The sequence below is a fragment of the Haemaphysalis longicornis genome, unplaced genomic scaffold (genome assembly GCF_048455015.1).
Source record: "Haemaphysalis longicornis isolate Haplotype H1 unplaced genomic scaffold, Haemaphysalis longicornis Haplotype H1 scaffold_7, whole genome shotgun sequence".
In the NCBI taxonomy this organism is placed as follows: Eukaryota; Metazoa; Arthropoda; class Arachnida; order Ixodida; family Ixodidae; genus Haemaphysalis; species Haemaphysalis longicornis.
The window spans coordinates 16054524-16196728 of NW_027526422.1; the positions used below are offsets into that span (position 1 = coordinate 16054524).

At 47.1% G+C, this 142205-nt stretch overlaps 6 protein-coding genes across 8 annotated transcripts in view; 2 read left to right on the forward strand and 4 right to left on the reverse strand.

Annotated features, from left to right (window-relative positions):
* Window positions 1–3511: 3511 nt before the first annotated feature.
* Window positions 3512–8924, reverse strand: LOC144147391 (diamine acetyltransferase 1-like). Its single transcript, XM_077679515.1, has 3 exons — window positions 8719–8924; window positions 7160–7420; window positions 3512–3705 (listed from the first exon to the last, which is right to left on the reverse strand). Exons 1-3 carry the CDS (start codon window positions 8917–8919, stop codon window positions 3562–3564), a joined length of 606 nt encoding a protein of 201 aa, XP_077535641.1. The 5' UTR covers window positions 8920–8924; the 3' UTR covers window positions 3512–3561.
* A 10839-nt stretch (window positions 8925–19763) lies between these two features.
* Window positions 19764–27061, reverse strand: LOC144144585 (urease accessory protein UreG-like). Its single transcript, XM_077676087.1, has 4 exons — window positions 26905–27061; window positions 22303–22564; window positions 21145–21241; window positions 19764–20815 (listed from the first exon to the last, which is right to left on the reverse strand). Exons 1-4 carry the CDS (start codon window positions 26936–26938, stop codon window positions 20414–20416), a joined length of 795 nt encoding a protein of 264 aa, XP_077532213.1. The 5' UTR covers window positions 26939–27061; the 3' UTR covers window positions 19764–20413.
* Window positions 27062–33472: 6411 nt separating this feature from the next.
* LOC144144586 (uncharacterized) lies at window positions 33473–54536 on the forward strand. Its single transcript, XM_077676088.1, has 5 exons — window positions 33473–33604; window positions 36345–36449; window positions 43363–43404; window positions 45333–45386; window positions 53538–54536. The coding sequence occupies exons 2-5, from the start codon at window positions 36399–36401 to the stop codon at window positions 54105–54107; spliced, it is 717 nt and encodes a 238-aa protein (XP_077532214.1). The 5' UTR covers window positions 33473–33604; window positions 36345–36398; the 3' UTR covers window positions 54108–54536.
* A 3704-nt stretch (window positions 54537–58240) lies between these two features.
* LOC144145087 (scoloptoxin SSD14-like) lies at window positions 58241–80197 on the reverse strand. The gene is made up of 11 exons (XM_077676579.1): window positions 80187–80197; window positions 78993–79077; window positions 78620–78894; window positions 77476–77598; window positions 77270–77367; window positions 72610–72966; window positions 66022–66287; window positions 63978–64168; window positions 62539–62782; window positions 60601–60714; window positions 58241–58419 (listed from the first exon to the last, which is right to left on the reverse strand). Exons 1-11 carry the CDS (start codon window positions 80195–80197, stop codon window positions 58270–58272), a joined length of 1914 nt encoding a protein of 637 aa, XP_077532705.1. The 3' UTR covers window positions 58241–58269.
* Window positions 80198–85529: 5332 nt separating this feature from the next.
* On the forward strand, window positions 85530–117808 carry Lin (protein lines homolog). 3 transcript variants are annotated; one of them, XR_013317285.1, is made up of 10 exons: window positions 85530–85788; window positions 85870–86024; window positions 86703–86988; window positions 87705–87940; window positions 88601–88776; window positions 91567–91658; window positions 95507–95678; window positions 102643–102778; window positions 104700–104802; window positions 117375–117504. XR_013317285.1 is itself a non-coding variant. In XM_077676091.1 (8 exons), the coding sequence occupies exons 1-8, from the start codon at window positions 85677–85679 to the stop codon at window positions 117766–117768; spliced, it is 1623 nt and encodes a 540-aa protein (XP_077532217.1). In that variant the 5' UTR covers window positions 85531–85676; the 3' UTR covers window positions 117769–117808. The 3 variants fall into 3 exon arrangements, 1 of the variants encoding a protein (XP_077532217.1); XR_013317286.1 differs by lacking the exon at window positions 117375–117504 and adding an exon at window positions 106190–107269; XM_077676091.1 differs by lacking the exons at window positions 102643–102778; window positions 104700–104802 and having other exon boundaries at window positions 85531–85788; window positions 117375–117808.
* A 2235-nt stretch (window positions 117809–120043) lies between these two features.
* Window positions 120044–142205, reverse strand: part of Cactin (cactin, spliceosome C complex subunit) — a 35194-nt gene continuing 13032 nt past the window's right edge. The window contains exons 11-19 of the mRNA XM_077676092.1: window positions 141533–141688; window positions 138932–139041; window positions 135273–135511; window positions 133829–133994; window positions 127234–127401; window positions 125351–125434; window positions 124767–124817; window positions 121586–121648; window positions 120044–120236 (exon numbers count right to left, since the gene is read on the reverse strand). Of these exons, the coding sequence (XP_077532218.1) occupies window positions 120111–120236; window positions 121586–121648; window positions 124767–124817; window positions 125351–125434; window positions 127234–127401; window positions 133829–133994; window positions 135273–135511; window positions 138932–139041; window positions 141533–141688 (1163 nt within the window). The 3' untranslated portion in view covers window positions 120044–120110. The remainder of the gene's footprint in view (window positions 120237–121585; window positions 121649–124766; window positions 124818–125350; window positions 125435–127233; window positions 127402–133828; window positions 133995–135272; window positions 135512–138931; window positions 139042–141532; window positions 141689–142205) is intronic.

Genomic DNA, 142205 nt, shown 5'->3' on the forward strand with positions numbered 1-142205 from the left:
GGTGATAAGGTAAGTCCAGCTTATGTGTTTAAGCCAGGAGAAGCCGAGTCGATGTTGACGTAAGTCCTCTTCGATATCAGTCTCACGTGCGTGCGCTCCGGGCCGCAGGAGTTCCCCGCATGCCGGCTTTGATTGGGTTGGCGAGCAGCTCCCTGGAGACTCCAGACAGCAAACTTCGGCGAGGAGCCCGGCAGCGACCCGCCATCCGACCAGCCATGGGAATTGTCCCCTATTATTGTTTGTGGACTTCGCAAACTAAGCCCGTGGTAGGCCCCCGAGGTCGAAAAAAAGGCAGCACCAATGTCCTCCGGCGTAACTCGGCGCTTTTAATAAACCCACCCTGAAGTAATCTCCAACAAAGCAAACATACGAACTAGAGCACTGCTTAGGCACGGGCTGACCCTAAAGCCCGGGGGTCCGGGCCGCTCCAAGTCGATTATTGGGGGGCCTGGGTGAGGCCCGGGTTCAATGCCGCGGGCTCGGGCCGGGCTTGGACTCGACGCTGTGGGCCCGGGCCGAGATCGGGCTTGAATTCAAGGGCCCGGTCGTTAAAAGTCCGACATGAAGTGTATAAAACAGCATTCAAAGGAATGTTCTGGGTTTATTTTTATGCCCTTCTTGATGTTGTACGCATTGTTTTAAAAACATGCTTTGCTTGGTCTGATACTCACAGGACACTCGAATTTGCAGGGTGACCTCAGCGCCAGCCGCAGCAGACGCACACATCTCTGGGTGGGTCGGGCTGCGCTGACCGCCTTCATCCCCCTCGAACGTGCCTTCGCAAAGGCGTCTAGCATAACGCGTAACTTCATGATCGCGCATACGTACAATAACCTGCAACGATGGCAGAGACGGTGAAAGCCCCCAAGTAAGATGGCGCTGATGGAATAATATCGCCTTCCTGCCGAGCCGTAGGCCGTCACATTGTGAAGGTTGCTTTCAAAACGTTTCGTTCCCCGCAGATTCTTTTTTTTTTTTTTTTTGCGGTATGAAGCCATAGTTACTGCATTGGTTACTTCATTTTAAAAACAGACTAAGTGATCGGATTACGTGCTGCTGTGAAATACGAGCAGGTAATTATAAGGTTGGGTAACAGGCTGTATATTTGTTCACAACGAGGACGCTCAAATGCAGTAATGGCAGCGTAGTTTGACACCCAGCGGTTCCACTCTATGCTACATCTATTATTTCACGTGGATATCGTGGTGTTTAATACAGACAACCTCATGCGGTGCATACGCTTAAGCGTTGATGTTCCTAAACGTTTCTTCAGCTATTGAATACCATAACATATCATTGGCCTTTCTTTCAAAACGAACTGTGCAAGTCTGTTGTCTAATCCACTGAACGGGAAAGAAAAATACAGATAACGTCGGCTTTAATAGAAGTTGGAAATATGCAAAGCGCAGGACCAAATGTTTCGTTCCAGCTATATTTTTTGTTCAGATTAAAGCTTTTTCAACAAATTGAATGTAATAAAAGCAATACAATTACTTCCTAATAAAGGTCTCACGCAAGAGCCGTTAGTGTAGAGTGAGAAATATCGCCAAATATGAATATTCTAAAATAATTCCAGTATGCTTATTGGGTTTCCAGCTCCCCCCCCCCCCCCCCTTCCCTCGCTTTTTCGATGTCCTCTACCGAATTAAAGTTCTTTGATAGCTTTCTCGCGAAGAGTTTCTTTTTTCGCGGCGTGCTTTTATAAAGCTGGCGTGCTGGGCTACATCAAGAAACCCGTAAAGTTCATTGGTGGAGGGGCCAACATAGAAACAAAGCTTTGTATTTTTCTCGATACGTAAGGTTGGAAGGGGTGATATCGGCCGTGCGGTGTTACGGCAGAAGCGAACAAAGAGGCATGCTCTAAAATGACACGATGTGCTTGATACACACACTTGTAATATTTCGATTGTTGTAAGCGAAGTCATGAATTCAAAATCAGCATTAGATTTTCAGCTCTCTAGACGTCGTATTCGATGGTGGGTCCCATTCATTAGCATCACCGCTTCCCATACGCAGAAACAAGTTTAAATTCGATGCTGTTGCATATGCCAAGTACCATATTCAGACCAGACCACTATGCAACGCCCATGTTGCTGAGTCAGTAGCTCTGCAGTCAACAACGTATTTCGACAACTGTACTCATGACATGGACAGTCTAACACGCGGAAACATCGCGCACCGTCTGATATCGTATTTGCAAACGAAACATCCTCCTAACGAGATTCGAAATCAATAAAGTACTGTTTTTTCTTAACCTAGACACGCAGATCACGAGAACGTTGTGCGGGCCAGTCAGAAGACACGTGAGCTATCCCGCACATGCGCTTCCCTTTGGGCGTCACGCCAATGTTTCGACCTTCCATCCCATACGCGAGTTCAACAGAGGAAATCCGTCTTCGTTGTAGAATAGTGTAGTTTAGTGCAGTATAGAATGTAGAATAGTGCAGTTTACTTTAAACACGAAAGGGGCCGCTACTAATATGGTTCACCGGGTGCGGCGAGCACGAGGACGCGGGCTCGATTCCCGGCCGTGGTGGCCGCTTTTTAAGTGCGAATGCACTTCTTAAGCGAGCCTGAAGCGTCCGCCGCCGTCCGCCGCCATCCGCCGCCGTCCGCATAGCAACAGCTGCGGGTGCGCGCGCTCCTCGTCTCCCTTGGCAACGGGGGGAGATGGGCGCGCGCTGCCTGGCCGCTGACATGGCACATACCCACGTGGGGGATTGGCCAGGAATCTCCTCGTCTTCCTTGGCAACGGGGGGAGATGGGCGCCCGCTGCCTGGCCGCTGACATAGCACATACCCACGTGGGGGATTGGCCAGGAATCGGGCGTGAGAAGGGCTAATGCACCCGCTTAAAGGAGTACTGACACGAAATTTCAAAGCTGAGATCCGCTCTAGCAATCAAGTACAACGACAACACAAATAGGTGTCTGTGAATAAATGCATCTTTCTTTCTTTGTAGTTGTGTGTGTGTGTGTGATCTCTCTTTCGCGAACATTACCCGAACCGAATCGTGCATTCGCACTTTCACATTCTTCCCCTCGGGGAAATGTGGGGAATTTTTTTGATGGAGGCGAAAAGCGAAAACTCCCGTGTGTACGAGATTTCGGAGCAGGTTAAAGATTCCCAGGTTGTCAAAATTAATCCGGAGCCCTCCACTACGGCGCGCCTCAACGTCTGCGTTGCCTCGGCACGTTAAACTTTTCAATCAATCAATCGACATGAATGCTGGCCAAGATTAATAGTTTAACCCAAAAAATTTCTTCTTTCATTGTCATGATTGTTGAAAACGGAGAATATCGACTTCACTACAGACACTTGCACAAAGCCGTATTTTTATACATATAGCCCGTGTCAGTAATCGACAAACGTTAGTGGAGTGCGGGTTTTTCGCTGTTAATACAGGAGCCTCACAGCTAATACTGAACCTCGCGTTCTAAACTTTTATTATGCCTTCTAATTTTGTTGATGCCCTACGCCCGGCAGACAAGGTGCGATTGCGTGTCATCGCAGTTAATATCAGGAATTTCCGTTTTCAGGAGGGCAGCAGAGGCCATGGACTTCAGTCGGCGGCAGCGTCGGCATCGCGCGGCGGGAAGCAGGAGTTCTTGTCGAAGTAGAAGAGGCGGATTTGTTTAGCTTCGCTCAGGTCGGCTGCACCGTACTTGAAGTAAACCCGCCTCGCGGATTCGTTGTCTTTGTGCACCTGCGCCGGGACCGATAACGAGCGCAATGAAGCAACCTCTTTTATCAGAATATGAATACTGCCTGGCTCCAGGCAGGCGTCAATGAGCACACATATGCGCAAATCACGACGCACCGTTTTCAACATCCGTTATGACTAAACCCTCACCAAGTCGGCCCGAAAAAGAGGCATCCTGGTCTAAGGACGCCTCACCACAACCTTCTTCCCTCTTCCTTTTGCTCTAATAAACGTTCACTACTACTGCTACTCTCACTAAATGCCAGGCCCATTGACTTATGCTGGGAAGCATCGAACTGATTGGTAAAATCCCTCACCTTTCGTAGGACAGTGGCGTATCATTCTCCTCCTGCTTAAAGTGATGGGGTAGCAGGTAACCTCGCTTTTCATAGAAACGGAGGAGCGTTAATCCACACAAGAATGACCCGCCCTTGTTACTTTGCTAAGCGGGCTAGCGATACCATCTTCGCGAGGGCAGTGATGTGTCGTGAAAACATTCATCGTCATCACATTCATAGTTCCCGCCAATGACTACAACAAATATGAATTTTATTTCCGCAACCGCGTGTAAGAAGCGGACACTGGTAACACGGAAGGATATCGCAGTCCGCATGTGTCCCAAATAGTGAGTATCGAATGCAGTGTGGAATTTTTCGCCTTATCTCATTATTATAAGTGAGAAACACGAGTGATTCCACTGACCATCTGTCGGCACGAACGTGCGCAGTTCAAGATTACTCCACGCATGCATAACTTTTTCCCACAGATGATCCTTTTTCAACAGTAAGTCATTTGACACAGGTTATTAGAAATTAAAAAAAAACTGTAGACCGTGAGGGGATCATACTTTACAACTGCTCTCCGCTTTTTATCGCCACAACTACTTCCGGAACATCTACCTCCTCTACAGCGCCTGGCCTCTGACGTTGCATGTATTTGCGCACACGCGGCTAATGTTCATTTTTTTTTTCGTAAAGGATAGTAACCAAAGTACCCATTTTCTAAGTACTAAGGCGCTAAGTACTAAGTCCGCGAAATTATTTAGACCATCTCAGTATCATAAACGCACACACAAACCAGGCAAGAACCGGCGTGTTCAGCATGGAGTTCTTTTCTCTTTCCCCCATTCCCCGCTTTCTTTATTTCCCAAACTCCCCAGTTCTTTTTTGTTCCCCCATTCCCCGCATGCCCAGTTGTCCGAAAGACTACGCTAATTTAGAGCATTGTATTTTCTCTTGCCCCATTTTGATTCAGTCACCCCATTTCCCACACCCGCCACCTCCAACGTGTGTGGGCTTGGCTATAACCTCGGACCAGCTGATGGACCAGTTGGCTTTGGTGAACCTGTCTGGCACATTCGCGACGCCGATGTGGCGTTCTAATAAAGTGTTTCCTCCTCCTCCTCCTCCTCCTCCTACTCCTCCTCCTCCACCACCACCACCACCACCATCATCATCATCATCATCATCGTCGTCGTCGTCGTTTTTATTTTTCGTTTTTTTTTTCTTTTTTTTTTTGGGGGGGGGGGGGGGCGTCCCCTTCATTTTGCGGTTACTATGACTCAAAGGCCTGGCCAATCGTCTTGTTAGCCCCACATCTATACGCAATTAGCAGGAACTTGCTTCGCTACTAACCCGATTGCTACTTGTGCAATTACCATGCTCAGATTTATCCCGTAGTACTGAGTACACGCACCTATAACGTACGTTTCCAAGGCCAAGGCCACAACCTGCCGCCAGTAGCTTCATCACATTTAGTCAGCGACAATCAGAGCCTTAAGAGATTCCGAGAGCGCGCCAGGCACGAACGTATTGAGGCGTGCGCGAGCTCTTCCTGTACACACCGGGTCTAAGAATTTCTTTTTTCGCTTCCACGTCGGCGTGTTGCGTGTTATGGCGCGGCAGGAGTCTCGGGGTTTCTTTATGCCTTACGGCGTAGGATGCATCCTGTGCGGGTACGGAGACGCCTGAGCACGTCTTCCTTGCATGCAACACTGCCGACTACTCCTGGGACGAAATTCAGTCATTCTTTGGTACCCGATGGCAGATAACCTGGTCGAGCCTCAGGTATCTAAGCGAGATGGCGGAATGCCCGGTCTTTCGAGATTGTGTCCTCGTCTTGGGCCTCCACTCTCTCTGGAGGGCACGTAGGGACGCGGTTGAGTGCTCGGTGAGCCCAAAACCCGCCTGGCGCCACTTCGTTCAAAAAGTAAACTGGACCACGAGCGCCCTGGAGGGACCCGAGGCGGACGAGACACTGCGCGAGGCACTGGCGAAAGGTGGTCTGGCGGCGAGTTCCTTTAAAACAAAGGAGGCCATCCGTTGAGATAAACGCGTGTCTGTTTCGCTCACTTATCCCGTCTAGCATATACGCTGCAAGGGGTGAGTGGGCATTGAAGGCACGCACGCCAGATACGACAGGCGGCACTACTCACCATATCCATCTCTTTATATCCGTTTTCTTTTAATTTCTCTCGTCAAACCTGATTCATGCTTTGTGTATATACCGCAGAGCCTGCAACCTGTTATTGGCGTTTTTTTGTCCTTGATGCATTGTGAAATTTGTTTTTCATGCAACAAGCCTTGGTATTGTCTGTAACCGAGACCTGTTTTCCCCTATATGTCTATGTTCCTGTGTGTCCATGCGTAACAATAAGCCTTGTAGGCGCTCTCGTGCTTTCACGTTCGATATGTTGCCCCAATGTCAACTGTACTCATATTTATTTCTGTAAATAAAGTTATTGTTGGGAAAAAAAAAAATGGGTGTGGTGGTTCTGGGGTTCCGTGCTCAGCTCGAATTACGGAAGGCCCTGGTTCGAACCGTCCCCACGTAAGGTTTACCTTATTTGTTTTTTCAATAGTAACATCGTTTATAGGAACGTACCGTAAAACGGTGGCTTACTTCGACCATTCAGTGTATATTTTGAAGAGAAGCTTTCGTGTTCTCACTGATGGCGTCTGTAACGTGAAAACGCCGAAGTAAAAGAAAAAACTCTTCCCGTGGCCGGAATCAAACCTGGGTCCTTCCCGTAATGAAGCCGGCGTTATCCGGTTGCTCCATTTCGACATGATCAAAGTGGTTTGGAAAACTTAGACCACAACCAAAGAATCCGTCCCGAGAAAGCTTCGCGTTCGTCGTCATTTGATGGAGGGGTGCATGACTTTTTTTATCTTTCGAGCAGTCGACCTTTTTATGTGCCATCGCTCGGGTATTTTGTGTCCCGTGGATGCCAGATTTTATAATTGCTAACTAATGGGGTGGGAGGAAGGGTTGGAGGCGCGACGGCAGCCAAATGGTGTAAACGCCGTCGCCTCCGCTGTCATTCGCGTGGCGCTGTGGCGAGCCGATTTTTCTAGGGCTTGGAAGTTCGCGGCTAACTGACCGAATACAGACTACACCGGCTAGGCAGCCGATGAGGATGCGGTATTCAGCAGCTGCTTGTGTAACGATGTCCTACCCTGAACTGGAGGGCGGCGCACTTGTTCTTCAGGGCCTGGTCGCAAGCGGCTCGCAGCAGGCCCACTCCCAGACCCCGTCCCCGGTACTCCTCGGAGACGAACAGGTCTTCCATGTACAAGATGCGGCCCCCAAGCGCGGCCGAGTAGCGGTAGTGGAATGTGATCAAGCCGACGACGGCCTCCTCGGCCGACACGAGCGTCCCGCCGGCGTCCCGCCGACGAACAGTGGCCAGGAAGGCCCACAATTTAGGCTGCTGGCTCTGCGGGAGGAGTGAAAGTATAAACGCAATCCCGCGCTGCCACAAGCAACGCGAATGCAGCGCTGCGTATCAGTGATCAAATCCTCTTAAGCTTAGTGGGTCACTCACTTGTGACGGAAGAAAAAAAAATTCACGCATCTCTATGAACTGAATCATGACGAGTGGGCGAAGCACTGGGGATCGTTCTTACCGTAAATCACCCATGAGAGTGCTTACTGCTGCTAAAACGATTTCCAATCTAATTCAATCCAATGCAGGCCAATTTAATCCAATCAAATCCAATCCAAAGCAAATCAATTTAATCCAATCCAAATCCAAATCAAATTCAATCCAATTCAATCCAATCCAATGCTCCTCGTGCATGCGCAGCACCCAGGAGCACTCTCTCTCTCTCTCTCTCTCTCTCTCTCTCTCTCTCTCTCTCTCTCTCTCTCTCTCTCTCTCTCTCTCTCTCTCTCTCTCTCACTCACCTTTTGTGAACCTTTTATTTTGTTCTTGCTAGCCTTTTGTAAACCATTTGTTCACAGATGTTTCGATTTATACGGTGCTGTGCCGTGAGCACGGACGCCGAGCGCCGGACAAGCGTCGGCCTTAAGGGGCTTCGCCCCTAAAGATAGCAGTTCTAATAAGAGTACCTGAGTGATGAATGTTTAATGGCAGAGCTGCTGGCCTCCTCCATATTTCAATACCGCTGCGCCTAAACATTTTCCAGAAGGACCGTTACAAACACCTCCCCATGCCTACGGCTGTACGTGAAGGCTTCGATAATTAGTTTATGCACCGTTTAGGAACCAGCTCTTAAATGTAACATTCAACACAGCGGAATACTGCGAGGTGCCGTTTCCGTGTGGGTACAAAACCGGAATTTCCTGTGCGCCCAAGGCGGCACCGCACAATTCCCGCGAAGCTCTCCTAGAAAAGCGGAGTTGCCCGACCGCCCTCACTCTTTATTTCTTGCATTGTACAAGCATGAAAGCAACTACTATCGCGGCGGTCGTATTATTGGGTCCTATTATTGGCTGAATGTCGACCACATTGTCCACAATGTGGACACTGAACAAGATTGGTCCACGCGTTAAAAGTTATCTTCCTTGCATTGAGAAGTTCACCAGTTCGGGAGTTAGCAGAGTGCAATGTCGGGTACGGACCGGCCTCCTCTCCGCTAGGATTTGGTGCTGTGGTCATTGACGCAGTGGTCCCGCTGTACCACGCGACGCCCTGACAGCGCAGTGCCTCCACACAGCAACCAAAGCATGCGCGTAAAGTGCGCCTACGCGTGTGCGTCGGCGCATACGTACTTTGAACATGGCGTGCTCTAGCTGTTCCAGGTTGATGTTAACCATGTCGGCCATCTTGTGGAAGTTGGCCAGGGCGTGCACCAGGCGCAGCACGGTGGGGCAGTCCTTCAGCTCGGCCGGACGCACGGCCGACTCTTCGCGGACGGTGCCCTTGGATGCCGTCACCTCCTTGCTGCTGGATGCCGTCGGCGCCGCCGCCATGGCTTCGTCGCTGCCCTCCGCCTACCAAGCCGCCATCCGTCTGCTTCTGCCTCTTCTTCCCTTTACACTGCAAGTGCGAAGCGACCCTGGGCGGCCGATATTGACCATGGCTTGCGTTTCCTGACTATATGATTACCGCATCAAGACTGATAACAAAATAAGTCCTCGCGCACTTTATTCTGCTTACGCACTTTGAAGGCGAAACACCGACAATACTTCTATAAAACTTGGTTGGTTGGTTGGTTGGAGCCATAACAAGAATGGCACGTACCCACTCTGGGTGATTGGCGAAGTCTGATTGTGATTTCATGGTTGAAGAAGCTTATGAATTAGTTTCAAACTACGGGAAAATAGAACAGGGATAATACAGTGATGCTAACAATTTGAGAACCAAAAAAATTCAATACAGCTGTAACAACATGTATTTTAATAAGCGATTAAAAATTGGTTGATGCGATTGATTAACAAGGCAAGCGACATGATTCGACAATAAAAGAGTGAAGAGTGCGACAAACATCCCCGTTGCACCAACCAAGCCTGGTTGGTTGGTAGGAAGGTAGCCTTGAATCAGGACGCATACCCCTGAGGGGGATTGGCAAAGAAGCTGCCTGCTACGATTAGGCTGTGAGCGAGTTTATTTTAGATGTAATAAAGAATAAAGGGCGAGAAGAAGATAGAGACAACAAAAAAGAAATCTTTGGATATAACAGAATAGTCAGGAAACATAAATCACGAGTGAAGAAGTGAACATTCTAGAAGGACAGCCGGCCTGTCGCCGCAACAAAGGAATGAAAGGCGAGCGCAACATCCGTGTGACAAACTCCTAGTACCGAAGCACCGAGGGAAGGAACAACGGTGGAAGATAACAGACGATTTACGGGGGACACGCCCGGCCACATTCCTATGGGACCTGCAGATTCTGATCCACGGGTTTAAAAATCATCGTTTTTCAGTTTTACAGATACATGAAAAAGTTTGAAAACCGGCCTAGTTTGCTTCTTTTAGAAATATGTCATTTCTTTACTGAAATAAAAATTAAACAAGACAGATTTTGGTCTATCGATTTATCACTAGATGGGGCTAGCTGTCTAGCTGTCTAGAAAAGTGAATTGGACAGCAGTAGAGGTTAGTAAAAGAAGGTTAGAATGTTGGCGGGAAAAGAGCAGAGAACAATCTGGGAAGACATGCGAACAAAGAAGTCAGTCTAGCACAAAAATTTCGTAAAAGTATCTTCTTTTTATTTTGACATAATTTTTCTTATTTATTTTGTTTGTATCTTTTTTGGCGAGGTGATTACAGTGGCGTTGCGACTAAGGCCGCTGTGCAACGCCACCCCGTACAATCGGGGAAGGCACTAAGCATTATCATCATCATCATCATCATCATCATCATCATCATCATCACGAGAGTCTTAATTTTATATTTGAGTACAGAAGCGACGTATTTCCAAATAAGCAAACTAGGCCATTTAGAAGAGCCTTTTCATGGATCTGAAAAAATGGCAGCATCTCCACTCCGTGGATGATGGCGAGGGTGCGGAGTGCGGGGACTCGAAATGACATCCAAGTCGCGCCCCGAGTGACATCCGATTTGAGCCCCGACCGTCATTCGATTTTATCCGTGAGTTGCACCTTGATTATTCCATGAATGAAACTGCAACACACGGCTCAAATCGAATTGCGCTTGATTTTCGCTAGATTGGGGTGTGCGCACGGATGTACGCGGACGGACATTGCAAGGTCCTAAGGTACTCCGCACCGTTACAGGCGAGGGAGTAAGCCGTTTGACTCTCGGGTACTAACCCACGGAAAAAAGAAGTGTTCTTAAAAGGTTCTGCCTCTACACTGGTAGTTCCGTAAATTGGGATAAGTTTATTGGTTTTTTGCACGGCAGCTGGTTGTGGAAGCCGCGTACATTTGCAGGTATCAGCTGGGTAGACACGCCACTGAAGAACTTAGGCGTCCCCCTCGAAAACTATCGTGACAGTGACCCGTTCTGGCGCAGGCAAGCCACCGAAATCCGTGATAAAGCGGATAAGTGGGGAGGTAAGCAGTTGTCCGTGTTCGCGCGGGCGACTGTGTGTAATCTATTCTTTGTGCCAAACCTTTGGTACGTGATGCAGGTTCTGCATTGCTCGCGTGCCAATGTGCAACGATTGCACAGGGCGTTTGCTGTTTTTATTTGGTGTTTCACTTGGGAGCGCACAAGCCGAACCAACCTGTTTAGACGAGTGCGCTGTGGGAGCCTTTCTATGGCGCACCTTTTTCTACGCCAGGTAGTGAACCGCTTCCTTTTTCTACGTGATGTGCAAAACCCCTTTTTGCGCACCGTGTTTCCAGTGCGCCTGAGTTCTGCCCGAATTTGTTGTTACTTCTTGTGTTCGTAACGGCGGCATTCATGGTTATCTACGTGAGGTGGTACTTGCGGCAAGATTTTTATTCTCACGGTTTTCTTTCGAATATCTGGCCACCATGCACCACCTCCTTTGTACAGATCCCTATACAGTTCAGGGCCAGGACGAGATGTATGTCAGCGTATGAAAAAAAAAAATGACTGTCCCGCCTTATGTAACGTCTTTTTTTCTTTAAATTACATGCGGGAGTATTACCTGTTAATTTGATGATTCAAAAAGGTTTGTTTGTTCCCTAGGGCCCTGACTGCTTGGTTTGTAAAAAGCCAGAAACAGTAGAGCACGCATTCATAGACTGTTGAGACGGGGTTTTCCTGTGGGACGTTTTGCAGAGAACACTAAAAAAGGATTTCCCGTTAGATAGCCATCGAATAAGGTTCTTGGCCGTTGAAAACTACGGCGGCGTCCCGTGTGATCTTTTGATGTTGCTGGCCCTGCATAGTATATGAAAATCTCGAATGACAGTTCGCCATAATGATGTAATGTGATACCGAGCAGAGAGTTGTTCTGCCAGAGTGTACGGGAGATCTTACAACCTTCTCCGCCTGACTGGTTAAATGTGTTGGAACGTGTAGCATGGCGCTGGCCTTTTTAACCATCGCACACTAGCAAGTGACGTACTGGTGTCTTTTCGCGCTTTGAAATCCTTTTTTTTTTTGTATTGTGTATACCGAAGACAGGCAATAAAGAGAAAAAAAAGCGGTCGTAGCCCAATGGGTAAGACGACGAGCACTGACTCTGTCTGTTCTACCGGACCCGCGTTCGAATCTTGCCGGTGCTGGTGTTTTTTTTTTTTTTTTTTTTTTGCGATTGTAAATGCTATGCGCACGGACGCGAACGGACATTCTGCGGTCCTAAAGTGCTCCGCACCTAAAACTTTTCGTATAGGTGCACGATGGTTTTTAAGCCCGGAGCTCATGAAGTAATAAGTACCATAGGAATGTTATCAGGTGAGTCAAATTAAGCCGATCAGACGTGTATTCAAGGTGCGTGCTTCGCATCGAGGAAAAGCTGCGGCAATTTACAAGAAAAGGTTCGCTAGTTTCTTGAGCCTTGCAGAAAACCTGCATCGAAATTCTCTGACTGCCACCTCCCATTTATGAGATTCGCAATTTAGGCTTCCGTAAGTGAGACAGCTGAATATGGTCACAGCACGAACGAAGGGCATCCTGCCGATTAATTTGTAAAGTTTGAAGACGCCCCAAAACAGAAAACTGTCAATTGGACAACTCACGACGACAGGAAAAAATTGGGCCCATCTCCCCGCGAGGGGGACTCGAGTAAATGCGTCGCATAGGGGGTGGGTGTATTGCGTTAACGTTTAGTGTTTGGGGAGTTGGTGGTAGTGAATGCGTTGTATCAGCAGCTTCTTGACGTAGTTTGAATGAGTCAGGGATATAAGGCGCGTTCGTAGCCTCCCATTCTGTGTCGGCTTTGTGGCGCAGTGGGTAGAGCACCATGTACATTGCGTTCCGCCCGCAGGGTCGAGGGATCGAAACCAGGTGCCGCATAGTATTTTTTTTATATAGTGTAGGGGGAGGGGTGCTGACTACGACTACGGACGTCAACGCGGGTGGCATCGTGAGTTACTGAAATGCTCTACATTTAAAACCAAGAGCCAAACTGGCTAATTGGTCCCGCAGTTCGTTGAAGATTATCCCTGCGTGGCCAGGGACCAACACTAACCGGATCTTGCTAATCTGGTGAGGAACGAATGAACGAAGCGACCGGATAATGGAAGAGTCTTTCTCATTTGTTAAAGCGGTACACACGGAGAGAGAATCCGAAAGGATAACGGCGCCCGCAAATCCAGTCTGTAGTTTATTAAGGGCCAAAATTATCGCCAACAATTCCGCCTCAAAAATCGTGGTATAATCTGGCAGCCTTTGAGATAAACCAATTGCGAGACTGATAATATATTCCTACCTCAGCCTTCTTTATCACTTTGCGAGGCATCTGCGGCAATGACGACATGAGTATGTAGAGTAGACCAAAAGATCTTCAGGTAAACTGTTGAGTAATCGGGCCGGCCGTAATTTCGCAGTTTCTTGTTTCTATAGCAAATTACTTCGACCGGATTCTTTTCTGCTACACCGCTGTTATTGTTGTTGTTGTTGCGCCTTTAGGTATGGAACATACCCAATGAGGGGATTGGCCAGTCAATAGAAGGAGTCAAAATAACTATACTCCTATTTAATTACGAGGCACTTATGAAAGCTGATTTAGACCAGTTGTAAAGAGTTTTGGTTCCATAAACGACAGAAAAAAAACTGAAAGATTAAGGCGAGAGTAACGAATCGCAATCGTAAAGTGAATCTATTAGAATATTCAATGAAGCGCAGGGGGGTAAAGCACACATCCCGGCGGCAGAACCCCGTTTCGGAAGCCCCGAATGATAGTAGAGCGGGAACTGATAGAAATATCCCCAGACTGCAAAGTGGCACCTCCAGAAACTGACGTCTGAGACGTGAAAAACGTCGATATGTCAGAGGTAGCGCTCGACAGACTCGTCTTCGTTACAATAGCTGTACAGAGCTGTTGGCGCCAGACGAGACCTGTGTAAGTACCGATTTAACTGGGGCACCCGACAACGTAGGGCTGTAATAATAAACTCTAAGTTGCGCAAAAGGCACCATTCAGATTTCCACCGTGTTTGCGTTTTCGTTTCTTTGTCTTACGGCCTGAATAACGTCAGCAAGAATATTGGCATACGCCACAGCGAATTCCCTAAATAACGGTTTGCGCGGCTGGTGTTTGTCTGTCCTACTCACGTACCATCACGTTCAGGTTTAAGGCGGTATGTAATGTTTACTGCTTTTGCATTTCCGAATTAAAGTTTTGTCAATTTTGTGTGAACGTGCGGAATGGAGGTCGGCGAAGACGCTGGGCGCGTGGGGTGTGTGAGAGACGCCGGGCAGCGAACAACATTATGTGCGCCGTGTAACGTAACTGCTCCTCGCTCATTCGCAGCACGGCTCTCCAGGAGCCACGTGAAACTGCTGAACCTAGGCCAGTGTAGCTCACGCTACAAAAAGGCATTCGTCGGCGCTCCACGCATGCCCTTTTTCCTCCACGTTAGTCTCTCCTTCTTCCTGGCGGCTTAACCCGCCGTGAAGAGGTCGTGCTTCGGCGAATCCGCCTGGGCGTCGCACTGACGCCTGCTGTGCGAGCAACGTGGACTTCTAGTCTTGCGGATCCCTCCCCGACCTGCCCCTACTGTGCTGCCCCTGTTGCTGAGGAGACATTAGAACACTTCCTAGGGACGTGTCCAGATAGAGCAAGTTAGAGATAGACAGAGAAATTCAAAATAAAGCAATTGGGGATTTTCTAGGATTGTCGTTGTTTTCGCCGTTGTTGTCCCTTTCTTTGTGGACCAGCCTACTTCAGGGATAGGCCGGGAATCTCGAACCTAGAGGAGCTCATGTGCTTACGTAATGATAAAATTCCCAAAACCATGAATTGTAAACGTACTAGTTGTAGAATAGTGCGTGTCGCATGACACCTGGATGTGATATCACATCCAGGTGTCACGCGACACCTGGATGTGATATCACATCCAGGTGTCACGCGACACGCACTATTCTACAACTAGTACGTTTACAATTCATGGTTTTGGGAATTTTATCATTACGTGAGCAGAACAAGTGCACACGAGCTGCGCAGACCTCCGATTCCAGGAAAGATGCAATATGCTTGCTGACGTAAGTCATGACGTAAGACGAAGAAACAAAAGCTTAGAAAGTGGCGCATACACTTAGCAGCGCGAAAAAAAACGCCAAAAGACAAGGAGGTGAAAGTTAGAAAACAGAAACGCAAATATGACGTCGCACTACAGAAGTTGTTAATAAATATCGCCAGGCTTTTGCGTTCGAAGCACGTAAGCACACTTAAGTGCATCGAGGAATTTTAATACAAACGTTTAAAATGGCCGGTGTCGTTTTGCCTAAATCTAGAAGGCTGTTTGCACTGTACAAAATCCTGTAAAGAGCGTATATGTTCTAATCTTCATGAAAGTTCGGGCCACAGAAAATACTTTCAAAGACGGGCCTCAAGGGTAAAAAGGAAAAATACTCTGCGGACAACAACAGACAACACCAAGTCCCTCTTTACAACAACAAACCGCATTATCTTCTGGAGAGGCTCAAGCACCGTAATGTGGCTTCTGCAGCCCTCGCACGTGGCCAAGTCTTATGCCTTTCAGACTGCTTTCTAACTTTCCATAAATCAATTTTTGTGGATCCTGAGCCCCTACAGCAGGTTCCGCAAAATCAAATTTCTTAGTCGAGGCTCCATGCATTTTATTACCCAGGCATGGCGCTTTTATATCTTCCGTCCATGGGTCAGTGTGTTTTATAGGAAGCACTTCTTTTACATAAAAAATGCCATCTGCTTCACATCAGCCAGGAAGGGCATAAATTACAATATTAAGGGAGTAAAAATGGTGCTTTTCAGAAAAAAATAGCGATAGAAGAAATAAAACATTGAGAAAACCCAAGCGTCTTGCACCGATAAGTTTCAAGACCGATATTACAACGCCTGGAAAGGGCCGTCGTAAAACTTAAGTGACGTGATATCGTTCCACATAGCTATCGTTATATAACGATATTACGAGATCAAGTAGCTTCAGCCAGCAGGGCTTCAGCATTCGATAAGGAACGTGTAAAGCAAGGTGGCGTTTAGAAGAACACCACAAAAAGCGAAAGTTTGCCTTTCCATTTAAAATGATTTTTTTTTGGTCAGTGTACGGGTAAAATCCTAGAGCTCGCGGACCGTAAAATTCAGCTCGATAGGACATCGCAGAACGAGGTGGACCACCTCCTTTTATGCCACATATAACCACCTCCTTTCATAGATGCAGCCTATTTATCCACCGTAAGCTCTCTAAGGCACTTCTTCTTAGCGTTTATTTTGCCACAGGACATATATTAGAAGGTATGGGTTGATGAGAACGAAAGTTAATGATTAAATGAACATGCAAATGTTCACTTCGCGGATGAAGTTCAAGATGGAACGATGATGAGGATGATGTATGATGATGAAGATGAACGATGATGTATGCATGCAGTGTATTCGGTCGCGTCGTCTACGAGGAGGCCCGTCGCCGCAAGATGTCGCATCCTCGTCGGACGTAAGGCGAGGCAGGACCACTGCAAGTGGTGGATGTCAGCTATTGCATCGCTGCGGTGGCAAACTGGGCAACCGGGGTTAGCGGAAGAATCTCGGAAGTGAGGCCATTGGCGGGTCACGGAGGGAGTTACGGCCACCCCCACCCGAATCCATCTAAGCGCAACCTTCTCGGTACGGGTAATACCTAAGGCGAAGGTGGCAGCGCATGGTGGAGAGAGAGCACGTGCGTATCGCCGTAGGCAGGGCCGTACCCAAGGGGGGTTTGGGGGTTCGAACCCCTCCCGAAATCTTTTCCAGGCAGCAGGTAAGCAATACTTACTCTTGCTTTCAGCAAAACTACCCCCTTCCCAAAATCCACAACACCCCCCCCCCCCCCCCCCGAAAAAAATTTCGGGCTACGGCCCTGGCCGGAGGTGTACTTTTCTCGACAGCAGGAGAGGGTAGCTGTAACGGGGAACTTGGAGATGGAACCGAAACTGCTAGCCGGGCTTCCACGTCTGCCATGCAGTTGGCTGTCAGTAGGTCACGCAGAACCCACTGAACATGAATCTCTTGAGAAATCCATGCCGCAAGTTGGTGAACATTCTGGGCCAGCGTAGAGCTATGACTCACTGGCGTGCGAAAAAGGGGGGGCGAGGGCATTTTTGGCATGGGGGTGATTTTTAAGGCTAGACCCCGTTATATAAACTTGCTGTTCCCCATTTTGAATATAGGTTGTCTTCTTTCGTCGTTGCTCATGCCTTTTTATTTATTCTGTGGCACAGATATTGTGACGTTTATGTGTGTCGTGTGCTAAGAAGCTTCGCTTGTCATCCACCTTCAAAGAGTCGAATAGCTCGTGATTTTTTTGCACTAGCTTACCCCCTTCACCCTTCTCTTTTGTGTTAGCTTTTCCGATGAAGAAACAGCCGCGAATCACGCGGCTCCGACGAAACCACTACAAACTAAATTTTGCTCATTTGGTTCACCGGCGACGCCTGATGTCACTGCTCTTCCCATCGACGGAAATCAGTTTAGCCGCACGTGTTGGGGAGGATTTCGCTGGCTGATATCTGTTGTTACTTTACCAACATAAAGAAATGAAAGTGTTATTGTTCCTACTTTCGGCGAAAGGAATGGAGCTGTGTGGGTACGAATGCAGCAGCCGAGGGCCAACAAATCTTGCCCGCCTTACTTCGGCCCTTTTGGCTGACAGCTCGCTTTCCTGAGTGGAGGCAGTGACTGGCAATCCCGGGACGATCCCCCTCTGTAGGTATAAGCCACTATACTAAGAAGAAGAAAAAAAGGGGAAGAAGAAGGAGACGATGATGAAGACGAAAAGGGAGATGATGATGGAGACTATGATGGCAGGGGTGATGATAAAGCTGGTTGGGGTGGTGAAAATGATGATAATGGTAGGTGGAGAAGCAGGAGGAGGAGTAGGAGGAGGAGGAGGGGGTGATGAAAGATTTTCAGCCACTCCATCTCAGGTTTCCCCAAATCCCGTCTATGTCCCCAAAGTCCCGTATTGCCTGTTCTATCGGTTTTTTTTTCTTTTCCAACCTTATTTACCAGTCCTTGATAGGCACTTCGTTCAACGGACGGCTTACCCGCCGGTCTTGCATGCTTTTAAAAGCTGGAAAGGTGTTGCACCGGAAACAGGAAATGCGTCTGCTTACTTCAGAATCCCGCAAATTCGGGCCACACCAGTTGACGGCCCAGTTCAATGGTTTTCAATGTGACAGTGCAGGCATTTCAGGCATAAACGAGGTTGTTTTTAATGCGTTGTTATCATGCAAAAAAGCTGTATAACATTTTTTTGCGGTAATTCAAACATAGAAACACCTTTCCATCCGCTCTTGGCGACCCGGCCTCAATACTCGATACATTGCGTTGGGCTTCGCGGGGTCCTGCGTGCGCGACCAGTTCAGTTGGACGTTGCATAGACGTGTGGAGCCCGTTGGCTGCCTCAGGAAGCTCGTTCCCCCAACCAAGAGACCTTTGTGTCTTTTACGAAAAACAACGACGACGGTTTTTTGCCGGCACGGGGCACTTAAGGATTTCGTCTTGCCCGAATTTATCTTGTTCGAGATTTCGGCGCACGCTAAAGATCCCCAAGTGGTCGAAATTAATCCGGATCCCTCCACTACAGCGTGTCTCATCGCTTGTGTAGCGTCGGAGCGTTGAACCTCATAATCAAGTCAATCAAAGGTTTTCGCCTTAAAAATAAAGACGTACCTTCACTGCTAACATCGATCCGATATAGTGATAAAAAAATTGGCTGGCGATTGCGATACTCTCTCATGCAATATTTGGGCGCAGCTGTTTAGCTGTTTTGACTGCACAAAATATGTTGAGGCAAAGAATTTCAGACATACATATTTGTATGGTTACAGAAAAGTTGTATTTGCAGTGGCTGACAAAGCAGACACATCGGTTCGGGGTTCTGGCGTCGGTGGTGCTGAGCCTCCGCTCTGGTAGCTCGTTTAGCTGCAGCGGCTGACGAAGCGCACGACCGGTTGCGCCACTCGCAGTTCAGCACTCACTCCTGATGGCTGAAGTGCGCTGAGGCAGCACTCACTCGTATGCTCTCTCGATTAGCAGCTATATGGTGAGCCTCTGCGTCAGCGGCGGGAAGTGCGTATCAGTAAGGGACCGCGAACTGCGTCTTCGTAAGCGAGCGCACATCATCGTCACGCTCACGCCACCCCCCCCCCCCCCCACTTCACGTTTTCGCCAAGCGTCGCGCAGTCGAGCGTTTCGTTCGGGCACAGCATACTGCCCCTTCCCCCGCCCCCCCCCCCCCCCCTTCCCCGCACACTTTCGGAGAAGCGTCTCGCGCCGCCACGGCGAACCGCCCTCCCCTCCCAATTTCTCGACAGTCTCCTCCTCTGCTCTCTTTCACCCTTCGGACTTGCCATCGTTCGCTCGATGACCCCGACGGCGACGTCCCTCAGCCCACGAACGGGAGCCAAAGGGCTGTGCCCTAAAACGCCATTTGCAATCTCAGCAATTGACCCGATAAGCTTATGAAGCTGTCTCGGGGCTGTTTTACAATGCTTAAAACCGTCTTTCGTGTCTTTTCGATTAATAAATTACGTGGCGGTTTTGGGCTCTCGAATCAGAGCACGTGAATATTAAAAAATAAAAAGACAGTTGTTTTGGTTGTGTCAAACCCGAATGGGCGGGCAAATATTCTGCGTAGGACTGTGTGTAGTGCTACAAGACAGGCCCATGAAAACGGCGACGCATGCTACAGCCAGTTATGGTCGGGAGAATTCTAAAAAAGGAAGTGAAATAAACCATGCCTTTGAATCATCGCATGCAGTAGCAAGTGAGAGTGAGTGATTTATTCCCATTCAGTCCAACTATGGAGCTGATGAGTTGCCTCGGAGTGTTTGTCAGGAGTTCCTCTTGGTAGCGTTGTGTTGCCCTAAAGCGTCTGTCACAAATTGTATAAAGCCAGTGTTGACCGTCAGCAGTCTTTCAGCGCCGTTGCAAGCCCTTACGCTGCGCACTGTTTGGCATGCACGTTGTTCAAAAGGAGCGCTGTTACGTGGACACGCTCATTCGAACTCGCCCGTGCAGGCACGCTTGTGCGGGCATGCTGGTGAAACAGATTTCTACAAATGCCGCCATAAATGCGGAGGCCGGATAAATGAAATGATCCCAGTCAGAATGGGAATGAGGTTTAAACTGCGTGCTTGTTCACTGCGCCGGGCTCATCATTCTTCACGAAAATTACGGGGTTTACGATACACACTTATACGATCCCTATAACACCTTAATCTTGCATTAACTAAACAGTCTTAATGCCTAACCTTGCCTAACGTCCGATCCTAAATAGTTCCAGATGCCCGGAAGAACGCGGTTTAAGTCGAGCGCGGAACTCTTGAGTATTCCTGCACGACTGCGGGACAAAGAGTAACACCTTGCCGAAAAGGGCACAAGGACCATTTGCTTTCACGCCCGCGGCTGCTAGCACGAGCGACGCCTCAGCGGAGCGCCGAGCTGCGTGGCCGAGTCGAGCACCATCTTTGCGACCTGGTCCACACCCACACCGTGCTTCGCCTGGGTGAAGAGCGTGGGTCCACCCTGGCGCATGCGCGAAGCGTCGCGCTGCATGACCGCTAGGTCGGCGCCAACGGCCTCGGCGAGGTCTGTCTTGTTGATGACGAGCAGGTCGCTCTGCGTGATGCCCGGGCCGCCCTTGCGTGGAATCTTGTCCCCGCCGGCCACGTCGATCACGTAGATGATGTAGTCGGCCAGCTCGCGGCTAAAGTTGGCCGCCAGATTGTCGCCGCCGCTCTCCAGGAGCAGCACCTCGGGCTTGAAGCGACGCGTCAGCTCACGAACGGCGTCCATGTTGGCCGAGTAGTCCTGCGCACACCACCGGGGTGTCACTCCTTTTTCTATACGGATGAGCTCGCCTCCAAGCTTAGCTTTAAAATTCCCTCAAATTTCTTAGTAATTGGAACCTATCCTAAATTAGAATCAACATGGTAACCATATAAGAAGTACGACTCCTGAAAACTATTTACTTCAAATTTGCCAGAAACATTTTATGATAAAAAACGGATACTGTTGGGTGAGTTTCTCTATCATATTGAATAAAATGCGAGAAAGCTAGACCGAAGCAAAAATTATGTTCTGTGTTGTACTGACAATGCGGGGGGCTCCTGCCGCTGCTCTCCTCCTATAGCGCATACCTCGCGAATGGCGGCGTGCGGGCATCCTCCGGTCTCGATGGCGCGCATGCGCTCTTCCGGAAGGGCCTCGTTGCGGCACAGGAACTCCCAGTCTTCCCTGCGGCGCGGGCACACGAAAATGTTACGCTTATCCTCCCCACTCTATCGGACAGCACAGATATTATGCTAGTAAGAATATAGGTTTTAAAAGTCATAGGGCACATGTCGGCGCCAATACGGCTTCTTGTTTCTACTATTGGGTGCGTAGGCCGACACAGGAGGCGGGAGAATACACTGTCTGTGATCTAGTACGTGTACATGATATCCGGGAGTATATTACATCGCATTTGATGTTAAAATTTACGCGCGAAAAAAGTAGGTAGAACTTAGCGTATGGTTACGCCGAACACTCGAATGCCGCATACGCCAAACTAGGTCCCACAATAGTCTATTAAAATGTACCGCTGCCTCCGTAAGCTTTATTAGTTCGTGGCGCACAATTCCGCTCAGGATAACAGCAAACAATCCAATTCAATGAATGTCATCTTAATCTCGTTTCAAAGGGAAAGATCACTCCGAGCTGTGTTTATAACTCTGGTGCGATACATTAAAAATATTGTCCGCGCGCAGTAAACGTTCCCAGAAATTCTTGCCACCCGCTTAAGCTAACAGGATGTGAATTTGAGCCTTTAGAGGCTCAATAAAACTTTCGTGTCTTTCTCTCCATATTTGGAGCTATCGCAAGGGGCCCTTCAACTTTCGATGCCAAACAGCCCCAACGAAGAGAGCTGTCCTTTTCTCAAAGCTACAAAACTCAAAAATTACTAAGCAATGACTTGTTTGGTAATTAGTGAGTGAATAGTCTTTATAGCAGTGCTTTGACGCCCACTGAGGTTGTTGCGTTAATGTCCTCATGCGCTTGTGTTCAAGATTCACACGCTCCGTCTGGATAAATACGCAATAAATCAATCAACCAACCAATCAATCAATCAATCGCTTTACTGCAGGATTTTAATGCTCTATCCCTGCATCAGTTTCCTCCCCCCCCCCCCCGTATACATTCCTCCATGCACGTTCGCATGCGACAGTGCGTCTGCTGGTTTTATGCGTACGAGTCACGCCCAGTCTAACCCGTCGCTCTGCGCCCCTTCTAAAAGGGGACGAATGAAGCGTGGTCACCTGGTGAAGATGTCGTTGGTGATGGCGCAAACGCTGTGCTCTTGGCGGAGCATCTTGCAGAGGGCCAGCATGAGCGCCGTCTTGCCCGAGCCCACGGGTCCCCCCACGCCCACGGTGAAGGCCCGCTGGTCCCAGTCGTCCCTCGCGCGCAGGGCCTCGCGGAGCGGGTAGCTGCCCGGCCCGTCCATCACCTCGTGCGTGTGTCCTCCCGGGCCGCCATGGCTGTGGCCGTGGCCGCCGACGCCAGCCGACACGCCGCCAGCTGGGGAGTCGCGGAATATGTAACAGAAATTGCCCGCGTATACGCTCGCTTCGCTGCAAACGTCGTTGAAAGACGATAGTTTTCTGCAGCTTCTGCCACAGAGCTGCCTCGCCTCTCTCCTCCGCCCACTACTTACTTTGTCCCCCTTCTGTCTTGGTGTTGTCATGATAAACGCAGTAGAGGTTTTCCGACTTTAATTCCATTTTACCGAGCTCTCACCTCGGGCGCGGCATCTGTTGGGACCTTTTGTTACTGTTTCACGTGGAGTTCGAGCCACTAGCTCTAGGCTTGACCACGATGCCTTTTGCTTTTTAGGGTTAAAATATTGTTTCTAACGTGTTTTCTGTGTCTGCTATTGCAAAAAATTACGCCCAAGTGTGTTTTAAAATAAGATAACGGTGATAGTATCAGTTATGCGTCAATGTTTCGCTTTAAAAATGCGTGTTTTTTTTTTACTGCCCAATGTTGACAAGTATAAACATTACCACTAGATTTAGCAGTTTGAAAATGTTTTGCCCATACAAACGCCTCGTTCAAGAGTTATCTTTAACTTCTGGCTGGGCGGGTGAATTGATGGATAAACAGGCAGACCGAAATTTTTGCATTAATGCAGCCCAAGAAAAACTTTCGGCTTTAAAAGTGAGAACTGGGGAACGAAATAGCTGGTTGTTATCAGGGTACGCGCCCCTGTTAAGCAACGCCTGCAAGCAGAGCAGACAAATTGCGTACCCAACTATATTAGATACAGCCCCCGTTGGCACAACGCGACGCCACGCTTTTCGGACGCCGCTTAGCGACCCTGGCGGGAGTGGGCATACTTTTTGAATAACAAATGTTTCAAGCGTCCCATGAGAAATGGCGCAGTGTTTTTAGTCCTTGACGTGGAATACTGTCGCTTCATTGCCGGGAACATGCGTCCGCCCGTTCCTGCGTGGGGTGAGACACATGTGCGGAGAGCGACGCGTTTCCGCACTCGTCTGCCCTCTCCAAAAACCGGACCGGCAGAGGTCAGGAACGCGCATGAGGGCTACAGGACCGGTTTCGGAGAAGTAAAAAAAACGCGTGCGGAAACGCCTCGCTCTCCGCACAAGTCTCCTTCTTCGATTTTACGCCTTAGGTTTTGATTTTCCCGCGCTGCCAGAAGCAGTTTACAGTGCGCTCGTCACCTTCAACGTCACCGTTCAAACAAAAACACAGACGAAACACTCCTCCTCAAATCGCTCTCAACGGCAGTGAGGAGTCGGCCGACCTGGTAGTTCCCCGCCTTATGGAGGGATGTTGGTATTCTTTTCGTAAGACGAGAGGATAAACGGTGTTATTGAGTAGCGGGATGTCAGTCACTGCCTCCCTTGATGTGCTTATTCAATTGTTGGGATTCTGCTATCAGATAAAGATTAGCTTACCTGGACCACAATTTTTTTATCTGTTTTGCTCGTTCGTCTCTCAATGTTCACCATATTTCGAGTAGCAAGCTGTGCCGTTAGCCACGTTGTCCTCCCTCTTTTTTATCAAAGATATATATCTCTCTCTTTCTTGAAAACAAAACATATTTACTCAAATGCGTAATTTTGCTTGCGACGTGTTTTAAATTTCTTCCCTTGTTAACAGTGTCGCGAAGCTGTACGGCACACTTCTCAAGGGTTCTGCGATCTCAAGGTGCTACAGAATGCCTCGACATCGAATCTTTCCCTTTTGATTGAATCTCGAACACTACATGTTTACACTACCGGTAAAGTTGTCGTAACTGCGCGGTACATAAAATGTGTACCAAAGTATACATGTGACTTATCGGTTCACGCGGGCCTTCAACAGCGATGTCTACCATCGGCATCATTCTGATTAGTGCAATTGGCATGAGTACGCACGCTGGGATTAGTTCAGTTATCACTTAAACTCGTTTTATAGCATCGATATTATGTTTATACCCTCCTTTTTTAGTGTTTGTTCAAATCGTAGTGCATGTTCATACCGCTGTCCAAATGAACATAGGAATGTAACCTCTGTCTAAATGCGCGCATGCATTACCTGTGTCAAGTTTCACATAAACCTCTTCTCGGTGCCAAGTAAAATTTCTCCTGCTGCGATGCTCCCGTATTCGAAAACAATATTGTAGTTTCTCAACATGAGCTCTACTTGGATACGTTTACCTTGCCGACATAATCTGCCCCGGCGACGTTCATCGGCTTTGTGGAACAAATAGAACCACCCAGAGATCCAGCCTCTGCAAAGTACTACTTTTGCACCAGTCGTATTTCATATTTTCTCGTTGGCTATATACGGTTAACTCCTGACAGGCTTGATGCACATGCGCGCTCTGGGGAAAGTATGTGCCCCACAGTTATGGATGCTGGCGCTAAGACAATTCAATCTACGAGATTAATGACCCGACGAAATCGTCCGACCGAAAGGGTTGTGCATGGTAGATTCATCTGTCGCCAAGTGCACGGAACGGTTGCTGACAGTTAGCAGCGGTTATTAATAAGATTTGTCGAAATCGGCTCCCTAGAAAAGCAAAGTGGCATGGTGCATACTTTCGACAAGAGCGTGTATCCAAACTTTGACTACTAGGGGGCAAATTTTATCGGGTAAATGAAAATTCAACTTGTAATATTAGTAGGAGTATAATGACGGACGGTACTTTGTAACCTGAAGGGCACCAGCTCAATCTTGCTTGGACTTAGACGTGCAAACGTTTACCGATCTTGCTTTTCTTATAGAAATATAGTTGTACGCGACGAGGGTGTCCAAAGGAAAAGCAAAAACATGTGCCATGGGCCCTGGCGTACTCATTTATATCATTTACAGTAAGGTTACCCTCGACCTAAGCGCGTCCCCGGCCGGCGTTTTTTTTTTTTTTTTGTAACTTGGGTTTTGAGCTACTCCCCACTCTAATCTAACCTAACCTAACCTAGCCGAGCTAACATAATATAACATTACGACGACGCTACACAAGGAAGAGAGAACAAACAGACACAGCGGCAATATTCGTTTCAGCAAAGTATAATATATTGTAATATATTATGATATAACATACCCTATCCAAAGGAACAAACATAAATATTCCGAAACATAAATAAATATAATATAATAGAGAATATAAATATTCTCTGCACCATGCAAGTTGGCGAGCCTGTGCAAGCGCATCAACGGAGAAAAAAATAAAAGTTGTTGCGAAAAGAAGCACGGTGCGCGGTATGTGGTCTGCCAAGTTGGCGTCATTTACCAAATTCCGCTCACTTGCGGTAAGGTTTACATCGGACAAACCGGCCGATGCGTAAATGACCACCTCAGGGAAAATGATCTTTCCATGAAGAATGGCACCGGGTCGCATTTGCCTCATCACCGCCGCGAGTGTGGCAAAGGATGCCTTCCGAGACTGACAGAGACAATCATTATAGGAAAGAGTCGTGACACTGTGGCGCGAGAACTGCGCGAAGCGTACTTTATCCAAAAAAAAAACAGCGCAGGCCGTATCACAGAAGCATCGCTATCACTGTTTTCGAAGGAGTACGGGATCTTAGACAACATGCGATAAAAAGGTGTGATTGTTGTCTTCAGCTGTGGCTATTTTGTTTTTATAGTATCTTTTTTAGATCTATTATCCTTTGTGTATGTTTGTGCGTTTGTAGACAAGCTACTTATATCCCTGTCTTTCCTTGGAATAAATCAGTTGTTACTAGCGCATCTGTCTCGTCGTTCTTCGTTTTTTCTGTCCTGGTTTGTGGCGCTCGATTTTCCTTAAGCAATGAACCAACTAGCCCAACAGCATATTTTCCGAAACACATCATTGACATTTAAAAAACTTTTAATTGAGATGACGAAAACTGATTGAATTTACTGATTCATAATAAAAAAGAAGCTCTTCGTTGACTGCTTCGCGTGGAGAATAAGAATATCAGAAGTTCTCCATAAACATTCAAGGCCGCTTGGCCGGGCCGTCGGGAAATTCTCAATCTAGAAACAATGGCGGCCTTTTCCGGCTGACTTCAATTGGTGTTGATTCAACACTTCCGTCCGCGTGACCGTTACGTAAAAATAATGAAAAGCTATAAAGAATTAAAATCAAAAATGTGCACGAAGCAATATCAAAACCGAACCCTGTGTGTTAAATACAAAGCTAGTATGTTACTGCTACCCGATCGTACATGTTTTTTTTTTTCGGACATTTACGCCTGACATACAGTAGGACAGCTTGAAATCATCATCAACCCGGGCTACCGCTACACTACGATACATCACGCACTCGACTGCGCCGGCGTAAATTTTAAAATGCGACCGCCATCGGTGGTACTTCAAACGTGAGATGAACATAAACCCCTGGCGCCAAACAGAGAACAAACCTTGACGGAAAGCGCAGGCTTCTTCTTGAGACATGCTTTCCTGTGGGTGCCGCCCGCGCTAAGACGTCGAGGCTCCTTCTAGGAGCGCGGCTCCTCAACACCGCTGATAGCGGTGGCTATTCAGCCGATAAGGAGCACTGTCCTGCCGCCGGTGAATAGCCGCCCCGAGACTTCTCGGTAGATAGGCTGGGACAGCGGTTGGCTTGGCGCGCACTCACTCGCCTTCAGCTGTCTGTCACTAACCTTGGCAATGCAGTCTGGTGTACCGATTTCCTTCGACAACTGTGGCTGTCAAATTCTATAGCAAAGCGCGGATATTACTTCACCATAAGTCCGCCAGTTCTGTCTTCTGAAGGAAGCTAAGAAATATGCGCGACACCTCCCTACCCATATCCAATGTACCCTTGGATAGGGGTGCATTGGATAGGAGTTAAGCCCTAAACTGCCCCCTTCTCGCGCGAAATAAGCAATACCTCGCAGCCGCTCGCGCTCAAGCGTGGATGCCCTTCGTCTTCAATTTTTTGTAGTGTTTTTTGCGCCCGATATGCAAAGTAATGGTTTCCCTTTTTCAGCCACCTATGGGTGCGCACCCTATGGGCACTTTGTTTGCTTCTTCGACAGGTGTACGGGGTACACGTCAAAATTTTAAACGCAGAGTATGGTACCAACTATGTATAGTTCATCCGTATTTTTTAAAGCTCTGTACTCAACTTCTAATTGAGACTGGAACCCACCGGCAGCATTTTGAGAAAGCATTCAATACGCTTTCAATTTTTAATCTTTATGAAACCGTGCTCAGGGACAAGAAGCCGAAGAAGAAGAAATGATTGGCTCAAGAAAGGACGCGATTTTCTTGATCGGACTGCACACAGTAAGCGTATTTGTCGTTTATACACCGCAAAGATATATTGCAACCCACTAACCTGTGCGTTTCTTCAACCGCTGTTACGAGGCAGATGTTCACGTGTATTATATTAACCCCAAGCCGTCGGCCAAGAGAGTAGGCCTGCTACTGACTGTATATGGCAGGTCACAGAGTTGTTTCTTAGCCGGACTTAGAATGCGTAGCTTCGCATAGTCACATGTTTTAAGGCAAGATTTCTGCTTGCCTGTATATCACCCATAAAAATTAGACATCGGCATCTTTAAACAAACCCTGGAGCTTGAAACCTCTCAATAGTTTATCTCACGCACGGCACTTCACACATTTCTGGTCACCGAAGGAGTCATCAAATATACATTATACTCGGATTTCCGGCAAGCTTATAACACGAAAATAGCGAAAGATCGCATACTTATCGAAATAATAAAAGTTATGAGTTTCTTCGGCGATGGTGTGTGCGTGTTTCGAGCAAATAGGTACGTATGCAGCGGGGTACAGCTGCAGAAATGTGGCAGAGCAAACAACGCACGTCTTAATATCGTCGACAACATTCTTCCGCTAGAGCTCATTCCCCGCTCCTAACTTGTGCATGTAAGTTATACGAAGATCACAATGACTGGTATACAACGGTGGATTTCAATGCAGGTGCCCAACGTAGTTGGCGTAGCGCGCTTTTCCTACGGTTTCCATCGTACCGGAGGAAGTAAGTGCACTGTGTTTGATGCATTCAGTGTGCCTTCTTTTGTTGCATGTTGACCAGAGGAACGTAAGGTAAGATGTTCCTCCAACGCTTTTGCAGTGCGCGATTGGACATATGAAGTCGGCTTGCTTTCATGGTGTCCGGCCGTAAATAAGTAATCTGAGAGATAACTCTGAGCGAAGGAAGGACACGATGAGGAACAAATAACGTGCTTTTGCGACGTATGACATGTTACAATATTTGAAATTTTTAACATCTCCACTTAAGCTGAACCTGAGTAAGGGACGGAAAGGAAGAACCATTCTCGCTCATGTCGTCAATCAAACAATCTATCATAGTTACAAGGCTGTTCCATGTGAATCGCAGCAGAAAAGCCCACAACGCATCTTTCCGGGGCGCAAGAGAAAATACAAATAAATTTGAATATAAGAGTCGGTCGCAGAAGAGCGTTTGTAAAATTTCCAGAAAGGCTGGCTCATTTTAGTTACCAACCGGCAATCTTGGCGCCGCCATCTGCATGCAAATGCACTATAATTCAGAATGAGAATTCATTCTAGAAATGGCAACGGGAATTACTTATCTTTTTGCTTACAAGATACGAGCTGAAATTTTGTCGATTTTATCGCTTGTTTGCTTAAAATTTACGTGTTATTGAGCCATCCGAAAAAGTTTTGTTGTAGCAGGTTATTTATTAATAAATCCGCTCGTGCGCATCGAAATTTCAGAATTTCAAAATTAGGTCACTTAGTAACAAATGTACATAGCTTGTGCGAGGTATACAGAAAGAGGTCCCGCAGCCAGAGACTGTAAGTGGACCTCCTTACGTTGTATAAGTAAGAATAGTAGAAGAAGAACAAAGAAACAAATTTAACTAAATAACAACTGCAGGCAAATAAAATGGGAGCGTACGCTCGTAACACCACAAAAAATAATTGCCATCAAGAAAAACATGCTATCAAAAGAAAGATAATTAATTACAAAAAAGCAGTTTTGATAGTTCGCAACACTGATAAGACGCAAGATGTTTCGGGTAGCTGGAAGCACAGGCACCTAGCGTGCTTGGTAACTATTTTCTTCCTCACGCAGAAGTGCCGGGGCTGGTGCTCGACGTCTCCCTCGGCATCGAGTGCGCTGCGAACATTTTCGCCGACTGCCTTATCATCGTTTTCCTTCGGAAGGCGGTAAGTCAGCGGCCTCCTTATCATTAACTTGTGTAACCATTTCATCTTAATATTCTAAGAGAGATCCCCGCATACACTCTAAGAAGTCCCCGCCGGGCGTCTTCACGACAGCGCTCCAGAATGATCAATCGAAGTGGCCCAGTGTACGAATCCGGCGAATGACGGGGCCATTCAATCTGATTCAATTTGAATGTAAAGGGACATCTGCTCTGGTACACCGTGCAATGCAAAAGGCCATTCATGCCTTGTGCAATGTTCCTGAGTACACCCGGAGGCAAAATAGGCCAGGGCACGCAAGCGCGTAGCAAAACGCATCGCCGCGCCATCTGACGTTGCACTTCTGGTATCGAGACATCGATGTGCGCGTGCACGTCCAACAACGCTCGTTATCCTGCATTTTTCTTAACCTAAGCGTAAGGCGATAGAGGCCACTGTTTTTGCTAACATGCCTCACTTGCACTCGCTTCGGCGGCGAAAGGTGAGGGTGAAGTGTGCGTTGCCCCGAAACGACAGATAACATATCTTGCCCGTCTCGGTGACGAACTTGCGCCACAGATATTCCATCGCGTCTTCGTATTTTCTGCTTAAAACATTGATTGTAGGGTTTAACGCGCCGACGCAACGCAGGCGATGACGCGCGCCGTAGGGGAAAGCTCCGGATTAATTTTGACCACCTGGGGATCTTTAACGTGCGCCGAAATCTCGTGTACACGGGCGTTTTTGCTTTTCGCCTCCATCAGAAAAGCGGCCGCCCCAGCCGGGAATCGAACCCGCGTCCTCGTGCTCAGCAGCACAACGCCCTAGCCACTGCCACCGCGGTGGGTTTTTTTTTACTAATTAACATGCAAGTAGGTTGGTAACAAAACGCGCACAACAAAACGGAAAGAAATAGAGGTGAGAAATAGTTTATTTGAATAAAGTGTGATGAAACGTCACCTTGCGCACGCACTAAAACACGTACGAGAAGAAATCGGCGTGGTCGTGGGTTTGACAAAAAAGAACAAAAATAAATAATAGGTTTCCATACGCGTCCAATTGGTTGACACAGACACAGACCAAAATTTCCCTTTTAGGCTCTCAAAGAAACGATATGGCCTTAAAAAGTAAGGTATAAAAATCTCGTTGCAATGCGTCTTTTGTCCGAGCCAGGCACATAGAGCAAAGCCCGCTTCACCCTCGCCGTCCCGCCGTCAAAGCGCGTGTCAGCGAGAGAGAGAGAGAGAGAGAGAGAGAGAGAGAGAGAGAGAGAGAGAGAGAGAGAGAGAGAGAGAGAGAGAGAGAGAGAGAGAGAGAGAGAGAGAGAGAGAACTTTATTGGGTCCATGCCATTCAGGTGGCGCTTGTAGCCGGTGGCATCCACCACTCACCGGCGACTGCCACAGCCCTATCGATTAACCGGACCTGAAGGTCCAGATCGGAGCTGCGGAGCGCGGCCTCCCAGTGCTCCTCCGGGGGGATTTTGTTGAGCACAAAAAGTGGCCCCTAGTGCCAAGCGCTCATTGCTATCAGCTTTGTCGCCCGAAGCCAAGGAAAAGGCGAGGGTTGGACGGGGGTTGGACACGCACGCGCACAGCGGTGTCTCGACACCAGAAGTGGAGCGCCAGATGGCAGGGCGTTGCATTTTACCACGCACTCGCGTGCCCCGGTTTATTTTGTCTCGGGGTGTATGTGCACCCTTTTTAGCCAAATAATATGTTGGGCTTCGTCATTCGCCCAATTTGCACACTTGGTAACTTCGATTGCTCATCGTGGAGCACTGTGGAGAAAACGACCTACGGGGAATTCCTAAAGTGTAGCTAACAGGAAACCATTGAGGAAACAGAAATGCCAGAATGGTCGTTTTGACACGCTTGCGACGGCAACCTGACTTGCACACGAACGCGATTTTTTTATGCATGCTGCGGTGTGCGAGGAGCGGGCGTTCAAATTGAAAGAAAGAAAGAAAGAAAGAAAAGACAAAATTGCAGAGCGTGCCACTTAAATGACGGCTAAACGAAGCTCATTTTGGTTAATATTAAGTGCTTGAAGCTAAACCATATCGGAGTGCCAGCACACTTCGATTCACTATTCGAAGACCCCCTGAACGCGCTCTGTTGTCGCCTATAATAACCCTGCACGGTTATTCATTTTCGGAAGACTTCAATTACCTTCGTTATTACTTGAATGTTCGGAGTTTTGTGAATACATGAATTGTGGCTCTAACACTAAGATGAATTCTACGTTTCCTAGTCAGAAATGTCTGCGTGACAGACCATTACTACCGCAGAACAACTACAATATTTATTTTGAGAACCTTCAAAAGAAATTACACCCACGCCTGTTTATATAAATGAATTAAAACCTTGCCAACTGTCTCACGCCAGTTGCGGGAACCACATAAAAATATTGCTCGGTGTCACATTCATTTTACCACCTCCAAAAAGCGGTCCCAATTTCTTCGATGAACTCGGCCCCAATTGTCCAGTTTTTTTTTTTTTTTCCTCCTTTTTGATCGGACGTTCTCTGCCGATGCAGGACAAAGCGAGGGCAGCCCCCACACAGCCGGTAAGTGCACAAGCCGCTGACTTGTGTTCTTAAAAGAACTCTCAGTAATCAATGCCGGCGGGGATAGCGTTGTAAATTAAATCGCTTTTAGAAGCAGCTTGCTTTGTGTAAGTTTGAACTCAGCGTTGTGGAAGTATGAACGCATCGACTACAAAACACAATATAAACTATAAATAATGAACCGTTAAGTGTTTTTAACGCTGCTATAACTACCTACTCAGGAAAGATTTTCGTGTACTCGTACGCATGCAAGTTTTCGACACCACGGCTTCCTCCCTTTTGCTCAGAAGGCATCCTTTCTTTGTAACTAATCCTTTGTGCAATGCGTTTAGTGTTCTGTTAGGATAGAGTTACGAGGACACCTTAAGAAGTCAAATAATTTCGTGAATTCTGGCAACGTATTCTTCCATTCCCATCACCCCCTTTCCCCTTTTCGTGTACTCTCATTATCATAATCATCATCATCATCTTGTTTGCGACAGTATTCAGATCAAGGGCACAGATTTATAAATAAGGCGTTGTCCAATACACCATTGCGTATACACATGTTACTCTGTGGGTATGCAACACTTTGAGCCTAAGATTGTTAGCTTTGAAGCATTACGACGCCAACCACTACCCGCAGCTTTAAGTATAATAAGAACAATGAGTACATTTTTCTTTTGGGTATCGGTTCACAACTTTGGACGTCAAAGCGTGACGTTAGCCAAACGAAATGCCAAGCAACGTCATGTTCCTTACTGTTGACATCTCTGCAACCTCACAAAATTTGGAAGAAGTTACACGATTGGCAGGTCGGCCGTTTTGCCGTCAGCTTAGCTATCGAATTGGCGAATCGAAAAGTACCCAGGGTTGTTGTTCCTGAACACTGTGTGCAGTGTGGTCCACTGTTAAATGTAACCGCCGAGCGTGTAGCCGCCGCGCTCCGCGAAGCGCCGGCGCCGAGAATGGGCGAGAATAGGACAGCCGGCGCATGCGCACTGACCCAACGATGCTGGAGCAGCCGCGTGTCGTCTGCTACGGCGCGCCGTCGTGCCGCTCAGCTTCCGAAAGTTGTGAAATCTCGCACTCGAAAGCTGAATCGAAAGATTTAAAAGATATACATTTTTGCTCTCGCTGTCCAAATAAGTAAACTTTCTTGCAGCCTTTATTTCTTTGCACGTTACACCAAAAAATTTAGCCTCCTCTTTTCGTCTATGATCGAGCCAGCATCGTATTTTATTCCCTGCCATTTATCTGACGTTAGTCTTGGCTCAGGCATCATGTGGAAACAGCTTAAAATTGGTGTTCGACAGAGCGCTGTTTTCTTGAACTCGCGTTTGGTTCATATTTTTTCGCCCGAGTACAATGCGTAGGCAATAAACACAGCCAGAAGTAAACACGACGAGCTCATGTAAGCTCGTAGACTGTAAGAACTAGTGTTATTGTTTGTGAGGTTGAGGTGAACACAATACGGAACTGAAATACCTTTGCGGGTTTCGCAGCGAAGAGGGCGCGTTGTACCAAGCGACGCCTTACCAAAGACATGTTCCGCACACCAACTTGCTGCCCTGGATGCTATACAGGTAAACCTGGTTGTAACGAACCTCTATGTGACGAATTCCTGGATTTAACGAAGTTTTTCAATTCCCCATTGCCAACCCCATTGAAACCCATGTGTTCGCGACCTCTTTGTAACGAAGGCGTCGCGACGGTTAACCTTGATATAACGAATTCGCTAGACTTACGGGCCATTGTTTTTTTGCAATTTTTCTGAAAAATCGGCTAGAGAAGTGCACTAATTTAGCGAACTTCGCCCGCACCGCAAACTAGAGTGCGTTTCCACGTGTGAGTGCGGTGTCGGTTAGATGCTAGGCCTGCCTGTCGGCGTTTAGTGGCGCGTCTCAACTGCTATCTGTGGTGTTGGTTCGTCGGTGATGAGTTCTGCTGCCACAAAACGAAAAGTTCTGTCTTTGCAACACAAGCTCGCAATTTTAAATGCCGTCTCCGCCAGTGAGAAAGAAGAACGTCGCCGCCCGGTTGAGTATCCCAGGTACCACCGTCTGAACAATTTTGAATGCGGAAAAGAGCATCACGTTCGCGAAAAGGCACCCTTTCAGCATCAGTTTTGTCCTTGAAATGGGTTAAGGCACCGAAAAGTGTCAAAGGCGATAGCTAAGTTACGTTTGTGAAGTCGGAGGTGAGTGACGTTGCTTCTTTTGGAGGGCCGTGTATTGTCTAAGCTCGCAGGAAAGCAGCAGGCGAAAAATCACGCAGTTTTTTACCGTGAAATAAATCCTTGAGCGAGAGTTCAGTCACTGATGTATAGCATTTTGGTTTAGTTTCTCCACATGTAACGAAAACATGCATGTAGTGAAAAATTGCGAATTTTTGTTGACTTTGTTATATCCAGGTTTAACTGTAACTCTAACATGCATCATTTTGATGTGTGAATGTTGTTACTCTCACACGTTCAATATGCAAACAACAATTAAGGGAACAGGACGAGTGAGATAATTTTAACTGCCTATGACAAAAGCATCGTCACATGGGGGAAACAAAGCATATACATAACTTCGTCTTAGGAACCTCTAACAATTTCAAACTGGTGTACACATGGTGCCTGAGCGCAGGCTAACGTCACATAAGGTGCAGGGAATAAAACACGATGCTGGCCTGGTCGTGAATGAAAAGAGGAGGCTAGGATTTTTGGTGTACAGTTAAACCTGGAAATAACGATGTTGACAAAAATTCGCATTTTTTTTCGTTACATGCAGGCTTTTATTACATGCAGGTTTTGAGTTAAAGCTCGTGGGAATGAGGCAGAAATAAAACCAAAACGCTAGAAATCAGCGACGCTGAACTCACCCTTCAAGGATTTATTTCCCACTGAAAAACTGCGTGATTTGAGCTTGCTGCTACTACACGGCCCTGCACTCCGAACGTAACTTGTATCACTGTTACATTTTGACACTTCTCGGTGCATTGACGCGTTTCAAGAACCAAAATTATGCTGAAAGGGCGCCTTTTTGCGAACTTGACGCTTTTTTCCGCACTCAAAATTGTTGAGGGGATGCTAATGGGACACAGTACCGGGCGGTGACATTCTTTCTCGCCGGTGGAGACAGCATTTAAAATAGCGAGTTTGTCCTGAAAAGACAAAACTTCTCGTTTTCTGACAGAAGAACTCGTCACCGACGAACCGACACCACAGACAGCAGTAGAGACGCGTGACTACACGCCGACAAGCAGGCCAAGCACCTAACCGACACGACACCGCACTCACACGTGGAAGCGCACGGCAGATTGCGGTGCGGGCGCAATTCGCTGGATTAGTGCATTTCTCCAGCCGATGTTTCAGAAAAATTTAAAAAAAAAAACACATTAACTCATCAGCGTAGTGAGTTCGTTAACCGCCGTTAACCGCCGCAACGCCTTTGCTACATATTGGTCGCAAACACATGGGCTTCAATGGAGGTAGCAATGGGGAATTGAGAAACTTTTAATCCAGGAATTCGTTACGTACAGGTTCGTTACATCCACGTTTTAAGTGTAATAAGAAATGAATTCATTTTCTGTTACACTTAAACACTTAGGTGTGTAAGAAAATGTACTTATTTTTACAACGAGAGCAAAAATATACACTCCTTTTTTGTCTTTTGATTCAACCTTCGAGTGCGAGATTTCACAGCTATCAGGACCTGAACGGCACGACGGCGCGCCGTAGCAGACGACACGCGGCTGCTCCCGCATCGTGCGGTCAATGCGCATGCGCCGGCTGTCTCCGATTCTCGCCAGTTCTCGTCGCCAGCGCTTCGCGGAGCGAGGCACCCACGCGCTCGCCCGTTCCCTTTAAAGCCATGAAGAGAAAACAAAAGTTTGTTTTATTCGAAAGATTAGGTGTTTCATAGTACCCCAAGCGCTTTCCCGGAAGCAAATGATGCTTTATTCACTGACAAATAAGGCAATTTAAGCCAAAATTTTAAATCTCCCGCTAAAATTGCACATTTGGTGACGTGAACAATGGCGTCATACGAGCCGGTCCATGAAACAGATACTTAGTATGTCGACTCCATATAGCACCCATAATTTATAGCATATAGCATCCATATAACAGCACTGTACATCGTGCTGACTCTAACGCGTCACTGCAGGTAAACTTGACGCGTGCACTGCGCGTGTTCGTGACGTGGAACTACGTGTCGCTGATGTTCTGCTGCTGCTTCAACTTGGGCGGCCTACGGTATCCCCCCAAATGGGTGAGTGAGACAGGGACGAAATCGAAAAGTTTTGAGATCTATACAATATCTAGTCGGACAGCCTAAGTGACTTGGCCCGTTTCGTTAAAAGGCCAAAAGCAACAATAATGGTATCTCTTCTATAAGAAGTTCCTAGTCAGGAAGCTCCGTACTAGATATTGAGGGTGTGAAAATGCCCGCGCACCATCCTGTCCCAGGCGGAAGAAGCAGTTATGAATCACAAATAATCGGAATAAGGATTTTTTTACTTGCAGAAAAAAGGAAGTGACGCTATACGATGGATTTCTGCCGGGCGTTTGATAGGTACACGAAAGCCTTAGCGATTGCGCCACCGCAACACGTTCGGAGCATGCGCTTTAAGCATGTATTCGCAATTTCCTGGATTCAGCGAAGCTTGTTGTTGGTCTAGTTGGTTAATGCCTGCGGTAAAAAAGTATAGGGCGCTAAGCGAACGAGGACGAACAGAGAAACAAACGACATATGCAGGCAACATATTTGGCACCTGTATAAGCGCTTGTTTCTCTCTTCATCCTCGTCTGCTTAGCGCTCTATACGTACTTTTTTTACCGCAGTCATGAATTCAATATGGTTGTCCCTCCGACACGGTATCAAGTTGTAGCGTTGTTCCGCCGCCATGAGGTGCTGCGTAGCAGGCTTACGCTGCAATGAAACCGTAAAATTTTATCAGTAATCTCCATTTCAGGCAGCTAGGCGTGAAATGATGGGCACGAAATCATAAAATATTTACAGCGAAGCCGTCCTTGGCTAGGACGGAAGTAATTACGGCGTCCAAGCGGAAAAACCCGATGTGGGAAAGCCAGATTACGAAGACCGAGCTTACACCGACGGGATCATAGGGCCTCCATATTTTGAGGCAAGACGGCTTACAAAGATCAGTCTTACACTGATCATGTCCTAGGGCCTTCCTATTTTGAAATAACACGGCTTACATTGCCCCTAAAAAATGTCTACCCACAATGCATTTGCATCCTGAAGTGAAGCCGACTTTATTAAAATTGATGCAAGCTTGGTTTTTGTAAGCTGGCTTTCCCACGTTGCGTGTTGCTCAGTGAAGCCTACTCATAAAGAAAAATGTCATGCGAATTGGGCCCGATAAAAGCGACGCGAGTGTGATTGTCGACGGCGTACCGACTAATGCGGCTTCAGACAAGCGTGCCTACCCCGAAACGGCACGTAAGCGACGAGCGAGAACCTACGATACATATTGTGAGTCAGAGCAAGCAGCGAAGTGCCTTCGGTGCCAAGGTGCCCAGGTGCAGACTTCGAAAAGTTCATGGGCGCCAGTGGCGTAGCCAGGGGGGGGCTAACCGGGCTCAAGCCCCCCCCGAAATTTTTCCGTCCGCCGCCGTGCTGCCTGTTATGCCTGGTACGTCGCCTGTGAAAAAAGGGGCATAACCTTCGGACGTGCTACTATTAAAAACATTCACGACTGAATGCCTGTCCTGACGCATATGTGCTTACACAAAACGAAGCGCCCAGGTCAGGATAATTGCGGAGGGGTGCAGCTCCAAAAACGATCGCGCCTTCGGGTAAGCTCAGCCCACGGGACGCCAAAGGCGTGCGTTGTGTCCCTTTGTGTGTGGCATGTCGCCACACAGAGAATAATTGCCCGGCTGAGTCGTTCTCAGCAGAGGAGATTGACTCGTCGCGGTATGGCCGGGGAAGCATGGAGTGCGCAAAAAAAGAGGGACCGCCGGTCATTGATGGGTGAAGACTGGCACCCGAAAGGGAAAAGACGATCTTTGTATGCGTAAGCAGAACCACGTGTAAGGGGTGGTGGTTCTGAAGGAAATGATGGGTCTGCGTATTGGGTGAGACGTCTGCTTTAGCTGGATGACTGTCGGAGGAGGGGGGGGGGGGCGCAGAGGGCCTTTGTGGGTGAGGCGCAGAGCAAAGTATGCCCCTCTTCTGTACGTCACCCCTTCTTTCTTTTTCACGTTTCTGTGGAGCCCGGGAGGGTGTTGGCGTGGGATAATTGTATGGTCTCAGCTTGCGTGCACTGCATGTTCTCTACTGAAAGCGGTGTTCCGGACAGACATTTTCTCCTTCGCGATTAGGCAGATTCGTTCGGCGGTATTTTTCGCTAACCTAGGAATCTGGGGAACACCCACTTGACAAAAAGGGCGCTCTGCTGCTCGCCGAACGAGTCTCAAAGCGCGTTTACATGAATGTGACAGCAGCGTATCGCATTGGTTCGTCGAATCCGGCGCGGCTTTATTGTAAGCGCGAAGGCGCGACAGTCACCAGCCCTACCACGGGCAGACGGCGGTCGCGACAGTAACTTAGACCCGATGGCCATTTTCGACCTCGGTCACAACTAAAGCCCCTCCATTGCGTCCACGGCTGCTTTTTGCTTGGGCGGCGGCTCCCCAGAGCTGTGTATATTCAGGGGCCTGAGTCACAACAACGCCCACATGGGAGAACGGTGCAAGGGCAGAAGCGCCCTGGCTTTGGGAAGCTCACACTCGAAGTGCCATGCAACACACAAAAGAGGTCGCAATTGTAAGTCATTTTCTTCCCTTGACCCCTGATTTATCCTTGCGTGATCACTGCATCTTTTAATATTTAAATAATCGCTTCCTAATATTTACACGACGTCACAGTACCTTTATGTCTGCGAGCCAAAAAATTATATCTCCTTTTATTTCTAATGCAATTTTTGCGTTTGAATTGGTTGTTGAAAGGAGCGCCAGCTATGAACCAGATAGGTACCCTTCAAAGAGGGAAAACGTAAATTCTACTCATATAAATGCTTAACTTTCCTATGATGCACAGAGTTAACGAGGGTTACTCAAAGCGTATCGGGACAGCGTTAAGTTCATGAAGAGTTACCGCTGTCCATGAAGTACATGAAGAGTTAAAAATATATTTGTGTTCGCTGCAGCTTTAGTAGTTTGCTTCATCTACATTCACACAACTCAATGTGAGGTAGCCGCTGTCGCATGGTGTGCCCGTTATCGGAACTTTTGTTGCCGCGTTTCATACCGACGCGCGCACTTACTGCTGCACCCAATTTTAAAATCATCATAGCAGTTTGCGCAAGTGAAGGACCTTCGTACTGGTGGCGAAGAAACTAAGGTGCCTTTCTAGTAGAATTTTCCTTCAGCTCTTTTTGGCCTTTTTTTGAAGTTTTGTGGGCTCAAGAGTATCGTTCTTTCAATGCTCAATCGATTTGGCATGATGAACGAATGTCGCAATTAAAAAAAAACAGGCTACACACCACAGGCCCTCTCAAGAACACCAGTACACTTCCGCCCCCCGCCCCACATACGGGTGCGCGCTGAAGTGATTTTGCCTGGATCCACTACTGTTGTACGTCTTAAAATATCGCGTCAAGTGAATTTCGAGCATTACTTAAGTAACCGAAATGACCGAGGAATTATCACTGTAAAGAATTTTGCAATTTTTTTCCAATGTATTGTGTCGTAGCCTGAAACCATGCTTCAATTTGAACATCACGGTCGCTGTACCACCTTAACTGTACAATTACTGTCCGTTTTATGCAGAAATACAGTAGTCTGTGGCATTTATGTACGCGGGGCCATGCCATTACGCATGTTTTCTTGGTGCTGCGGGCAACAAAATGCTGACTCATTTCGAGCATCAACCCAAGCCTGAAGGTCATGTGCAGCTTCCCACTCCACCCTGTTTTCTGGTGGACCAAGGAGCGTCCCAACATAATAATATATTTCCATTTCCGGAGTCGCTAACGAAAACTGCAAAATTTCTTTGCGTCCTCCAATGCTATTTTATCGTTTACGTTTAAAACCGCCAGAGTGTGCTCGGCTCAACAATGGCAGCGCACGCGTCTACTAAACAGTATGTCCTTTCAGTAATGTTTGAAACCAGAATGGTAGGAACTCATTATAATTCTTTCCTGAGATGTCGCGACAAAATTCCAAATGCAGCAAGGTTTTGCTCAACTTGCATGCAAGAGTATGGTCAAACAACGCCGTCTTTGCGTTATTACTTGTTCTTGATAAATTTAAAGTTCGTTATTGCATTGAATAGTGAACTTTGCAGTGATTTGCTCTACCTCATCCAGGAGTGGTACTTACACCTAAAGGGGATTGCCGCCCCACAAAAGTTACTGAATAGTACACTCCTTCAGGCAGACTGTAGGGCATTTACCCGCGAAGCATTGCAAACTTGACAGAGAATAATGCAAGTATTTCAGAACACCAAGCCCGAGCTCTTTACAGCGGAGTCGACATTTGGGCGTACCGAAACGTTAACCGGATTGGCGATGTTACAAAGCACCAGCTTCTCATATCTGCCTGGCGTCCTTAGAAGCTGAGGTGGACTGCCTCACAGAATCAAAACAGAAGCCGAAATTTCAACTGACATGGCTTGACAGTACCGATGGCTTAATTATTCCGCTTTGCGTGAGGGCTAATCCTACCATGTTCGTGTAATTTTCGCCGTTAACAGCGCAGTTCTCGCACGTGATGTCTGTGTAATTCTTGTGTGCATAATTCATAGCTGGCGTTTTTTTTTTTTTTTTCATAAGATAAAACTTGCGCTACGTATAACGTAAGTGCATAGACTCTGTGTATTCTGCACAAACTTTGCTCCATTGGCCTTACACTGGAAGATTCTGTACGGGCGCAGAAGGCTTATAAGCAAAACAAATTATGCATTTAAACATCAACTAAATAAAAAGATCCCATTTTTACGGCCTACGTAATTTTATTGCCGATGTCAAAGACACCATACTACACATGTTGAAATAAAGCAAGTAATCACATGAAACTGTGACCATTTAGTGCAATGCCTGCGCGATGTGCCCGTGCTTGCAATGTAAGTCCCGTGTCACGGGCGCAGATACAAATACAATCACAATCAACACCAATATCATGAGAGAACCTTAAAGGGCCCATTTAAAGACAAAATACAACCTAGTTCAATTTAATAGCACTAGCCCTCGCACAGCTCCATTCCAATCACAGACGTTTCTTTCAACCGAAGAAATGCAACAAATGTTATAAATTTTCAAATTGTGCGCTGCAGTGAATTAATATGGGCAGGAGTTATGTATATAGGCCAGCACTAAAACGTAGTTATGAGTATGTTAACTGCAGGTTAGAATTCAAATGATAAGATCAATGGAGGCCCAATCGCGCAATCATGTTCCTTGGCGGTGACTTAGGTCGTTGGGCCAATCGTACATACAAGATCCTGTGATGTCATAGTGAAATCGCCGCCGGGAAGTGGGCGGGGATTCGCCAATACTTCAAATGTTTAATTGACTGATTGATTAATTCTAGGGTTTAACGCGCCGACACAACGCAGGCGATGAGGCACGCCGTAGTGGAGGAGCTCCTGATTAATTTTGACCACCTGGTGATCTTTAACAGCGCCGAAATCTCGTACATACGGGCGTTTTTGCTTTTCGCCTCCATCAGAAAAAGAGGTCGCCGCGGCCGGGAATTGAACCCGCGTCCTCATGCTCAGCCGCAGAACGCCCAATGTTTAATTTATTATGTCGATTATTCCTTTGATTAGTTTGAGATAGAACTGGTATCATTGTTATTGGGACAAGACAGTCTTTTTAATGAACGACAGTCTTTCTAATGAACCCAACATGTATTTTATCTTCATAGCCTTTAAGGGCGCTTGCAAACTCCCGCGCTTTTTTTTTTCTTTCGGGTGGGGGGGGGGGGGGGGGGCGGTGTCGAGGACAACCTTAGCCCCCCCCCGAACAAAAATCCTGGCTACGCGCCTGATGGGCGCTGTTACGATCGGCGTATTGGCATTACGACGACAGTCTGCAATATTATCGGGTTCAATCACCCAATCCTCCCGTCGTCCAATTTTCGCCAGTTCCCCCCCCCCCCCCCCCCCACCTTCCCTAATCGACAGGGAGCGACCAGGCTTTGTGCGCAAGGACGCGGGGGCGACTGACGCTGCTGCTGGACACAACCCGCTTTCAACTGCTTCGCGGTAACCCAAGCGCCCGCCGAAGAGGCAAGTCGCAATGAGCGAGAATGTTGCAGGGAGAGATGGACAAAGGCGTAGTGCAGCATTGCTCTTTCGACGGCAATCTTCAGCTGCGAGCCGCGCATCGTGGGGCCCCTTTGCAGTGGGTCCGAGACGCCGCTATTCAACGAGCGCGCGACACCGGATTACCGACCAGGCCCAGGCGTCCTCCTGTCGCTTCAACCTCGGATGGGCTTCGACTTTAGGAATATTGCACCACCGAAGTCAACCGGACGCTGGCCTGTGCGAAAGGGAAAGTGCATTCTCTTTGTAAGTGTGTGGCGTCAATTTCAGTGCAACGGATTTTCGTGATTGGTGCGTTCCTGAAGCAGCGGGTGAAAGAGTGAAAGGGGGCGGACCCTACCTGGTTATTTAATCTCGCGCGCGCAGGAGCGCAGAACCCTGTTAACTCACTCAAACTCTATGTAAATATTTGTACATAAAGTTTCTTTCTTCGCCCTACTCAGCCCCAATGTTTGCCCCAACTCCGGAACAATGGACGCCATCACCGGTCACGCTACCAGATCCGCAACAGCGCATACGCCGGGTTCCGAAGAGACTTTCTCGATCGCCATTTCGGCTAAATCTACAATGTATGCGACAGCCTGTGGTTCGATAACGACCTGTACGCAAATACCAAAGTCCGACGCAGACTCCCCCAACGCCCTCACTTTCGCTGGAAATCCACCTTCACAAAGAAAAAAGGTGGATGATTTTTTTTCTGGATAGAGGAGTTTTGTTTAAATCCAGAGCTTTTTAGGGTGGCACGTGTACGTTTCTAGACGTATTCTCCCTTTATCCAGGCAATTTCTCGCATGGTGTGCCTTTAGCATTATGTAATTTGGTGCTATGTTGGGAAGGCAAACGGGTTGGCTGTAAGTAATAACAAAATCTTCTTCGTATTTCTTTACAGTACCAAAACAAGGACGCAGACAAGCTAACCTGGGACGACAAGGTGAGTTCCAGTGATTGCCTGCATAAAAACTTCGCTTACAAACGTAACACGAATGACGGAAAGCGTGATCTGTACTGCCGCCAGTGCCTGGAAGCGATAGTCATCGGATGCGAGGTATAATTTTCTCGGAATGCTTACGGCGACACGTGCGGAATGGTGATGGACGCGTCCACGCACGCCCAGCAACGCTTTGCAGGTTTCTTATCGCGGCAATCTAAACCATAATAAACATTGTACCACCGCACTGCTCGAAGGCATTGCCCGAAGGTTTGACATATTTGTAACGACGGGGTGACAAAGAGGCAAGTGCTGCATATAGTGTAACATGGATATATCGAACTCCAAGGGGATCGCGAAATAGTCCGATAGATAGATAATGCGAAATCAAAATACACCTATCTGCAGATTATCTGATAACTCCGCACATCACTGAGAGCTTTCCGAGATCGTGACAAACGGTACCTTACCTATCTGTTCCTTAAAGCACGGAAAATTCGAACTACAGCGCGACACTACAGCACCTTATTTAGCATGAAAAAGGTCTGAGAGCTTTGCTTGTTGCTTCTTCTGCGTCATAAAGTCCACCAAATTGTCTTCAAGATTACGAACATGGTACAAATGAGAAAATCCGGCGCTGTTCATTCTGCCACAAAAGCGGAGTACAATTCTGACGCAAGCTGGGCTGCAGTAGGCTCTTCGAAACATCGTCACGGCGGCCAGCCGATGGTAGTGTCAGCATCTTTGTCATCGGTGATGTCCGCCACAGCCTGCACATCGCCGACAGCACTTACGAACTCGTGTGCCGCTGTGCATTTGGGACGGCACATGGAAATGCTGACAGCTCTCCAGATTCACTCTCAAGGCACTCGGTGCAGTCGTCTTCAGTATCTGAACGCCTCCCTTTCGGAACCGCGCAACAAAGCCACTTTGCACACGACACGCTCCGGAACGGCCGCGGCGGACCGTGCTGGCCGTGCTGCCTTTGCCTTTACGTCAGGGTTGATACGCAGTATCGCGCTCAGACACTTTTCGAATACCTCTGCAACCGACATCTTTTCGCCGGCCTGTACCCGTCGAATGATGTCCGCCTTCGTCGCTCTGAAACGCGTGCCGTAGACAAAACAAACATGCACCACGCCTCATCATTCTTCCTGCGCGAGCCACCACTGGCAACAGTCCGAGCACGGAAACCGAGCGCCTCCGGTTGGTTTCCCCTCCTTTTTCATATCCTCTCGCACCCAATCACTTCCTGCGTTCTCGCTACCATGCTAGCATGCAAGTCGGTGCTGAAAGCCACTGAAGCGACAAGACGTCGCCGATGCCGCCTCCTCCTCACCAAGCGCGGCAGCGCCCGCGATATGTCCTCCTCATCATCATCACCTCCATATTATCAGAAGAAGCGCACTTGCAGGGGAATTTGTGGCGCGGCGTTCGATATATCGAATGTGCCTATGATCGGAAGGTCGATATCTGCGTACTATAGTACTATACTTTTGCTTGGGATTTCCGAAGGGATGTTTGCACTTTTCGATATAGAAAATAATTTGATATATACGTGTTCGACTGCACTGTTCATTTTCCGGCGCAGAAGCTGTTGGTACGCGTAGCCTCTGCGTGCTCTCTCAAGGATAGCATATAAACGCCACCGTAAATAGCGCACTGCCACCGCGGCGATCGGGAAAAGGCGTAATAGAGACCAAGGTGACCTGCACACCTCATATCTGCAGCCGTTGTAAGCATATCGAGAGTGTTATCACGCGCCCGGTTACTATAGTTTCATGGCGTAAGCGACTCACGCGTTCCGTCATCCGCGTTAGGTTTATGGACGCCTGCACATGCGGCGATAAGATGCAAATCACTCCTCCTATTAGTGTTTTCGCTGCAAACAGTAATGGAAATGGGATTCTTTTTATTTCTTTGGCCCGCAGTTCAAGTTTACGATTATTTGGGCACCTCTGATCATCTTTGGCGCCGCATGGAAGGTAAGCGCATGAGCTATTTCTGGAAACTTGAACCACATCGAACTAGTAACATACTTGCGGAAGCAGTGGGTAATGATGTTATCGGGCACATGTTATTCCTAGCAGCGAGAGATTACCGGCGGGCAACGAAATACGGAATTAAAAACATATAAACGCTGCCGGACCGTCATGCGGACACTAGAAGTACATCCTAATTTAAATAGCTCACAGAAGGAATGGACCAGTGCTTTCATAATTTGCTACAACTGTTTTTATAGGTTGCTCCTAGGGTTGCCACCTGCCCGGTTTTGGACCGGCCCTACCGGTTTTTTAAACAGCGGGCCGGTCGCCGGTCCATACTTAAAACCGGCCGTCGTTTGGCCGGTTTTTTGGCCCTTGTGCCGTGATGATGTCCGTTTTGGCGTTTCATAAGCGTCAATTCAGTAACTAAGACGATAAATATGTGTCGACAAGCTGCTGAAAGACGCGCGAGCAGAGAAAATACGCGGGCGAGCGCGCTGCCTAAGATGGAGGGGTACCTAAGGGAGGAACAAAAGAACGAAATGCTGCCGCCGCGGTCCGCAATTGCGGTTACTTTTCAGTGAAGCACATACAGAGAAATAACCACTCTAAATAACTTTCAGTACAAACGTTATGGTGATTTCTCTCTAAGAAAACGCTAATATAAATGGCACTGCATGTCAAGAACATGTTTTTTAAACACAAATTAAACATCCTATATACCAAGCCCCTTCTCCCCCGGAAGGCCGGTTTTTAAGTGCGAATGCACTTTATAAGCGACCCTGAATTCCGGCGACCGCCGTCCGTCCACATAGCAACAGCTGCGGGTGCGCGCGCTCCTCGTCTTCCTTGGCAACGGGGGGAGATGGGCGCGCGCTGCCTGGGCGCTGACATGGCACATACCCACGTGGGGTATTGGCCAGGAATCGGGCGTGAGAAGGGCTAGAGTACTGACACGAAATTTCAAAGCTGAGATCCGCTCTAGCAATCAAGTACAACGACAACACAAATAGGTGTCTGTGCATGGCACATACCCACGTGGGGGATTGGCCAGGAATCGGGCGTGAGAAGGGCTAATGCACCCGCTTAAAGGAGTACTGACACGAAATTTCAAAGCTGAGATCCGCTCTAGCAATCAAGTACAACGACAACACAAATAGGTGTCTGTGAATAAATGCATCTTTCTTTCTTTGTAGTTGTGTGTGTGTGTGTGTGTGTGTGATCTCTCTTTCGCGAACATTACCGAACCGTGCAAATTCAACTCGTGCATTCGCACTTTCACATTCTTCCCCTCGGGGAAATGCGGGGAAATTTTTTTTCCGGGCAAAGGTGGCAACCCTAGTTGCTCCTTGTAAGGTAGGTGCGACGATTCAAATTAGTAAAGCCCCAATAGGACACTGAGGATAAGTGCAAGCATAATTAACTTGGTAAAAGTGTCTATTGTGTGGCCTGTATTCAGATTCCTTTTTAAGGATATTACCATGCATGTTTCCAGAAGAAGATTGTGTTCAAAGGTGCCGTTTTAAGGCGAAAGTCTTTGATTTAAATGTTTCATAAAACGCGTTGTGATGTACAGAAAATTTTGTGGTACAGATGATTGGAGAGCGAGCCTGGAAAGAGGAAAGAGCACCGCTGCCGGAAGTGGGTTCTGAGAAAGGGCGAGTGAGCGGGCTAGCGGAAAGGCCAGAGGAGGGTAGGCCGCTGTCGCACTTGCAATAGGTGACCGGTAAAAAGCGCGAAGGCTCATGGGTGCATTGTTTTCTCCCGCGGAGAGCCGCCACTTCCGGTTCGGGAGCTCTCCTGGCCTCCCGTAGGCCGTCGTTTTTCACGTGTGTGTGCTTGTTGTTTATCTGTTTCCACTGGGGAAAAAAAACGCTCATGCATCGGGAATTCCATAAATAACAACTATTGACCCTACTAGGGGTTTATCTGACAGGTAAGCACCCTGTGACAAATAAACACCACGCACACACGCGCCTGACAGCCGCCGGCGCACGCAGGCGTACGGGAGGGCAGGCGAGATCTCGAACCGGAAGTGGCGGTAGCAGACGACGTACCCATGAGCCTAAGTTCTAAGGATCCGCGTAATTTTAACACGAATATGTTTTATTCCGGGATACACGGATTTCACTGGCGTCATATCCGTCACGGAAATGACACCAGTACAACGAAGCAAGCGGCCTGTAAAGGATGCACCGCTGCACACAGGATCTTGCGGGGAAGTACCATTTAGTACTAAAGAGCACGTTTCGGGTTTTCGGGTTTTATATTATAACACGAAAGTGTTTTACGCCGGAATACATGATTTCACTCAGTGTGTCGAACCGAAAAAAATACCGGTTCGGTTACGGTTCTGGTTCAGGTGAAATCATTTCGTTCCGGTTCAGTTTCGGTTCGACAAAATCACGTACCGAACCGGTTCGCGAACCGGTTCGATGAGTTCAGTTATGACTGAAACTAGAAAAAACAAACCTTTAGTAGTTTAAAACGACAGTCAAATCAAAATACAAACAAAAATTCAAAATGCTGCTGTTCCCCAAGGGCAGTGGCGCAATCGCAAAGCAAACTTCAAACAATTACGAGATTTGATTGATTGAATAAACTTTATTCAAGACAGCAAGCGCGATGTTAGGGCGCCCGCCCGGTGAGAGGCGTCCTCAGTCCAGGATGCCTTGAAGGTGACCTTCCTCAGTCCAGGATGCCTTGGAGGTGACCTGCTCGCGTTGCCCTAGAGGGGTCGGAGCTGGCCAGCAACTCCACCCAGTGCTGTGTGGTGATGTTGGGGAGTGGCGGTTGGGCAGGGGTGTTGGGGCATTCTATGGTAATGTGGTAGAGTTCCCATGTTTGGACAAAAGTGACACGTGGCTGGGTATTGGGTAGGGAACATGGCGTGGTACAGTGTATTGTGGGGGACGGGGTTTGTCTGCAGCTTGCGTAGTGTAACTGCGTCGGTCCTGGAGAGAGTATGGTGAGGAGGTGGGTATTTCTGTCGTTGTAGCCTATAGTGGGCGAGGATATCGGTGTATGTGAGGAGAGGCGTGGGCAGGGTTGGGGGCGGGGCGAAGGGGAAGGAGTTATTAGGGCAGTCGGCAACGGCCCGGAGTACATGTTCGCGGGCCGTGGTATGAGCCGCTTCATTGCCTCCTAATCCCATGTGACCTGGAGTCCATACGATATGTGCGAGGGGCAGATGGAAATTCTAACGTAAAATTCGCAGGGCTTGATGAGAGATGCGGCCGGTGAGGTAGTTGCGGCAGGCCGATTGGGAGTCTGTTAGGATCGTGATATAATCTTCTGTGGTTTGTAACGCGAGGGCAATGGCGACTTCTTCCGCTGTGGTGGGCTGTGAGGTGCGAATCGTAACGGCGGTGAGTTCTTGTCCCTGGTGATTGGTGACGCTGGAAACAAAAGCTTGGGGATTGTATGCCGTAGCATCTACGTACCGAGTGGTAGTTTGTTGGGCGTATGCAGTCGAATGATGGTGAGCTCTGGCTTGACGGCGGGCGGTGTGGTACTCTTAATGCATATTGCCTGGTATGGGGGCGATGCGCAATTGCTGGCGGATTGAGAGAGGGATTCGTTCCTCTTGGTCATGGCGAGCTTGAGCTGAGTATCCGAGTGTGGTGAGTAGGTTCCGGACAGTGGGTGTAAGGGTGAGCCGACGTAGTTGCGTGGCTTTGTGAGCTTCGATAAGTTCTTGCCATGTATTGTGGAGGCCCAGTTGGAGTAATTTTTTGGTTGCTGTAGTAGAATGAAGGCCGAATGCTGTCTTGTAAGTTGGGCGGATTAGAATGTCGAACTTCTTGATTTCGGCAGTTTTGAGGAGTAGGTATGGTGTGCCATACGTGATGCGACTTGTTAGTAGTGCTTGGACGAGTCTCGTGGTGTCATGTTCTTTAGGTCCGTGTCGTCTTCGTGCTACTCGATGTAGGAGGTTTGTTAGCTGGGTTACTGTGCGCTGTAATGGTAGGATTGTTTGTGACCCGGAACCGTCGTGTGGGATATTGAGACCTAATATGCGAAATTGAGAAGCATGGGAGATTGCTTGTCCGTTCAAGGTAACTATCGGGAGAGAAATTTTGTCCTTGACGCGATGAGAGGTCCGTTTTCTGAGAGTCAGAATCGATGATTTTTCGGGTGCACATGTCAGACATCTTTGTTGCATGTAGTCTTGAATGATGCGGACAGCATGCTGTAAGGTGTCTTGTTGTTCTCCAATAGAGCCAGTGGAGGTACAGAGTGTCAGATCATCCGCATAGATGGCGTGTTTGATGTGCGGAAGGGCTTGCAGCAGCGGAGGTAGGTCTTTCGTTGCTAGGTTAAATAGAAGAGGGGAAATTACCGATCCTTGGGGCGTGCCTTGTGGTCGTGTAGGAAAAGGGGCAGTGCGTAGGTGGCTTAACCCCACTGTGGCTGTACGATTTGTCAAGAATGCTTTAACGTAGTTGTATGTATGTTGTCCGCAGTTTGTCGAATTTAGTCCGGCGAGTATGGCTTCATGGGACACATGTCAAATGCGCCTTTAATATCAAGTGCCCCAGGATTGTACAGCGATTGTGAGCAGTAAGGTGGTCGAGGAGGTCTTCTATTAGGTATAAGAGTATGTCTTGCGTTGTGAGGTGGGGACGGAAGCCAAACATGGTGTCGCGGAAGTGGTGATCATCTTCTAGGTATCCAGAGATGCGGTTGTGAACGAGGTGTTCAAAGAGCTTTCCCAGGCAGGAGGTCAGGGCGATGGGACGGAGATTGTCCAACTTGAGGGGTTTGTGGGGCTTAGGTATAAGGGTGATGTCTGCATGTTTCCATTCTGGTGGGATAGTGCCTTGCGCCCATTGTTCATTGAGATAGTCCAGAAGGTGATCAAGGCTAGCGTGGTCCAGGTTTCTGATGAGCTTATTTGGTATCTTGCCCTTGCCAGGTGTTGTATTGCGTGTAAGTTTGTGAAGGACGGCTTAGAGTTCGGATAGCGTGAAGGGGGCGTCCAATTCTGGGTTAGGTTGTCTGTGTACACGGGAAGGGGGAAGGGAGTCAGATTGCGAGCTTGCATAGCGTTGCATGAGGTCGTGGAGTATCGCTTGTTCCGAGCCCGGGTAGTTATGGATGAGGCGACGAAGTTGATGAGTTGTAGTTGTTTTCGTTTCTCGTGTGCCCATCAGCGTGCGGAGGATATGCTATGTTTTTCGGTTCCCAAGTGTACCTTGCAGCTTGTCACGGAACTGATTCTAGTTCAGCCTGCCTAGGTGTGCGGCGTACGTCGGCTGCTTCCTTTGTTATGCGTTCGATGCGTTGGTTGAGCTTTCGATTAGTGCGGTGTTTTTTTCAAATTACGAGATATTAAATAAACAGATTAAGTGGCGACGATTTACCACCTGCTTTCTTGCCCAGACTTTATGTTGTCCTAGCGACTATTCATAAAGCCACCGCCAAGAGATATGATGGTGGGATATATTTTCTGCCCTTTCCATTTTCGTTCAAATCGCAATCGTCGCTATGGAATCGCCCATCACGCTAACCTTGAAGCCTTAAATTTAGGCCTACGTATTGACGCGTTCAAATACCAGCGCTTAATACCAATGGCGCACTTTTTTTATATTTGTAACAAAACAGAAAAATCCTAAAACAGGCACATAAATACCACCAATGAATGAGATTACTTGGTCACCCTGAATAATATGTTAGCTGTCACCTTATCGAATGTGTTAGCCACACTTTTGTTTAAAGTACGCTTTAGTTAACGCTCAGTTACTGCATTATTGCTCTGACCACTGCAATTCCTTTTGCGATAGCTATACCGGATGTGTGCATTACAATCAGTATCTCATCGTACCGCCTGACCCCCGGCCATCGTTCCGTTTATGCTGCACTGCGGAATCTTATAACAGATTATGCTGTTACAAAATGAAAGGAAAATTTGACGCGCGGAGCATGAGATGGGACCTTTTTGGGTAGACGCTCTTTAATTCGTCCACAGCAGTACTCCCCTCCGGAACGAGTAGCAGTAGAAGTAATGTAGCGAGTTTGGCAGTCAGTACAAGTGCACCTTCGAAAAAAAGCAAATCTTAGAGACAAAACTGCAGAACAAGCAGAAAAGATGATCGCTGGACGAATGGGGCAGTGTGAGGTACCGGCCTGCCTTTCTGCACGTGTCATCTGCTTTATTACTGTTTCTGCTGCCAAGACAAGGTCGAGGGCTGCAGTTTCTTGCCAAAGGATTAAGTGCACACCTTAACAGTTTTCCCTGACATATCTGTTGTTATTTGTATCTGTAAAAAACGGAACTTGTCCACTGTACTGTCCTCAAAAACTGACCATGGAACTCACTTCTTTCGCATTGATGACACGTTTGGTTGTGAAAGACAGAGCAAAAAAAAGTATAAAGCAATATCCACGTTCTTGTGCTTTTTTTATTCGGTTTTGCTTTTTGCGTAATGTTTTAAAACAACGTGATTCACCTTTTATTTTTTGTTGTTTTCCGTGTAAACACATTTAAAAAAACTGGTGCATATAATGCCCCGTGCTATATCTCTGCTCCGAGGCGCAGCTTATGTTGCAGGCCGGCAGACTTATTTTAACCAGCTGGTGATATTAAAGGTGGATCAAAATCTCGATACACGGACGTTCTCGATTTCCATCTACTTCAGAACAATGGTCGTGGGGAAGGGAGATCGAGGCCACTTGTGGTCAGCAGCAAACGGCTTAGCCACTGAGCAGCTCCTGCGGTCACACTTGTCAAGTATTAACAATTTGCAGGTGTCGAACCTTTTAAACAAATTATGAAATGCAGAAAGTTTGCACACATCAGGTGTGGACTTTCGCTGTTGCGCAGTGGAGCACTCCTGCAGCCTGATTGCTCCAATAAAGTCGCAGCCAGGGAAGGGCAAAGTCGTTTTAAATCCCGTGCAAGGTGCCGAGAATTACACTTCGTTTGATCAGCTTGCACTACGCTCGAGCTTCCAGCAGCAACAGACCATTGCTAAATTGGTGCTCATTCATTTCCCCTGCCATTACATGGAGCGTGATAATGTTCAATTGTCTGGAGGGGAAAGTGTGCGAGCGGGTACGAAGTTGATGGTACGTGAAAGAAAAAAAAGAACAACGGTGGGTCGAACCGTTTCAGCATGAACCGGTAACCGGTATTTATTTTTTCGGTTCAGTTCTGGTTCGGGCTCAGCGTGCTCAAAAAATAGCGGTTCGGGTTCAGGTTCAGTTCCGGCAAAACTACCGGTTCAGTTCCGGCTTTTCGTTCAGTTCGGTTTCGGTTCGACACCCTGCTGAAATCATATCCGTCAAGGAAATGACGGAAATGCACCTTTGTTGAAGCGACCCACCAGCAGGACGTCGCTCGCCAAGTACACCCACAAGAAAGCCGCCGACCCGCATATCATGCTCAGCTGCATATTTCACCGCACATTTCACTTTTGTGTTTTACCGATTCCTATGACAGGAATCAGTGGCTTTGACTGTTACGACAGGTGCAAGTACATATAGATCTAATGTTTTCCTAGCAAACATATCTAACTTAACTTCCCCGTAAACAGAAAGTCAAAAACAAAGGCGTAACACGTTAAGATTGAAATCGACAAAATTGCTGTAGCATCAAACGTCACTGCGCACTGGTGTTACGTCATCGGTCCGGCTGGTAAGCCAGCCGCATAGTGGCATGGTGTTGTTCTCTTCCAAGTTATAGGAGGCAGCCAAAATAAACCACTGAACTTCGCAAAAAAAAAAAACTGCAAGAACCCGCCGCGGTGGCTCAGTGGCTAGGGCGTTGCGCTGCTGAGCACGAGGTCGCAGGTTCGATGCCTGGCTATGGTGGCTGCCGCGGCGGCCGTTTTTCTGATGGAGGCGAAAAGCAAAAATGTCCGTGTGTACGAGATTTCGGCGCACGTTAAAGATCCCCAGGATGTCAAAATTAATCCGGAGCCCTCCACTAAGGCGCGCCTCATCGCTTGCGTTGCGTCGGCGCCTTAAACCCTACAATCAATTAATCACAAACTGCAAGAGTTGACCTACATAAAACAGTCTTTAGTAAGATTTGACAACTTCATTTCATTATCTCTTGAATATCTAGCTGGACCAATACTTAAGCCTGCACCCGCGGCTGCTATAACCCACTTGGCATGGACGTTTTTCGGTGTGTTTTTTTCGCAGTTGTACTTCGCGGTACAGCTGTACAACTTCTACAATCTGTACAAGACGACCGAAGGAAGGACGTTCGACGAAGAAAGTCCTTCGTTCGTGGTTTCTAGCAGGACAGCAGAGCAAGCGCTTTTGGACGACGTTGGAGCAGAGAATCCGGCTAATGTCAGCGGCGCGGAAACCGCTGCAAGGGCGAAGTCCGGTGCAGCAACGCTTGTAGGTACGAGGTCCATTGCAACATGTGTGCCGTCGCAAGTGTTTAGTAAGCGGCCGCCGGGGGACAAGATGACACCAGTTCCACGAACGCCCTCCAAGGCCCGGCAAACACGCAGTCGGCGCCCACCGCCACACTCCACAAGAAAGGACGCGCGAACGGCCAGTACAACCGCTGATCTGACGAACGTCGCAAGCGCCTCAGAGGCGCCCGGAAGTCCGAAGGAAGCGGCCAGTAGACGAGCCTCCGAGGCACCTGTTACGGAAACTCCCAGTACACCAGCAGCACCGAGGACACCCACCAAGCCTCTGGAACGCGCAGGGAACGTGGGTCGCACTACTTCGCGAACAAAGCGTAAGCCTGTTTAACAGCAGCATCACTGCATGGGACAAACGCTGACTACGACTACCGGGGACAGCGGCTTCCGCCAAGCGATTTGACGTAATACATAGAGCTAACTTTTGAAATGCCAACTTCAATATCTTCGCTGATATTCAGCTTGCCAGCTTCAAGGAATGTGCCGCCGGCTTTTGGAGGCTTGGCGGACGTTTTATCAAAAGCGAAGCCGCAGCTGGAATAAACTAATACACGCGCTTCGTATTTATGGTATTTCCAAAGCGCTTTAGACGGCAACGGAATCGAAGAGCCTGGGAAGACCCCTTTTCCTGGTAACATTTCCTGGTAACATTTATTTCAAGGATTTCTGCGTGTGCCATCTCCGCAGAAGAGCATGCATGCGGACATGTGTAGTTTTATTTTTGTAATATTTTTATAAATCATCTAGAACAACATCTCGATTCCAGTCATTACAGTTTATTCTGATAAAATTGGTTGTCCCCAAGCCTGCCTCTTTTATCTTAACCTTGAAGAGTTGATAGTACTGGTAATATCGTATCGGCGTACCGCGTCATTTGGCGAGTTTTCTTTCAGGTCATGAAAATATTTTTTGCATTCCTATAAATGTTCAATACAGTTGCCTCATCATGATGAAAGCCAAACTGGGTTCGCCCATCAACTGTAACACATTACACACACCGTGTTGCTCATATCAGCCGCTACATCTCTCGCCGTGGTCTTCATGCGTATAAGCGCCACTTGCCGACATTTCTGCCGTTACTGGCAGAAGCTGTCGTTAACTGGTTGTCATAGGAAGATAGCAGCTGATAGCAAGACCGGGACGGAGAGGTGGTGGTTGAGCGTTCTGCAGAGGAAGCCTGCACAATCCACAAAGTAGGGGCTTTTAAATGCAGAGCATTTCTTTAATTCGCACTGTCACCCGTCGTCCCTCGGCGTTGTCCGCAGCCAGCCGGCGAGGCGCAGGTCCGCACCCCTCCCCCTACACTATAAAAAAAATAATAGTTATCGGCGCCAGGTTTCGTTGTCCGCAGCCAGCCGGCGAGGCGCAGGTCCGCACCCCTCCCCCTACACTATAAAAAAAATAATAGTTATCGGCGCCTGGTTTCGATCCCACGACCCTGCGGGCAGAACGCAAGGTACATGGTGCTCTTCCCACTGCGCCACAAAGCCGACACAGAATCAAAGGCTACGAACGCGCCTTATATCCTTGACTCAAACTACGTCAAGAAGCTGCTGATACAACGCATTCACTACCTGCGGGGTGGAACGCGAGGTATACATGGTGCTCTTCCCACTGCGCCACAAAACCGACACAGAATCAAAAGCTACGAACGCGCCTTAAATCCTTGACTCATTCAAACTACGTCAAGAAGCTGCTGATACAACGCATTCACTACCACCAACTCCCCAAACACTAAACGTTAACGCAATACACCCACACCCTATGCGACGCATTTACTCGAGTCCCCCTCGCGGGGAGATGGGCCCAATTTTTTTTTTACCTGAACTGGTGCAGATTAGTGCAGTGTCGTGCAGACCAGTGCAGAGGGCTACTGGGGATATAAATTAGTAAAAAAAATCAACATATGCTTCACTGCTTGCACCAGTGCAGTCAGTTCAGGGAAAAAAATGCCTCTATTGATGGCGAAAACACGTCACTCTTTAGCCTCTTCGGCAAAGGCCATTTGCACACCATGAAAGAAAAGCTTAATGACTTGAAAACTGTGCCTAAAATGACATACAATGCAAGCATCCGTGTCACACCAGTCATATAGTTTCATACTAATATATACTACAGGGAAATCTGGCGCCAATGTCTAGGGGAGCCACACTTCGACAAGCGTTCCGTCATAACCGGGCAGGCACGTTCCACTTGTCCTTGGCATGGCTCATGAACAGGCTGAAAAGTTGGCTCTGGCTGAAAAGAAGCAACAATATTACTGCAGAAGGTTCATCGATATTGTTTTGTTGGCTGGAAAAAAAGCAACAATAATACTGTAGAAGGTTCACCGAATTCGTTTTGTGATTTTAAATTGAACCCCCAAAAAGAATAATTTGTCAGTGATTATGTAGAAGCTTCATGCACGATGAACAAGAAAAAGATGTTAGTTTTTTTTTTTTTTGTTGATTTTGGCTTCGAGACAAAAAAGAAGCCACATGGATAGCTAATCTAAGTAGACGAGGAGCATCGCTAGCGGCAATGGCACCGCCCTCGGCGGCCCGCGACTGCAGCGACAGATATCCCTCTAGTATATATTAGCACGAAACTCTATCACACCAGTCACGCCGAGCGTCTTCTGTACGCACGGTGCTTCAAGCTCTCGCGCAGTTGGCTTCCTGTACCCCAAAACAGCAATTGCAGGCTCTGTCTGTGTGCTCAAAGCTGCTTCTTTCTGTCGATCCCCTATTTTGTGGCAGTCTCCAAACTTCACTGCCCCATTGGCTCACTGTATGCCGCTTCGACACGCGCCTCAACTGGGGTTTATCCAATGAGCCGTTACATCATGGTCTGAACCTTTGGTGACAGAACGCCAAACGTCAGCCATTAAGCTGATAAAACTGGCAATGAAAGGTTTCGCTTGAACATCGCACTTATTCCTGTCGTGCTGGACGTCCAACCTGGCACCCATTACATGACGTGAGGGAGGCTAATAAGTTATTAGAAGAACACCCACTAATCCGTCGGGTTAATGATGTTCAATGGATGGATACCAGACATGAGCACAATCCAGGCAGTAAGGACTTGTGTCATGCTTGCTTTCTGTATTCAAAGGGGCTTCGAGGTGTAGACATCGACAGTCGATCGTCTGCGTTTTATCCGATGCTTATATGGCTAGGGTTCCACATTATATAAGTGTACAAAAACTCCTGAGGCACCACGTGTCTTTGAGGCTTGAGGCGTTGAAAAACGGTCATCCGCTCCGGTGTTTGTGCTATTATCAAGCGGTCACCAAAGAAGTCGTGCGCCGTTGAAAGCAAGATTTGTTTCTACATAGTTATCACTTTTACAGTCTCATAACTTGTATACGCACTTTAGATTAGTTAATCCTTCTTGTATCAGGCGTATAGCCAACTTGATATATTCTACAATATTCAGTCAGTTTCCGAACGTGTTAGAGGGGCTTCATACCCAGGCTAAATAGCGGTTGTAATTCGTTTGCGAAGAAGCCCCCCCACCTCCCCCTTTTCTTCTCGCGGTAAAAATATGTGGAGAACCGGAGAAAGGCGCGCTGCTCAGGCACGCGATTGCATGCGGCATAGTGCTGCTTGCTGGACCGTTGACCTGGTTCACTGAAGGATTGAAAAAAAAAAAACTAGCGAAAAAAAGAGGTTAACGAAAAGGGGATAATGTATAGCGCACACGGTGGACTAGCGGCTGACATATACTTGAAGAAAAACAAACGATACAACCTTGTGATAAACCATTGCCAACGCATCCGCAGTGCTGCAAAGTGCACATATTTTGATAAAAATTCCATCGTTCTACTTAATTTCACCGCCACACCTTTCGCTCAGCCTTGTAGGAAGACGATCTCAATCACCGAGGAAAACGGAAAGAACACTCATGCAATTTATTTCCTGCTGCTTACGGATGTGGAACGCTTCAAGTATTTCCATGTTTTCTTCTTGTGGAATTGTATTGTAGTATTGTGTAATTCCTGTCCATATGTGGGCTGCTACGGAAGGGAACCGGACAATTCCATGTGTGTCCGCTCTGGTCCTTGCAGATCCATTCATCTCTAGATCCATTCATCTCTAAAGTATTAACTAAGAAATTAACTAGGAAGTACACTCAATCCCAAAATTGCAACCGTTTTATTCATGCATAGTTGCGTCTGTTGAGGTAAAACGCACCACAACTTCGCTGCTCGTCGTTCTCCTCAGAGTTATATAGGGCTGGTGTTTTCTTTTTTGCTTCGGAATGCTTCCTAAATGTGTGAGCCAGAAAGAAAGGTTATAGCGACGCAGCATCGTATAAAAGTGCGTTTACTTGCTATAGCATATGATCCCAGTAAACGAAAGTTCCACAAGTAGTGTCGAACAAACGAAGAAAAAAAAAAGATAATACTGTTGCGGACACGACACCGCCATGAGTTCTACACGGCAGCCTCATCCCACGTTGCACGGGGCGCTGTTTGAGATGAAAGGTTGCGTAACGAAGCAAAAAAACCGTCAGTATCCATCGACAATGCCGCCTTTGCGAAAGTCTGCGACCGCGTAGATGACGCGGTCCTGGGATCTGGCGATGGCGTTCACTGCGGCCGGTCGCCGGTCGCTGGCCTTCAGCACGTGCCCGCGTCGTCGCAGGTACTCCAGCACTTCCTGCGTTGTTGGCAACGGTGGAGAAAAGCGTAGCCGCATGAACGAAGTGCGAGAGACCCCCTATGCAACTGTCGTTACCTATGACTGTGCAGCTTTGCGACGTCACGTATTGGAAGTATAGGCCGCATGCCGGAACATGCGTGAGATTTTCATTAGACTCAAATTTCACGTTGGTCAAAACGAAGGATATGTGGGCAATTTCTTCAAGCACATCGAGTCACAATATACGCGAGTGCTGCGAAGAAAACACTCGCGTATTAAAGGGGCCATATGAAGGCAAAATAAGAGTGATTTATTAAAAAGGTCCCCATAATGACGATACCACTTTTAACGCAAACTTTAAACGGATAATTGTGACGTCAAAGAAGCATACGAAGCAGGGGCGACTACCCAGACACTTTCTGGTGATTTTTCTATGACGTCACACATCTTGTTCGTGTGATGGGCGGCCGCAAACCAAAACCCCCGTCAAGGAGCATGACTCGGCGACTGTAATGGGGCCTGTAGTTCCGTTTGATCGTATCACTTGAATGCTAAGATAACACAGTGATAACTACAGTTTTATTGCTAGACCATAAAAAAGTTTTTTTTATATTGCGCCACTGCAGCGTGAAATTTGAAGTTTTGCAATATTTTGCACCCAGCTTCGTTCCAGCCACGAAAGACGACCACATTTTGTGGTCTTTCGTGGCTGGAATTGAGCTGGGTGAGTTACCAAAGGCAAGTTCTTTTAAAGTGAGCAAGGTTGTAATTTTGTCTCCATGGCTCCTTTAAAGTCGCGTACCAACATCGTTTTCCTGGGGCGGTATTCTCGTAACTGTCCCTTTTGAAAACGTCCCTTTTGCGTCCCTTTCGTCGTGACGTACTTCCGGTTAAGAAGTGGACGTTGGCAGCATGGAGGAAGGTTGGCAGTAGGTTTGCCGCGCTTGCGTTACGTCAATTCCGGTTGTTTGCTTTTAGCCAATCAGGGCTCGCCAAAAGGGACATTTTTGAAAGGGACGCAAAAGGGACAAAACTCTAGAATACCGCCCCTGGTCTTGTTTTATTTCGCTGCGCCGCGTCTGCCCACTGCAAGCTAGCCGTATGAGCGTGCTATATAATAGCAAATGCGAAACTATCAGCTGGCGCAGGCATTAGCTCTGGTGACGCCTCAATTTTTATGACGCAAGGACACCAATGCCAAATGGAGTCACAACTCAGTTCAGTGGTATACGTGTTACGATGTGGGGGACTGCCACGGGTGGACTAAAAAAGTAGAGCTCTGTGCTGCCTTCCGCAGCGTGCGTGAAATATCCCTGGTATGCGTTGAGAGAATGTTACGACAGTGGGAGTGGATGGCACGCACTCACTGATTTAAAAAAAAAAATCAGCGCGAAGGCGTGACTCTCCCATTTCATGTTTACGCTATTTTTCGTGGAATTTGGCCGAGACGGAAACTAATGGTTTGTAACAATAGCGCTGGGCATGGTGATTACGCAAAAACTTATTACTTTACTCATCGGTAATTATATTTTAGCATATGTTGGAGCTGCCCGTCCTCTAATTTTTTCTATATGCACTTGCGACTTCGCTGTATTAGCAAACCGATCCAATCGGGTTCGAAATGTGGTGAAACTTAATACGACCACGGCCTTCGTACAATGGCATTTTGGCAGGCTTCGTATGACGTCAGCCGAAATCTCCAACCCCTCCTGTCCTGCGCTACCTGAGTCCGTTCTTTGCCTCCGAACGTTCTTGTTGCGTCCCTTTACAAGGTTAATGGTCATCCCCTTAGTCTAGTCCCCTCTGTCGGCAGCCACTCTGTTATCCTAATGGTATATCGGTTGTCAGTTCGTCGTATTACGTGCCCAGTCTAAGTAAAACACACTGTATACAAATTAACAAAAGAAAGCGGTTAAACGAATACTTGTTACAGTACTCGGATTTCGTACTGACGGAATCTTGCGATTTTTTGTGTAAAACTCACCACTTACTTCCTACCAGGCTGCGAAATGACAAGGGATAATTTGCGCTAGCTTAGGAAAACCTCCTCGAGGTCACTGCGTACGAGAAGGTTACGTTGTGCGCACACTGTGTACAAAGACACCTTGGACCAAATCCACCTGGTTTCGACTCAGCCTTGTACGATGCAGTGTATGCAAACGGATAGGCAGCGCCCTGCAGGCTCCGCTATCGGGTTACCTGTGAGAACTGCTGCTCGTAGACGACCACGTTGGGCAGCAGCTGGTGGTGCAGGCGCGGAGCCTCAATGGCCTCCTGCACGGTCATGTCGCGGCGCACGATGTTGTGTATCACCTGAAAGCGGAAGCAAGGGCTATGCATCGGAGTCCGCCTGCCCATTTGGCTGCGCGCGTCATGCTCTTAAGAAGAAAGGGACGACGGGTGTCAGTGTAAAGCCACTGTCAGCCGGCTTTTTTTATCATCATCATCAGCCTACTGCACTGCCCACTGCAGGGCAAAGGCCTCTCCCATAGATCTCCAATTACCCCGGACCTGTGCTAACTTCGACCAATTTATCCCCGCAAACTTCTTGATCTCATCTGCCCATCTAACTTTCTGGCGCCCCCTGCAACGCTTGCTAGGGATCCACCCTGTAATGACCAACGGTGATCTTACCTTCACATTACATGCCCTGCCCACGTCCATTTCTTCTTCTTAATTTCTATTTGTATGTCCTTAACACGCCTCTGTTCCCTGATCCGCTCCGCTCTCTTTTTGTCCCTCATCTTCCGTTCCATTGCTCACTGAGTCGTCCTCAACGTAAGTTGAACCCTTTTAGTGAGCCTCCAAGTTTCTGCCCCGTAGGCGTTTTTATTCGCCAGTAAATGAAACAATCACCGAACTCAAAGACTGGACAAGCTTTAAGAAAGAGTGTTATGGTGTAACACTGCTATCGGACGGCGACTTCAATGGTCATTGAAAGCAACAACCGTCGAACTGAGTAGTGACTGAGATCAGCGACTAGGCCGACGGCCGTACTGAAATACGAGTGGCTTAGATGATCCTCGATCTTAGCGAAGTTCGCGAAAGGCCGTTATTGAGACCGATGACCATGATGCAGTCACTCGTAGTACTCTCAGAGCTGAGAGCCGAGCCAGCTGATTGGCTGAGCTAGCCACATGCTTGCCGATTACTTTTGCCACATTGCAATATTCGTGCGTCTTCACTTATGTTTCAGCACCTACCTCCTGAGAAAATTGGAGAAAACCCGATGCAAGAGGCCGCACATGCTAATTGTCACATACTTAATTGAGGCTTTTGACATTGTCTCTCGTGTACTGGTGCTCAGACCCTCACTGAGTCATACCCAAACGACTGCGCAACTTTGTTCGCGGCGTTCCTTGCGAACAATACTCGTGAAATCCATTCCGGGCGCACTGGCCCCATCCAATTGTATCGCTGCGGGGTACCGCAAGGAGCTATCATTTCTCCAATTCTTTTTAACCCCGCCTTGTTCAAACTGGCGCATAGCGCGTCTACGGAAGGGGGTGTGCACGTCACGGCCTATGGGGATGGGTTACCATCTGGAAACAGGATACTGATCACCCCTTCACCGACGCTGCCCTGTGTCACTTGCAGAAGGCCATTGGTACACCCTCCAGCCATCTTGCTGCGGCTGTCACAAAGATATCGGTAGCGAAAACGAACGTTCTCGCTACTTTCTCCTTTTTTTTTCTCTCTTCTGCCGAGCTTGCACGGGTTCATTTGATCATGGCTACTCAACCTGCTGCGCCACAATGGTGACCGTGCGCATGCTTTTACGCCCGCCACTTATAAACACTTCCCACTAGGGGATGACCTCTTTATAACCCAAGAACGGCCTCACTGAGGGTGCAATACTAGCCCAGCATCCATTTCCCCCCTTTTCTCTAAGCGACCTGAAGCCATCTTTCCTAATAAATGTTATTTTTCTCTCTTCACAGACGATTTCCCACAATGCCAGAGGGCACCGGTTTTGACAAGAAGCAAATAACGCCTTGTCTCCCTCGTTAAGCCTAACGGCGGCTGTTACATAGTTTCGAGTACCTATAAGGTCCAAAGGTCAAACTGCCAATCCCACCACGTATGCGGTGCCACCTTTCGTTGTCGGTGCATCCTCTGCGACATCGGGTCACTCACGAATGCGGCCGAACTGACGATGCGGGCGCCGCCAGAGGCCCCGATGACGAGGAGAACGTCCCCTCGGCGGTCCACGAGGAGGCTGGGCGCCATGGCCGTGACCGGTCGCTTTCCGGGCTCGATGTAGTTGTTCTCGTTGGGCTGGTAGCCCTGCACCGGGGGCTGTGGTCGAGGTAGCGTGAACTCGGACATGTGGTTGTTCAGCAGCACGCCCAGCGACGGCGACAGGCACCGAGCTCCGAAGCTGCGTACAGCGGGGACGCCCTCGTGTGGCACCCAAAACTCCGCTAAACTTAACTCTGAGGCTTCATACGTTTGGAGTGTCTAGCGAAGTATGAATCCACCAAGCATGCCCGGAATACAAACAAGCCGAACACGAAAGAAATCGTTTAAATATTCGTTCGAGTAAGCTGCGAACGTTTGAACAAACAATGCTGCTTAAAATGGTCCTGGAACCCGTTTTGAACGTGGTCAACCAACTCGCGCTTGAAAAAACAAACAGAGCATATGTTTCGCACGAACAGCAGAAAGCTCAAGTATGCTGCAAACCTTGCCGCCATTTTTTCAGCATACGGATGGCTCGATGTGTAAAGGAAATACCGGATGGTAAAGATAAAGATGAGACAGCGGAGTTTCGTTGCCTGCATTTCAGTTGCGAAAAACAGATGCGGACGAAGAAGTAGTACACAGGACACTCGCTAGAAGGGCGTGGTGATAAGTTATCTTTCTTTATTTCACGCACAGTAAAATTTCAGTTGTAGTCTAGCGAGTGTCCGGAGTACTACTTCTTCGTCCGCGTCTGTTTTTGGCTAGTAAAATGCTGTCAGATAACCAAGTTTCGTTGATTTCAATGCTTTATATTTGAGCCGTACCCGACCATGGTTGATGTTACGTTACCTGCACTCGAATCTACAGGACCGTCACGTCTCGAATATAGGCCACAACTATAAACCGGTAATTGTAAAAGGGCTAACCTGCTAAGAGCTTATCCTTTCGGAAACGATTTTCGAGTCGCCCATGTTACTACAAGTCTCACGTGAAGTACTCGCCGGGAATGAAATGCATTGCCACAATCGTTGTTACTGCCCAACTTAACCTGTTGTCATTTTGCCCAGCGCCTAGATAGTCCCCTCTCCACTTTGACCCTTGGGATCAAACACACGCACGCATAACAGCACCAAACACTACAGGTTTTCTTAACCGCCTCTGTTGCGCAAGCGATTCGTGCGCTGAAGACAGCATGTCTTCAAAGCATCCAGTAGGGAATGTGTGTTCGCTGTCCACGGTCAGACCACGCCATGCACGATCATGTGAAATCTCAGCTTATATTTCAAACAGATTGGCTGCCTTCTGAGGTAATAAAACCAATATTAGATGTGTCGACCCATGGTGAACCTCGACAAGTGAGCAGGGCGTGCGGAGATATAAAAAGAACGTACTGCTCGCCCAGAGAGCTTGTCATCGAGACGGCGTCTCCGACGGGGCTGAGGAAGGCAAAGTGCGACGAGCCGTGCTGCATGCGTCCTAGTCGATGCAGCCCGTAGTGCTTGGGGTCATCGTATGTGCGCTGGTCGTCGATTAGGCTCAGCGTCCGCCGAACGTTCTCCACCGAGGACATGCTGCGCACGCTCTGGGCAATTTGACGAACCCCCATTAATTGCTGTCGTGAATGAGCCTATTCCTTATACGGTAAGACCACTGGCTAACTCGAAACGAGGGTTTACCCACGGCCTGTACTCTTATGTGTCTGCTGTCAACACTAAGTATATACAGAAGTTGTATCAGTGACTGGAATACAATACACCACTCCCGGTCACGACGTTTTATGATTATTATTATTAATAAACGAATGCAGGTTTTTCCGCCCCATACTTTTCCCGCAAAATCATTTGCTACGTCAGAAGTCGTTTTCTGAGAAGTGGGGTATTTCAGAGCTTGCAAAGCGTTCGTCTGCGTAAGAAAGCGAGGCAGGGACATGTAGATGCAAAATAAATGAATGAGAGAACTACTGAGCACGTGTGCTTTTTAATGCACGAACTTTACCTTTTATTATTAAACAAGTTCGCACCACCACTGGCAATAAACGTCGTAACATTTTTACTCTCGGTCAAATTATTTGCCTTGTTTCACAGGTACCATCAAACGATTTATGCGGAGAGCTATCGTGCTGCTTTGGTTCTGTCAGAAAAACTGGCAGAAGTCTGAAGTCACTGGCACAGTCAGTTATACCGCCAGCTTTGCTGATCGCCATATTTGAGAGCCTCGCGGGCATTTTACACACGCTTTCTTATGTGGCAGCACCACCCTGGCTCAGCCGCCATCGTATGCGGTCCCTGTGCACGTTTTGTGACGTGTTCGTTTGCGTCACTGAAAAATGGGATGAAAATATGGTAGAGCGAGGCCCAATGCCCAGAATTTTTATCAGTCCGTCCGTTCTGTCACGTACGTAGCTAGCGTGTTGACCGGGACCCGTCTGGGCACTTGGGCATTCGTCACGGTAGGGGGATTAGTTCCGCAAGCCTGCCTTCGCCATGTCCACGCCTCCTCGCCCTTCCGCGCGCGCAGGCGCAGACCGGTCCCGGTTAACCAGGTAACAACGTAACGAACGGAACGGACGGACTGCGAAAACTCTCTATTTTGCCGTCATCACTTGCGTTTGCAACGTGGGCAGTTAGCTAGCTGGCTGGTGGCCGCAGCCAGTAGTAGAACGAGGCTCGGGAACGTCAATGGTGACGTTGAGTGCTAGAAACGGAACGAAAGCTGGACGAATCTTTTCGATGCGTTTTCTGGTTCCGAAGACCCGCCGCAGGCGCGCGTGCACGATGTGTTCCGAATTCTTCCAAACCGTACCTCGGAGCGGTCACCGGGTTGATCGGCGCGTCGGAGACCGGATCTTTCTCCTACACATGCGTCTGCCGCCACGCGGCGTCGTACACGCACGCATACACAGCCTCTGCAATCAACTGCGTCGCAGTACTGCTTCTGATCATTCAGGCCGTGTCCGTACTGAAATAACGACTGTTCGTTACCTCCATTGTAGCATCGTTTGTTCTCCCCCGTCACCGCAACCCTCACCACGGCCTCAGGCAAAGTGCGCACAATTTCTTTGTTAATTTCAGACTACTTTGCTTCCACACAAATGGAGTGTAACTCCTGACGGACACACCAAAGGCGCGATAAAAACCAAGCACCAGCATATTTTTTCTATAGACTTGACATACACCCGCTCCTTAATAGAACCGCCAGTGGCATAACCTCTTAACGTCGCGGACTTTTTGTAGAACCAAACTCCCGCTTCTCTTAACAGTCAGCACTGAAATGAGCCCTTCTGTACATCCCTCAAGGAGGAGGAGTAACGAGCTACATTGAAAAAATGGTGGGCCGGTTGGAGCCGCGTTTTCTGTGGGCGGAGTGCAAGAAACCCGCTCCCTCCCCAGGACAAGCGGAGTGGCCGGGCACCAGAGGAGGAAGACGTGCGCGTACCGCGGACATGTTGGCGAAGTCCTCGTCGGAGAGCTCGTTGGTCTTTGCGTAGGCGTACTTGAAGCTCTCGACCATGCGGTGAAACAGGACGCCCGGCGAGAGGGGCGCTCGCATGTGGTTCAGCAGCGCGGCCGCGTACAGCAGGATCGGGCCCGCGCTGGGCGCCGGGGCGCTCTGCAGCCGCGAACCGTCCACCAGCTCCGCCTCGAGCGGTCTGCGCCACTTGGACGCGTACGCGTGCAGGTCTTGGAGCGTCAGGATGCCCCCTGTGTGGGGGAAAAGAGGAGGTGAAGGGTGGGAGGAATTTGGTGCCGTGTAAAAGGGGCGACGAAGACAAAATGAGGAGTGTTTTTCGAAATGAGCCAAATCCAGAAACCGAAACTAAATCAGGTAAAGCTGTAGTTGCGAGAAAAACTCGTCAACTTAAAGAAGAAGAAGAAGACTATTTTTCAGCAGACGATTTTACAATTCCTGCTGACGGTGCAGGAGCTAAAGGCATTGAGTGCCTGACGAGGGCTCCTGACCCTCTGGAGTTCACAACAGAGGGCACGCTTCAATCTAATATATATAGAGAAAAAATAAGTAAATTAAGAAAAATACAAAAAATTGTACATTTCCAATAATGAGAACACAAGTTATAGAATATACATAAAACTTATTTCTGCAATACCTGTTACTAGCAGAGACAATAGAACACGACACATTTCTTGACTGATTGTCCGTTATGTCCATAGAAAAAAATCACGCGTGCACACAATACAGTTTAATTTTCGTTTACACTTAACAAGAAAGCGCGTAAAAGGGTAGTAACGGCTGTATTTACTAACTCCTAGGGAACTTTACTACCGCCCAGAACGATACGTAGGTCCTGCCACTAAGTGTGGAACCGTTACTTGTTTAGACCGTGCACTTAATAATTGCTGCTTGTTTGATACTAACATTCACTGATAGTAACAAAATTCTATTAATTATTCAACATAACTACAGCACTTTTCCCAGTCCAAATCATGATTAAAAAGTTTTTTGCAAATCTAGATGTTGACTTGTATATGCTCACATTAAAATGCACGACTCTAAAATTATCGCTAAAATATTTCATTTTTGCGACAAGCCCCCCCAACTCTATCAGAGGACTTTCTGCTGCTGACTTTAAAAGCAACAGAAGGCGTATTTCTAATGTAACTAAGTTACACTCACTCTCCTCGTCCATTCCGTTGGTTTTCTTGCTCAATTTATTTGTTGGTTCTCTGAGTGTGATATGCGCGTGTTAAAGGAGCCATCAAGACAAAATACAAGTTGGGTTTATTAAAAAGACGGCTTAGTACCGATAACAATGATAGCAATATCATCGCAATCTTCGAACAAATAACGGAGATATTAAAGAAAACGTGTGAAGCAGTCGCGACCCCCCAGCCAATTTCCCGCAACTTTTCTACGACGTCACGGAACCTTGTTTGTGCGATTGGCGGCCGCCTAACTCACCTGTCGCGGCGACACATGACTGGACGCCTGTAATGGGGTCTCTAGTTCCATTTGACCGCATCACTTGAATGCTAACGTGCAGTTAACGCACTGAAAATTATGTTTTATTGTTGGCCCGTATGACGTCATTCTTGCTCATAACACGTCACTGTGGCGCGAAATTTGAAAGTTTTTAAATAATTCTTGCTTTTTTTTTGTTAGAAAAACATCTTTTGTGGCTGTAATGGAGCTGAGTGAGATACTGAATCCTAGTTCTTTCAAATTAAACGAAGTTGTATTTTCTCTTCATGGCTCCTTTAAACGTGTCTATGTCGTGCTGTACGCTCACCCGATCCACATTGTCACGCGTAGCTACCTTTTTACTAGGTTATGCATGACCAGCTAGTAAAAGCACTCAGTGCCTAGTTTATACTGTGACAAGCAACTGGTTAGTGTTCTGTTAGTAAGTGTCGCGACCCTTTGTTTAAGTGAAGAAGACAGGTTTCAACAAAACAGGTCAGATAACACCCGACGTTACGAAGATCGTATTTAGGATCGAAAATGAGCCGGATCCTGTTGTGGCCCGTGTACTTTTGGTTTGATGTCATATAAGCAACATGGGAGCCTCCTTGTGAGTTCCCGCCTGACAGCTCGAACTGTCGCCGAAAGGGATTAATTATTTAGGATATTGGTAAATATTTATAAAATTAAAAAATATGTTTAATTTATTTGTGGCCGTAAACACACCACAGCTGACATGTAAAACATATATTAGCTCTCACGGCGTTGCATTTAGGTCCCGTAACAAAGCTTTGCTGTTTTCTCAAATCCTGTTTGGGTGGATTTGACACATTTTGAAAAGAAAAAAAAAAAACAAATGCACGTTTGGTTCATTTCGACTGCCTTGCCCCGACAACAATGATACCAATTTTAAAGCAATACTTGACAAATAATCTAGATATTATAGACAGAATATGTAGCACTAGCGACACCACCGCCACTTCCCGGCAATATCGATATGACGTCACGGAATCTTGTTTATGCCATTGGCGACTTCGGATCAAATCCACCGCCAAGAAAAAATGACTGGGCGATTGTAGAAGGGCCTCTAGTTTCGTTTTGTAGTATTATTTGAATTCTAACGGTCGCGGGTTCGATTCCCGGCCGCAGCGGCCACTTTTCTGATGGAGGCGAAAAGCAAAAACGCCCGTGTGTACGAGATTTCGGCGCACGGTAAAGATCTCAGGGGGTCATAATTAATCCGGAGCCCTCTACTACGGCGCGTCACATCGCCTGCGTTGCGTCCGCGCGTTAAACCCCACAATCAATCAATCAATTACTTTCAAAAGTAATTGAAATCAAAAGCAATTCAAATCAAAAATGTTTTTTTTAGTGCTGGCCCACATTACGCCACTGTGGCGCGAAATTTTAAAATTTTGGTATTTCTTTCGGTTTTTGGTTGAAAAATGTCTTTCGTGGCTCGAATGGAGCTAAGTTAGTTTCCAAGCGCTATTTTCTTTTACAAATTAAGCAAGGTTGTATTTTGTCTTCATGGCCCCTTTAAGGGCAGAAAAGGGGAGAAAAAAGCAAAAAGACATCCCCCTCGCGAGGGGCACGATCAAATGCACAGCATTTCCGAGGGGGTGCGCCGGCAAGTCGTATCTCTTGATCGCGGGACCCGTGTCGCCATCTTTTGGAAGCGCGGGACAACTTGTGGCGCTTTCGAAACAAACGAGAAATGAGTGAAGGATATAAGGCGCGTTCGGTGCATCGAAATCTGTGTCGGTTTCGTGGCTCGGTCGGTTGTGCGCCGGGCACCTTGCGTTCCGCCCGCGGCGTCATGGGTTCGAAACCGGGCGCCGGAAACTGTTATTTCTTCCTGGCTGCGGACGCGGACTACGACAAGGCGCGCATGCGGACTACGACAGCGCACGCCAACGCCGCGTGACATTGTGAGTTACTAAAATGCTATGCATTTAAAAGTAAAGAGTAAAATTATAAGTGTTCGATTCAATTTCATGAGAAGCATTTCAAGTGGCTCTTGGCAGAAAGCCTTGGCGGACCATGAACGACAGTTTTCAAGCGTTTGCGCACCCGCCGAAAGCAGTGCACTAAACAAGTAACGCAGAGTATTGAGTATTGAGTAACGCAGTATTGAGCAGAGTACTGCTGTTCACTGTAAACGAGGGGCACAAATGTTTGAACGCATGAAAAGACACCGTTAGCGATTATCAGCGAAATGATTCGCTCACCTTATTTAGGGAAACCGCGTCATGTTAGCGCGTCCTGTTAGCGCCGACTTCGCCCGCATCACCCAGACGTTCGGCATACCAGGACAGCACAACAAAATTCAAATCGGGTCCCACGTTTTGTGTGCATGAGTAGCTAGTGGAACCGTTAATGTGATTGTTACGAATGGGCCAAGGGCCAGCTAGGCACGCAGAGAGACGAATGCTGTTTAACGCGTTAAAGACTATATTTCACACGATGGAGGACAAGCGCAGGACGTGAGCATAATAGACGACGGTAAAAAGGACTACACAGTCTGGCAGATAGGAAAGTCAAAGAACAGATCGCAGTGACCAATAAGTAAACAGTCTCACGTTCCGTTGGGATACGTTTCTAGCAGCCCAGACGAGTGGACAGACGGGGACGAAGCGTGTAGTCCGCGCAAGTCTCGAGCACGGTCATGCTGAACGGCAGCACCCAACAGCAAGAACGGAGCGTCAGAAGTCGGCGCACCAGCGCCACGATGACGGTGCCAGATGTGCTCTCGAGCCTTGGCATCCGGATGGTAGCGACGGTCTTGCTCAAGGCGGCCCGTGGACCGCGCGTCACACGGGGTCGTTTCCACGTAACCGCGACTTGGCTTCGAGCCGTTGTCCTTCCAGCTTCGGCGGTCACTCCCGCGCGGCTCTCTTCCGTGTCATCGTCGCTGTCGTTCTCGCTGGCTCAAATGCGCGGTCAACCCCTCGCGTGGCCATTCATCACAGTGATATAATTATGGCGACAATTTTGATTTTGATAACGAGGATGTGTTGTGTTTGTGAGCTTTTCTGAGAAGAATGTCTGCTCTATTACTGGGATTATTAATCTAGTAGACAAACTCGGGGCTGTCCGGATTTTTTTTTTTTTGTTCTGTAGAAGGTAGCGTTCACAAATTTTCTTTGGATTAATTATGACACGTAAATGGAACTTGGTGTAACGATGGCGTCGTCTTATAAGACGAAAATTGGAAATGACAATTGGCCGAAATATTTTGTTGGGAACGTTAAAACTTTCCCACACAAAGTTAGGAAAGCTGTTGGGAAACATCCCAACGTTGTGTTTGGATGGCGTCGAAAGTTCCACAACACAACGGCTGTAACCCAGAGTTAAGGCCCGTTCACACTTGCGACGAAAGAGGGCGAAAGCGACGGGAATTCTGTCGTCTTGTCACGAAACTCGGAGTAATGATAGAGTCATCTCAGCGGCCAGTTGTCATATAATTGGGAGCTTCTTCTTGGACGAGTCAGTGAATACTTGAAGACATGGTTTAAGCGCTAATAAACGTGGATACTTGAAAGGCGACATGACAAGCGGTTGCCTTGTTGCCTTTCATGTGTCCGTCCTCGCGTCATATAATTGCTTTGGGGAAAGTTTGGATAAAACAGTTCCTACAGCGGTTTTATGATGGGCATTCGCGATAAAGTCGGTTTTGCATACCGCTTTTGTTCTCGTAAAGAAAAATAACAATAAGCAAGCACGCAAACAAACGCAGCGCCCATGAACTCCTCGCGCTTCAAAGACACGTGGAGGCTCGGGAGTTTTTGCTTCCCGAAAACCCAGAAAATATCCCCGGAATCCTAGTTATAAACAGCTTCGTTGTAAGAATGGCGTTCGATCTACGGATGGGAAATTCATTCTTAACAAAAACACTCGTAAAAGGGTAGTAACGGCTGTATTTACTAACTCCTTACATAGTTTACTACCCCCAAATACGGTACGTAGGTCCTACCACTAAGTGTAGAACCGTTACTAGTCTAGACCGTGCACTTAGTAACTGCTGCTGGTTTGATACTGACAGTCACTGAAGTAACAAATTCTATGAATTATTGAACACATTAACTACAGGTCTTTTTCCACATCAAATCCCGATTAAAATGTTTCGCAAATCCACATGCTGTCTTGTATATGCTCACATTAAAATGCATAATTTAAAAATTATCGCTAAAATATTTGATTTTTACGACAAGCCCACCGACTCTCTCAGGGGACTTTCCGCTGCTGGCTATAAAAGCAAGAAGATCAGATGTATTTCGAAGGTAACAAAGTAATACTCGCTCTCCTCGTGCTTCCCGTTGGCTTTCTTGCTCAATTCATTTGTTGATTGTCCACGTGTGAAATGTGCGTGTTAAACGTGTCTATGTCGCGCTGCGCACTCAGCAGATCCACATTGTTACGCGTAGAATTTTACTAGGTCATGCATGACCAGTTAGTAAAAGCAACTAAGTACCTAGTCAATACTGCGACAAGTAACTGGTTAGTATTCTGTTAGTAAGTGCGCCGACCTTTTTTTTAAGAGTGTTGATACAAAGCACACTTCAGGGCACGAAATTTCAGGAAGGCTTGTGTAACAGGAACATCCTCTCGCGTCGCGCTAGGGCCTCCTAAACTGAGGGCGCCCTCCGCGAGAGGAACGGTTCAACCATTCGCGTTTCAGCCCAAATAAAACGTTTATATAGGTCCGCTCAACGTGCTATGGAGCGAATAATGTTAGGCGTAACGCTTAGGAACAGAAAACGATCAACCTGGATAGGAAGAAAACTCGAATAGAAGATATTATAGTTCAAGTTAAGAAAAAGAAATGGACTTGCGCTATAGTACGACGAACTGACAACAGGTGGAGCAAAAGGGCAACAGAATGGACACCGAGAGGCGGGAATAGAAGAAGAGGAAGGTCATTAACTCGATGGAGAGATGAAATAAAAAATTTGGAGGCGAGGAATGGACCCGGGCAGCGCAGGGCAGAAGCGGGTGGAAGTCAATAGGGGAGGCCTTCATCCTGCAGTGGACCCAAATTGGCTGATGATGACGATGATGACCCCCATCACGTTACGTGGAGCATCGCTGTGCTCCGCTAATTACCGATGCTCCTGAGCTCCCGTACGAGGGTCCTGGCCAGCCTTCCGCGGTAGAAGGCGGCCGCGCTGGCGTTGGCGATGGCCTCCAGGGTGTCGGCGAGAAGCGGCTGCTTAAGCGTCTCGCCCTCCTTGTACGGCGAGTTGGACACGTCGTTCCACAGGTGCGACCGCACCGCCACGTTCGTCTCGAACATGGCCCGCGCGGCCGACAGCGCCGCGGCCAGCTCGGGCCCCACGGTGAAGCCGAACCGCGCCAGGTTCACCGCCGGCGTGAACAGCTCCGGCCAGGGCAGACGACCGAAGCGACGGTGCAGCTCGCCCAGGCCGTGCACCAGTCCCGGAACGGCCACCGCACGGCCGCCTGAAGTGCGGCGAGGGGCGAAACACGTGAGCGGAAAACAACGCGTCTTTGCGCACGCGACTCCCGCTCCAGGAACCGGCCAGCCTGCCGGCAGACCCCCGGATTGGCTGATGCATTTCCGCACGCGCTTTTTCCTTCTCCAAAATCGGTTTTTTTGCCTTCATGTGTGCCCCTGACCGCTGCCGGACCAGTTTCCGGGGATGGAAAGCGCGTGCAAAAGCGCGTGGGTCTCCCCGCTTGAACGGCCAATACGGGGGTCTGCCGGCAGCCGGACCGGTTTGTGGATATAGGGTCATTTAAAGTTGCGTAACCATAGCAAGCCCCCGCACGTGATCCGAAACAGAGTATGTAGCTTTGCACCTCCTCGTCTTTTTCCCGTCACGCTTTAAAGGGACCACGCAGACAAAACACAAATGTCTTTATTCGAAAGATTTCGTGTTTATAGTGCTCCCAGTGCTATAGTACGGAAGCAAACGATGCTTTATTCACTGCGAAATTAATCAATTTAAGTTAAAATTTTGATTCTCCCGCCAAATCGTGCGCTTTGACGACGTCTGCAATGACATCATAAGAACAGGTCTTCAAGCTGGAACTTGGTGTGAAGCAACGTTTTTAGATTAGGTCAGTTTGCAAACTGCGCCTCGAGAGGCGGCACCATTTTGTCGCCATTCCGAGAGGTGGCGCTGGCGTTGCGTTGAGATCTAGTTTGGGGAGCGAGGCTCGCCCCGGCCATGTGTTTTCGCTGTGTTGTTGGCGCTCGCCTGTTCGTCACGTCTGTATTAACGTATTAGCTCTGTGTTGTCATCGTGCATACATATTTTAGTGGATCTCTGAAGTGTCGGTGCGGTTTGTTGACCTGCTGCGCGCCGGGCTGCCGTTCGGGGTATGCTTCGGAAGCGGCTAAGTCCGTGCAGCGGCATTTCTTCAAAGCGCCGAAGGGTCCTGACGGATTGAAGGCGTGGGAAAGCGCGATTCCGCGGAAAAACTTCAAGGTTACGCCATAAATATACGTTTGTGACATTCATTGTGAGTCTTCAGACATCGTCGACTGTTACGAACACGCCGTGAACGTTCAAACTGTAAGGATACCGTAAGGCAGGCGGACTCTGAGGGACGGCGCGGCGCCCCGTATTTTCCCTGACATACCTGAGCATCTGTCGCCACCAAAGACGTCAAAGTCGTGCCGAAAACCACATAAATGGATGACAGTGGTCCCCACCTATGTTGCGTCCTGCCAATATGATGGGTCTTTGCGCGAGGAAACTGGCGTAATTAAGTGGCGCGAGTGGTGTAGAAAGCGCCGATGTCAGCACGTACGTTGGGAACTGAGCTGTGGTTCGCAGTTATGCAGGAATTCAGCAAATGTCCGACATTTCAATCGTAGAATGTGAAGGCTTCGCCTAGGTTATCTTCTACAAGCTCGAAGATTCTGGGTGCAATTGTGCTGATTGAGAAGGGTGCAGTAGTGGGGCAAAACTTGTCAGTTGAAGTTAATTCAAGAGGTTTGCTTGTCCCGCCGTGTAGCTACAGCGATGAAAATGGGAATATTCACCCTCAGCTGTCAAGGCGGAAGAATGTAGCAACATTTATTCGCTACACTGTTGCTTAAAGATCAGCCCTTGGAACAAATGTTAACCTGTTTCCAGACGTTTTATCCGCAACAACTGCCGTGAAAGGGCATGAAGTGTGTGTGGCACATATTCACGGTGATATCCCTACCCGGCGCGGTGGCCAAGGCGCCGTGCTGCTGGGCGCAAGGATTCGGGTTCGATTCCCGGCCACGGCGGCCGCTATTCTGATAGAGGCGGAAAGCGAAAACACGCGTGTGTTCGAGAATTCAGCATATGTCAAAGATCCCCTACGTGGTCAAAATTAATTCGGAGCCCTCCACTACGGCACGCCTCATCGCCTCTGAAGCGTCGGCGCGTTAAACCTCTTATAAATCAATCTGACTAGTCAAAACTGAGAAGTGTTGCCTATCTGTAGATTGCAAAAAGAAACGAGCAGGAAAAATCAACGCAGAAGACAGCATAAGCGATGGCTCAGCGGAATAACTACCAGGCTGAATGCTTTAGAAAATCGGCATATCAGGGCTACAAGAAGATAAATGAAGGCTAAACGCTTTAAAAAATTGGCATATCAGGACTACAATGAGGTAAATGAAAGTTTCTGTGACCCTAACAGATCAGATTTACGAACCAACAAAAATGAATACCAGTATACGACAAACATTCTCATCCGAGAAAAAACGTTTATTTCTTTTAAGAAACCACATTTATACCTGTCAAAGAAATAAAAAAAACATTGGTTTAATAATTGGTTCAATTTTCTTTGTTAACAGCGCAGCTGCTTAACAAATCGTAATTTTTCGTGTACGCAGTTAAAATACCAAGAATTTGCTGAGCGCGTGCACGTGAGCGCGCACGTCAGCACTTGGTTTCCAATCGGCTCACTTGATCAGTTTTGTTGGGGTTGTAAATATGTTCTTGTGAAAACGTACCTACTGCATTTGCTTCCACAGCATAAATAAAAATGTCGAGGCGTCTTTTCTTGATTCCAAGTAGATGGCTGACTATTGTAGGCTTTCCCGCAGTTTCAGAAGTGTAAGACGTGTTCGGGTATGCTTTAAACATTATTGAGCTATAAAGGATCCCGTACTGGGGAAAAATAAATGGAAAAATAAATAAATGGAACGGGGAGCAGCCGAAGACAAGCGGACTGTGCAGTATTTGCCTTGCCTTTTTTTTTTTCTTAAGTACAGCTTGTTTCTCGTTATAATGTCGATAAAAATGTAACGCTCTTGTCACTAAAGCGTAAGAGTAGAGCGAAGTTGGATTTCGCATGTCAAAGAAGAGCATTAACGGTGTGCGGTGGTCGTTCACCGGCGCCTTTCCAAGCAAGGAGTAGCAGACGACGCGCCGATACCGATCTCAACGCTACCGCAGCGCCACCGCCTGGTCGGCGACAGCACCGGCCCGCGCCGCGGTGCTTGGAAGGCCGCGCTCTTTGCCAACTGACCTAATCTAAAAACGTTGGTGTGAAGCAGAGATTTGTTTACCGTTAGTCAACCTAGATGGCGCCACCATACTGCAGCTGGCCGTTTTCTGTCTTTGCTTTGTTTTTGACCTTATTTGTACCTGGCTTGTTTTTGTTCAGGGAGAAAATAACCATTTCGTGAAGCTGAGCATGAGGTCGCGGGTTCGATTCCCGGCCGCGGCGGTCGCTTTTATGATGGAGGTGAAAAGCAAAAATGTCCCTGTGTACGAGATTTCGGCGCACGTTAAAGATCCCGCCCCAGGTGGTCAAAATTAATCCGGAGCCCTTCACTACGGCGCGCCTCATCGCCTGCGTTGTGTCGGCGCGTTAAACCCTACAATCAATCAAACCATTTCGTGAAACATGTGCTCGCTCGACAAATATGGTCCCGTAAGACGCCGTCGCTTACTCCAATTGTCGAGTGTCGTCTGAGACAACCCCAAAGAGCCGCAGTGCTGTGCAGCTATAACAAGCATAGTGCTCATAGTACCAACAGCGGTAAGCATCGGTACTTCTATGTTTAAGTGTGTTTTCGTAACTTTCACTGTTAACCCCACCATTCTTACTGCTGTAAAATAAATGTGCATTACAAAAAGTGAAAATATCTTGTTCTGCAGGTTTATAAGCGCCACGTAACTTGCGTTTGCTTTTGCCGGCCTCAGCCTATTGCAGAGCTGTGACTATTACGCCATAGATTCTATAGAGCGGGATATGAGCTAGTGAGTCGCATGGTCATTCCCTTTTTTCCTAATTATGTAACTTATTTGAGTGAAGTTTACGTTAAGAAATAAATGGTGTCAGTATGATTCTAATTAGGAAATCTTTCCAATGAACCAAACTTGTGTTTTGTATGCATGACTGCATAAAAAGATATCAGTTTTATCACAAACGTCAAGCATATAATGGAGATATTAAGGAAAACAAGTGAACCAGTGGCGACACCCCAGCCACTTTCCGGCGGTTTCTCTATGACGTCAGAGAATTGTGTTTGCCGCTGACTTAAGCTACCGCCAGGAAGAGGACTGGGCGATTGAAGTGTGACCTCCAGTTCCGTTTGATCGTATTTCTTGAATGTTAACGTGCAGTTAACACAGTGCTAAATGTGTTTCTAGTGCTAGCCGGGCTCATAGAACGTCACTTTTGTCCACAAAGCGTCACCGCAGCGCGAAATTGTCAAGTTTTTCAATATTCCATGAGTTTTAACAAAGACGTCTTGGCTGGAATGCAGCTGAATGAGCTACGAAAGGCTAGATAGAAGCCACCTTACCGACGAGCGCCTCGTCCGTGTTCTGGATGAACATGTCCGGCCTCGACGCCAGCGGGGCCACTTCGCGGGCGTCCAGCACGTGCGTAGTGTTCTCCTTCCTGCGTTGGTTGGCGCCACCAGTTCAACAGATTAGAAACGGTACACCTAATCAAAACAGAGCGATAAGAGAGCCGAGGAGCGCGAGATGGTAGGACGAGATACGGAACTTGTCATAAATGAGCGCGATAAATCCGCCGCCGATGCCGACCGAGTGAGGCAGCACGACGCATGCGCAGAGCAGGGTGGCAATGGCTGCGTCTGCCACCGAGCCATTTCGCTCGAAGATGAACCTGCGCCAGGGAAGGGAAGAAGAAAGAAAGAAGCAATTTGCTTTTTTATTGAGGTGAACCCCTTTTGTCACAGTCTCGGTAGTGTCTGGACACATGGGGTCAAGGTGCGGAATTAATTTTCCCTTTGTATCACGGACTTTTTGAAAAGGTCCCGCGCAGTTCTTCCGCGCCATGTTAAAAACGATGGTTTTGAGAGTTGAAGAAGCCACTAAATAGAACAGGTTGGTCGCGCTGTTTGTTTTAGCCATTTTGGCCTGACTACACAAGCAGCAATAGTGTCATATATAGGTGACACCTTCGACTGTTATATAATGAGCATTGTATACAGCACTCGTATTCGGCGCAGCGCTGCATATGAATATGGAGCTGCTTGTATTAAAATCATTGGCGGGTTACTGGCTCATTTTGGACCCGAGAAGCTACAATCATTATGAAAACTCTGGTTTCAGTGAGCTATGGGTGAGGGGGAAGTGAAGATCGATTCTCCACACAGCGATAGTTCCGCGACCTGCTGCGACCACTCACGACTCCTCATCTGCCTCTAAGTACAAACACGAACTTTGTGGTTTTAGAGCGTAGTATCGTGGCTTCGTGTTTAAAGTGACACCTTCGCGGGACTAGACCTACCTTTAAGACGGAACTATGTGTAAATGACGGGACTATGACGAAAGGCAGGATAAGCGCAGTCTGCACCAGGGCAGGAAGACAAAAAAAAAAAAAACATGACAAGCGCAGCCTGTGCCTGTCCTGTCTTTTGTCATAGTCCCGTCCTTTATTCAGTTTTTTCGTCTTAAAATACAACACCAGCTAGTCCGACAACATGCTGTACTGATATCTATCTTTTATTGACTTTTTATTAACACGTAGAACTACGCAGGAAAGAAAACTATAGTGGGCGGGCCTCGCCCCCTAGGACAGAATTTCGTAAGGTTCTCGCGTTCTGGTGCATGCGCGCGTTGGAACCCACGAACCTGCGAACCCAAGATAAACAGGCTTGAGCAAAAGGTGACCTGTCAATTACCGGGTCACGGGCGCGCACTGCACGGCGTCGGTGGCGGCCGCGTACGAGCGGAAGTCTCCGGTGCTCGAGAGACGCGCCTCGAGTCCCCGCGCCTCGTGCTCCGAGTAGCGCGCCCAGAGCGCGTACGCCGCTGCCGCCAGACCCGTGCACAGGCAAGCGGCCAGCACGAGCACCAGTGCCAGGCACTCCCACGGAATGTCCAGCCTGCAGCATATGAAGAAGTGCAACGTTTCTAGCTCTATCCACGCTGCAAAAACTCCGCCGGACAGCGGCCGCTAATGGTAGCGCTTCTTGGAACGCTTCGAGATAGCCGCGCCACTATATAAATGGTCAGCCTCCCCCTTTCGTCCCCCTGCAAGCGTAGGCGACTCACAGCACGGACAGTATGATCGAATTTGTGGGCCTCGAAGGGTTCGCGGGGCTCGGTGCGCAGGCCCTTGAGGCAGAGGACACCGGTTCTGTCATGGGCGCAGCCGGGTGGGTGGCAGCCGGCTCGGAACTCTGCTTCCCCTTCTTCTTCGTCCTCCGATGTCTAGCTCACGTGCTGGTGGTGGGAGCGCGTTCGGCCACAAAAGACAAAAAACACCCACTCAGGGGGATTGTTTGAGACAGAATTGTTGCATATACCTTTCAACAAAAAGGGAAAGCAAGAAAGGAATAAGAATGGATAAAAACGTATGCAGCTTGTGCTTGGCATATATATTGCTCGAGAAATCAGGTTGATTCAGTCGTGTTCGTGTTCGAATAAAATGCTTACCTCGTATGCTGGCCAGGGTATACACCATCCCCCCACCACCACGATTTCGACACCCCCGACAAAAGATTCCACAACCACGAGATTTATGCAGGGTTCTATAGACACCCCAATAATCCCCCCCCCCCCCCCCCTTTCCAAAAGGATTTCGGCACAGCACAAAAATTGAAATTCTGGATAAATTCCTGATATGCCGGCTTGTGGCCACCAATAAAACATTTCCTCTCTACTGTGGCACACTGCACATGTAGGGTTGTCGTTTTCTGGTTTTCTATGTTTTTCAAATCGAGGGGTAAAAATCGGGTGCTATTTTTCGAACTGATAATCTGGGAGAAATCGGTCTTTTTTATAACACCATTCTTAAGTTCGGGTTCTTTCGGGTTAAATCTACAGGTGTACTAAGTAACACATTCAGTTATTTTAGAAGGTATGTCGCGTTAAAATTTGTGTTTGTTGGACATCAGAGTTTTCTAGAAAGTGCACTCACCAAAATTTGGCGTTTGTTTGGAAATGAATCAGTGATGATGACCGTAAAGAGCAGGCAGTGGCGTAGCCAGGGGGGGGCTGACCGGGCTTCAGCCCCCCCCGAAATTTTTCCGGCCGTCGCCGTGCTGCCTGTATGCCTGGTACGTCGCCTGTGAACAAAGCTGCATATCCTTCGAAAGTGCCACTCATAGAAGCATTCAAGACTCAATGTCTGCCCTACCCAAGGGTGTTTACACAAAACCACGGCCGGACTCGACTCTTTTTCCGCGCTGCGGAAAGGGAGTCGAGTCCGGCCGTGACAAAACGATGAGCCTGAGGGGTGCGAACCGATGAGTCATGATCGCGAAGGGGCAGCCCCAAAAGCCACGACGCCTTCGGGTAAGCTCAGCGCACGGGACGCCAAAGGCATGCGTTGTGTCCCTTTGTGCGAGGCATGTGGCAACACAGAGAATAATTGGCCGGCTGAGTCGTTCTCAGCAGAGGAGATTAACGCCGGCCATTGATGGTTCAAGACTGGTACGATGCAGGCCCGAAAGGGAACAGTCGATCTTTGTATATTAAGCAGAACAACGTGCAAGCGGCGGTGGCTGACCACGGCTGCTCCATCTCCTAGAAAGGGGGAGATCAAGCGGCAGTGGGCACACATTCAAGACTCGTGCAAGGTAACTGAAGAATGCCATGGGGCTACGTAATGAATAAAACATGCAGTTTAGCTGGATGAATGTCGTGCGCGGGCAGAGGGACTTTGCGAATGAGACACAAAGCAAGGTATGCCCCTCTTCCTCGCGTCAGCCCTTCATTCTTCCTTTTTCACGTTTCTGTCGAGGCCGGGAGGGTATTGTTGGAGTGGGCTCAAAATTGCGCGCACTGAGTGTCCCCTTCCGACGGCGATGTTGCGACAATCAATTTCACCCCTGCAATTAGGCAGCTTTGTTCGGCGGTATTCTCCCCTAACCTATAGTTCATCTCACAAGCTAGCTGCAGCACTGTGGAGGCTACATTGTTATTAATAGTGCGCCCACTGAGGGCGCCTAATCCGCCGTGAAGGGGGTCCTGAAAGGACACTCCCTTCTCCCCTCTCGGCAAGTGGCACCGCACGGCCCCGGCGTCTTTTGTCGCTTCCTTCGCGGTGAGTTAGGCGCCCTGAGGGGGACAACAATGTAGCCTCCACAGTGCTGCAGCTAGCTTGTGAGATGAACTATAGGAATCTGGAGAACAGCGGGTCGACAAAAAAGGCGCGCTGGGGCTCCCCGAGCTAGTCCCAGACTTTATCCTAAATGTGAAGGCACGACGGTCACCAGCCCTGACACAGGCAGACGGCGTCGCGACAGTAACAACGATCAGATGGCCATATTCTACCTTGATCACAACTAAAGCCCCTCCATTGCGTCCACGGCCGCTTTTTCCCTGGACGGCGGCTGCCAGAGCAGTGTATATTCAGGGGCCTGAAACACAACGGCAATATGAACGCCCCTGGTTTTGAGAAGCTCATGTTCCAAGTGCCAACACCCAAAAGAGGCCTCGAATTGTAAGTCATTTTTTTCCGGTGATTAATCCTTGCATGATCACTGATGTCTTTTGGCGATGGAGGTTGCATTGTACGTTAAGTTGTGTAGTGCAGATCAGTTATCATTCTTTGATATTTAAATAATCATTTCCTTATATTTACACGATGCCACAGTACATTGCGTCTGCGACCTAGAAACGTGCATCTCGTTTTATTTCGAATGCAGTATTTGCGTTTGAATTGGTCGTTGAAAGCGCCCACGGTGGAGCGGATACGTGATTTTTAATGAGGGAAAACATATATTCAACCCCTGTAAACGCCTAAATATTTTATTATGCACGAAGTTGGAGAGGGTTACTCAGAGTGTATCGGGACAGCGTTAGTATGAGTACATGAAGAGTGAAAAATATATTTGTTTTGGCTGCAGTTTTAATAGTTTGCTTTTACTAGGACGAAACTTCATGTGAGGTAGCCGCTGTCGCATTGTGTGCGCGTTATCGGGACTTTTGTTACCGCGTTTCATATCTACGCGTGAATCCACTGCTACACCCAATTTTAAACCCATAGCAGCGTGCACAGCGCAAGTGAAGGACCTTCTTACTGGTGGCGAAGAAACGAACGTGCCTTTCTGGTAGAATTTTCCTTTAACTCTTCCTGGCCTTCTTTGAAGTTCTGTGGACGCAGGAGTATCGTTCTTTCAAGGCTCGATGGGTCGTGCAAGACAACAGAATTCCCTAATTAAATAAACGGGCTACAGACCGCAGGCCCTCTCAAGAGCACCAGCAGACCTCCGCCCTCGTCCTCCCCTCCACCCCCCGCCCCCCTACATACGGGTGCGCGCTGTTGTCTTTCTTCCTGAATCCAAAACTGCTACGTATACATTCTAAAATGTTGCATGAAGGACATTTTGAGCAATCGTCAGCATTTCTCAAGTAACCGAAATTACCGAGGAATTATCACGGTAAACAACTTTGCAATTTTTAGCCAATCTATCCTGTCGTAGCCTGAAACCATGCTTCCGTTTCCACATCACGGTCACTGTCAACCAAGGAAATAGTTTAACTGTGTCATTACTGTCCGCTTCATGCTGAATCATGGTAGACTTTGGGCTTTCTGTATGCGGGGCCATGCCAATACGCATGTTTTCTTGGTGCACTCCGGAAAACAAAATGCTGACTTGTTTCGGGCATCGCACCATGCCCGAAGGTCATGCTGGCTCTGCACAGCTTCCCAATCCTCCATTTTCTGGTGGACCAAGGAGATTCCCAACATAATTTCCATTTCCCGCGTCTCTAACGAAAACTGCAAAACTCAAGTGCGCCCTATACATTCCAAAGCCGCCCATGCTCACGCACTGATACTTTTTATCGTTTATCTTTAAAACCGGCAGTGTGTACTCCGCTGAAAAATGGCAGTGCACGCGTCAGCTACAAAAGTATGTCCTTTCATTAAAGTTTGAAACCAAAATGGTAGGACCGCATTATAACTCTTTCCTCAGATCTCACGACAAAATTCAAAACGGCAATATTTTGCTCAGATTGCACAGAACATGCCTCACCGCAAAGTATATTCATACATCGTCGTCTTTTCGCGCGTTACTATTTTTTCTTGCTAAATATAAAGTTCGATACAGCATCGAATAGTGAACTTTGCAGTGACTTGCTCTACCTCATCTGGGAGTGGTAACTAAATGAGGTGGCTGCTCCAGAAAAGTTACTGGATAGTACGCCCCTTCAGGCAGACTATAGGGCATTCATGCACGAAGCATTGAAAAATTGACAGGTAATAATGCAACTATTTGAGAACACCAAACTCATTACAGCATACTCTACATTTGGGCTGTGCCGAAATGCAAACCAGATTCATTATGTTACAAAGCACAAGCTTCTCATGTGCGCCCGGAGACCTGATAGAAGCTACGAAATGGACTGCGTTGAGACTCAAAACAGAAGCGCAAATTTAAACTGGCATGACTTAACAAATACCGATGGCTGAATTATTCCGCTTTGCGTGTGGACTAATCCTGCCATGTTCGTGTAATTTTCGCCCTTAACAGCGCTGTTATTGCGCGTGATGTCTGTGTGCTTAAGGTTGATATTTGTTAAAATTATAATTGCGAGATATATAACGCTTCTTGTATGCATAATTCATAGCCTCTCGTTTTTTTAAAGGTGAGACCTGCGCTACACATAACGCAAGCGCATAGATTCCATGTATACTGCACAGAATGAGCTCCATTGGCCTTACACTGGCCGCTACTGTACGGGCGTTGAATGCAAAAAAATTTGTTTTGCATTGTGAACAAAAACAACTAAATAAAAAATCTAATTCTTACGGCCTACGTCATTTTATTGTGGATGTCACACTCATCATACTCCACACGTTGAAATAGAGCAAGTAATTGCATGAAACTATGGCCGTTTAATGCAATGCCTGCACAAGGTTCCCGTGCGTGCAATGTGCGTCCCGTACAAGGAGATTAACCTCCTTGGTCCCGTATCACGGGCAGAGATTTGTATCACGCGGTCTGCGGATTTCCACCCAGTTTACAACTTCAGCTGGCACAAATACAATCATAATAAACACCAATATCATGAGAGAACCTTAAAGGGCCTTTTAAAGACAAAATACAACCTTGTTCAATTGAATAGCAACTAGCCTTTGGTAACTCGCACAGCTCCATTCCAATCACAGGCGTTTTTTCAGCCGAAGCAATGCAACAAATGTCGAAAATCTTCAAATTTAGCGCTGCAGTGAAGTAATATCGGCAGGAGTGGTATATATATAGGCGGGCACTAAAACGTAGTTATGAGTGTGTTAACTGCACGTTTGAATTCAAATGATAAGATCAATGGAGGCCCCTCTACAATCGCGCAATCATTTTCCTTGGCGGTGACTTCAGTCGTTGGGCGCCAATCGTACAAACAAGATCCTGAACTGTCACAGTGAAATATCCGCCGGAAAGTGGGCGGGGATTCGCCATTGCTTCAAACGTTTAATTTAATATATCGAATATTCCTTTGAAGTTTGCGATAAAACTGATATTATTGTTGTCGGGACAAGGCAGACTTTTTAATGAACCAAACATGTATTTTATCTTCATAGCCTTCAAGGGCGCTTGCAAACTACCGCGCTTTTTTTTCTTTAGGGGGGGGGGGGGCGCGGAGAACAACCTTAGCCCCCCCCGAACAAAAATCCTGGCTACGCGCCTGAGAGCAGGAGCATTGGTAACTTCTAAGAAATGAAACATTTTATTCACGAAAAGCTGGTCGTAGATTTTTCACACATCCTTTGTGTACATACATTATCATCCTCATATGCAACATGTCGGCCTCCATTCGAGATCTGTCCGATCGTTAAACGTATCTCAACTGGGAGAAAATTCTGTCAACACAGCTTCCATTAGCTAGGCACAAAAATGTCAGTGCTGGAGTAGCGAGCGGTACAATCATGCCAGTACTCCATGAGTTCGAAAACTGTGTTTGTGGGGCTTGCTACCAGCAAGTGCTGGTTGAGAACGGTGGACCGTCAGTGCTCAATTGTGCAGATCGCTACTTTGAGAAGGTCTATTCGGGGAGAAATTTCTCCTGAAACATATTCGGGGTGTAAACATCGGATAAATTCGGGTTTTACCCAAAAACGAACAATTCTACGCATATGCTGCCGAGCTGCGCATCACCGCTCGCCGCTAGCGTTGAAATGTGCGCAGATCGCTAGATCCACGCATGATCCACGGCTGCAAGCATGTGACGAAGATGCCTTGACCCTGCCCGTCACACCGAACTCGCAAAACGGCGCTTTGCCGCGCGTAAAACCCCTTTCATCGGCCGATGAAAGGGATTTTATCCGCGCTGCCGAAAGCAGAACTAAAACCAGAGCCGAGAAGCCCAATCTCTAGCACAAGGCACTAGCCACTGGCCGCCAATCCGATTCACACACTACCCATAATTCCCAAAAAAGCACTCGACTGCAGCGCCAGTTTCTGCTCTAGGTAATATTAAAAGATTTTATAGTTTGTCTCATGGGGTTAATATACTTTATTTAATGAACAGAAAATAATTATAATGGTCAGGCTGTAGTTATTAGGGTTTTTTTTAATGATTTAGACCCATGTTTAGACACTTTGATTTCGCCACCGGCAACACTGGCAAGTTGTCTTTTTTTTAAAATATGGCCGCGCCCGCAGAAATTGCAGAAATTGTGTTTACTAGAGTGTTTACAATGGTTTACAACGTTTGATCTGTCGCTAGACGTGTTCATTCCGAATATAGTGTCCAGTAAAAGTTCTCTTTCAATTAGTGGCCTTATAAATGGCAGAATGCTTTCGAAGTTTCCACGAACGATTGATAGGGGGATGTGCTTGCGGAGTTCAAGAAAAAGAACCAAGTTGTTGGGTTGACGGTGTGTTCACAAACCTGTTCGGTACGATTCATGCACCTTCTTGTATTTTGCCATCTGAAAAATGCGCATTACTGGGATATTTAGACAAAATATGTTTTGCAGGTGACAGAATGAGCCGAGATGATGCGCTTCTCCAACTCACCGCATTGAATGCAGTCTGTGAAGCCGTACGCAATGCTATTCAAACCAAGGCGATATGTCCGGCCATCCAGGGGACCATAGCCACTTTTTTACAGAAAGGAATCGTGAAGGGCTTGGTAAGGCCTGCCGTTACTGTCGCGCTGTATTTTTATTATGGTTCATACTAATCGTTTCCTAAAACATAAGCTATGACTCAAGGTCATGTGTGTGACCGTGCCGCTTATGTCACTCGGTCAGTGTTGTGTCAGACAAGTCCAACGCGTCCGATGGGTGTGTTAGGCAGTGTCAGCCGGCAAATTTCTGCACTAACTGCTTTGGCGTTTACATGTTCGTTTGTAACTTTAATTGTTCACCCCACAATTCTCACTGCTATAATAAGAATGCTCTAAATTTAAGCGCCAATAGCTCATTTGGCAATCTTATAAGCCCTGCCTAATTTGCATTTGCTTTTGATGGCCTCATCAAATTGCACAGCTGGGCATATGACATCGTAGGTTATTTTGCGCGAAATGAGCTAGTGAGTTGCATGGCTATTCTTCATTATATAGCTTATTTGAGCGAAGTTTACGTTAAAAGTGGTGTCAGTATTATTCTAACGAGGCAATCTTTCGAATGAACCAAACTTGTGTTTTGTCTGCATGGGCCCTTTAAAGAGTCGGCATCAACACTTTCCAGACATGACCAGCAAAAGTTGAACTGCGTGTTTAAGCTGTTAAGTGTGTTTACTACTTTGGTAGCCGGTGTTTGGATGACAAATCCCTTTTGACCTGTCACGCAATCTCTCGTGCGTGCAGTTCAGGTTGCAGCAGCTGACGCCAGACATGTTTGTTGCCCACTGCTGCCGAGTGGCCCTGAACTCCCTGGCAACGTGCAGCAAGCATGCGCAGTGGGAGCTCGCCGACTTGCTCAACAGACAGCTTGGTGAGCTGTGCTCAATGTCGGACGAAGAACAGCGACGACTTTGCCGGCTCATCACCCACCTACTGGCAGCGAACACCAGGAACTACCACCCGCAGGAAACAACCAGTACTGGTTGTTCCAGACTGACAGCCTCTACTGTGGAGGTGCCCAACATAGACGGTACTGCATGTGTTTGGCAAAAAGCCTTTCATCTCCGAGACTCTCAGTAACATAGGCATCAGAAATGTGAGAGAGTTATAACTGGTCTCAATACGATGCCTGGTATGCAGTAACCACACTTGTGCATGCACAGAACCTGGTTTCGGGTCTTTTCGCACATGCAGTGGTACTTATTGGCTACCATGTACCGTACTGGAATTGGTTCTCCACCCTGCCATTAGTCTCTGGGAACAAAAATTAAACCAAAGTTTATGCTGTTTTATGGCTTCGGGTTTGTTTCAGCAGCAGTTTTTTAGTTAGTTTACAAAGCCATTCCTATGCAGTCATTAGCCAGTTTCAAGGTACAACATGAAACACGTTTTGAAATAGTTTTTTTTTTTTTAAGGTGACCAATGGAGCAACATATTATCCTATCACGTGTCAAACTGCAGAAGTTACAGCAGGACCAAGTTTTCACCCTGTAACTGTCCAAACACGTATAAGTCAGGAACGTTAAGAGGGTTTCCATTGCACTAAAAACGTAAAAATCCAAAGCGAAACAATTGCTGTAACATCCCGAATCATAAGCTAGACAGTTATTTATAAAACTGTTAACTGTTTGCTCAAAACTCCGTAGTGGAGCATTGTCCCTAGTTTTTATCAGCGCCCTGCTAGTTCATGCTAATTGTGACTTGTGGCGGCTGATTTGGACTCTCTCTTTTTTTTTTTTCATTCAGATTTTTGTACTTCAATTTCATCAGCTGCTGAGCAGTGCCTGCGTGGTGTGCTGCCATGCCTTCAGAAAGGAACGCCGAGTGATACCGTATACCATGTGCTCTGCCTGTGGCTAAGCCTAGCACACAACTGGCCAGACGTTGATGTGTTATCAGAGTCACAACCCCAGCAACTCATAGAGTGGTCTATGGGAGAGGACCCTCTGGTTGCAAACACGGCGCTGCAAGTACTAGACAGGGTAAGGCAGCGCGTTGCCCTCCCATTTGCTTCCTACCTACCATTCCTATCGAAATTCCTACCTATCGAAATGCTTCCTACCATTTCGATGCTCTATCCAAGGCGTTCCCATGTTCATGTGGTCACTGATAGGGACAGATCACTGCCATGTATTCTTATGTCCGGTAGAGTACCACTAACAGACAATTATATGTTTAAGATTGGCAAGGTTCAGGTTGGTTAAATGTTCAGACAAGAAAACCAGTCTTTTAGTATATGGCACACTTGTCATGCATTTTTGTGGTAGTTTGCTCCTCAGTAAGAAGGGGCCCGTGTTTTGCAGAAATAGTCTTGGAATAATGCCTGTACTTATTTATGAAAAGTAATGCTTAATATTATTCAGGGCCCATAACAAATGTGATTTGTAAGTGGGTGCTCTGGGTTATTGGTACTTGCTTTTAAGGTTCTAGGATTACCTTTTACATGTTCCTTCATCTCCACAATGCCCAGTCAAGCTAAATCAGAAGGCTGTCGAAGTGTGGGCCTATATAGCTCGGACGACAGATAGGGCATGTGTGCAGAATACCTCAAGTTGACAAATTTATGCCTTTTCTGCTCTCCCTATACTCTGTACCATTCGCACATGCAGGTGTTTACATGTAAGCAATAAATTGCCTTTCAGTGTCTCACGCCCATCACTACAGAAGCGGAATTCGTCAGAGTTCCATCCTGGGTCCCTTCCACAGGATCACAGGTGATACAGGCTGTGCGTCAGGGATGGCTCATGAAACTCCAGTGTCGGACTGGCTTTTGTGGCTTTGCTGGGACAAGCAGAGAGCCAAGCTGCAAGCCTCACGAGTGAGTCGTTCTCCCTAAGCACGCAACATGTGCTCGCTCAGTTGCTGGTACCTGCTGTTGCTAGCAGGTACCAGTCACCACACCAGGTACAGGGAAGGAACAGGGTACATAGGTTTGGGAGCAGTCCTGGGAGCAGGCAAAATTGCTTTTTGTAGCAGGCTTGGAGCAGTCACAAAGACTGTTTGGAACAGGTTTGGAGCAGCCAGAAAGACTACTTGGCAGGCAGCTGGGACAGGCCGCTCTGCCAGTGCCCTGTCCATTAAATTTCATCTATTTATACCAGGCAATCCTCTGTGCACTAGAGCCTACTCCAAACCACGAATGCAGTTCTTGTACTATATCAAGAAATTTATAACATGCGAAGTTATCTGCCTTCGGCCCCAGTGAGTGCGCCACGTTATAACCGTTCAAAGGGTAAACATCACGCGGTGTCGAACAGGATAAGATAACAAGCCCCGCTTTGTGTCTGCTAAATGGATGTGTTAAGGAAACTCACAACAGCAGTCTGTAAAACAAGGTGTTTGCCTGCATTTTTTCTATCGAACAGCAGTTCCAGTGTGTGCAAAGCAGAACATAGCTTCGCCCGTCCTGGTGTTGCGAGAGTCGACGAGCGTACGCCGTAGACTACGTAACAAGAGCGTGTTAGAAGGCATAAGTAATGCTGGACTATCCTCCTCATAAGAAAAGCTAACCCCAAAGGTCACAAGGGAAAAAGAGTAATTACCTAACAACATAGGAGAACCAAATTAACAAGTGAGGACAAAACATCCAAAACCCTGTTTGTTCAATACATGCAGCTACGCTCTTCAAAAATGGTCAACTAAATTAAAGTTTACCTGCAGTAAAGTATGACCTTTCATGCGAATATTATTCTATCTGTTTGTGTTGGCACAAAAACATTTCAGTTACTTTGGTCATTTTTCATTGATTGTGGTGCAGCGGCTGGCACTGGCAAACAAAACCGTGCATATGTGACACAAATGAATCCAAAGGCTGGGAAGGTGCGTAGTGCCTGCGACCTCACAGCTGCAATTTCAAAAGCCAACTTCAAAAGCCGCTCATAGCCTTGATTAAGCCGAAACCATAACCGCCTTTAAGGGGGGACAGTGGTCTTGAGGGCCAAAAATTTGCCAAAAAATCAATTTTCTGTATTAATTTTATTTCCAGTCTACAAGTCCCAAAGAATGTATCTGCAAAATATCATAACTGTATCATAATTATTCACAAAGCTGTCGCCCTTTGAAGTCGCCTAAATGACCATTTTTGCCTATGTTTGAAAACTTCGTGCCCTGTTTTCTCAGAACCAATTTTTTTCCCACATGGCCAGCTGTCGGGTACAATATCTTGGAATAAAATGGGTCGATTTACATCATTTTTGCTGCATTCGAAAGCTTATGAACTGAACAGTGCAATAAAGCCACAAACGTACAGAAATTCTTTTTGCTGGCCCAAGATTTTATGCAGTTAGTTTTACAAAAACATTGTAAATTGATGACCTGACATTTACGAATTTTACAGCGCTTGCAGAAACCATGCTAAAATTACTGCGGTGGTATAGTTGCACTCCCCGGTCCTTCTAGAACACAAAGGGATAAAAGCTACTATTTGAGTATTTCATAGGTACATAATGAAAAAATTGCCCGAAGCAGAGTGATATAACATGTTGCACAACTCTAAACTTACACCCCATAGACGAAAACTGACTGCATATTTGTGCTCAGGATGTTGAAATACACTCAATGTGTAAATCTCAAGCACATAGGTTAAAAAATAACAAAACTCTCCTCAAGACCCGTGTCCCCCCTTAAACTAAAAACATGGCATTACTGTGTTTTAGAGCCATTTTCTAGAACAGAGTAACAATGTTTCAGCCAAGTTTTCGGGTATGGGGCATCATGGCAGTTGTATCTCGTGGCTCGATTCAGGCTTTGCATTGCAGAACGGCGCTGATATACGAGTTTGGCGCAGTAGGGACGCTTCAGCGCAGGATAGCTCTTGGAAACATTTTGGCACTCAGTGGCACAAATGGCGCAGTTGTTCCACCCCTGCAGGTACCAGGCTAGCAGGTACCATGCCAGGATCATTAACTCGGCTTCTCACGACATAAAGTGGTATGCCAACAAGAGCAGTTTTGAGTGGCATCTCAGTTGTGCAAGTGAATGGTAAACATTGTTTAATTATCTTTCTAATGCATAGGGTGTGGTTTGAGTTTTGCCGGCTGATTTACATGCACTGCTTAAAGAAAAAAATGCATTCAGGATATTGCTGTTTTCCTCACACTATCCTCCCCACAATTTGCAGATGTCAGCTATGATGCGAATTTCAATGTCCACAAAGCTCAGGTTAGCGTATTTCTGGCCCGTTGAACCTGCACCACCTGTTTGTGAGCAAACAAAAAATGCATACTATAAGTGAAATGGCTGCAAATCAGCATCATGAAGGCTGAGAGAGCATGAAAACACATTGTAAGTCAATGTGATGTTATTACAGTAGTTGATGCAGCAGCTGCAAATGGTGTGCGGTGTTCGGCTAAATAGTAAAATAGTTGATTTTGTTGGTTAAGCCGCGTAATACAGGCTCGTACAAGGCTTCAACAAATTCAGTGCACTCGTTCTTTAAAAAAGAAATCTTAGCGCATTATCTGCTTGTTGCATTATACAGAAACCAAATAAAAGAGAGCCCTGTGAGTGCATGTCCTGTTCATGCGCCCATTACCGGTCACCGCATTGCATGCTCTCACCAATTCTGTCAGAAGTGGACTCAACCTCGAATGTGTTTTGTGGCCCGTAGGCAAGATCTGGGTGTGCTCCTAGGCGACAACAGAATGATTCGACGGATGGTGCTTGTCCTGCTGAAGTCCTCTGCAGCTTGTGTGCAACAGGGTGAGTGGAGCATCTTGGTGCTCCAAGTTTGTTGGTCCAGGCACAACTTACTTTCAGTAACAAGGGAAACATTAGGCAATGAAGCGTAATTTTCCTATTTGGCTAACGAACCTCACCTACGTTGCAAACCTCGCATGGTCTACAACATTACTTCTACAACATTACTTCAGCACATTGGGCCTATATTGACGACAATCATTTCGCCCCTGTGGACTTTCGCCCATGTGTGTGAAGGAAATCCCGGGCCATCTCCACTAACGTGAAACCTGGTGAGGGGCGAAGCATGCTTTGTATAAGTATTCTTGCAGGCAGGCGCCTTGGCATTTTTGCCTACGGAGTTGAATCGTTTGGGGCAGAGGTATGCAGCTTTGCTGTAGAAGTCTCTTGTCTTTGAAGCATGAAGCTCTCTAGTGCAAGGCATAAATGAGTGTCCTGGTGTTTTTTAGTACGCGTTACATTCTAGCACGAAGTGTAAACAAGTTTCCCAGCATTTTAGTACCGCGACTACATGAGACGTACGATGATTACGACGACGACAAGAGACGTCAACAGTCTCAGCCCCTAAGGGGCTTCGCCCCTAATAAAAGTGCATTTAGATGCAAACATTTCTTCGTGTTGCTAACAATAAGACAACCAGGAAAAATGAAAATAACAAATTCAAATTTAAAAAAGCACCGATTGGACATCGATGTAAAACTGATTATAAGCTGCCTGATTAAAGGAAGGGTGGCTTATAAGATTTATGCCACTCGGTATGATAGCCAGTGCATCTGCTTCATCAACCCTGCTTCTTCTTGAGAGGCAGATTGTAAGGAAAGGCAGTGTTCCTAATGGTTAAGTTAAGATATCGATGTACGTATAAATGTACAGACAGACTAGAGCTTGGCATTCTTCGTATTGTGCAATATAAAAATGAAACCCTTCGCCTATTTTAGAACATGTATATATACTAAGAGGGCATGAGTGTGATTCATAAGAGGCACGTGCGAAGTGCAATGCAACAGTCGGGTCACTTTTTTCGCCACGATGGCACCACTGAGGCCATTTCTGGTGGAAGGACGTTGAGGTGGATGAACTTTGTGATGAATGTACGTACTAAACATGGCCAATTTCCTTGCTGGAGCCATGCGTACTACGAACCTGGACCAGAGTTGAGAGGCAGTTGCAGCATCCTGGAAGGGTCCGTGCAGACAACACAAGTTTGGTTCATTCGAAAGACTGCTTCGTTGAATCATACTGACACCACTTTTGATGTAAACTTCACTCAAATAAGCTATATGATAAGGAAAAAAAGGAATAACCATGCGATTCACTGGCCCATTTCCCGCACTAGAACCAATGATGTAATATGCACAGCTGTACAATTGGCCGAGGCCAGCAAAAGCAAGCACAAGTTATGTAGCGCTTATAAGCCTGCAGAATGAGCTGTTTTCACTTAAATGTAATGCATATTCATTTTATAGCAGTAAGAGTGGTGGGGTAGACCGTGGAAGTTACTAAAGTACACGTAAACATAGAAGCACCAGTGCGTACTGCTGTTGGTACTGCGCGCACTATGGTTGTTATAGCTCACAGCAGTCTGGCGCTTTGTGGTTGTCTCAGATGACACGGGGCTGATTGGTGTAAACGACGGTGTCTTACACGACCATATTTGTCAAGCGAACACAATGTTCCACGGAGCGATTATTTTCTACCTGAGCAAAAACAAGTGAGGTACAAATACGGCCAAAAACAAAGCAAAGGCAGGAAACTGCCCGCCGCGGTATGGTGGCACCATCTAGGTTGATTAACGGTAAACAAGGCTCCACACACACCAACTCATGAAAGCCATCATGAAAGCCAAAGACGTCATGAAAACACAGGATTTAGCGGGAGAATCAAAATTTTAATTCAAATTGATTAATTTCTCAGTGAATATAGCGTTTGCTTCCAGACATGTGCTAGGGGCACTATAAAACAAACTTGTGTTGTACCTGCATGGCCCCATCAAACTTTAAACTCCACTCCCATACCTTGATGAGGCACCTTGATGATTCGCTACATTACATTGAGATTTTGAGAAGTAATTTAAAAGATAAGCCAAGTATGCCCCAGAGAGGTCTTTTTTTTTTTTTTTTTTTTGCACGCACAGCATTTTGTGATGCTGCCTGGAAACATTAGAGGGCATGTTTTTCCAGTTGCACCTAAGATCAAGTGAGGAGTAAGTGGGGTATAAGGATGTGGCGACTTTTTCACTGGGGCAAATCGTTCCTTCCTCTCTGGCAACCCTCCTGATTGGACCTTAAATGGGCCATGAAGACAAAATACAACTTTGTTTCATTCAAAAGAACTTGTAGCCTTTTGTAAATCACTCAGCTTCATTCCAACCATGAAAGACATTTTCAACTTAAAAAAAAAGACAAGAAATTTTTAGGAACATTCAAATTTCGTGCTGCAGTGACGGAAAATGGGCAGGAGTGATGTATAGGGAAGCACTAAAAGAATTGGCCGCGTATCTGCTCCTTTCGTTGCAAATGTCGACGAAAGACAACTGTCGACAGGCGCCCCTGCCAAGTAAATGCCTCCCTTCCTTTCCCACTCACGTCTCATGCTGTTCCTCTCCCATCTCGTTACTCCCAAAGATAACACACTGGAGGTTTGCTCAAGTCAATTTACATTTACCACGTTCCACTGCTCCAAGTCGGGTGCCTCGATGCCAGCGCTGCCGTACGGCGGAGACGTGCGTGAATCGAGGCACCCGACTTCAACGTTTATTGAACCACGTTGCCCTACTCCACGAGTGTTCCAACCAGAACGTGGATCCTATCCAGTGGAACCTTTTGTAACTGTTGCCGTTTGATTTCTTAAATGCTGCCAGGGGCAGCATTTAAGCCATGCCGCCAGGAGCGCGGGCGACATTGAATGACGGTTCTCTGCCGTTGATGTATTTCATTTGCTATCGCAAACACCAAGCATCCATGAATTTTTTTAATAAAGTAACACTGCAAATATCACTTATGTATTGATTTTCTGCCTTATATTTGTGTAATGTTGACAAGTATGAACATTGACACCGGACTTGGACGTTTAGATCTGGCTGTGGGTATATAAGACCATTGCGCGGTTTCTGTTCCACTTCGGCCGGGTGGCTGAATCGAGTCACAGACAGACAGACCAAAATTTCTGCGTTTAAGTAGGCGAAAAAAGACTATAGTCTTTAAAAGCAGTATTAATGTATCAACTGCCAACAGCATTCAAGTGATGTGATCAAACAGAGCTAGAGGCCCCACTACCAGCACCCAGCCATGCTTGTTGGCGGTGGTTGGTCGGCGGCTGCACAAACAAGATTCTGTGACGTTATATGTAGTGGTATCGCCGTAGAGTGGCTGGGGAGTCACCACTGCTCCATCTGTTTTCCTAATACATCGATTATTTGTGTAAAGTATGCGATGATGATGATGATGATGAATTCTTTCATTAGGGAGAGGAGGATCAGAGGTCACTGGTGCGGGAAAAGGGGGAATAGGGAAGGAGGTAGACGCCTGCTAAATCACGTGCGGCAGGCCGCTCGCAACGCCGAACTGGGCTAAGGTCACCAGGTGGTGAGGGTGTTCAAGGATGTCCCTGTGCAATGCTTCAGTATCCAAATTCTGAAGAAAAAAAAACACTATGGTTCAGTCTGCGCACATCAAAATCTGAGCAGTGCAGAACAAGATGTTCCATGTTTGCTTCACACAAGGTGTGACAAAAAGGTACACGTGATAACATTGGTACAATTGTCGTTGGGGCTGAGCAGTCTTTTCAATGAACCAAACTTGTATTTTGTGTTAATGGCCTTTTTAACAGTATGCGAGTGGTCCTTTGTGCAGGGCTTGTGGAAGGCTTACCAGAAGCCCTTGCTGCTGGTTTTGCCTGGCTCCATTCAAAAATGAGCGTGCCACCCGATGCGGCTGCTGAGGATTGCCTGGTGGAGTTGTTCATGGAGCAAGATGACCAGCTGATGGAGTGCCTCCTCAGTGTGCTACTCTTGCACCTTCACAGGTGAGCACCGAGCCATCCATTGTCAGTGCCACTTGCTATCACTTGTAGAAACGGCAGGAAAATGACAGCAATCTTAGTCGGCAGGCTTGACGGAAACACGCAATTTTTACTGGATGCCTTTTTGCTTGAAAAGAGGGTGTAAGCCCTCTCTCCACTATCTGCAATTTAGTGGAAAGAGCGTCATCCTGTCAGAAGTAGGGAAAAACCATTTAAGATAGAATTCAAAGCATTTTCGCTAATGTGAAACCTGAGGAGGGGCGAAGCATGCAGTGTATGTGTATTCTTGGCGCATTGGTGTTTTTGCCAATGGAGATGAAATTGTTGAGGGGTAGAGGTATACTGCTTCGCTGTAGAAGTCTCGTGTCTTTGAAGCACAAAGCGTTCTAGTGCGAGGCGTTGGAAGACGAGTGTCCCGGTGTGTTCTTTTAGTATGCGTTTTTGCCCGCGGAGATGAAATGTTCTAGCACGAGGCATTGGAAAACGAGTGTCACGGTGTTTTAGTACCGTGACTACATGAAATGGCGGTGACGACAAGAGGAGATGCCGACAGCCCGATCCCCCAAGGGGCTTCGCCCTACAAGATGGTTGCCAGAGATTCATGCAATGTGACGAGACGCTCGGAAGGAGCTGTAATGCTTGTGCAACCTAGTTTTTTCAGCGAAACCACACTAGTTTTACTGTGTGTTCTACACACACCAGTGTCTCAGCCACAAGGCTCATATGACACTGATTTTAATCTGGCGTCAGTTAGTCATGTGAAGCACGAGGCACAGTGGTATAAGAAACACAAAGCATGGCCATGATTTCGGGACACGGCGTCTAGTTTCGAAAAACTGAGACCACATGGCGTCCAGAGTTTGCAACTCCTTCCTCTCTCTTGGTCTCTCCCCCACGGCGCGAGAAGCAGGGCCTTCACACACAGTCTAGCCGCTCGCGACAGTTTCCCAAAGTAGCCAGCTTTTCGCCGTTGAAATTTGCCTAACCAGGAAGAGAGGAAAAAAAAAAAAAAACCACAAGAGGGGAGCCCTCACAAAACGACCCAGCATGGGCTCCAAGAAACGTAATTGTCGTCTGCACACACTCTCAAGCAGGCCGCAGCCGCCGCCGCCACCATAGACTACCGAAACTTCGCCGGAAGGCGCTGCAATTCCCCCGTGTGGAGGGAAAACTCGTTTATGGGCCGGGGCGTGCTTGCCCTGCTCGGACGCGTGCTTTTTTCGTGGCGCTCGTGCCGCATTTCTCACTTGAAGGAAAGAGACGGGTAAAATTTTCTTTCGACTTGTGAAACAATGTGCGTTAGTACGTATCGAGCAGGCTCAGGTCAACTGCAGCGTCGCTAATGAGTTAACTTTTGCCAGTGTTCGTCTTGTCGTCTGCTACAGACGCATCGTCTGCTCCCGGCGCCACTCGACCAGCCCAGTGCCCTGGATATTTCATGGGATGAATTGTGTTGTTGGGGGACGTAGGTTCCGAAAGTCTTTCAGGTCCCATGGGCCGCCTTTTCGACATTAAGGGGTCATCTGTTCAATTTGTCACCGGGCATTTTTATTTCCTTCCGCTTGCATGATGTACTTGTTCGCACTTGGCACATCCCTTTTTTTTTTTTTTTTTTGCTGTTGAGCAACTTGCACAAATTGCGTTGGTGCATTGATTCGTACATTAGAATTAATCAGGTGTCTGATATGTGGGACGTATTTTGAAGGCGCATGCGATTAAACGGAACGAGCTTTTCTTTTTCTACTTGCGAACATTCACACCCGAATTCAGGAAAATTATTTTTCCTATGCTAATATCTGCGTCGACAAAAAATTTGCAGCACAAAAACATTTTGCGTTATTGTTGCAAAGCACAAGTGGTTGAGCAAGATCATAATCTATTATTTCGGGGTTCATAAAAAAACAAAAAGCAAATGCCTCAACCCTTACCTACTTTGCGTTACGGTTGAGGTGCAAGTATACTAACATTATGAGTAACGAAAAACAAAGAAATACGCAATTAACGCGACAGTGCCTAAACAAGCAGATGAGCATTCTCGGAACAGTGCAAAGGGACGAGGACGAGGCGTAGACGGGACACAGCGCAGACTAACAACAGATGTTTATTGCACAAAATTACTTAAATACAGAATTCTGTCGCAATAAATGAGAGAAAGAGGGAAGATGAAAGAAACACGGAAATTTCAAGCCATCACTGCAGCTCACGTGCTGTCACCAGATAAAAAGTCAATTTCTTTGTCGGTTAACAACACCGAAGGGTAGCTGACACACTTGTCTTTGTTAGAATATATCTCGTACGCTTCAACGATCTCCCGTGTCGTTTGATTGTTACCTTTATAAATTATGGAGCATTGTCTGAGGTCAGGATAACAACCACAATCTTTACAATGTGCGCCTAGATGTCCGTTATCTCCCTTTTTTACGTTATTGCGATGCTCGCGCAATCTGTCATTGACACATCTTCCAGTCTCTCCGATGTACTTTTTATTGCATTTGTTCAGCGGTATCGAATAAACCACTCCATCCGAGCAGGCCACAAACGGCATGCGATGTTTGGTGCTACACGTGCCAGACTTGACGCGGCCCTCATTAACTTTGTTGCAAAGCTTGGATAGCTTCTTAGGAGCGGAGAAGAGAACGTTGACGTTAGCGCATTTTCCCATTTTCTTCAGATTTTGCGAAAGCGTATGAATGTATGGGATAGTTGTGATTTTCCTTTTATCTCTCTCTTTTGGAGCATCTTGCCTGTTTCATTCATTCTTCACCAGTTTTAGAACACTCTCAGCTACCGAAGTCTGTAATTGTAGCGGATAGCCGGCGGCAGTCAGCCGAGCCACCTGTCCATGAAGGCTGGCTTCCATTAGGTGATTACAAGATTTGTTAAGTGCATTCGAGACACGCAGCTTCACGATACCACGCTTTACCAATTTAGAATGGGCAGAATGATACGGGAGAATGGGCTTCAAACAACGAGGCTCATAAGCCCAACAGGTATGGTCATCGTAGAAATGCAGTCGGAGATCAAGGAATCTTATGCTGTCGTCAGTCAGGGTTTCATGCGTTACACAAAGCGGTTGGAAAGAAGTCTGAAATACTGTCAAAATGTCAGAAACGGCACTGCCCAAGTGTTCTTTTGTGGCATCAATGAGCAGCAGGTAGTCATCGACGTACCTGAACGTCTTAACTACTTTACATTGGGGCACGCGAGTGGCGACAACCCTGTCAAGGGAGGCTAAAAACAGGTCACTGAGTACAGGAGCCAGGCAAGACCCTATACAGATGCCTTTCTTCTGAAGGTATATGTTGCCCTCCCAAGTCGAGAAGGTAGAGCGGAGGTACAAGGCAAGCAATTCTAAGAACTTATTAATAGGGATGCCTGAAGTATTTTGAAACAAAGTGACCCCGTAAGCATCAATGCATGTTTCTTGATTTTGATTGTAGGGTTTAATGCGCCAACGCAACGCAGGCGATGAGGCGCGCCGTAGTGGAGGGCTCCGGATTAATTTTGACCAAATGTGCGCCGAAATCTCGTACACACGGGCGTTTTCGCTTTTCGCCTCCATCAGAAAAGCGGCCGCCGCGGCCGGGAATCGAACCCGCGACCTCGTGCTCAGCATCAATGCATGTTTCTACACAAAAGAGGTAGCTCTTTGTGGGGAATTGAGTAATACAGGTCTTTTATGTCTACCGAACAGGCCGAAAGGTTACTGTTGCTGATGTCTTTAAGATGATCAACGACTTCATAGGAACTTCTAATCAGAAAGGGATCGTCAACTGGAAGAATGTCAAGATTACGTTTGAGGTATGGTGCCAAGGACTTTTGCCAAGAGCCATTCTCAGATGATTACGCGAAGTGGGCTGTCTTGTTTGTGCATTTTAACAGTGAAAAACATACGGAGGCTGTCACTTACATTCTTTTCTATGTCCTTCACGATGCTACTCAATTTCAAATCATTGCACAAGTCCTTGGCACTAGGACGGTAAACTAGGACGGTAAACTGCCTAGGACGGTAAACTGCCCGTGTGCCTGGATCCCAGAAAAATTAACGAGTGTTTGAAGTGCAAGCATTACGAGATGCCGCGCCGAGAGGACAGAGGCAGAACTTGCAGGAGCAAAATTTTTCTCTCGCCTATAGATGCCAGCTCTGGGTTACATCAGATTCCGCTTGATGAGGAAACATTCAGAATATGCACGTTTGCCACCCCCTATGGAAGCTATAGATTCCTCAGGCTTCCTTTCCGAATAGCGTCATCCTCGGAGGTCTTTCAGAAGTGCATGAGTGAAATATTTGGTGCAATCCCGGGAACACGAGTGTACAGAGGTGAAAACTTAACAACAACGCGCGAAGGCGTGGCCTTCGATACATGCAGCGCAGCCTGCTGATAGCCACCGGTGTGACTAGCGAGATTTGGGGACGGCGCCGCAGGAGCTAGGCATATGAAAGCTATTGCGTATGCTTGCGTGTTTTCGGGGGCAAAGTTCGACACCAACAGTCCCTCACCATGACAGCAGCCAACGCCCATTCTAAAAATTATCTTACGCTGATAACCAGAGAAGCCTTGATTTCGCCTTTGGCACGGTTCTGATATAAAAAAACCGTGTGTAATGTGGGCATCGCACAACAAATCAAATCCTATGAATGGTGTGCAGGAAAGGAAGAGACATAAGCGTTAACTCAGCCGGTGACGATATTTATAAGATTGGCTGTGCGACGCCCAGATTCCACTGTATTTTTTTTTAACAAAACCGTTCCAAAGGCGAAATGAAGACTTAACTGGTTATCAGTGTAAGATAGTTTTTAAAATAGGCGTTGGCCACTGTCTCAATGAGGGACTGTTGGTGTCGAACTTTGTCCACAAAAATGCGCAAGCATACGCAATAGCTTTCACATGCCTAGCTGCCGCAGTGCCGTCCCCTAATCTCTCTAGTCACGCCGGTGACTATCAGCAGGCTGCGCTGCACGTATCGAAGGCCACGCGTTCACGCGTTGTTGTTAACAGTTTTGACCTCTGTACGTGGATGATATCCTGGTATGGGGTAGCACGAGAAAAGAGCATGACGACAGGCTACGGGCAGTCATGCAGTCCGCGCGCACAGTGGGACGAACGTTCAACCCAGAGAAGTGCGCCATAGGCGTCACGGAAATTTCTTTTTTGGGTGACGTAATATCGGCGGAAGGAATACGCCCAAGCCCCGCATCTGTTTCGTCGGTACTACGAATACCGCCCCCAACCGATAAGCATGCTGTGCAAAGAATACGAGGAGTCGTTAACTATTTTGCGAAGTTTATACCAGCGGTGGCAGAAAAAACAGAACTGCTCCGGGAGCTAATAAAAAAGGACACCGTTTTTGAGTGGACTACCAACCATGCGAAGGAATGGGATCTCGTATGTGGCGCGCTGAATGAGCAGCCCATGCTAGCTATCTTCGACCCCAATCGAGACACAAAGATAAGCTCAGATGCATCGCAAGACAGCATCTGCTCGGCCCTACTGCAACGGCATGATGAGAAAAAGTGGACAGCGCGAACTGTACGTCGGCCTTTAACGAGTGTTGCTGTTGGATATCTTTTTATAAATTGGAAGTAATTGTAACGGTATTTGCTGTTACAGTTACTGCGTAAAAAGAAAGTGTTGCAGTTTCAAGTTCCTCTAACCCAAAAGTCACTAGTTGCAGTTACAAGTTGCTGAAAAAAGTAACTAGTTACCGGTAACGCGTTACAAGTAACTAGTTACTGCCCAAGACTGGCTTGCGACAACAGCGGCAAGTAGTCTGTCCGATTCAGTCTACGTTGACCCACAAAACCGCGTGAACGCGCGAAGAAAAATCTTATATTTTACTTGTGTGTATTTGAGGGACACCGAAGAGTTATTTTCATAATGACCAACAGGTCCTTATGTGAATGTTGCGATGGACGTGTAATGGATATAAGCGATGACGACGTTTTCTTGCGTCGGGCTTCGAAAACTGGCCTCGTGGACTGCCTGCATAGATGCATAGACTTGGGGAAATCTTGGGGCGCGTCGGTGTATGCGCGGGGGGAGTCAGTCCAATATGACGGGGGAGTGGGCCCGCTTGAAGTTGTGCCTCTCCTCTCGTTCCTTTTGTCCTCTTTGTGCTTGAGGACGAACGATAAGGACCACGGCTCGTGGGTTGCGGCGGCCCTCTTTTGATGTAAGATGTCCAGCCGCCAGCGAGCGGGGGAGCGTGTTAAGTTCGGGCACCTTTCTTAATTGGCTAAGACCGCCAGCTGCTCGTTTTGCTGTCGTATGTTCTTTTTTTTTTTTTTTTTCGCTGATTGGTATGCGGGTATATATGCGCAGCGCGGGGTGCAGGCGTGCCTTGGCTAGGGGGCTAGACCGCAGACGGTCAGGCCGGGGTCTGCGCTCCCACGCTGAACCGCGGCGGGAGGTGAAAGCGTTACGGCTTAGCTGTTGTCTTCGGCAGACGCTTTGCGGTGCTCCCTTTGTGTTTCAGTAACCATTGATGGCTGGCTTGCGGCGCTGCGTAGAGCATGTATCGTTCGGGGAATGCGAGTTCGAACACGTGTGCAACTAGCTACCAGGATAATTGGTTGAAGAGGCCGGCAAGATCTGTAGGTGGCTGCGGTTGCGTCTTCCAGCAGGCGCACAGATCCGCTCACCCATGGGTACTCTGTGCTCAGTCGCAACAAAGGGAAATTAATTGCCCTAAATGCGTCAACATGGGAAGATGCACACATGTTTTTCGAAGTGGTTCGTTTCCGTTGTGGGCTTGTTGTTTTGTTTGTTGCTGGAAATCCAGTGGGGAGAGAGCGTCGGGTCATGTGACCTTTGAATGTATGCATCCGTGATTGGTTATAATTGTGACCAATGAGTGGTTGAATATGAACCATTTTTGGAGGGATTTTCGCTCTTTCTTAAACGCCCGCTTTAGAGGCGGAGTTTTTTGGTTTTAAAACGGGGTGCTTGGGATTATTCGGGGTCAGATCCTCAGGTTTCAATCACAAACGTCTCCACGTCCAACTGTCACCTCGATTCGGCCGCCGAGATTCATTCGTCCCTGCGCTGAACCTCCAGAACCACAAGATGTACCATCCCGTCGAAAGAGCCATCGCCAAAACGGTAAGTCACAACTTTTATACGAACAGCACGATGTTCTCATGCCAAACTGTGCCTGTATGCGCCAAAATAGTTCTGTTCTTCTTGCAAGGTTCACAATTTGCTACCCCATTTTTTGGAGTCACGTTTCGTGCATCCATGCGGTTGCTTAGCACCAAAGAGGATAGGGACCTATGTATATTTTTGGGGTGCAAAAAATTTAATTGAGAATAATTCGCTACGCAAATTCGCTACGCAAATTCGCTACGCAAATTCGCTACGTGGGAGGGAAAATAGAAGCAGTTGTTAACGCAATAACTGAAAACTGAAAGGTCGGGTTTAGTAACCAGTCCTCAGTGCTATATGGGGAAGGGGGGGGTAGAGGTGGACAGTCAGCTCTTCACGCTTAGCAGTTAGGCTTGCGAAGCGTCAGAAGCGAGGAGAATAGTTTTGTGCTCGTTGCAGCGGAGGTGATTTTGAGGAAAATATTCACAAACTATTTAGCTTCGACCGAATGATAGGAATCTGAGCCTGGTAACATTTACAACTTGAGAAATGGCAGTATATAGAACTGACAGCTACTGATCTCGGATAATTCCCACCATTTTTCATAAAACGAAAGGGTTTAATATCGAAAAGGCGCTCTACCATCATAGTAGCTGCTATGTCAAATAATGTAATCTGTGACAAAGTATTCTTTTTAAAATTTGGTTGCAATCGAAGATTATATGCTCCTTATACCATAAGAACCAGATTGCGCGGAAATGTATGGTACAACCATTCAACGAAATGACAACAATTCGTTTATTAGTTTGTTGTCATGTGTATAATATTCAGTATGCTTTTTCTAGCAGATTTTTACCACAAATAAGTGTGTTGCCTGTTTTTATTAATAAGAACCGAACTTCGCCCCCTACAAAACAAAAAACTCACTTTCCCGTGACTTGTGAAACTCAACTAGTTAACACCTGTCCGAAGCTTCAGCTTGGGCCACCAGGATTTTCCATTACGTGTTTTTATGTGTTGCCTAAATGCGTTGTATGCGCGGCTGGAGGTATGTTAGGAGCATACATACGTTCTGTTTTGTTTCTTTCTTAGTTTTGAGCGTGTAATAATTGGGTTCTCTTTGTTGTTCAGGGACAATAACTGCGGTCTTACAACTACTGTGCCCATGTTCGCGGTTTAGTGTTCACAATCTATTTTATTATTTTGTTCGGGACAATTGTCTGAGTATTCTCAATATTCTCAAATATGCTTCCACTCCCGCAGTCTACGGCGCGTTTCATTTATGAAACCTATTTCATATTTTGTACTGAACGTGCGTGGAACATGAGAAAGAATAGTCATTGCACGTGAGAATTATATCTCCCATAAAACGTTATTCGTCACAGCGCGTGAATCTGAAGGATCGTAAGCACAATAAAGGCGCTTCCTTATTTTTACGATTGCGGTCGTACTCGCTGGGTAAAACATTTCCACAGCGGCGCAAAGCACTTATGTTCTGTGAAAATAGCCTTAAATCAATCACCTCCAAGGAAATAAATGCAGGAATGTCATTGTTATTCTCCGGTGGTGCCTAAACACACAATTTCGAGCTTTGCTGTGCGGCTAATTACGTTACGACGTTGTGCTTCTGAGCGCGAGGTTCGCATTTTCGATTTCCGTTTGCAGGAGCCTTTTTTGTGGTGTAGGCGAAAATAAAAACGGCTGCGTGTTTATATTTCGGACCACCTTACATATTCTCAGGTCCTCTAGTACGGCGTCCTTGAAACCGAAGAGGTTACTTCGGCACACAAAAACCGAACCTCCGTTCTTGCAGGCTCTCCAATTCGCAAGGGTAACGTACTGAGCGTGGCGAATTATCACCAACGTGAATTTCAGAATATGTGTGTGCGGTGGTTCGCAATACGTTTGCCAAGAGCTTTTGTTCTTTCGAACTCTACAGATGAGGCAAGTTCATGAAAAGAGAAGCTAAACCACACAAGACTTTGGCAGCAGTGGCAGCTCGACGGGCACTGGAACTGACACCCGCACGCTTGCGTTTCCAGGTTTGTGTAACCTCTTCTTAGTGTCTGTTTTAACTGCTCGGTTCTCTTGGTGCGGCTACTGCCAAGCTCTTGCTGCTGTTGCCAGATTTTTAAATGTCTATAGCCGCAATTTCGGATGATATGACCAAAGCTACCCAGGACTTTCGCCAAGGAATCAGGGTCAACAAACGGTTTGGAGAACTGACTGCACACTGTCGCAAAAAGAATACGCAGAGCCTGAAGCGCACGGTCACCTTTCTTGAATAACTGTGTGCAGGCATTGAATTGGCAGATTGACAAAAACAGAAGGCGCACAACAACCTTAGAACAAGTGTCGCCAAATAAGAGCATTGGGCTTTTAGAAACATCTTCACTTCGAAATGAAAACGCCGATAAAACCTATGAAGTATTTACTGAAAATATTGTCAGCCTATGAAGAATATCGTGGAAAAAGTTCGACCACCAAAAGCCTGACGACCGTGAATTGCAGCAGTCTTAGAGTATATATGATACGCTAGAACAGTAATCTTTATGACCGTTTTATTAAAAACACAAATGTTGACTTCCCAATAATTAGAAGAAAAAAACGAGAATAAAACGAACAGCTTACTGCGGAAAATTAAGAACTGATTTTGAAAACTTGTTTCTCTTATATAATCGACAGACTGATTACTTGGAAACGTTGAAATAGACTCGCAAGTCACGTTTGCAATGCAGAAAACGCTCCTGGCTAAATTATTCTGGACACCACTATCGCTGGAACTAGTAATAGGCATTATGACTTTTGTGTCTGTAGCGAATAGTGGTCATGATGTGAACTACATGCTTTTCCTTGCCCAGAGAACATGGGAAGTGCCTTCTCGTATCCTTTGACAGTACCGGAAATCACTTTTGTCTTTAGAAACGAGAAAGTGCTGTGATGTTGATTGCACATACATTAAGCCTATTAAACACGTTATTGGTATAATACAACCTATTTTGGAATACGTAATCACATAAATTTCTCATCAGAAATTTTCCAACGAGGCCTGTTATCTATAAAATCTGACCAAAACGTAATGTAAAATTATTGGCCAATATCGATTATATCGATTGCCCATTTCTTTGTGTTTATAGAAAAATTAACACTGCCATTTGGGTCATTTTTGTTAAAACACAATATTACGCCGTATGGATTCTGATTAACCAGACATCCGAAAATAAAAGCAAAACACAACAATGTTGTTTTTACGTCTCTGGGTATTGAAAAGTGAAGTTCTAAAAATGCAACTAAATATGACGGGTGTCGTGGTTTTAGCGCGAGTGAAAGCAAAAAAAAAATGTGCAGGAAACACGCAAAGAATTAACCGAAGCACTGCTTTCTGGTTTTTATTTCACTGATATTTCACGGCACTGCTTTTTATTTCAGAGCAAGGGCTTCCTCATAAAATGGAAAGGTTGTTCCAAGTGGGAATGTACTGTGGAGCCAAAGAAGAACCTGAACAATGCCTGTTTGCGGGCGCTCGCCCACCCAAGGAACCCATCTGATCACCGGCTTGAATCTGCATCCGAAGCCTTCCTATATGCGGTGCAAAAACAACTCTTCAACAGCCGTCAATCAAGTGGCCTCATCGAGGTGAACATCGACCCAGACATCTGTCGCTGGGTTTTCCGCGGAAAGGGGAAACAGCTTGAAAAAGGCTGGTTGCTTTGTGACGAGCAGGGCTTTGGTAAAATGGAGCTGCCTTGTGGGTGGTACTCACGTGAAACCAAACTTGGCAACATTGTCTCTGTAGAGTTTCCAGTTCGAGTGAAGGGCACCGTGACTCGACAAAAAGCAAGCAAGCGGTTCTCCTGCAGATTTCCGATCGAGACTCTACAAGTGTTCCTCGTGACTAAGATAGTAGAAGCAGATGTCTAATACCGCATGCTTATGTCAACGTCATACCAGAGTATAGGAAAGGAGGGCTTAGGATTTTGCCAGGTCTCCTTTTTCTTGTGTTTTACACGCAATCGCCACTTAATCCGCCTGGACTCGCCTCCCCTGTCGTGTGCTCCGTCTGTGCGTGGCAACAATTGGATACAGTTTAGGCCGTGCCGTGACGTAGGGACTAATTGAACGGCCTTTTGCCGCTGCGGCTTCGTTGGCGTGGCTATGGGCCTCTTTCTTTCCGTAATGGTTCATGTTGCTTGGCTGCTTGTACAAGAGTGACGTTTTTTTTGTTTAGAATGACGTTGTTGTAGTGCGCTTTCTTGTTGTCGTTGCCTCAAACTCCTTTTCAATTGATTGTATACCCGTCTCGCCGCGTTGGATGTTTTGGCGTGCGCCTGTGTGTTATAAGTGAGCTTTCTGTCACAGCCCGCTTTTAAAGATGACTTCAGTGGAAATTTTCTAGTTTTACTCTTGCGCTTACTAATGAAATGGCAATAAAAGTTAAACACGATAAAGAGCTGCTGAACAAGTCAAACTCAGAAGTAGTTGCTTCGTATGTACCTTCAGGTGTTATACAGTAGAATCTCGATGATACGAATCTCGCGGGACCGCGAAAAATATTCGTATCATCCGAAATTCGTATGAACCAACACAGACCAAAAAATTGAGCGCTGAAAAAAGTTTTCGTTTATTTCTTTTCTTACTTTGGCGTGACCAAATCCGTGATTTTTTCTGCTATTTTTTAACCCCCACGTCACAAAGCAGTCCTTTCTGGAGCGCGTAACGCTTCGCCTAGCTTCGCGCTTGTCTCCTTACTCCCGGTATCCAAGCTCGCTACACGCCGCAACAGTCAAGCGTGAACCGCATGGTGCGTTTTTGCACGCGATTCGCACGCCTCGGCTTTGCGCGCGCTGTATTTTCACGGCCGCATTGACGATTTCGCGCCCGCGGTATCTCCTACCTCGGTCAGAAAAAGACGCTGACGACTTGCGAAACGCTCGAGACAGCCCGCTGACTCCGCCCGAGATGTTTAGGCTTAGCACTCCGGCAGATATTTTATGGGCGCTTTCACTAGCGGCGCGGATGGTGTTTTATAGTACCGTTTTCGCCAACGTTATCAGCTCCTTTACTGAACAAGAAACTTCGTGCCTGCCTTGAGCGGCATCTTAAAGAGCGGCTAGAAGCAGTCGCTCAAGCGGCCGTGCCAGCGGCTGAAGCCGCCGCCATGTTGCCGCCGCCGGCCGCGGCGCGCGCAGCGTGCGAGAGGTTTCGCGGCGCGCATGGGGCGTGCGGGGCGCGTTTTCGCGAGCAGAAAACAACAGCCCAGCCATTTCTGGAGAAAGAAGAGTGACAAATGGGGAGAGAGAGCCGTCACTTGCTTGTTCGGCAGTCGGGCGCCTCGCCGGCTCGTTCGTATCATCCGCCGTGCCGCGCAGGTCCGTTCGTAACAGCCGAAATTTTTCCCATTGCAAACAATGCAATTTTGCCGGGACTTTTCAGAAATTCGTATCATCCCGAAATTCGTATCACCCATAATCGTATCATCGAGATTCTACTGTACTTCCAAGCGATAGCGACTATTTTGAGGACCGCGTGAATGCTTTGTGCAGGTGCGCAGAGAGGCGTTACAAAGATCTGAAGGGCCGCGCCAAGGTTTCTTTTTTGAAAAAAAAACGCTGTCAGTGACAATAAGCAGTGCGAGTTGCAGTCATGAGAAAGAGGAGTCTATCAAGGACATTGTAATTCACGCGTTAGAGGAAGAACTGGGAAGACTTGAAACAGTTTCAAAGCAAACCATCAGCGAGCTTCAGGAGTTTATCCGAACGTTCAAAGTGAAGTGCGGTGGGCTGGAAAAGAAAAACACAGACCTTACAGAAAATCCCAACCTTAACAGCGGCAAAAGGATAGGAGAAGGAAGCAAAAAAAACAGACCGAAGGAAACTGCATGCTGTGGGTTTGTCGATCAACCAAGCTCTAGAAAACATCCTTGATAGTTACGGCTTGAGTGCGTGCCAGCTTGTTGTTTCGGATGTGAAAGACCTTCTGCACAAAATCACTTTTCAGGAAGATGGAACAGTACTCGTGAAGCGCAATGCCAAAAGAGACTTCTTGGGCAGCCGTAAAGTTGAGTACGACATACTTTGTTCGCCAGACAAGAGAAACGTGCGTGTAATGGCTGTCCTTCTGGATAGCCATTTTGTCAGCAATGTATTCTGGGAACAACTTTCAGCAGCCGTGCCTAACTTGCCTACACTGCGACTTTTAAATTCTTACCGTGAAAAGGTCAACTCGAGCATAAACGTTTTCAGTACGCGGGGATCGTCACCCGGCACTCAGGTATCATTTCAAGAACAACTGCGATTATCTGTGCGTGACTTCGCTACGCGCAAAGGTGTAGGAGTAGCAGACCTTCGAGGCGAGCCGCTTTTTGTCAAAGTAGAAGGGGATGGTTGTGTTGTGAGTAGGAAGTCTGCACGGACAACCTTATCCTTTGTTCTAATTGATAGTGGCCGCCAGCTTCAAAGCCCTAGGCTTCACCGGCTTCTGGCAGTGGTGGAATGCTCAGAAAATTACTTCCACATTAAAGAAAGTTTGAGCGACTTCCTTGAGGAAGTTAACCTAACACCAGAAAAACGTCTACGTATTGACGTAGACGGCGAAGAGATTTCTGTGAAGGTTTGCTTGGGATCGGACTTGAAGTTCTTACTTCTAGTGCAAGGCTTCCAGTCAGCTTCGTCAAAATAGCTGTGCCCATTCTGTAGAGCTGACACGCGACAGCGCTCCTCTAAAAATCAAAGTGCTGAGGATTTTAACAGTCCTCCATTGGCTCGTACTTTGGAGAACATGAGAGAAAATTGCAATAAACAATCAAATCGAACAAAATTTATTCCTTTGTTCTTGGTGGAGCCCAGCCTAGTTTTGCCTGATGTGCTTCACGTGAAATTGAGAATTTTAAACCGCTTAATTGACTGCTTGCTTGCGGAATGTGAGGATAGAGACAATAGGGAGAAGGTCCGCAACCCAACAGCAACGGCAATTCACTTGCAAAGCATAATTTGCGCAATAAGGAATTGTGGAATAAAATTTGACGCATGGGTAGATGACAGGAAAGGGAGAAAATTTACATCTTTAGTAGGTGAAGACTGCGAACGCCTGCTGCGACGTTTGCCCCTGCAACTTCAAGGAAAACTACAGCCACAGACAGAGGCAAAAACCTTGCGTTTGTGGATACTATTAGAGAAAATTTTGCTTCATTTTAATAGTGACGTTACCGGCAGCAGTGTACAAAAAGAGGCGCTAGAATTTTTGCAACTTTTTGTGCAACTAGGAAGAGATGGATCAAAAGGATATGGCAAGGTCTTGTCCACCATGCTTCTAAAAAGCATGAATCTTTTGGCTGTCTTGGTTGGTTTTGTAGCCGAGGAATTGAGAAAAAAAAAATGATGTACTGAAACATATACATCACAGCAAAACCAACAAGTGGAACTCTACAGCTGATGTGTTAATTATCGCAAAGAGGCTAGAAACGCCGGAACACGTTCGAGAAGCTAGGCTGTACCGGAAGCTCGATACTGAGTACTGGGCTGAAGGCCTAATTGAAGAAAGTCGAGCTAAGAGGTCACGCTGTGCTGAAAAAAAAGGATGTAGTAGAAAAGACACCACGTAGAGTTGAAGAAATGGACGCCGCTGAGTTGCGCACTGAGCTGCAGTTGATTGGCGTAACAACAATTGTTAAGTCACCAGGAAAACTGCACCAAATGCTCACGAAAAGAAAAACGCAAGTGATGGCGCAGCAGACGGATGGTCAATTGCACGGAAATCTTTGATTAAACCCACCAGTTTAAACAATGCTTGTGTTTTGTACATACGAATGATTGTATTGTGCGTGCAACTTCACTGCGTGCTGTGTGTTATGAAAACTACGCTTGAATTTTTATTTTTTCATTTTGGAAATGTGCCATAAATTGAAAGTGTGGTGCCGCATCTGTGCTGTGCGAATCATGTGTTATGCTTTTCCGGGGCCCAGGGGCACTCATCTGTTAGCTCACTTGTGCTACATATCGTGTTAGTAACTTCATCTCGCTTATTTATGTTGACAAGCAAAGCGGAACAAATGTTAACGTTTGGCGCCCGTAAGCCAGCGCGCATTAGTCGCCAGCTATCGCGGAGGGCAGGACCTTGTACTTTAATTTTTGTGCCCACTTTGATAATTTTTATTGCAGCCTGGTACCAACGCAGGCGCCATCGCATCTTTGATGTAGTTATTCAGGCTCATAATCTTTTAGCCGAATAATATTGTTTTTCTGTGTTAAACCTTTCCGATAAAGCCGGATTTATAGTGACTAGGTGTGTAACTAGCGTTCGAGTCTGCATATCCTGCAAGAAATGGAAATAAATTTGACCGGTAAAACGTTTGTATTACCGTGCTAACCTTCATTAGTTCGCAAGCTGCCGAGCTGACTGACTTTCACGAGCTAAGGTCCGCCGTCAATGCACGGGTTTTTACTGAATAAGAAGAGCGTGGGTTCTCTGCATTAATTTATTTAATTCTCTGCAGCAGGCAATCGAGAACTCCGCGATTTTTCACTGTTAACGTGTGAACATGACCATCAAAAGTTATTCAATTGTTTGCATCGTTGATGCGCAAAATCATGCCCCCGCTTCGGAAACCTTTCTCGTCCCCTGACCAGGTTTCGCAAGGCAGCCGTTAATGGGTTTTAACCATCCCATGTTTGTCTGCTACGATAGACCTATAATCCTGTGGAGTTTCATTACGCGAATAACCTGACGTGTTTTAGATCCTAAACTAAAAATTGCAGCAGTTTAAGCAGTGGTCTGTTCACATCACGGTCGGCGGCCCAGTCATTTCGCCTACAACAACTTCCAAAACAGCCTATCCAGTAAAGACCAATGTGTGGTTGTGATTTTAATTGAAACTTCCTGGTACATTGCTTCCCCCTTTTCTTCCGCGCGTGCCATGTATTAAAGGGGCACTGACACAAAAATTTAGCATCTTGTTTTTTTCGTTGCGATAAGTAGCTAGTGACCTACTTATAACCTGTAGAAACCTCATTTGCTTCAGCGTGCGACGGTTGTTTAATTAGAGGGATTTTAAATTCGGCCAGTCGCAGTTTCGGTTTCAGCGAGTGCCGTGAAACGATGGATTTTGTGGATTTTGTGTGAACAAAGCTGACCACGTGACCGTCGGAGGGATATCACAGAGCAGAGCCGCCGTAGCACTGTCGAATCCGCATCGACGGCAGTTTCTGCGAATGCCCCACGTACTGATCTCGTGAGGCGCTTAATTAAAAAGCGACCGTGGATGTGACGCAGGCGCTGCGAGTGGAAATGCTACCGCGGCTAAAGAACGACGCGCGACGCTCGAGACGGTGGGTGGCAAGACGCGCGCTGGGAGCAGCCGGCCGGTCTGCCTACAGGTCCGCCTACAGATGTGTTCGGCTCAGCACTGCGGCGGATATTCGAGTGCCGCTCTCGTAAGCGGTGCAGATGACAATTTTTAATGCAACCCGCCATCGCATCATTAACTCCTTTCTCATGTAAGCCACTATGGTCGGGACTTGGGGACAATTTCGTGCAGCGGTAACAAGCTATCACTCGTGCTACCTGCGCCGGCCTGGGCCACTTCGCGGCCGTGGCCGCCGCCTGCACAGCGACCGTGCGGCTAGCTCAGTGGGCTTTTCGTGCCTCCGGCGCGTTTTCGCATCCAATGGTAATAAACAGTAATAGAAACAGAGTGCCTGGAATCGGTGTAGAACTTCGGTCGCGGCCAGCTGCCCGCTTAGCTGACGAAATCACGGCGCCTCCGCTGCCAACGATCGGGTCGTTCGTTCTCGAGAGCAGAAGCTCCGCCCTCCGGCCCTCCGATTGGAGCGGCGAGCCGGGCGAGCCCGCGTAAAACGCCGGTAGTGCGGAAGCGGCAAACACAAACTCGTGACGTGTTTGGATGTTTATTTACAATTGCGCGTGGTCCTCTGCTGGCTGCTCGGTTGCGTTTCGCACATTTCAAAATTGATTTTAAATATGTTCTAGGCTGTATTCGCCGCTGATATTTTGCAGATGATGTATATGTGTTCCCAACAATCTATCTCCGACGTTATCTCGCCTTCAAAATTTTGTGTCAGTGCCCCTTTAAAGTTTTGTGCATTGTTATTGTGCTGCTGTATTTCTCATGTTATTTTGTAAATACTTTGCACTATATGCGAATATGTTGCTGCTTATAATGTGTTTTATGTTCTGGCTACTTCATTCATAGCTTGTTCGTATGGGTATTTGCTTTGCAGTTCCTACGAAAATAAATTCTTGTGTTGGTACTTGAAATTCGTGTTTGCACGATTTTGACTTCGTTTGATCATTGAAAGTTCCAGCAAAATATTTGTTCCTAGCAGCAAAATATTTGTTCCTAGGTACGTCAAAAAGCAACTTCACCTTAATTATACTCTGCAGCTCCCAGGGTGGATAGAGTAGCAGCTACAAAGCAGAAAGTTCCCTACGAATCTCCATTACGCTGCTGGGACGAGAGTTTAGTAATAGTATGGGATGTGTATATGATTGTGTCCAAAGCAAATATTTCTGCATATGCAGTGATGTCATGACGAACCATTAAGCCATCTGTTACAGCCCTCTTAGCAACCGGAGGAGGAACGACTGCTGTCTACAGTGCGAAGGAACGACCTCATGTCACAGAGACGTGGCTCAGTATTTTTATGACTTCATGAAGTAATTGAAATTGATATGAATCCCGCTTCTGCTAAGAAAAAGTGGCCACTGACCTGACAGGCGCAACGGGAAGCAGGAGTCCTTAATATTCGGCTAATGAGATTTATCTTCTCTAAACTACATTGGCATGCTTAATTTTTCTCACATTACACATACTGATGCTAGAACTCCGTATTGACAGTCGGTTCGCCACCTTCCTGCTGAAGGGAGCGTGTCGACGCAAATTTTGGTTTGGGGGGGGGGGGGGGGCATCAATCCTCACCCTCCTTTTTTTTATGTTCGTAGTTCGACTAACTTTAAGCTTGCTTGAGTGGTTTGGTAGAAAAAGAAAATGAAAGCTCTAGGGATGTTATTGAGTCTTCATGGAGGCTCACCTACATACAACCTAGCGCGGGGGGATGGGGAAGAGGGGGTTAAAGACTAACGAGGAGGAAGGATAGAATAGAGAATAGAGTAAAGATTAGAAAGTTATAAAGGAAAGGGGTAGAATAGAGTTGTGCCACTGTGGCCCGAATTGCCGCGCACTAAACACATCACACACACAGGTCTGGCGTCGCACTACGTCCGGGAGTAGAGTCTCGACAGGAGCGGTGAAGCGACGAGGCGAGCTGGCGATGTGACGAGCCGTGCACGACGATTACGAGCTGCAGAGTTTGCTGGGCGAAGACGCGAACGAATGAGCGGGTGCTGGCGAGCGGGAGCTGGCGCTCGACGGCCCGACGCAGCCATCGCGAAAGAGCGAACGCAAAACACGTCTGATTCCTTCGGCGGCGACAACCAAACTCCAAACTCCTAACTTTCAGTGGTCCTCCTTTCCACTCCTCCCAGAAAAAAGGAGGGGTGGGCGCCACGTAGCGTCAGTTTTTCGAAGTTTGTGGCAATACGCCTCACCCTGGCCATGAAAAGTGTTGCAGGGAACCTACGCAAACAACGTTGCAAGAAATCTACACTAAAGGGTTTGTAGCCCACAACCTGAAGTACTCACACCCGGGAGTTGTTTTTTCTATCTGTTTTCTGAGCGCCACAATTTTGTGTTAACTAGTGCGGAACGACCTGAAATCCAGCCTGTTCTCATAGGCCGCAGCAGAAAAAGTTTAGATGGCCTGGGAACCTCGTAAGTTAGTCATACAAGCCCAAAATTTTGTCACGGCATGCCGCTAGAGCCATGCTATGTATATCCCAGAGTGGATTTTTCTAGCTGTCTTCGTTATTAAACTGCGCCCCATTCAGTTACGCCCCGGACGAGCGAACCGCCGGGAGAGGGCGCAATCAGGTTTCGGCGGCGCGTGTCCCTCAATCCTGAAGATGAACTGAGATACTTCCTGTTGACAGCAAATGCTCAAGAAATAATCAACACCATAGGCTACACTTGCTGTAGAGTGTGCTACTATTATCTCAGGAGCAAGAGTTAATTAAAGCTGATCCAGTTTCTACAGTACAAGAACTTTAGTGAAGTGCAGTGTTTGTTTATCATGCATATTTGCTAGCACGGTACTTTATTTTTAGGAAAGAACAGCTGTTCTGAACTCCTTTTGCTCTCCAAATCATTGCCCTGGCTATATTTAGTGTTGCAAACACTTGTCACATACTTTTATTGTCTCCAAATCATTGCCCTGGCTATATTTAGTGTTGCAAACACTTGTCACATACTTTTATTGTCAAAGTGAATTGACTATCGAAACAATGCAGCTGCCTTGCAGATCCCTGCAAAACTAGTTTTGGACTCTCGAGTAGGGGTGTGCGAATATTCGAAACTTCGAATATTCGATTCGAATTTTTTGGTATTCGATTCGATTCGAATGACACTTTTATGGTTCGAAATATTCGAACCATCCAAAACTAAAAAAAAAAAAAAAAAAAATTCAGAGCGTGTCTCAGCAGCAAAGTGGCGAAGCATATACACGGCGAACGGTACGTGCTTTCGCAGACTGTATCGGTGTTGTTGTTTTCTGCTCGCGAAAACGCTCTGCGCACGCCCAACGCGCGCTGACACCGCCGGGAAACCACCCCCACTAGAGTGAACTAGTACACTCTACCCCCATGCTGCGCGCGGCGCGGCCGGCGGCGTCATCATGGCGTCGGCTCCAGCCGCGAAGTGGCGCGGGCGCTTGAGCGACCGTTTCTAACCGCTCTTTAAAATGCGGCTCAAGGGAGACACGAAGTTGCTTGTGCAGTAAAGAAGCTGATAATGCATGCGAAAACGGTACTATAAAACATCATCCGCGCCGCTAGAAAGCGCCCGTAAAATATTTGCCGGGGTACTAAGCCTAACCATCTCCGGCGGAGCCAAGCCGGCTGTCTCGATCTCATCGCAAGTAGTCAGGCTCCTCCATTCTGCCGCGCGCGTCGTGCGTCATTTTCTGACCGAGGTAGGCGCCACCGCAGGCGCGAAATCGTCGATGCGGGCGTGAAAATACAGCGCTCGCAGAGCCGAGGCGAGCGAATCGCGTGCAAAAACGCACCATGCGGTTCACGCTTGACTGTTGCGGCGTGTAGCGCTCGAGCTTGGGCACAGCGAGTGAGGAGACGAGCGCGAAGCTTTACGTGCTCCAGAAAGGACTGCTTTGCGACAGGGGGGTTAAAAAAAGCAGAAAAAATCACGAATTTCTTCAGGCGAAAGTAAAAAAAGAAATAAACGAACTTTTTTCAGCGCTCAATTTTTTGGTCTGTGTTGGTTCATACGAATTTCAGATGATGCGAATATTTTTCGCGGTCCCGCAAGATTAGTATCATCGAGATTTTACTGTATCAGCGCGCGGCAATGTGCACGGGCGCGGGCATGCTAGCCACTAGTGTCTCAAGTGAGCGGCTACTTTCGGTATCTGGTGGAGTCGTGACGAGCAGGAGGTTGTCACTGCTCCCCGAACATGTCGAGCAGTTAACCATTTAAGTGAGTGCAGACCTTAACCTGTTGAGTGCAATGGTTACTTTGTATGATTTGTTGTGCAATAAAGTTGCAGTTTTTGTGTCTCTAGATGGTAAAAACTTTAATTTTACAAAAAACAATAAGTATTCGTATTCGAAAAATATTCGATTCGATTCGAGCTTTGTTTTTATTATTCGAATTCGCTTCGAAATTAAAAAAATTGATATTCGCACACCCCTACTCTCGAGCTTTGCAAGGATTTGAAAATCTGTCCAGGCAAGGTAGTTTGTGCTGCTCACTCACCCTTTGTACCATTGACAGTGTATCAGATAAAAGCAGTATACCACCGGGGTGAACCAGCACAAGCTTCTGATAATCCCGTCCTTACAATAGTGCACTGCTTAGAGAGGGCTGAAGCTCCTGTCACTTAGCGCTCTTTAAAGCCACTAGCAAGCCTCATTGTTAGTAGCTGCGTTAGTAGCAGAAAAAGGCCAGTCTAAAGTGGGTAGTCATGGAAAGTTTCAGCAGGATCACGCAAGTTCTCTGCAGTCAACACAGCCTTATTAGCCATTGTATTTGTGTCCGCTGTGTGACCTCTTCCATAGACTTCCGACCAATCAACGGGAGGTTTTGGCCAAATATATATAGTAGTACTTCATAGTGCAGCCAAATCCTGTTCTGGTGATGAAGTGCTGCTTGTGTCCCAGGAGGTTTCCTGGTATAGCTGTGCTCATCTAGTTCAGCCCTGGTTATTTGTTGATGTTATTTCGGCCGGACCCAGCAGTATCGCACACATATCTCTGTCAAATAACAATGCGAAAGGTAGGATCTCTCTTCCGTAACCCCACCACACTGAGGGCCACCGAAACAAACGTTTATGGCAGTGGGCATGGTATGCGGAAGCTTAAATGGAACTGTGGCAACGATGATTGAAAGGGCATCCTGTTATAAGTTGGATTCAAGTTTGAAGTTTATTGAATTTTAATGAAAAGGGAAGCAAGAGCTGAAGGCTGCAGCCTGACAGAGGCTCTGGCTCCACGTGGCATTCCTCACTGAAGTAAGCGATTTCAATTTCAGACCCACCAGCTGGGTTGGAGCCACGCCTTCCCTCCCAGAGCCTCACAGGATGTTCCTGGGATTCCTGCGCTCACTGGGGAACGACCACGTGATCCTCATCGACCTTGTGACCTCCCAAGAGACCTGTGCCCTTCTTTACTTTGTGCGCTACCTCAGGCTGGTGATCTCCGACTGGGACACATTTGTGAGGTGTCACAATGAACCGATTGCCGATGCTGAAGAGGGGGATCCTTCTTTTCGCCTGCAGGCACAGCTGGACAGCACAATGGCCGCACTGGTCCGGACACGCATCAAGCTGGAGAAGATGGCACAAAGGCCTGGCCTGTTGCCCTTCAATGTCGCCCCTTTGGTTAGGCTCATTGAACGATGTGAAAGCCTCTACGAAAGTAGCTGACCTCCATTGTGTGTGCGTCTAGCAACGTGTACATAGAAAATTCTAGCATTAAAAAATTATTCCACTGACACTGCTCACTGAAATGCTTCCAGAAAATGCACGCGCAACCTACACACAGAATTGAGACAGCAAGCATACAACAACGCTTTTGGTGAATGCTTGGAAAGGGTCAGCCATGTGACGTCACGTATTTGTCAGAGTGATGGTTCGTCAGAGTGATGGACACAGGTAAATAAGGCCAGTGTGTGTGCAAGGTAGGAAGAGCGAGAGAAATTGAGTCAGTGTGCTCGTGTCAGTACATTAGTTGTCGCATTCTGTTTAACACACTTGACAAACTCAAATGATGGCTATGCAGCTGCCAAATGCAAAACTTTAAATGTGTGTGCATACGTTGTGTATTTTCCTTCAAATATTTGGTTGAATAATACATTTGATATTCGTTTTGACCGGAATGTCAGAGTAGTCTTTTCTCAGCACTACAAAAGTTAAAATTTTTACTTCAAGAGAAATGATTCATGTAAGTGTGTGTCTTCAAAGTCAAGCGTATATGCCGCGACCAGCAGTCGGATACAGTTGAGCACCGTGTAACCTCATCAGAAACAGAAACATTCTATTTGAAGCCCTGTCTTTTACCTTTTTCTATAACGGGAATTTTACTCTTGCAGCCCTATGTTACCCCTTTCATCAGCTCGGCTTGGCATTCAAAGGTCAGACTCCACTTGGCGCAAGAGAGGAGAGATGAAGGCAATGACAGGTGCAGCACGGTTAGAAGGCCCGGTGCCCAACAGATGCAGAAGCACTTTGTATAACCTGATAGCTACCAACACCCAACCTGCAAATCGAGCACACTGTGTAAAGCATGCACTTAAGCTGCATTTTTCAGCTTTTGGTGTCCTGAGTGGGAAAGAAAATGGGATAAAGAAAATGAAAAAAAATTTTCAAAATTTTGATGATCAATGTGAGGAATGCATTACGTGAACATGCTATAACGCACTTTCACGTGAACAAATACTGTAGAAACTAACACAGAGGATGCGTAGCGACATGTTCAATACCTGCAGAGCAGGCCTCAAAGGTTAGAAAAAAACTACACAGAACACGGCATTGCTGATAGATTATTTGTGAATGCCGTAGTTTTACTTTTGGTGCAAGAGGCGTGGATCAGTCTTCTGTGATACCAACATGAACCCAACGTAGAAATAACCTGCATTTTGCCTGGTGCATTGAAACACTAAAGGAACTCTAATCTGACAGCTCCTCTTCCGTTCTTGTGCTTGGTCCATCGGTCACCTTGCTCAGTAGCCATAGCTCTTGACGAAGGGAACTGCGTTACAATCCAGATCAGTGCTGCAGCTAAAAAAATCCTGCTGGAGACTACCGCTCAGTGCAACAAAGGCATTTCGATTCTCTGTATTTCAAGATAGTTTTATTTTTACGAATCGCTCTGCATTTGTCCTGGTTTTACCTTTGCATGTGTCGCATGATGAAAATGAATGGCCAACTAAGTTCTCACCGAGTGTTTGTGGTTGCTGCTGGTTGATATTTTTTTTATTTACAAATTACTTGAAACAACTCATTACCTCCGTCAAATGCAGGAATCACTACTCGCACATGCCTATGCACAACAATTTTTTAATTACAATGAAACAAAGAAAAAACAAACCATTTTGGTTTTTTGCATGGATAATGTGGTGTAAAATAAGTTACTAATTTTACAACCACATATCCTTGTAACCCACAGAATGTTTGCTTTACAAAGTGGATTCTAATTAAATGATTCTGTATTGCGACTATTGCTTGTATTCAATGGCGAGGCACACATGCAGGCAACCGTGTGAGTGCACCGTCACTCGTTACGTCAGGCTCCGTGGGATGGCGGTACTTGTCCGTGCTAAGCACATGACTGTGTTGGACGTTAACAAACTCTACCTCACCAAACGCAAAGTATTGCCTCGAGTCCAATGTGAGTGCATTTAATAATATCTCTGTAGACACCACCGTTGATAAACGGGTTGAAACAGAGCAGATGACGCAGGGCGGTGTTTTTTTCTAAGGCGTGCGAGCGCCGTGGCCCAAGCCATGCCATATCCGTGGTGCATCGGCCATGTCTGTGACCATTTCCAGTGTTGCCAAGTGAAAAAATTGACAGCTAAACTTTTCAACGAATACCACCTACACCCACAGTGTTTTCAGTGAAGAAAGGCAGCTGACTTTTTTAATCATGTAGCTGCTCTCACAAATTAAAAATACATGTGCACATTTCATTTCACAATACTACAAGAAGACATTTTTATACACAATGTGTGCTGGCAGCAGTACATAAAAATGGACGCAAGGGTGCGTCAGCGTCGGTATCGGTATCGTTTAAAATGGAACCACAGCTGGAAGATGTTGTTGTGGAACTGGCAGCGAAATCCACGCTTGTACGAGTACTCCCATTCACGGTTCACAATCTTGAAGGCAATGTCCTGGAAAACAGAGGAGGTACGTTACAAAACAAAAGAGCTGCTGGGCTAGCTGGTTCGCCTTGCAGACAAAATAAGCTAGCGCTGAACAGAGGGCACACCTGAAAGGAGGCCGATAAGTAAGCAGTATGACCTGGTAAGTGCACATATTGCACAGGCACAGACAAAATTAAAGAACACCGTAGGTTTCGCAATTAAAACCAGCATCCTAACTGGCCCTGCAGAAAGGCTCTGAGTGCAGGTTGCCGGCTGCCATGAACACAGGTGTCCTGCAGGGCCTGCAATTGTGATGCACGGCAGAGTGAGATTTAGCGTTTTGAAGGGCCACGTTGAACAAATGCTACCTTCATAGAACATCACGGAATGTGCCAAATAAAGGAAGACAAAATTAAAGCTGTTCCACTCAATGTGAGAGCTGTCGGGAGTGCAAAGCAGTGATTCTCCATAATGGGCTGTGGCGCTGTTATCCACTCTCTTACCACCCATCACGCTCTTCGCCGCCCTGTCTCATTCCTCTCCTGATGAACTCAATGGAGGTTTGTCCAACGCATTTCAAATTTCCCGCCTTTGCAGTGCTCGCACGCCCCCTGCCTGAAACTGCGCCAGCAGGAGTTCTGTTCTTTTTGCGCTTGCTTTTCCTCCCGCACATGCCGGCGTTGCACTGCCACTTTGTTTCACTTACTATCGTAAAAACCAACCCAACGAGTGTTCCGAATTAAATGAACACGGGCGCTGCCGGTTAATTGTGTATATTTTGCCTCAAATGTACCTGCAGTTTTCTTTGCGCTAAACAACCGGGAGATGTATGACAAGCGCCAGCGGCTCACGAGTTTTTAACGCTTATGACTATATAAGCCGCTTGGCTTTCGAAGCCTTTGTGGGACACGTGACAACAGCTGCTACAATGGAACGCCGTGGGGCTCTGCTTGGGCCCAGTGAGCGAGGTACGACGACAAGGCGAGCCCCTAAAGTGCTCTGCATTTAAAAACAGGTGATATGTGCCATCACTATAGTTTGTCAAATGGTACTATACACTCTACAACCCTTCGTCGTGTATGAGTAGCTGACTGCTCCAAAAACAAAAATTTAGCCCCTTTAACAGGTTCACAATCAGGGAGCACACATCTATAAAAAAACTCAGAGTGGCAAAAAGACAAACGTTAAAAGCTACATTAGAGAGCACATCCAACTACAATGCACAGACTACTATAAAACTGATACCAGGGTTGAGCTACCTCAACATGGATTGCACCATTCAGTTCAATACGGAGCGGAACTGAAGCTGACAGCTGTACTGCTGAGTGCAGCCGGTTTGCTCTTCCCATCTTTGAGAATGGCAATGACAGACTTGCCTCGTAGGGGGGTCCCGCATGAAACCGCAGAATTGAGAAATCTTTGTTGCCTTCAATCGGAGTCTGTAACAAGACAAAAGGGAAAACACTAGGTCTCATCACCTAAACATAAACACACCATTAGGTGCACGACTGGTGCACTATTGCGCTACCCTCCCCCTTCCCCCTTATTTCCAAAACGGCACCAGTAAGTACAAGTGTGTGTTAAGTCACAGGATGCTGTGAGCCCTTACACCATGCTGATCTCGTTGTGCATGTAGTACTATCGTGAAAAACTGAAATACGAACAACGGAGTGCGTGGCTTTCAGTACATGCTGTGCATCCTGGCGACGGGCCGCATATGCGCAGTGCGAGCAAGTTACGAGGGTTCGTAACCAACCTTGACATGGAAAGACTATCGTCTTTCCATCATCTGTTGGGCGCTCAGCACGAAATAAAAAATAAAGAAATATAGCTGCGTGCGGCGTTTTCACTCAGCGCAGCAACCAAGTTAGATAGTGCTCGCGTTAGTGGGTGCCTAACGTGGCGGGAAGGCAAACCAAAACGCTCACACACCGAACAATGGTGTTTCCATATCAAGGTTGGACACAAACTCTCGTAACTTGTTCGCACTGCGCATACGTGCCTGCCGCCAGGATGCGCAGCATGTACTGAAAGCCATGTGCTCCGTTGTTCGTATTTCAATTTATCAAGATAGTACAACTGCGTTGGTTCAAGCTTAGATATACAAAGTAGCTGTGACAATGTAGTAAGCTATACTTCAAGTAAATTATGCAAGTTATGACTGTACAGTAGTAACAAGACATTCACACCATACAGGTTTGCATTAGCAACATGTTCTTCCATTTTCCATAGATACACTGTCAACCATTAAAAAGGTGATGAATATCACTATGACTGTAATTATCAGCTATTGGATGCCCCTCACAGAATGGAAGTCTCTCCAAATAACCTTCACCTGTGCCCATTCTGTATCAGCTACATATCTTTTGGTCCTTCCACATCATTTCACTTTATGGCTGCTTCCTGCTTCCAAAATCCTGCATCATAAATCAGCACTGAACAAATATGCACTATTTGTGAACTCTTCTTTCTAGTGTAAGCTACTTTTCACTGCTCGAACGTCCTTCCCAAATGCATGTTAACCATTCACCCAAAGTCTTTCTCGTGGTTCTCCAACATAAGTGTATCCCTCTTTTATAATAAGTGCATCGTAAGTGCACCTCTATTTATTCAAATTTAAGGTGGTCATTATTATGAGGTGAGGGGGAGAGTTGAAGGACTCAAGAAAAAGAAGGAAGCCTGCAGACTAATATCAGGCAAACGAACCCACTAGAAGATTTTTCTCAATCCCCCTTTTCAAAAGGCAACTGTTACTGTCATGCTCCTAAAGTTCACTGTCCTCAATGCCGCCCAAAAAGTTCGAAATGCCGCATTTCCTAAATGAAGCTGCCATTACTGCTTTGGGAAGCTTAAAGGGACCGACAACCGATTTTCGTCGAGTATATATTCGCTATCCCAAATGAAAGGGCATCACTTAAAGCACCGTAATGAAAAGTGGTTTTTTTTCATAACGCCCTAGAACTTTTTAAATTGAAATTTTTAGATCTATGAGCTGTATGTGTCCTCCCAAAAATAATGCTGGCAACCATGACATACAGTAACATGGCAACATACATTTGTCTATATGCAAAATGAAAAGCGATAATTAAAAACTTGTCCCCAGCTAAAAAAAATTGCGAATCGCAGGCTTTCTTATTCCTAATTGTGTGTTTTTTTTTTAATTCACCAGTCTATTTTGCCCGAAGGACGCCATCTGTTGGGATGGACGATAAGTAGAATCTGGCTTCACGTTGTGGAGGTCGGAAGTTCGATTCTCCTCAGGCGCGTCCTTTTTTTTTCTTTTTAAATTAAGCTGCCGTTGGCATATTTGGAAACTGAAATAGAATATTTTGGCAGAAAAAACGCCCCTGACTAAGGTAGAATCATCAAAGCTCCTTCACTGGGTCTGTTTACTGAACGCTGCTGTTGATTCTGGGCATGGAGGCTGTTAGCCACACTGAGAGCAACCCAGCCGCTAGCGGCGGGCGGCGTCTTAAAAATTTTCAAAATAATCTTTAGAAATACATATACCATTTAAACTTACACAAATACTTGTGTTAAAAAGTTTTCAATAAGTGAAAAACGTTGGAGCAGTTACAGTAGCTGCTAGGTTTGCAGGTCACATGACCGGGACACATATTGTAGTGTGAAGTTTCAACACTACGAACTGCCACCCTTCTGATTTCAGAAAATTTGCTGCCAAATTAAAATTATTTCCACTAATTTGTTTATGAACTGCTTGTGGTTACCGGGCTACAAAAAACTCTGGCTTTCATATGAGCTACAGAACATATACGCGACAAAAATTGGTTGTCCGTCCCTTTAATTAAGAAGTCTGCATATTAAAGGAGAAGCCGGCTCTTTTTTTTGTGTCACGGCACACACATTTCCGGCATGCTCCACAGTTACTCAGTGGCGACGTCCTGCCATAGTGCCTTGCCAACATGCGGAGGTCTTCATAAGCAATCCAGTGAAATCAAACGCCACGCCAAACAAAAGACATGCAAAGCCCGCATGTGCACCTGAAGGTAAACACACGTGACGAGTGTGTCATGGGATGGCAACTGCATCAGAACAATTCAACATTCAACCCGGCTTGTGGATTTGAACGTACTGGATTGTTGGTGCTTTTGGATTCCATTTTTTGATGTCACACGATGCACTATTAATGACCTCGCAGCCCGCAACAGCTGTGGTTTCGTGGTTTGAACTGCTGTCGAATTGCATTTATGTACTCATTTGCTGACAATGACCCATTTGGGTTCAAGGCAAAGATGTCCTAGCATTATATAGTTAAATATTTGATAATATTTCCTTTTTCTAGCAAAGAAAACGATAATGTGCCTTTTCCCACACTGAAGCAAACACCAAAGCTGTTTACCTCAAATGTAAAGCGGAGGTAGACTTCAAGGCCACAGTTTTCAGGAAAAAAAAAAAAGAAAGAAAGAAAACTTTACCTTATATTCAAATAAATATGGTATTTCAGTGTTCGTGCTGAGAGGCCATTCCATAGATTGGCTGCCCACAATCAATAAAGCAGCAGATAGGTACACTGCAATGTATGCACGAAAGACTCACCAAGAAGTATTCAGGCGTCTGGTTCTTGTCTATTAGGTCAGGATAAAAAATCTGCAAAGAAAGAGATGGGCACGGCCATGGTTAAACAGCACTTGGCAGTGAGAAGTGCAGGGCATGAAGGAACGTGAAAACTGTAAGCCAAGCTCACAACCGGCATGCATCCATCTCCAGCAGCTTCTAGACATCATATTGAGAAACCTGCTTGGGCATCGAGTTCAACTACCCTGCACCTGGCCTACGACTAGCCGTGCTGTACTGCCGGGCTGTACTAGCCGGGAGGCCCAGAAATATAATTAACAACACTTCAAGCTTTATGCTACGCACCCAAAGTTGCACACATAGGGGCTCTGCATTTTTCCTCAATCAGGACTACAACCACGAAGGTCAGAAACAAATCACACTTCACGTTCAACAGTCTCCGTCACAAAGCAGACAAACCGCACAGCAGACAAACCTCTGCTGATTCATTGGCAAAGTGGACTTTTATGCCAGTCATAAAACATGGAAGCAAAATCATCGACTTTAGGGTTAACAACTTCCAGGGCCATGAAACCAATGACCATGAAATAAACGATGGGCCTTACGTTGAACTTGTATCCCTGGACAATCTTCGGCGGGGGGTTGTCCATGTCGTAATGGGTCTGGTTGTACTTGTTCCATTCAAAACCCTGTTCAGGAAAGGGCACAGCATGTAAACACCAGCACTGCTCGTAAGCAGGCGACACAACTCTGAAGCAGAGCAACTGCGGGGCTGAGAAGCTGTTCGAATTTGCCGTGAAACTAAGCGAATGACACAAAATCAATGTTGGTCAGCTGTGATCACCAACATGCTGTCGCACCCCTGTTGTTTTATCCTGTTCCCGTCGGTAAAAGCCACAACAGTCATGCCTTGCATTTCACGGGACGAGGATGAACCTTGCTTGTGGCAACTATTACTCAGAACCAGATGACACAACATGCCCCACAGGCGCCATGCTGTTTCAATCTGCTACATGATAAGTCACACTTTTACGCCAAATTGACGGCACGGTTTTTGCATTCTGCACTGCATTCAGGTGGGCACGAGCCAAGCACACCACAGAGTCTCTTACAAAAAATGTACGAGAGAGGATACCAGCGCTGCAATGCGTATCACTGTGGGAATTACGAAAAGGCTACAGATTTGCATTACATTCCTGTTTGGCTTGGCTTGTAGCATTCTAGGGAATTTAAAAACACGTAAAGTGCAACAAGAATGATGTCAAAATGGTTTACAGTCTACACCCGTCACAACGGGCCCTCTTAATCAGGAAAAAAAATGTCCGCTGCATCCGAAGTATGCAGTATCCCAACATGGGAAGGTGGAAGGGGGGATATCTGATCTGAGCCTAAAGTGGGAACCAGTATTGCATATAAATTCTACAGACAATTTGTTGTTTCTACATGCCTGTAACATCTCTGCATAGCGTTCAACCAGCAGGTTTATGCGAACGTTTAAAGTGAACAGTCTGATGGGACAAGCAGCCATTACTGAGAGCTTGCAACTTTTGCAATACCCCAGAAAAAACACATTTTAGTTTCAACATTATTTTAAGACGACAAATTAGGAGAACGGTCTGTAAAAGTTGTGTAGTAATTGCAAGAAAACATCTGTGCGCCGTGTCAGCCTATACCTGACAGATACACAGTTTGTAATGACAAAAGATGAACTTTCGTCTCCGGTGCTGACAGCACTGCAGACATTTTGTAGTATGTTTATAACTTTTAAAGACTGTTACTTTTACAGACTGTTCTGATCATTATTTATTATAAAATAATATTTGAACGATTAAAATGTGTTTTCAAGGGGTATTACAAAAGTTTAAAGTGCTTTGTAATGGCGGGCCTGGCCAGTCAGACTTTCAGACGAATCATAGTCAAAAAAATGTTCACGTAAACTTCCTGCTTCAAAAATTTCGGGAGTTTTATGTGCCAAAGCTACATCTGAGTTATGAGGCACCCAACTCCCTTACTAAAAAAAGAAAAAGGCAGAAAGCAAAACAAAATGCGATTTACTTCACTTTCTCATTGCTGCAACAGTCACCTACCCATGCAAATAGACCCTTTTAACATAGTTTTGTTGAATTTTATGTGTTTCGCGCTCCCTAAAACACCACAAGCCAAGCCAATTACAAATCCAAGACAAATCTGCACTCCTCCTATAATTTTCCCGAAGTCATGGACGGCCGCGAGTAATTCGCATTGAATACAATGCCAGATTCCTTTCTGGTGCATGTAAGAAACTGTGTAGTAGTACACAGCAGTGACAGCACTTTTGCACTTGCCCTAAAGGCAGCACCACTCTCCACAATACTTCACTACGCACAGAAACACAAAAATAGCTTGCCCTGTTTGGGAACAAAGCGGGGCCCTAATTCGACAAAGAAAGTCCGGGTTAAACAAAAGCAATAAAGGCCAGAGACGGGAGAGAGGGGCCCAGTGTCCGTACCGTGTGAACGCGGTTGAAGTACCGGGGCTTGCGGGGGCGGTACTTGTCCGACCACAGGTATGTCTTGTCCTGGAGCGGGGACTCCACGCTGAACGAGGCCTCGTCCCCGTCCATGCCTCGTCGGGCCTCCTGCTGGAACGCCTGCTCAGCCTCCGTCTCCCCCAGGTTCTGCACCACAGAGGAGGACCACGCACCACCGAGTTATCACAGCGCTCACCAGAAAGGTCCATGGAAAACAGGACAGCAATCTGGTGAAAAGTCACAAAACAACGTACAACGGTGCAGGCGCGAAGAAAGCGTACAAGATAGACGCCGCTTAACAGGGAGAGCACTTATCTGGAAAATGCAGAACACGCCAGAAAAACGGGAACGTGTGCTGAGCAGGCTCTAAGCGCACACACACAAAGAAACAAAAAATAGCATGAAGCAGTGTGTTTAACCGAAAAGAATACAAGTTCAGTTACGGTTCCGGTTCGGGCTAATTGAGTTTGTTCCGATTCAGTGCCAGTTTGACTAAATCATGCAGCAAACCGGTTCGTGAACCGGTTCAGAAGCTTGAACCAATTCGAGAACCGGTTTGAGGAGTTGAATTATAAGCTGCGAATAAAGATTTAACAGCTTAAAAACGACAATAAAAACAAAATAAAAAAAATATTCAAAATGATGTTTCCCATAACAGTGGTGCAATTTCAAAGGAAACTTTAAACAACTGGGTGAGATATTAGGAAAACAGATGAAGCAGTGGCGATTTACCAGCTACTTTCCCACCGAGACCGTATGTTGTCCAACTGACTATAGTATAAAGCCCTTTTCAGTTCAAATCGAAATACTCGCTATAAAATCGCCCATCACGTTAACCATCAAACCCTATAGTCAGGTCTGCGTACAGTATTAAATACCAGCATTTAATACTGGCAGTGTAGCATAAAAAAGAATCCTACAGCAGCCACATAAATGCTACCAATGAATTCGATTATTTGGCCACCTAAAATAATTTGTTATAAGTAAGCTTTAGTTAACTGGAATTAATTTTGCGATAGCTATCATGGAAGCATGCATCACACTGAATATGTCACCATTCTGCCTGACCCTGCTACATTGCGGAATCTTATAACATATTACCCCATTACAAACTCAAAGGGTAATTTGATGAGCAAAGCACGAGATGGAACCTTTTTGGGGAGACGGTATTTCATTCGTCAACAGCACTACACAGCCTCAGAAATGAGCAGCAGTAGCAGTAGAGTAGCGAGTTGGGCAGTCAGTAAAAGTGCACCCCAAAAACAAATCAGAGATGAAAATTGCAGAGCAAGCAAAAAGGACAGGCAAATGGGACAGTGTGGGAGCTGCCTGCCTTTCCTTTCCGGCATGTGTTATCTGCTTTTTCCTTCCAAGACGAAATACACACAGCCTGCAAGGTCGAGGGATGCAGTATCTTGAAAAAGGAATAAGTGTGCACCATACGCTAACAGTATTCCCTGATATATCTATAATTATTTATACCTGTTAAATAATGCGAGCTTATCTGCTCTACCGTCCTGAAAAACTGACGAGTATACCAGGAACTGTGGCACTTGCTTCCTTTGCATTGATGACGCGTTTGGTTGTGAAAGGTCGGGCAAAGGAAAGCGTGTGTATAAAGTTATCACCGTATAAAGTTTAAATTTGAAAGACAAAAGCAGTTTTTCTTCATCCCAATTTCCGTGCATGAACATGCTGCTGCTATTAGTGGCAGGCTCTAATTAAATTTTGTCTATAACAGCCAGTGGCTACCCTATGCCATATCACCCTCCCTGATTTTCCTCTCCCAGCACTCCAATGTTCTTTTAGGAACCTCTATAGCCTTGCAGTTGCCTTTCTCTATATAACATATTTAAATCTTAAGGCTTAGGAAAGGCAAATATTTCTCTCATATGGATTGACATGGACACAATCATTTCCAATAAAATGGGCCAAATCATTTGTTTCCTTCCTGCAGACCACGCATTTGTTTTGGGTATACTTCTTCATCTCAAGCATTCCCAAGCAACCTGCTCTAGCTTCAAAAAACAAAGTGCTGCTGTTGGAGTTATCATAGAGGCTTTCCTGTCTAATATTGAATTAGGGGCAAAGCCCCCTAAGGGCTCAGACTGTCGGCAACTCATGTTGTCGTCTCATGTCGTCGTCTCAAGTCGTCGTCTCAAGTCGTCGTCTCATGTAGTCACGGTACTGGTCGTGGTACAATAACACCGGGACACTCGTTGACGCCTCACGCTAGAACGTAATGCGTACTTAAAAGAACACACTGGTACACTCGTTTTCCAATGCCTCACGCAAGAACACTTCGTGCTTTAAGCAAAGCCGTACACCTCTTCCCCCAAATGGTTTCATCTCCGGGGGCCAAAATGCCAAGGCGCTAAGAATACACATATACGCTGCATGCTTCGCTTTTTCTCCGGTTTCAAGTTACAGTTTCATCTCCGTGGGCAAAAATTCCAAGGTGCCGAGAATACACTTATACAGGGTGTTACGACAATAATTGGAACACTAAAATTGGAACGCTAAACCTCACAAGAAGGTCGCATTTTGTGGTCTATTCTGTTTGACACCGGGAACAATGACGGTACTTACATATTTATTCTGAAAATAAATAAAAACGATTTTTGTCCCAGGTTTCACATCAGTGGCGATAGGCCAGGATTTTTTTCTCTGCCCATCTCCATCAACACTTTCAATTCTTTTTTTTTTTTTCCATTTACGAATCAATTTCCTCTGCGAGGAGCAACAGCCTTACTTGCAATGAACTGGTGACGTGTGGCCAGAGGGCAAGAGAAAGATGCTTTTTAAGAGTGCCTCTTACCTCTTATTTATTAGCTTACCAGTCAACAGATAAGAAAGCCTAGCTGCATGCTGACACAGTGCCCTGTTTTCTGATCAAATGATGCGTACGTAGTTGATTGGTTTTTACACCTGTAATGTTCCTTTTTTTTTTTCTGTACAGGGCAGAAAAAAAAGTGATATGCTTGTCTAGCTTCACACTTGTAGACACCATGATGAAGGCATTGACACTGAAGCTAGTTTGCTGACCCCATTCACTATCCCACGCTTGCACCGATTTTGGTCTCGGCTGTCTTTGTACATTTCCAATGAACGTTAAGGGGGGACATGGCAAGTAAAACTATTTTTGTTAATTCTGGACCAAATTCAGTCAAATTAGGAGATTTTATGTAGCTAATCTACCTAACAACAAAACTTAAATCAGTTTAGAGATATCTTCTACACTTTTTGAGTTACCAGACTAATTACCTTCACAGAGCTGTCCAAGATTAATTAACTAATTAGGCAAGAACTCAACAAGATTTATATGTCAGCATCACCAGGTGTATTCTGTGCAAGGATGCTATTTGATTATTGCTATATTTCCTTTAGGTATCCAAAAAGAAAGAAGTTTCACTTTCTTTTTGACATGAAACTATTTCTGACTTCGAAAGGAAGGTGAAACTTTTCTTGTCCTTTCTTTGTGCCTAAAGGATGTAATGCAATAATCTAATAGCTTCCTTGCACAGTATAGACCTTCTTGGTGATGCTGACATAAAAATCTTGCTGGTTTATTGCATAATTAGTTAATTATGCTGAATGCAAGTTTCAGGTAATTAGTCTTCTAACTTACAAAGTATAGAACGTATCCTTAAACTGATTTCAGTTTTGTTGTTAGAATGGTTAGCTACATAAATTCTCCTAATTTGATTCAATTTGGTCCATAAATAAAAAAGTTGTTTCACTTGCCACGTCCCTAAGTGCCCTTTGCAGAACCAATATTTAAGATTCGTGTCACATGTGCATGTGGGGACATTTGTGGCACGAGTGATTTCTTAAAATGAAATTCGTGCGGTGTTAGTACTCGGAAAGGGTCTCGTGAGCAGGCTTGCAAAGCAGTAATGACGCTACAACCCAGCAGCACATCATGAGGGCATCCCTGCAAGGACATAAAACTAGTTTTTAATGCCTTGCATTGCACCATGTGCTGAGCTTCCTTCCTGAAAGGTTCAGGAAATTGCCATTTACATTTTTTTAATGAAAACTGTGTTAATCATACCTCTATTTTCATTACCCTAATACTGAAACACTTGCAGCAGAGGTCACCACATGAGATAAAAGTTGGCCCCATAAAATACAAAATCACCAATAAGGCTAAAAGCAGCAGCATAGCTTCTGTGAGCTCGCTTTACGCCATAGTAAAATTGTGCAAACCCCTTTAAATGAGCCTTTTATTTGCTACAGGTTAGTAATGACTGGAGCATGTTTGAAAAATTGTAGATATCAGTTTTCTTACTAAAACTCCCTAAACACTCGTTTTTTAAATTGAAAAATATTCACCTCAACTTGAAAATATTTGAACAAAATCATTATTCATTTTGCATTTGCTTTGAAAGCAAAAATGACATTTCATACACTCCTAAGATTTGCACCATGCTGAAGAACATACTACAGATACTGCCGATTCCAGACAACGAATCGGATGGCTAGACGTGCCTCAAAACACCCCAAGAGGGTTTTAAATTGGCCACTGAATTTATTGTCAGCTGACTAACAATACTCAGTGGACCGGTATGGAAACATTAAAGAGCATGACCTATGCATGAATTCCGAGCGGCAGCAACTGCGCTAACTTTGATAGAGGTGCTTTGCAGAGATTGTTGACGCATTTTGTTTAGCATCGCCAGTGACACCATGCAGCATCGTGGAGGGCACTTGCTCAGTATCGTCGCACGATAGCTACGGCATGTTCGCTAGGTCCGCAGATGCCTGTTGAGTGAGGGTATGACTGACCCTTGCTCTTTTGTTCAGTGCACCGAGGCATGTGGTGTGAAGCCGCTTTGGTTCACAACAAGCAAGAGAAATCTTCGAGTCCTTTTGTATCAGCAATGAAACTGATAAATGCGTGAGCACCTCTTCTCTGGCATTGCATGTGAAGGAAAAAGCGCATCTTCAGCAGCAATCAAATTCCTTTTAAAAGCTGTGCCATACATCTAGTTCAAGCTTTCTGAACAGTTATATGTAAGCTGCTCTTTTAACACAAAGGAGTTTTATGCCGGGGTATACAATTCTCACCAACGTCATATCCGTCACTGAAATCAAATCAGCAGAAAAGGTTAAATTGGCACGGCGGTGCTAGGTTTCGAGCCCACGATCACTCGGGCCACAACGAAAGGTATGAAGTGCTCCACCGACTGAGCCATGAAGTCATGCCCGGGTAGCTGTACGAACGTGCCTTATGTCCTTCCTTATAACTTGTCCATTCAGATGGTGCTGCCATCTAGGAGAGGTGAAGTGTGTGGGCTAACGTACGAAATAGCAGAGGACCCCGGCTAGCTTTGCAAGAGAAAGTGCTACACGCCGTACACTAGCCCCTGCAGAATCCCAAGACACACACGGGTTCGGGTAGTCACATGCGGTAGACAGGCTCCGGCAATCTAAAGTAAGGCTTCATTGCCTGGCAGATAGGGCATATACCAGACAACACGACTATCACTTGCGGGGAGGCAGTGGCTCTGTGCGCTGGTTCAAGCCGCGGGACTCAGACCTTGATATCTGTCGTCACGGCCACGGGGGCAGGGGAGGCATTCCGTGCGACCGAGCAAGGCAGAATTTCTCAGCAGAGTCCCCGCGGAACGCTCTCGCGGGCTGCTCGTCGGCTCGGGTGGAGGAGAGAAGGTCTCCTCCGGCGATCAGGAAGAGGGCGGCAAGGGAGAAGGCGACAAACCGGTCCTCCTTCCCCCTCGCCCTCCTCACACGTTCGCAGAAAGCCAGTTCAGCGCATCGCGCGGGGTCACGAAGAGGACACAACTTACGTGACGCGCTGGCTAGCCAAAATGGCAGCTACCAGATCACCCAAAACCTGTGTGGACAAGGCATAGGGACACTAGGATCCCCACAAGTGAAGTAATGCATCATGACGCTAATGAGTGCCGATAGTTGGCGCCTCAACAGGCAGCGTGTAGCAGCGCTGCTGTGTTTACCCGTCCACCACCTATGCAAAACGCCGCTCAGCTTGTGGAACGCCGCCACCGCGTTCGACAAGCTGAGCTCGTCACAATGCAAGCGTCTGGCGTACACGCCACGGAGCAGGGCCAATGTGGTCGCACCTTTGTCTAAGCGACCTGCCAGCAGGACGTCGCTCGCCATGCACACCCATAAGACTGCTGCGAACCCGCAAATCATGCTCCTTTCGCTGTAGCGCATTGTGACTTCACCAAACAATGCGCTGACAACCCATTCAGTTTCATTCACACGGATTGCAAGCACCTGGGGTTTCAATCGGATGTATGCAATGATCCTGCGTGTGCAATCCAGTGTCTAATGTTGATGCGTCTAACGATGCCATACTAACGAAATATAAATAGCGATGTGCAAGTTCATATTGATGCACTATAAACATTCAAATGATCCTGTGAAGACACATTTTACTTTCATGTTTTACCGATTCCTATGAAAGAAGGATCAACCACATATTTTTGCCAATAAACCCCCCGTTGGTGTCTAGCGCCCATCCTGTCTCAATGTCCCCGCTCTTTCACACTTTTTACCACGTCAAAATGCAAAGATGCCCACTCGCCTGAATGCGTCCTGTGCCCATGAGCTGCTGTCGAAGGAACTCGAGCCGCTTCTCATCGTCCTCGGCATCGATGAGCAGCGTGCCGGGCTCCAGCTCCTCAGGACGCAGCAGCCTGGGGCTGTAGCCGCCCGCCCGGTACTCTTCCTCACTCTTGGCCTTGGGGTCTCTGTGTTACCGAGAAGGGGGCGCGCTGCTGAACCAAGCTACCTTTGCAGGCTCAGAATGCATGCCCATTTCTACGACCGTGCCTTTGTCAGTGACACATGGACACACAAATGAATGCTGAAATGCATGAAACTGCTTCACGATCTCAGCGGGAACAGGAGTCCTCTGATCTGAATGCAAGTGAAAGAGACTGTCATGCATTAGCACCATTTATACCGTTTATAACAATATATCAGATATAACAATTAACAACTATGGCACCGGCCACTTTTGTATGCGTTCTATGGTAAAATAAACTGCTTATTACAATGCTCCAGTGCCGCAACTTCAGATATAATGATTGAATCCAGTTACAGCATGCATCAAAAATGTGAGCAGCCGGCCAGCTCTCTGCACGCATGGCACATGCCGCGAGCCGCAATGTGCTTTGCGTCCCTTCCACCCCTTAGAAAACGAGTCGACTGTGCCACTTACGAGGAAGCGAGAGGGGGAGGAGAGTTGTTGTTCTTCCAAAACCCCTCTCCCGGAGCTGCCACTCTGAAATTGCCCCTGCTTTCACTTGCGCCACTCGCTAGCGTGTTGACCTGTTCCCCTGTTGTGTCACATACGCACCTCTTTAAATTTTACTGGGTGTTTCTTCAGCTGCCTCCATTTTTCCACGGAAGGGACATCAGGAAGGGCCGATGTTATGAAAACGTCCGAGTGCCTCACTGACGCGACATCGTTGCGCGGTTACGTGTTGCGGACAGCGGTGACAGTGACGACTCTGGCAACGTGGTTGCGCAGCCTACTCGGGTAGTGCCTTCGCAGGAGGCCCGACACATGGTACAGTCCCTCAAGGACTTCGTTTACACCAAGGACCTTCTGCTCAGCTAAGTGAAGCACCTACAGATGCTTTTGAAAAAGAAGTGTGCCAGCTTCACGTGAAGCAAACTAAGCTGACCAACTATGGCATCTTTTCTGCAAATAAGTAGTAGTACGACCTTGCTTGCATGCAAATAAGATGTTTCGATCCCTGTCATGTCTTTTTTTTTTTGCGCAACCCGCTTATAACAATTATCGGTTATAACGATGGAATTTCCTCAGCACTTGAATATTGTCATAAATGGACTAGACTGTAAACATCTGCATCCAGCTACTGGCTCGGAAGCTGTACGCTTTGCAAAGGGTTGCACATTTGAATCTACCCATGGCTGCATATAAAAAGGGGACGTCACAGTGCCTGCGGGAACTATCTTGTGCCACCGGGTACTCCGCAGTAAATGAAGAGGGTTCTCACTCGACCACTGGCTCCGGCTCCTGTTCCTCAGCTCCTGCGGTCTCTCCCTCACTCTCTGGAGGGCTGCCCGCTTGTGCAGAGGTGCCGGGCTGTGGCTCTGCTGGTTCAGTCTTGACTTCGGGCTCCGCCTTGGCTTCCGAGTCAGCCTTGGCTTCTGAGCTGGCCTTAGCTTCTGAGCCGGCTTTGGCTTCTGAGTCGGCCTTGACGCACGGGAAGAGTGGCCCGCTCTCCACCCCTTGCTGGAATCATGAGAGTGACACCGGCAGCATGAATGAATTTGAAAACATCCCAGGGGACAGGCTATCTCATCAGCAAAACATAAAAAACACAAGAAGCTACAATAAGAGCTAGCTGACATGGCCAAGGGGCATAACCAAGGCTAAAGGACCCCTGCAACGCTTTTTTTTAGGTACTTTTCAGGCTTTACATCTGTTCTTCGTGTGGTGCAGAAATAGACGCAAAAGGAATTATCAAGATCCGTGCAGAAATGAGAGTTATTTCGCTTTGAAATTTTAAAATACAAGAAAATTGAAGGTTGGTCTCCCTCTCCTGAAAACCAGGGGCACTGCTGCTCGCTTTCTACTCTCCCTAATGACGATGCATCATGGGACCAATGAGGGCTGCGAGAAACGCCGCGTTCCGGAAGTTTTAAGGACACGGCTGCCTGTCCTGGGAAGCTTCTTAACACGCTTCTTGACAGCGTCGTTCGGCGACACCGTTATAACCGTGCCAATTCAGCACCGACAAGCACAAAGCGGAGACCGCCGAAGTCACCTGGCCGTCACTGCCTTGATGCGTGTTGTGAGGGTTACTTTTCTGAACTCTATCATACTCTTCAAGCTATTTTCGATTCACAGAAAGGCGGTTCATAACACGACTTACCTTGAAGAACGCCCTGAGTGATTCTACGTGTGAAGCATGTGCGCTACCTTGCTACTCAAGGCTTGACGTGAACTCCACTTGTGGATTCACAGAAGGGCGAGAAACAGTCGCATAAACTGGTTTTTAAAAAAGAGCTTGTGAGATGCTCACCCGGATTATAAAAAAATAAAAGAAATATAAACCTCTAAAAGCAAAGTGTTAACCACTAGCCCATTCCAGCAAGGAGGCAAGGTGCAAAAACTTGGCATAGAATGCCAGGGTTTCAACGAGTACAGTGGAATCTCAATGATAGGATTCTCGGTGATACAAATTTCAGGATGATACGGGTTTCTGAGGAGTCCTGGCGAAATTGCATTGTTCGCAATGGGCAAAATTTCGGCTGTTACAAACGGACTTGTGTGGCCCGATGGATGATACAAACGAGCCGACAAGGTGCCCGACTGCCCAGCAAGCAAGCGACGGCGACGTACGGGCTCTCTCCCCCTCTTTGTCACTCCCTCTCTGGGACCGGCCGGGCTGTCGTTGTGTGAGTGCGCAAGGCGCGCCGAGTCTACCACGGCCATGCTGCCAGGGAGAAGAATGCCTTAATAGCCATGGGCACGCAGTTGTGCAATCGGCTAGCGAACTAACGTCACTCAGTTGCTGGAGTCTCATTGGCCTTGGGTGGGAGGCCACACCTTCGGACTGCGCCACTCCTTGCCAGTGCAGCCACCATCTGCTCATAGTGGATGTTTGGTTGCTGAGACGCGTGTGCGAGGTTTTTACTAACGGGCTTCTCCCAACCAAATTAACCAGGCTGCTGTCAGCTATGTCACACAAAAGGAAAGCCCTTTTCTTCAAGGAGAAGCGGGAGATTCTGAATAAAGTCAACAGCGAACCAAAAAGAAAGCGCGGCGACTTGGCACAACAGCTCGGCCTGCCGCAGTCGACATTGTGCACCATTGTGGGACAAGAGGATGTGATTTTGCAAAACGTGCAGCACTCCGGCGTGAACGTCAATCAAGCCAAGACAGCCCACCATGTCAAGCTTGAAGGCATCCTCCTGACGTGGTTCAAGGAAATAACTGCAGCTGGAGTGAACGTTGACGGAAAAGTGCTCCGGGAGGAAGTTAACGACGTCGCCCTTTCGCTGGGAACTGAGAACTTTCAGGCCTCTGGCAGGTGGGTTCACCATTTCAAGAAGCAGCATGGTCTTGTACACAAAACCGTGACCGGCAAAGGAAAGAAGGTGGACGACTCAGTGGTGAGCGACTGGATGGCTGACACAATGACAGCGCTTCTATCAGAGTGCAAAGCACGGGACGTAAAATTTAACGCAGATGAGGTGGGCAGCGAAACCCTGCATGCCCTTTGCGTGTTGCAGCGTGCAGTGAGCTTGTGCACTGTGAGTGAGGAGACGAGTGTGAAGTTCTATGCGCTCCAGAAAGGACTGCTCGGTGCTATGGAGGTTTAAAGAAAGCAGAAAAACACCGCGGATTTCCTCACGCGAAAGCAAAAAAAAAAAATTTGGCGGCCGCCTAAGTGACCTGTCACGACGACACATGACTGGACGTCTGTAATGGGGCCTCTAGTTCCATTTGACCGCACCGCTTGAATGCTAACAAGCAGTTAACACACTGAAAATTGTTTTATTGTTGGCCCGTATGACGACATTCTTGCTCATAACACGTCACTGTGGCGCAAAATTTGAAAGTTTTTAAATACTTCTTGCTTTTTTTTCATTAAAAAACATCTTTTGAAGCTGTAATGGAGCTGAGTGAGATACTGAATCCTAGTTCTTCCAAATTACACGAAGTTGTATTTTCTCTTCATGGCTTCCTTTAAGGAAAACAGTACAACCTAAAGCATTGTTTAGGCTCGCTTGGTTGATACAATGACATATACAAAATATTGCAAGCTCAGCCAATTGTAGGGTGCAATCGTAGGTTGCGTCATCATATCCGGAGGCTTCAGGCGTGACGAAGGCAGTGCTGCATTTGCTTGTATTTGTTTGAGTAACTTTCTTATTTCCCCACCGATCTTAATAAGGCCAGAAATGTACCTGTATACAAAGCGTTGCAGGGGTCCTTTAAGGGGGCAGACTGGACTCGATGCTATTTTTTTATTTACTAACCGATTTTAATGAAACTGCACAGCATCATGGAGTTTCTTGTGCCGATTTTTAATTTGCAGCTAGGTTTTTTGCAAGTTGGTTATTTCTTGAGATAATTAATGATAAAATGCCATTATTGTAGGTCACAATTACAAAATAACCACTGCACACAGAATGGCAATTACCATGTGGCTAGGCAGACAAATGACTAACGAATACAACGTTAGAAGAACTTTCTTGATTTAGCTATTTTTTGGTTGTTTCACAACAGTCTCGACACCCAGGTGCTTTCAGCCAACGCGACTGGGATAAAACGCGTCCTTCCAGTAGCATGCCTTAGCCACTGCGCCACCACGTCTTCTTACAAAGAAAGAACCGCAGATTTTGTCGCTGCAGCTAGCTTCACTAAACACGCACACCACCTTCATACCACCCTCTTTTTTTCCCCCGCCTTTTTATTTGCTCTCTGCTACCATTTATTTCTTTTGCTGGGACAGTAGTCGCATAAGTCGGCCATTCCCCGTCTACCTTTGTGTGTCCTTATTTCTCTAGCGCACTCTTCTCGCCAGGTTTGACCGGCTTACCCAAGAAGAAACAACACAAGCTGTGGCGGCTCATGCCTTGTACTTTCTAGTAGCACACTGCAACACTGCGTTCTCCTCTTCTGTCTAGCTGGCGCACCCACCTCCTGCTTGAGCTGGAACAGCTTGCGCCTGAGGTTCTCCTGGTGGCGCTCGCGAAGCCGGGCGCGGGCCATGTACGCCTTCAGGCGCGACAGCAGGGTCTCCCAGTAGGCTGCACAGGGAGGGCAGTTTGCAAGCCTTCTTCAGTGGGCACGAAGGAGACTGTGCAGGTTGCTATAAAGAATTCCCTTCCCCACGCGCACTTACTGGCATTCAACAGCTACCACATTTTACTGCTGCGAGGGCTAGAAGTGCCAAGTGGCACCCTTTAGCAATCAGTTCTCTTCGCTGCACACAATACACATGTGGAAGCATCCTTCTACCGATGTTGCTGCCCTGCCAGCTGTACTTGGGTACAAGTTAAGAATGGCTACAGCTCATGTAGGGTAATCACTCGTCCGAATCGGCGGGCTGGTGAGTTTAATGTGCGATGCATGCATTTTGAGAAGCGATTGCTCTTAATGCGCGACTTCACCTGCTTTTTCTCGCCCAGTTAGCTTGCCGTCGCTGCACCAATATAAGCAGACTAAGTGCGAAAAATCACAAAAACGACTCGCGTCACATTCAAAATACCCGCAGTAACGCACTCCGCGCCATGTGGAGAAACAGTCAAATGGAGTGTTGAGGCGAAGGCGCAATTTTCGTTGTCATTCTAAAGTTGTACCTAAGTATAGCCCAACGCGTCTAGGCAACTCTCTAGATCCCCACACACTCGCTGTAGTTGAACTTAATTATGATCAGCTCTTAGCACCAGCTGCCAAAGCACACCAGGTTTTGTTGGCTGTGGCAACTATTTCCACCCACAGCACACACTTCAAAGGAGCGAGGGGAGACAGCAGCAATGCAGCATCCACCATAGATGTGCCTTCTCTGTGTCCCATTCGCATAAGCGCACACAAACTTGCCACAATTCAGCTGTCGTCGTCTTCTATATACACTTACTACAGAATCTATACAAGTCATTCTAAGTTGCTTGGGAGCTAAACCTAGGCAGCCATCTTTGTGTGCTCCGCACTCTCCAATTCACTGAACCGAAAGAAACCACATCTCAAATGACAACAAACCAGGTCAGCGGCTAGCCCTGTTGCTTTACTTACCAAGCTGAGCAGGGACGAAATAAAATTATGCTGCCTTTCAAAAAATCCCTAAAAGAACTGTTGGCACAAAATTGGAATGCCTCTAGCAGAATAGGCCTAGTGCTTGGTGAGGCTCCGAGATGAGCACACTAGAGTGCCTGCAAATTATATATACAGTGGAACTCCAGTTATATGTCCCCAGGTTTTACAACCCGGGTTTAACGACGAACTATTCGAGTCCCGGAGAAGTCTCCACAGAAACAATGCATTAAAAACCTCCATTATCCAACGTGATTTCATGTCTGACGCGCGTTATCTGGCAACCCATGTGAAGCCCGCAACCGACCGGGGGACGAAACGGAAGTGCAGCGGGCCTGTTCCACGTACCTCAAGCCCGTTCATTCGGTATTCTATGGCATAGCTTTCTTCTCCTTGTCATCTTTCGTTTCTCTCCCCTCCCAGCAGCTGGTGGCGCCTCTGTACAGTCCCCTTCCCCCTTTTTTAGATGCAGAGCATCTCATTCACTCGCCTTGTCCCTCCGGCGTCGCCGGCGTCGGCGTTGTCCGCCTCTCCCCCATTCTCCTCGCCGCGCCAGCTGCACTCTCCGCCGCTCACCCCCTCTCCTCTCCGATAGCGAACACTCTCTCGCGAGGGGCATTGGATTGGATTCGATTGGATTGGCTAGGACTGGATTGGATTAAAGTGGATTGTGTTGGATTGTGTTGCGTCATAGCCGCGGCACGTTGCGTCATAGCCGCGGCAGACGCGCTGGGGCCGGCGCATGTGCAGTACTCTCTCTTCCGCGGTTTCCTCTCCTTCGGGCGCGCTGTGCATATAACCGGTGTGCCGTTCTCCGGCGAAGCAACATCCACGCTTGGCTCAAACACCTAGAGTCCACGCCGCTTTACAAGTACGCCAACGTCGTCATCGACTGGGACCGGCTTACGCAGTCCCCTCAACGTTATGCGCGCTATAAAACGCGGTCCCTTCGCCGCTCCGCCTATGCGTCGCATCTACACAGGGGTTCCCGCGAGGGGAGGTGGGAGTTTTTCTCACTGGTGTCTCTCGTCTTGTTGCGCAGTGGTCCTTGGGGCAGTGCGCAGGTGTTCATTTCTCTAACTAAGCAGTGAATTGCCAGCGAGGCTACACAGGCAGGCTTAGGCTTCCACACGTATTTGTCATGCTTGTGTGTGCCATGTGTGAAAATTTGCTGGCTGGTGGGAATCGCAGCAGTGGACTGCGGTACAAGATTTGTTTCAATACAGTGTGATTGGCACCTGCACTGCATTATTCTTTCAGCATTTACTTTCTTCAATGATCGGGGTTTCCGAGCCCTGCAATGCACTAGTTTGTAGTTTAAATTGAAGTTTCTTGCGACTCCGTCGCACAAAACTGTATTTATAGGCGTAATTGTTGTTTGGGCTTTACGACACCCACATTTTTTACAGTCCCCGAGATAGTTGTATGATGGGGGTTCTACTGTATATATGGTCTATTGGCTATATATTGGCTATTGTATATACTCACGGACATCAAGGCCCTCCTGCTTGGCATGTATGCGCTGCTCGATCTGCTGGTACAAGGCCTGCAGCTGTCCTGGGGTCTTGCCCTTGAACACCTCCACCACGTCTTGGCTGACGGCCGCATTGATGCCTTCTCGACGCTCCCCGACCAGGGCGTCCACTGGAAGGGGAGGACAACTGTGTACGCATGGTGCACTTCTCTTCAGCAGGTGGACTTACTACTAAAGGAGACGGGCTGTCACCAGCCCCTATCTTCGCCTACAATAGGGAACAATATGAGGGGGTGGTTCACCACAGGTGGACCACCAAATTATATTAATTTCAATAATGGCGTGCAGCAGAAGACGTGCAGTATTTTGCAGAAGCTCAGTTTCTTGCAGTGAGTACACCTAGTGCAGAGTGCTGGCCGAAATAGAGAGCGTGACAGTGCCATGACGGCTGTGGAAACGCATGCACCATGGCACAGCATGTATTGCAGTGAAGCTGCACTTCGCAGCAAAATTTGTGTGTAACCTGGCACTCCACTAATGTTTGTCGATTACTGACATGGGCTGTATGTATTAAAATACGGCTGTGTGTAAGTGTCTGTAGTGCAGTGGATATTCTGTGTTTTCAACAATTATGACAAAGAAAGAAGAAATTTACTGGTTTAAGCTATTCAGCTTGGCCAGCATTCA

Excerpts from the sequence above, each read along its gene's own strand:
- LOC144147391 (XM_077679515.1), bottom strand. The coding sequence starts at position 8,919 with ATGGCGGCGGCGCCGACGGCATCCAGCAGCAAGGAGGTGACGGCATCC. Across the intron at positions 7,421-8,718 it reads TAGAGCACGCCATGTTCAAA|AGCCAGCAGCCTAAATTGTG; the intron begins GTACGTATGCGC and ends CTCCTCCCGCAG. Across the intron at positions 3,706-7,159 it reads GCGCCGCCCTCCAGTTCAGG|GTGCACAAAGACAACGAATC; the intron begins GTAGGACATCGT and ends GTCCCGGCGCAG.
- LOC144144585 (XM_077676087.1), bottom strand. The coding sequence starts at position 26,938 with ATGTCTCAAGAAGAAGCCTGCGCTTTCCGTCAAG. Across the intron at positions 22,565-26,904 it reads AGCCTGCGCTTTCCGTCAAG|CTGGCGGCGTGTCGGCTGGC; the intron begins GTTTGTTCTCTG and ends GCGACTCCCCAG. Across the intron at positions 21,242-22,302 it reads ACCAACGACATCTTCACCAG|GGAAGACTGGGAGTTCCTGT; the intron begins GTGACCACGCTT and ends CCCGCGCCGCAG.
- LOC144144586 (XM_077676088.1), top strand. The coding sequence starts at position 36,399 with ATGTTCTGCTGCTGCTTCAACTTGGGCGGCCTACGGTATCCCCCCAAA. Across the intron at positions 36,450-43,362 it reads TACGGTATCCCCCCAAATGG|TACCAAAACAAGGACGCAGA; the intron begins GTGAGTGAGACA and ends ATTTCTTTACAG. Across the intron at positions 45,387-53,537 it reads TCTTTGGCGCCGCATGGAAG|TTGTACTTCGCGGTACAGCT; the intron begins GTAAGCGCATGA and ends TTTTTTTCGCAG.
- LOC144145087 (XM_077676579.1), bottom strand. Across the intron at positions 78,895-78,992 it reads TCGATCATACTGTCCGTGCT|CGGCCGCTGTCCGGCGGAGT; the intron begins GTGAGTCGCCTA and ends CGCTACCATTAG. Across the intron at positions 66,288-72,609 it reads ACGGGAGCTCAGGAGCATCG|GGGGCATCCTGACGCTCCAA; the intron begins GTAATTAGCGGA and ends TCCCCCACACAG.
- Lin (XM_077676091.1), top strand. The coding sequence starts at position 85,677 with ATGGCAGAATGCTTTCGAAGTTTCCACGAACGATTGATAGGGGGATGT. Across the intron at positions 86,989-87,704 it reads GGAGGTGCCCAACATAGACG|ATTTTTGTACTTCAATTTCA; the intron begins GTACTGCATGTG and ends TTTTTCATTCAG. Across the intron at positions 95,679-117,374 it reads CTACTCTTGCACCTTCACAG|ACCCACCAGCTGGGTTGGAG; the intron begins GTGAGCACCGAG and ends TTTCAATTTCAG.